At 42.4% G+C, this 143,214-nt stretch overlaps 11 protein-coding genes and 1 long non-coding RNA gene across 16 annotated transcripts in view; 4 read left to right on the plus strand and 8 right to left on the minus strand.

The window, feature by feature from the left end:
• Positions 1-6,651: 6,651 nt before the first annotated feature.
• Positions 6,652-18,669, minus strand: LOC135171412 (uncharacterized). The gene is made up of 2 exons (XM_064137943.1): positions 18,388-18,669; positions 6,652-8,236 (listed from the first exon to the last, which is right to left on the minus strand). The coding sequence occupies exons 1-2, from the start codon at positions 18,423-18,425 to the stop codon at positions 6,652-6,654; spliced, it is 1,623 nt and encodes a 540-aa protein (XP_063994013.1). The 5' UTR covers positions 18,426-18,669.
• Positions 18,670-18,992: 323 nt separating this feature from the next.
• On the minus strand, positions 18,993-32,787 carry LOC135171234 (uncharacterized). Its single transcript, XM_064137624.1, has 2 exons — positions 32,370-32,787; positions 18,993-22,151 (listed from the first exon to the last, which is right to left on the minus strand). The coding sequence occupies exons 1-2, from the start codon at positions 32,405-32,407 to the stop codon at positions 19,955-19,957; spliced, it is 2,235 nt and encodes a 744-aa protein (XP_063993694.1). The 5' UTR covers positions 32,408-32,787; the 3' UTR covers positions 18,993-19,954.
• A 2,487-nt stretch (positions 32,788-35,274) lies between these two features.
• Positions 35,275-47,000, plus strand: LOC135171235 (uncharacterized). The gene is made up of 2 exons (XM_064137625.1): positions 35,275-35,305; positions 45,941-47,000. Exons 1-2 carry the CDS (start codon positions 35,295-35,297, stop codon positions 46,998-47,000), a joined length of 1,071 nt encoding a protein of 356 aa, XP_063993695.1. The 5' UTR covers positions 35,275-35,294.
• On the minus strand, positions 43,371-44,863 carry LOC135171236 (uncharacterized). The gene is made up of 2 exons (XM_064137626.1): positions 44,782-44,863; positions 43,371-43,905 (listed from the first exon to the last, which is right to left on the minus strand). Exons 1-2 carry the CDS (start codon positions 44,861-44,863, stop codon positions 43,655-43,657), a joined length of 333 nt encoding a protein of 110 aa, XP_063993696.1. The 3' UTR covers positions 43,371-43,654.
• Positions 47,001-61,173: 14,173 nt separating the features above from the next.
• LOC135171200 (uncharacterized) lies at positions 61,174-63,555 on the minus strand. The gene is made up of 3 exons (XR_010300509.1): positions 63,317-63,555; positions 61,634-61,834; positions 61,174-61,277 (listed from the first exon to the last, which is right to left on the minus strand). It is a non-coding gene; the product is annotated as an uncharacterized LOC135171200 (long non-coding RNA).
• Positions 63,556-66,536: 2,981 nt separating this feature from the next.
• On the plus strand, positions 66,537-72,846 carry LOC135171370 (uncharacterized). The gene is made up of 6 exons (XM_064137854.1): positions 66,537-66,623; positions 66,717-66,854; positions 66,915-67,123; positions 69,167-69,899; positions 69,944-71,731; positions 71,839-72,846. Exons 1-6 carry the CDS (start codon positions 66,537-66,539, stop codon positions 72,844-72,846), a joined length of 3,963 nt encoding a protein of 1,320 aa, XP_063993924.1.
• Positions 72,847-82,691: 9,845 nt separating this feature from the next.
• LOC135171201 (cap-specific mRNA (nucleoside-2'-O-)-methyltransferase 1-like) lies at positions 82,692-86,489 on the plus strand. Of its 2 annotated transcripts, XM_064137588.1 has the most exons (4): positions 82,692-82,808; positions 83,178-84,411; positions 84,505-85,233; positions 85,316-86,489. In XM_064137588.1, exons 1-4 carry the CDS (start codon positions 82,697-82,699, stop codon positions 85,800-85,802), a joined length of 2,562 nt encoding a protein of 853 aa, XP_063993658.1. In that variant the 5' UTR covers positions 82,692-82,696; the 3' UTR covers positions 85,803-86,489. The 2 variants fall into 2 exon arrangements, with proteins under 2 accessions (XP_063993658.1, XP_063993657.1); XM_064137587.1 differs by having other exon boundaries at positions 83,178-85,233.
• Positions 82,692-107,561, minus strand: LOC135171202 (uncharacterized). 2 transcript variants are annotated; one of them, XM_064137589.1, is made up of 6 exons: positions 107,333-107,561; positions 105,279-106,389; positions 104,952-105,215; positions 104,752-104,888; positions 104,404-104,650; positions 82,692-82,768 (listed from the first exon to the last, which is right to left on the minus strand). In XM_064137589.1, exons 2-5 carry the CDS (start codon positions 105,438-105,440, stop codon positions 104,536-104,538), a joined length of 678 nt encoding a protein of 225 aa, XP_063993659.1. In that variant the 5' UTR covers positions 105,441-106,389; positions 107,333-107,561; the 3' UTR covers positions 82,692-82,768; positions 104,404-104,535. The 2 variants fall into 2 exon arrangements, with proteins under 2 accessions (XP_063993659.1, XP_063993660.1); XM_064137590.1 differs by lacking the exons at positions 82,692-82,768; positions 104,752-104,888; positions 104,952-105,215; positions 107,333-107,561 and having other exon boundaries at positions 104,560-104,650; positions 105,786-106,818.
• Positions 90,568-97,331, minus strand: LOC135171231 (uncharacterized). Of its 2 annotated transcripts, XM_064137620.1 has the most exons (5): positions 97,019-97,331; positions 96,428-96,562; positions 96,232-96,342; positions 93,960-94,969; positions 90,568-93,893 (listed from the first exon to the last, which is right to left on the minus strand). In XM_064137620.1, exons 1-5 carry the CDS (start codon positions 97,152-97,154, stop codon positions 90,936-90,938), a joined length of 4,350 nt encoding a protein of 1,449 aa, XP_063993690.1. In that variant the 5' UTR covers positions 97,155-97,331; the 3' UTR covers positions 90,568-90,935. The 2 variants fall into 2 exon arrangements, with proteins under 2 accessions (XP_063993690.1, XP_063993689.1); XM_064137619.1 differs by having other exon boundaries at positions 90,568-94,969.
• Positions 107,562-121,681: 14,120 nt separating the features above from the next.
• On the minus strand, positions 121,682-128,509 carry LOC135171197 (uncharacterized). 2 transcript variants are annotated; one of them, XM_064137582.1, is made up of 4 exons: positions 127,924-128,509; positions 125,152-126,516; positions 124,296-125,045; positions 121,682-124,206 (listed from the first exon to the last, which is right to left on the minus strand). In XM_064137582.1, the coding sequence occupies exons 2-4, from the start codon at positions 126,368-126,370 to the stop codon at positions 122,186-122,188; spliced, it is 3,990 nt and encodes a 1,329-aa protein (XP_063993652.1). In that variant the 5' UTR covers positions 126,371-126,516; positions 127,924-128,509; the 3' UTR covers positions 121,682-122,185. The 2 variants fall into 2 exon arrangements, with proteins under 2 accessions (XP_063993652.1, XP_063993653.1); XM_064137583.1 differs by lacking the exon at positions 127,924-128,509 and having other exon boundaries at positions 125,152-127,095.
• Positions 128,510-132,457: 3,948 nt separating this feature from the next.
• LOC135171371 (uncharacterized) lies at positions 132,458-133,284 on the minus strand. The gene is made up of 2 exons (XM_064137856.1): positions 133,102-133,284; positions 132,458-132,979 (listed from the first exon to the last, which is right to left on the minus strand). Exons 1-2 carry the CDS (start codon positions 133,282-133,284, stop codon positions 132,458-132,460), a joined length of 705 nt encoding a protein of 234 aa, XP_063993926.1.
• Positions 133,285-141,223: 7,939 nt separating this feature from the next.
• LOC135171372 (uncharacterized) overlaps positions 141,224-143,214 on the plus strand; it is a 2,409-nt gene continuing 418 nt past the window's right edge. Inside the window, exons 1-2 of the mRNA XM_064137857.1 lie at positions 141,224-142,633; positions 142,691-143,214. The exon at positions 142,691-143,214 is cut by the window's right edge and continues 418 nt beyond it. Of these exons, the coding sequence (XP_063993927.1) occupies positions 141,224-142,633; positions 142,691-143,214 (1,934 nt within the window). The remainder of the gene's footprint in view (positions 142,634-142,690) is intronic.

Consider the following 143,214-nt stretch of genomic DNA (forward strand, 5'->3'; position numbering starts at 1 on the left):
CGTCCGTTCGCCCGCCCTCTGGCACCTTAACCCCTCAACATACACTCCAAAATCAACTCCTATAGGTTGGGCGCCAGGTCATTATACGGAATGACCGCTGTCTGACTCTTTCTCCCTCTTGCAGCTGCGGATTCCCCGGCCGGCGCTGAAAAGGGGATGCAACCGGGAATGTTCGATAATGGAACAAATCAATCACACGATCTCAACTTCCGAGGAGCACAACATTTATTTCTTATTCATCAGGAGTCTCTATACAAAAAAGAACACTTATCGGTCAATTGAGAATAAAATCCCCGTCTATCCAATACCGGAGATGAACAACCTTGAGTGTCGTGACTCGAGTTAATATTATAAAAGAAAACAGAAACCATAATTCAGGACAAGTGAGCTAACAAACCCATTCGCCGTTCGTCAAACGTTAAAACAAAAATAGTCAGAATACTGAACATCAGTGTCGGAACATTAATAACAATTTGTCGTGACGGCCGTAGCCCAAATCTGCACTGAATACCTGATGACTCGAATAATCTAATGTGGTAAGTATCAAAGCTCCCAGGGCCAAGGAATGTGATTCCAAGGACCGAAATAACCCAAACAATAGCGAGGTTACGCGACCTTCACATTCCTTAGCCGACCCGCCGTGGCTCGAGACAAAATCAATTCAAACGCACTGTCGATTCTTCACATCGACCAAACGCCAAAATTACAATTTTATAATAAATGCTACTGTTTTAAAATATAACACCGGAGAGAGAAATTGTCAGTTTAACACTGACTGGAGTGGCCAGAGATTCGATGAGGGAATACTCACTGAAAGTCCTTCAGGACTTGGACGTACGGGACGTCCCCAAAAATAAATTAATTCCCGACGAATCTCTGCCCACGAGAGATAAAAAAAAATTATAATAACAAAATCTTTAGAAACAATAAATGCCTGTTATACTGAGACGCCACCACGCTCAACCAATGTCCGGGGATTCCAGCATTTTCTTTTCACACTCGGGACGAATTGATTCACGTGCCCGCTCACAGGCCCACCAAACGAAAAGTGATCGTACAGCCCACGTGCTGTACGCAACAAGTCCTTCACGCCGGTGATAATGGAAGGGAAGGGGGTAATGGCGTCATCATCCGGCAATCATTAATTCTCCGGGATGCGCGACAGGTGCCCTGCGTCGCCTCGCATGCGCCCTTGGGACGTAACGCATGCGCACTGCCCTGGTAGCGCAGGCGCCTTTGCTCCTGACAACAATTCGGTGGCTAGTTCCGGGTGATCTTTCCGGAACATTCTGCCCGCATCCGGTGTCCTCTCCTCGGAGAGATCTTCCCCTTCTCCCCCTGAAGCCACCATCTCGGCTGAGTGGACGCTCCCCACCATGGGTCCTGGCCAGTCATCCCGGAGAGCCTGAGGACATCTCTCGGATAGTCCTTGGGTCTACTGCTGATGCTCTCGGGGTCAAACAGGATCCCTCGTCGGAGCGTAGTGGCGCGGACATCTGTTGCTCGCCAGTCACCGAGAAATAAAAAAAACATCTCCCCCTATAATCTCGCTCATCTCTCTCCGGAGTCTCGCCACTAGAGGTGACTTCCCGTCTGATGAAAGTCTTTGAAAACCCGCGAAACGGTCGAGGACCCGTGACGTCCCAAAATACCACGTCACAATGTATACTCAGAGTGTATAGGTATGCGAGAGCGCTGCATGCTATACGCAGTCTTTGCATGGCCATTCGTTCGTGCTCTCGCGACAGACAAGATTGAGTTTTTGAAGTGAAACTTCTTTGCGCTCGTTCGGGTGTAAATCGAATATCGTATGTAACGAAAAAGCGACAGGAAAAGCGACAGGCAGGCATTCGAATGCGCCGACGCAAACGAATGGGACTGATGCGCAAGCGAAGCGCATGCGTAGAGCGTGAACTGAGCGCGGGAGTATAGCGAGAGATTACAAATGGTAATTTCCGCCTATACTACACGTATAGCGAATATTGTTGGAGACTCCTTGTTTTATTAAGATAGACATATATTTCAAGAGTCGTATAGCATTTGTTGTTTATCGAGGTTATATAGTGTTTCTAAGTGTTCAAGGTTATATAGAGAAGTGAGAAGTGTTATTAAATAGTCTAAAAAATATTAATCAGAGCTGCACATCATACCTAAATCTGATGCTCAGTTGTGGAAGGAATACAGAGATCGACTGCGTTCAAACAATAAACTAAATAAAGTGAAGAAAATCCCGAAAACCAGTGTTGAACGTGTCCGGGAATACCGAGCAAGAAAGAGGGCTATAAATTTACAACCACCTCCGCACCCTTCACTGGTAGACGAAATCGAACAGACCAATAATTTGGGCGATGGTAATGAGCCTTCCGCAACGTTAAACGCTGCAAATAGAATTTTCCACTGTATGTTTGTTCCACGGGTTGATGCAGACATCCCAGGGCATCAGCAAGAGAGGATGACGTAAGAAGCATAACCATAAACCCTAACCTCCCTTACAAAGACTTCACTCAATTTAAGAATATACATAAAGAATTTGATTAAAAATTCAAGAATAATTCTTTCGCTTTTCCTTGCTCTATCTGTGATCGATTGTGGTTCCAAGAGGATTCGAGAGCTCCAGCCAATCAACATAGTGAGATTTCAGACACAATTGCACCAACAATGAATAGAGATGAAATGAAAATTTGCTACACCTGCCTTGGAACACTCAACGCTAATTCTATCCCAATATTGTCAGTATATAATGGCTTCTCATGTGTACAAATACCTGCCCATCTTCCACCCCTCGATTCGGTATGAAAAAGACTCATATCACCGAGAATTCCATTCATGAAAATACGGCGATTACGGCATGGACATGGACAAGATGGAATATATGGACAGATCATCAATGTTCCAGTTGAAGTGGATATAATGGTGAAACATCGTCCACGACATCTTGATGACGATCATTGCATCAATGTACACATTAGGAAAAAGAAAATTCACAAGTGCAGTCATTTGAGTGGTCTCATCAACAAGAGAACAATTAAGGCTTGGCTGCAGTATCGAACCAAAGAATTAACGATATCATAAAATTTATATATAGAGCATTATTGGCATATACTCCCTCTGGCGCAGCAGAATTAGAAGAAGATTTGAACACTATGCCCATGATTTTAAGTGGTGATTTTAATGTAAATTTTGCCTTGAAAGAAGCTCAACCACTTGTACAATTTTTAGAAAGTAAATTTAATGTAAAAATGAATAATAATCCCAAAGACTCAACAACCAGATCAGGCACTACAATCGATGCAATTTCCTCAAGATATTTAAATAATTTACAATCCCGAGTTTTCATTTTATATTTGTCAGATCACAAACCAATTGTATCTTTTCTTGAACATGAAAGTATGGAAGTGAATGAATAGATTTTTTATAAATGGCGGCGAAAACGTCAACTAACTTTTTTTTCATTAACCTAACACCCTTAGAAATTCCCCAATAATGAATAGTGGCTTCGGTTATCGGGGAAATAATTCTATCTCATAAAACTTGCTGGCTAGGGTGTGTATTTTCATTTCAAGTGCCCATCGAGATCCATGAAGTTTCACTTCTATCGCCTAGCTTTCTAGGCTGATAATTTTTTTATATTTATTTCATAAATGAATGTTAAACGGAAAATTTATTTATTTCAATATTTCATTTTACTTGTATTGCTGCTATGGTATTGTGTTGAAAAAACAAATCTAAAGTGTTAATAAATTAATAAAAACATTGTTGTAGTGCTTTTGCATACTATAGTGTGTGACGAGGCCATCTAACCTTAAAGGGTATTTTGACACCCCCCTCCGCACGCCCCCTATTCTATTAATATAGTTATTCGTTCGTTTGCTCACCGTTGGAGAACCCCTTCCCATATAATTCCTTCCCCCTCCCCCGATCCCCTACTCGCCGCGCTCGGACAGCGCGACAACCATCGGAGAAATCACCTCCGCAGGAAAAGATGACGTAGGTCGTCCCCCTCCTTCCCGCGGTCCCCTACTCGGCACGCTCACTCACGAGGAAGAAGTGACCGCCACCCCTCGGCCCCCGAAGATGCCGCAAGCATCGATCGGTGGATCAGGGGGATGCGGATGTGTCGTCCCCGGAAATGGACGAATCTAGGCCGAGGACCGCCGAATACTTCGAGGAAATCCTCAAGTGGCTAACTGATCGCCACTCGGCGTTCAGCTGTCGCCAAGATCGTTACGTTTTTCAATAATTCGGAAAATCAATCGGAAAAATAGTGAAGTGGCCCAGGATCTCCCGAGTTTGAAGAGAGGCTTATCCTTGGACCAGGATCAACCCGTTGTCCCTCAGGAAGAGGCTCGAGATCCCGCGGACCCAAGAAAGGAGGACAAACCCCCCCCGGAAATTGGAAAATTGGCATCACCCGAGTGAGTACCCTTTCTTTCCCCTCATTACCCAGCGGCATCATTTTCCCCAGGTATATTTCCTGGAACCCCTCCAACGGTGGTAATTAACATTGTTTTTCTTCTGATCATTAATCTCATCATTGTTATTATTTGAATTATTATTATTGGCTCCCTCAATTCTCCCCTTTTTTCTAGAATGTAGAACCACCCCCTTTTCTTTGTCTTATATAAAAGTGGTCCGACAAGCGACCTGCCTGCCCCCCTCCCTGAGAATTCCCAGAAACAGGTATTATTTTCAATAATTATACTTTCGACCAAATACTGTAAAATCACGTAATTATTATATTAAATAAATATATTTAATGTAACATCCTCTGCCCCCTTTTTATTTAATATTTGACTCGTCCTCGAGTTAATAATTAATAATTAGAAAAAAGGTCACAAGTGTTACTATATTTTGTATACATTATTACAACTGCTGCTCGTCATCACGTATGTGACGTTAGGAGTTTGGCTACCCCCTCTTTTGGTGCAATGGATAGCCAAACTGATTCCTATTATTCCCAGTGTGCTCACTAAGGGGTTATATATATATTTCTGGATGCTACTAGCGGTTACTAGTAGCTGGTGTATATATATATCCCCTCTTGGGACTGATGGTGATGGGACACTCCTGTGTCTTGTCCCCTTCTGCTGGGCCGTCGTGCCCCGTCCGGCTAGATCTCGGTGAGCCCTTCGGGTTCACTCTTCTAGGAGGGGTGTCTTGGTGACGGGTTGGGAACAACACTTAATAATCTCACTCGCGGAATGTATTAAATGTATATATATATATTTGACCTTAATGGTATACACTCCTTGCGCGAGTGAGTCGGTATCGCGTTATTAGGTGTTTATGAGTTGGACTTGGAGCGCGGTTACGAGCAGTGGAAGACCCTGTCTGGTCTGCTGCTGGAAGGTATCTGTGCTCTCCGCGAGTCTCTAAATCTCCTCCAAGTCCAAATCGCTGATCTAAGCAGTTCCACGGCTCCTTGCACCAATATTGTCTTGTGTCATCATTGACGCAAGACTCATACAGTCATACAGTATACTGGACGTGCCAAAAGCCCTGAAACTGCTTTATTTGATCCCTGCTGTGGCGTCATTTGGGTGCTGACAATGGTCTAAACATCCGTTGGATTGTTCAGTCCCTTGTCCAAATGGCGTTGCAGGGAGTAAACCGATCCTCCAAACACTGGGGCAGCTGACCACAGCGTCTCCAAGACATCGTGGGACTGCTGACCAATGTCTGGGCATCGATTTTCAAAAAAACGACGCATTGGCGGAGGCCAATACGTCACACTCCCCTGATAAAACTATTGCTACCCTGGTTCACAATCAGGTGGCAATAGTACTAAACTAAGAGAAACGAATTTTAATATAGTCTGTGCTTTAAGGGCCTCGGCTTATGCCAAAAGGGCTATCAACTTCCCTGCCATAAGGGCCAAAATCCCTGCTATATGAGCAAATTTAAAACAGTCCCTATCGACCGGACCCTTACAGTTTTTCTTATTGCTAAAATCCTTATTAAGAACAGTATTTAACTCCTTTCGGATAAACGTAAGGACAAGTTAGCGAGGTCGTTGACTTTCGGGGTTGGTTCTGCTGGTTACCATCCTCCCAGGTCGTGTTGGAGGGGTGGTCTGGAGTAAGACGTCTCCCCGTTCCAGTATGGGCTGACGATCTGCCAACCCTGGGCTCCTGTTCGTTCCGGCGGCCCGCTGATCATCGGAAGGGCCTGACATTGTTGGGTGTGCGTGACTCGATTTTGGGGAATCAGCGCAAGCTGAGTGGTGAGGGGGGCGGCTGTCTCGACTGGGCGACTTGATTCGACAGGCTCCAAGTGTTCGTCCAGCTCCACAATCTCCGTGATGGTGGCTGTAGGCCCCGGTCGTACTCCTCGAGCGAGCGTCTTCATCGGAAGGTGTACTTCTTGGTTTGTTTTTCTCGCGCGTGATCGTCGTGGTGGCGCCTGCGGCGATGGGGTCCTGGTTCTCGGTTGGTGGGGCTCGTTCTCCCTGTTTCGAGTACCTGAACAAAACCTAACTCCCCCACATAGCGTCGCGACCTTCGACCATAGGGAGAATTTCCAACATGCCGCGGCAATCACCCCAAGAATTCCTAGCGAAATCCCCGTGTATCCTAACCCGTGTTCAACCCTCCTCAGTCTTCTGTTTGTGTCCCCTTGTCTGGACAGCGCTCGGGCTTTATCGATAATGACTTACAGCCCGAGACTGTCCCTTGTGACGCTGTCCTCGTCGTTCTGTCCAACCTGTACCGTTTGTAGTAGGCCTATTTCGCCTAAGATTTCCGTCAAATTGTTCGGTCCGAGTCCGCGTATTGTCTTGTTTAGTAGGGTCGGGATGTCGAAGATGGCTCGGTCCACGAATTTTAGGTCGAACTTCGACGTCAGTTCTTGGAATGGGGTGAGGGTGACGGATCGCGATCGAATCTCGCAGTCCGGCGCTAGGGTGACTGTTCCGGTTCCCGTAATGATGATCGAGGTGGGTTCGCGTCTTGTACATTTTATTCGTATTTCGTCTTCCGTGACGACGGAAAAAACCCATGTGTTGGAATTTCCTATTCGGGCCCAATATGTTCGGTCCATTGATTTTACCCGTACATCGCATATTTCGGAGCTCGAGAAACGGGGATTGGAGATCATTTGTACCTCACAATCCTTGTTCCCATTGACCTCGTATAAGGGTCGTGCGGTCTTGCATATAAGGCCGATCATTGCCGTTTTACAGTGGTTGATGTATTCACTGTCAAGCTTGAGATACGTGTTGGCTTCCTCCGAAATAGCGGTGTAGGGATAACTTGGTGTTATAAAGGCCACTAGAGATGTTGAGGTATGATTAATTTTTGTCGGCAACGTCAGGTGTCGATACACGGTATATTTTGTTAACTCAAGTATTGGTATCGTGATGACGAATACGACCTTTTCCTTATGAAAATAGGCCGTCAGATCCGCGAGTTTTAGTAATTCGGTGATATATGGGATTTCTAGGGGGACCGGAAACTCCGCCCCCCGATTATGTTGAATTACTTCGTTAGCAGCGTCCAGGATATTTTCTGGCGACATAATTGACGGGTGCAATTGTCCTCTTTTCGCGAATAGGATGGTGTTAATCAGCATTTGGGTGTCGAGCTCATATTCGCTCAGTTCCGCATCGAAAGCTGATATAAGGCTCGCCATTTTCCCATTAATCCCTATAGTATCGATACGTTCGAGGATGTTTCCGATGGCTACGTAGACTGTCGCGTTCAAGGTCTTAATTTCTTTAGTTAGACCTTGAATAGTTTGGTGGATTGATTCGAATTCGGATCGAATAATGTGCGTTTGATTCGCCAGATGGGCTAGGGTTTCCCTAGTTGTGATCTGTAGGGATTCTATGTATTGGTCGTAATAGTCCGCGTCATCTTCGTCCATTGTCCCGAAAAGAATCTTGCTTATTTTCCCGACAAATCCGAGGACCGCTCGTTTCGATCTCTCCGGTGTTTCTGCTAACAATTCTCTCATGTGTCGATGAGCACCGTCTAATATATCGAGCCGATTAATTACCTGGTCTAATTGGTCTTCAAAATTACAATTGCCTCGTAGTTGGGTACAGATCCCTTTCATTCCCAACCAGTGTCGTGTGAGGATTTGTTTTTCCTCTAGGAATTTTGTTATGTCGATATGTGTAATCATATTCCACACCGTGTGATAGATTCGCAGGTTCGCATAGTTAGTGGTTAGGATTCCGTTTCCTCCCTCTAATCGTGTGATTTCCACGCCTGGAGTTTCCGGGGTCCCTGCGAGCCTGAAACATCCAATCATACACGGCTATTTTGTTGTTTACGTTTCGTCCTTCACTCCCCTTCTTATTCCTGGCTGATTGTACTCTACAGTTCATCAGTCAGAAATAAGAATATTTTTCGGGCGAAATGTGAAAACATTAAAATATATTCCTGACAGAGGTAGGGATTATGCGGGATCCTCTATTAAATTTCCTGGTAACATATTTGTATAACATTTTACAACTAAAGGAGCTGTGATCAGTTCGAAATAATTATTTCATTATCCCAAAAACTATAATTTATTATTCTCAATTCAATGACGTAAGTATTTTTTTTTTTGATAAATTTTAATTTTTTAAAAAATTTTTAACAAGTTCAGGTGACCAAATTTTCAGGTGCAATAGTTACTAGAACTATTGATCCATTAAAAATACCCTGAGAGTGGTAATTAATATTCCCAAAACCCCTATATTTTTTAAAAAAAATGAGTCTCAGATATCTCTGTAATCACCAAAGTGAATAAAAAAATTTCTAACATCCCGCGCATACATTCACCCCATCTCTTTATTCCCTCTAATTTCTGGAATTACCTTCCAGTAAAATACGCAATATTTTTTTTTTCATGCATCAATGTATAACCTTTACCCGAAAACCGTAAAATTTCTCTCAGCACCCGATAATCATCCGTATTATCATTTCTGGGCCCAATTCCATTCATCTTCTCGCTACCCTAATTCACAATTCTAAATAGATTAATGTTTTACCAATTAGTGTAAATTTACAATGAACGAGGGTGTCCCTAGGGAATTTCGCAATTTAAATAATCGTCGTTGGTGCGCCAGCGAGATTGATTGGTAATTTTTCTCGGTATCGATATCGGTCGCCGCCCGACGTCTTTCTTGGTGCCCAAGAGTATGCTCTTCCGGTGGGGGGTGTCGGATTATCGGGTCGCAATTGCGGGGCGTGTGTCACCAGTCGCTTGGTGACATTTGACGAACATTGAAGTTTTTATAAATATTTTTGTGAGTGCGTGTCTAAATATTTTTGTGAGTGCGTGTATAAATATTTTTGTGAGGATTTTTCTCTTTCGATTGGTGAAGGATGTCTCAGCACGGATTACTAAGCAAGGTGTCCCGATCACCAAATGGGGATGAGCCTATTTCCACCGGCGGTGCTTTTACCGGTAAGTCCCTTTTTTTTTTGATTATTAAATTGCATTAAATATATATAATTTTGGCCGTGGGGTATTTGAGAGAAAAAGAAAAATGTTTTTTTTTTTGTGATAAATTGGCTCGTCTATTTATGGCGTAATAATTTAAATATTTTGATTTGGCTATATCCAAGCCTGGTAGATTTATGATTAACAAAATTTTTTTTTTGCGAGTTTATTTTCCCCTTTTTTTTTTTAGTTATTAATTATTAGGACGGGTCAATTTAACATTAAACGTATTTACGGTGATATATGCTCAATGTTGATTTCCGATTGTGGTTAAAAAGGGGTGGCTCTAATTTTTGGGGGAATTGAGGGGTCCATTTATAATAAGACTAGCGAACAGGGGACTGCGGGGGGGGGGCGCTACGTCATCCACTTCTTTCTTTAAGCGGGAGCGTGGCGAGTAGGGGACCGCGGGAAGGAGGGAGACGGCCTACGTCACCCGCTTCTTCCTCCTCCAGTGGTGCTTCTTGGGGAAGGCTTTATGGACCGGGGTTCTCTTCCGTTTAGTTGAGAAAGAAATAAATCTGATTTTCTTTTATTATTATTATTTTTGTTATTGCGAGCAACGAAGTCGAAGAGTTTCTGATATTCAATCCATTATTTCCTTACTGATGATTTTTCTTGTTATTTTATTTGTTGAAAGTGCAAAAAAACTGGACAAGTCTCAAATATTTACTCTTTTTACCATTAATTATCTCGTCAAATTTTGTTTAATTTATCACTCACGATAATTTATTCCCCTTCGTTTTTAATTTATTTTTTTGTTTTCTTAGGGATTCGCCCCGAATCGGGGTATGGATCGGGTCGACAGACGGCTCGACGATCCCGTGTTTCCATCTGTGGGGGTCGTCAGACGGCTCGTCGGTCCCGTCGATTCACGCCCGGGGAATGGATAAGTCGATTATCCATTTGTCCTGATCTCGCCCAGGTGCCGGGCGTCCTCGAGGTTCCGGTCGTCGACGAGGATCCGGACGTCGTCGTGGATCCGGACGTCGTCTCCCAGAATCCCGACAGTCGTCGGTGATTCCGTCTGACTCAGGTGTTGCTCCATAGTTGGTAAGTTGATCCCCCCCTTTTTTTTTTTATCATTACCCTCTATGCTGTGTGGGGTGTTTATAATCTCTTTTCTTGGAATCTTTCCTTTTCTTCTCCCTTTTTGTTCTTCGTTGACGTGTGGTCATTCAGTCGTTGTCCGTCTGTCACGTCGTTCGTTTGTGGTTTGTTTTATTGTTATATAATGGTGTTATCCGCTGGCGATCCGATTGTGCGGGTGTTGGAGGACCTTATAGAGACAGTTCCCTTCGTTGGGTCCCTGATTCGTGGTGGTTCGTGATTTTATGATTTCCCCGAGTTGTTATTAGAGCCTCTTCCCTCTTGGGTTCCACGGGAAATTTTTGAGTACCGCGTAGCTCTTACTCTCCTCGCCATCCGGTCTGGCCAATATTTTGGGTTGGGGTTGATCGATCTCCTCAATAGCCAGCGACATTCTAGTGAGATGACGGACCATCCTTTCTGAATTCCAGGTTTTGAGGTTGGGGATTTTGACGTAGTTCTCCCGGTATCTTTGGTAAGTTTTTTTTCTCTCTTTTTTTTTTTATGTTTAATATATATTCCCCTTTGTTGTTCAGGAGTCCTTTCCCTGGGAAACCGTGCAAGAGGTTACTGAACTCTGGCTTACCCTGACGGTGGAGGATTACTATCGCGTCCCTCTGTTCTCCCATTCTGCCCCGTGTCTCCTGTTTAACCTTCTCTACGATGCTTGTTGGGATCGTGTGGAGAGTATCCTCAGGATGGGGATTACTCGTGAGGTTCGGCGGCAGGATAATCTGCGCCTATGGCTATCGGGTGATTTTTGTCTCCCCCGTCTCTTTATTGAGGGCCCCTGCCCGGTGGTGAGTTATCCTCCTTTTTTTTCTTGGCTGATGCTAAATTTGTGATATATTTTTTTCTTAGGCTCCCCGTATGTATCAATACGGGGATGATCCTCTGGAATATCTACGATATTTATCCGGGGATCCTACTCTCGGGGAGGAGATTGTCGACGAGTACGACTGGTTTGCCTTCTTTGAATATGTTCGTGGGGATGCTTTTGTATGTGTTTATTTTTCTTTTTTTTTATTTGTCTCTCCTGATCATGATCCTCGTTTTTGCCAATCTTTTTATACTTTGTTTTTTTTTTCTAGGATCGTCTTCGCGGTGTCTAAGGCTGAGGGAATCCTCTTTTCTCCTGATGCGGCCATCGTACCCGGTTTTACTGCGTCCAGGATTTATATTTTTCTTTAATTTTTTCTAAAAATATTTTAATATATGTTTTTTTTATTTTCTGAAAATTTCATTGTTGTTTTTTTTCTTTTTCCCATCCAGCTCGTCTCCAGTTCGGTTTCCGGAGTCAACTGCTGCCAAATTAGATGATGCCCCTTCTTCAATTTTGGTGAATTATTATTTTATTTTATATCCCCTTTTTTTTTATACCGGAAATTTTCGAAAAACGGGTAATATTTCGTCGTTTCGTTTTTTTTTTCTAATTTCGCTTATCGGGGCGGTTTTCGGTTTCCCTGAGACGCGCTTTCTTTAGTTTGTCGCGGTGTACAATTTTTGATCTTCTTTCCATTTGGATATTCACGTTGTTGTGATCTAAAATTTCCAGAATACGGTATGGTCCTTTCCAATCATTGTCCCTTTTTCCCGTTCTGGGCTCATTTAAGAGCCAAACATATTCTCCTACTTGAAGCGGTATTTCCCTCACTTTTCGGTCATAATATTTTTTTGATCTTTGTTTCGATTTAATGAGGTTTATCCGGGCTTGTTCGCGTACTCTTTTTAGTCCTTCGGTTAATTCTTGGAATAATACGCGATAGGGTTTGCCTCCGATTCCCTCGATCGACCCTGCTGAGGGTACGCGTGGTTTTACTCCGAAAACTAGCTCGTGAGGGGTGAATCCCGTGCTTTCGTGTACGCTCGTATTATACGCAAACATCGCCATATCTATCCATTTGTCCCAGTCTCCGCTATCTCCGATTTGGGTTTTCAGAAATTCGGTCAGGACATGGTGACTGCGTTCGAGGGATCCGTTTGATTGGGGGTGGTACGCGGTAGTCAGACAGTGGCGAATTCTAAATAATTTACAAAATTCCGCGGTGATCTGATTTGTAAAATTTGTGCCTCTGTCCGACAAGAGGGCCTGTGGCGCGCCGAATGTACATATTAATCTGCGTGCGAGAGCCCGTGCTACGTCTTCCGCTCGTTCCGTTCTCAATGGGACGGCTAAGGCGTATTTCGTTAGACAATCCTGCATTGTCAATAAGTATGCATATCCCCTGTGGCTCCTGCCAGAGGGCTCATAGATGTCCATAGACACCTTCTCGAACGCGTCGATTGGTGTATCTGTAATGATCATGGGGTGGCGGGCCTTCTCCCTCGTTAGTTTCTTGCGTTGGCAGGTTTGGCAGAGGTTCACGGATTCTCGGACCGTTTGGGACATGTTTTTCCAATAGTATTGGAGTTTCACTCCGTGTAGGGTTTTGGTGATACCTTTATGTCCTCCTATCGTTGATGTATGTTTTTCTTCAACGATGGAAATGCGATCTTCCGTAGTCGGTACGTCGAGTAATCTTGCGCATAATATTACTTGTATGTTGGTTCCGCGTAATTTTTCCTTCAGGGTCGTTCTGATTGTTCTTCGTGATCGTCCCGATAGGCAATCATAGTCGTGTGCCATTCTTATTATTTCTATATTTTCGGCTGTTATTAGTTCGAGAAATATTTCTAGGGTTCGTTCAATGTTATCCTCGAGGACTTCTGCCTCTGAGTCATCTTTAATGACCAGGCCAAATCCCCATTTGTCGGATTTCCTTATTTTAATTACCTCTCCCGTTTGACACCGTTGTGACGTCAGTTCTTTTGCCTGTATCCATTCCTTTTCGATTAATACCCTAAGGCATGCGTTATCCGGCTCTCCGGATGCTGGGAGAAAAAATGCGAAGTTTTGTTTTTCTTCCGTCACGTGCATTCGAGAGTGTCGGACATTCTCGTTGTCTTCTTCTTCAGACAGTTGATACTCTGGTGGCTCTTCGTTGTCGACGAAAGGGGGGTCTTCTCCCTCGCTGTTATCAGCGTCCGTCGGCGGCTCCCATGCATCGTAATTTGCGTCATCCAGTGGTTCTCTGTTTTGACTATTGTCGATCTCGTTTCGGTTGTCGAGTGTCGTCTCGTTTCCCTCGTCAGCTGTTGCGTTATCTTCTTGGTACTTTTGTCGACCCATATCTTCATCTGACGTTGGTATTGGCTCTTGTGTGGGGTCGAATATACTTCCGGGTTCGCTTCCGGGGTTAGAGCTCTCTCTTTCTGTTTCCGGTTCTTCATTTGGCTGAGGAGGTTGCGTGTTTCTTTTTGGGCGTTTTGCAATATTTTCCTCTTCTGTAGATATTTCTTCGAGTGGGATTTTTCGCGGTCGTCCTCTTTTTCTTTTAACTGCTGGTAATTTCGAGGGCCGTTTTCGTATCCCTGATTTAACAGGAATTTTCCGTGGGCGTCCTCGCTTCCTTTTTGTCGGGCGGTTTTCTTGGGTTTCTATTGGTTGACCGGCGTCTTGGCTTCCGTGTGAAGTCGTTCTAGGACCCTTATTTGGTTCTTCGTTTACTGAGACGACTCGGCATTTTGACACGTGTGTATCGACATTCCCTGTTCTGACTTTAATTACGTCGGGCGAAAGGAGTGCGATAACTTCGTGTGGTCCCACCGTGTGATATGGTGAGAATTTCTTGTGCCATACCATATCACCGACCTTTATGTCGACGTAAGCTGAGACCGCTTCAATCCCGGTCTCGCTTGTGTTCCAGTCTGTCGGGGGGGGGGGGGGTATTCACTGCCACAATGTTTTCCCCCCGAGCGATATCTGGTCTATCGCCGCGCATGACCAGTACTTTGTTATCTGACCATATTTCTTCGATCACACATGGTCCTATTCTTTGGCCACTTGGTCTGATAGTGTACCATATCGCGTCCCCGACCTCTACGTCCCAAATTTGCGCGTTCATTCCGGCTATGACTGCGACGGTTTTCTCCTGAGTGACTTCTTCTGTCTCCTCAGGTATCGGGTTTCGTGATAGCGCGTCCGCGTTTAAATTTAACTTTCCCGGTTTATATTTGATTTCATAATCGTATTCTTCTAATTTATTTGCCCAACGACGTAACTGGGCCCCTGGGTCTTTTGTTGACCTCAGCCACACTAGTGGTTGGTGATCGGTTATCAGGGTGAATTTTCTTCCGTATAAATATGGTCGGAATTGCCTAATCGCGAATATTATCACTAGGAGTTCCTTTTTTGTAGTTGTATAGTTTTTTTCTGGTTTTGTCATTACTCGCGAGGCATAGCTTATAGGCAGATCTTCGCCTATCTTGCCTTGGCTGAGGATTGCCCCGACCGCATAATCTGATGCGTCGGTCGTGACGATGAACGGTCGAGAAAAATCTGGGTGTCGTAGTATGGGGTATGACGTTATTTCTCGGGCTATTCCTGTGAATGCATTTTCTTGTTTTTCTCCCCATTCAAAGGGGACCTCTTCTTTTAAGAGTTCCGTTAGGGGGCGTGCTTTTGTCGCAAAATTCTCCATGAATTTCCGATAGTACCCCGCCAATCCAATAAATTGTCTAATTCCCTTCCTATCCTTAGGTTTTCGATATTTTAGGATGGGTTCTATTGTTTTGGGGTTAGGTTTTATTCCCTCGTGGCTGACGCAATGCCCCAAAAAGGCTACCTCTTCCCTTAAAAATTCACATTTAGAGGGCTGCAGGCTCATTTGTGCATCATGGAGTCTGTCCACGAACGATTTATATTTTTCTCTATGATCTTCTAAAGTTTTTCCATAGACGACTATATCATCCATGTAGACAAATAACCCTGCCCCCTGTAGTCCGGATAATACTACGTCCATTGACCTCTGGAAGGCTGGTGGACCGTTCGCAATGCCCATTGGTATTCGGGTATAATGATAGTGTCCTCCCGTGGTTGAGAAGGCTGTTTTGGGGCGACTCTCCGGGGCTAGAGGGATTTGGTGGAATCCGGATACCAAATCCAATGTTGAGAAGTATCTCATGCCCCCTAATTGGTCGAGTATATCCGTGATATTGGGTAGTGGGTATGCGTCCGCGACCATTTTTTCGTTTAGTCGACGAAAATCGACTACCATACGCCACCCTTTCTCTCCGTCGGGGCCTGGTTTTTTCGCAACCATCCACGCTGGCGAGTTATACGGTGAGTCAGAGGGTTCGATGATACCGGCTTTCAGCATGGTATCTATTTCTTCTTTAGATTTGTCTCTGATGTGGAAGGGCAGGCGGAATTGTCGGACTACGACGGGTTCGTCGTCTTTTAGTTTAATTTGATATCCTGGTATTTTGGCTTCTTTTAGTTTTTCGTGATCAAGCTTATATACCCAAGGATTATATTTTATTAAATTTTCTGCCTCTTCCTGCTCTTCCTCATCCAGACCTTCCAGCCGGAGCATTTCCATTATTTTGTTGGTTCTCTCCGACCGGTTTTCCGAACTCTCTGATTCGCTGAATGCTTTAATTTCCGCTTCCGTTGCAATTGACTCTATTTCTTCTAAGTCGACAAATGGAATTTTAAATCGTTCTTCGGTTTCCCGGGTATTGTACGCGTATGAAAAAGCTACACCTTCCCTAGGTTTCACTATCGCATCCCCGAAGTACACCCCTGATTTGATGTCCCTTCGCGGGAGGTAACCGACTTCTGCGTCGAATTTACCTACTCTGACGTAGACTAATTTAATTGTCCTAGGCGGAAGGGAAATTGATTCCGTATTTAAAAACGTGTGTATCCCCTCCCCTATTGTAAGGGTGTCTTCCCCGTAGTCAATTTTGACTGCCCTGCTTTTCAGAAATGGCCTGCCCAGCAATCCATCTTCTGAAAGGGGAAAACTCGAATCGACGACATGGAATTTGTCTTCGATTCCTTCTACGTTCAGAGTTACGTACCCTATCGTTCTCGATTTCCCCGGTGTAACCCCTTTGATAATTATTATTTCTTCACGATTTATCCTTAATTCCGGACTGAGTTTGTCTGATCGTACTAGATTGACATCAGCTCCCGTGTCTACAAAGAATTTCCCCTCCCTTCCCTTCATTCGATCTACCTTTAGATGTACTTGGGTGGGAGGTATGTCCATTACGCGGAAATTTACATGGGCCGTTTTATATATTGTTTTTTTCTGCGCTTTTGACTCGCCCATGTCTTCGAGTCCTAGATCGCGCAGCTCTTCTGGACTCGTTTTTAGTTTAAATTTTGGCTGGTACTAGCGACCGCCTCTTGGTCGTTCTTTGGGTCTTCTCTTTTTTCTTCAGTCGCGATTTTATTCGTTGGACGTTGTTTTTTTATTAGGTGAGCGGGGGTTCTACAATCCCGTGCATAGTGCCCCGGTTTGGCACATCTGTAGCAAACGTTATCGTTGGTGTTAGGTTTCGTCACCCGTTTGTCTGACTGTTTTCCCCCTCTGTACTCGGGTTTGTTCTTTTCGTTTCGGACTGCGCGTTTTTGCCCGTCGGATTTTGTGGAGTTTGTGAACCTGATGTTCATCGCTCTCAAATCAGCCTCAATCGCGTCATCATCGATTGATTCGATTCTTCGAATCTTCCCTTGCCCTTGAGACTGTTTTGGTTTTGCATGCAGCCTCCGTAGCTGTTCGAAATCCTCGGTTTCTTTTATTTTCGACTCGATCGTGACCGCGAGTCCGACGGCCTCGTCAAAAGATGCTGGAGTCAGGGGAAACATCATACTCTTGATGTCTCTTCTGAGTCCGGCGAGAAAGGCTTCCCTCATATTTAATTTAATACCGTGGATCGTGATCCCGTAATCTACCGTCGGATCCGTGTCAAGTCGACGGTGTGCTTTTAATTGCAGAGCCCTGAATCGCGCTTCGTAATCTGTGACAGATTCTCCGTATTGTTGATACAGACGCGACATTTTTCCCAGAATTTGACGTAGGTTTTCCCTAGTTGCGAATGATAAGCGAAGCTTTGTGACAAGGTCATCGAGCGAGTTTATGCTTGTTAGCGCGCTTTCTACCGCCAATCTTGCTTTCGGACCGAATTTTGGCAGGCACTGGTGCAGAAAATTTAGCTCATCTCCCGGCCTCAAAAGTCTTCGTGACATATTCAGGGTGGTGATGAATCTCTCTACATCATCCCCTACCTCATATTTCGGCAATGATCTTATTGCATTCCTCACTCGTTGATCTTCTCCGTAGCCGTGATCTGCCCATGGATTGTATCCCAAGCCCAATCCGTGAGCTTGTGGTGCGTGACCTGAGAAAGCTCCCTGTCCTACATTCCCGTCTTCGAAGGTATTTTGAGGGACCGTATTCGGTCCTCCGAGACCGAAATTGGCCCTTCCAAATCTCGCACTCAATTCCGACATAGGGCTTCCGGGTACCCTTTCCGATCTACCGATTCCATTGCCCCTGTGAAATTGTTGTCCCAACTCTTGTCTCCCCATCGCGTAATTCATTCCTAGCATAGGGCTAAATGGTCCTAATACCAAATCCGATCGATTATTTCTGTAGGGCGGACCCATCTGTCCCATTTCTGGTCTAATGTTCCCTGGTATTGGGGAACTGAACGCGAAAGGTTGGGGAATACTGACTGATGTTGGTGCGACCGTACTTGCTGTTATTCTCGACTGTAAGGTTGTGAATGTGGTTGTCGTGTTTGCTACGCATGATATGGCCGTCGGGTTACTTGTTGTCGTCTCGCGGTTGACCGGTTCCGTCGGTCCTCCCGTGGTGGTTGCGTTTGACGCGCCGTCTATGTCTATTGTATTTAATTCTGTGTGTGTTAAATATGGTCGCGAGTCTCGGTTCCGTCGGTCGCGTCGTTGGGTCCGACTGGCCAAAGATCGCGGTGTGCGAATAGGAGGAATTTTTAAGCTTGTTCAGTACTTACGCGAGTCCCATGACGATTGTCAGTAGTCCGATATTCATCCTGTCGTCCCGGATCTCGTTTGTTGTCTCTGCTAATGATGATTTTATTTTTCAGGTTTGGCGCTGAGTTGTCTCCGGTACCGCTGTTGGCGAGTTGTCCTGTCCCAAATTTCTCCTGCTGCTCCTGGCTTGGCGTTGGGTTGTTCCTGGTGTTGGTGTCAAGCGTTGTCACTGCTATACTTCCCGTCTCGGCTATCGGTCTGCGTTGTCGGTTTAATTTTCTCTGGTGTTGGTTGGGGTTCTGTGTTTTTATTTATTAATCTCCTTCCTTCGTCGACCGTCGGCTCCGTACGCGTAATTCAGTATGTTCCCACTTCTAGTGTCACATAATTCTTCTGCACTATCTCCTGATGAGTGCCAAAAACTAGTTGGGCGCCAATGTGACGTTTGGAGTTTGGCGACCCCCTCTTTTGGTGCAATGGATAGCCAAACTGATTCCTATTATTCCCAGTGTGCTCACTAAGGGGTTATATATATATTTCTGGATGCTACTAGCGGTTACTAGTAGCTGGTGTATATATATATCCCCTCTTGGGACTGATGGTGATGGGACACTCCTGTGTCTTGTCCCCTTCTGCTGGGCCGTCGTGCCCCGTCCGGCTAGATCTCGGTGAGCCCTTCGGGTTCACTCTTCTAGGAGGGGTGTCTTGGTGACGGGTTGGGAACAACACTTAATAATCTCACTCGCGGAATGTATTAAATGTATATATATATATTTGACCTTAATGGTATACACTCCTTGCGCGAGTGAGTCGGTATCGCGTTATTAGGTGTTTATGAGTTGGACTTGGAGCGCGGTTACGAGCAGTGGAAGACCCTGTCTGGTCTGCTGCTGGAAGGTATCTGTGCTCTCCGCGAGTCTCTAAATCTCCTCCAAGTCCAAATCGCTGATCTAAGCAGTTCCACGGCTCCTTGCACCAATATTGTCTTGTGTCATCATTGACGCAAGACTCATACAGTCATACAGTATACTGGACGTGCCAAAAGCCCTGAAACTGCTTTATTTGATCCCTGCTGTGGCGTCATTTGGGTGCTGACAATGGTCTAAACATCCGTTGGATTGTTCAGTCCCTTGTCCAAATGGCGTTGCAGGGAGTAAACCGATCCTCCAAACACTGGGGCAGCTGACCACAGCGTCTCCAAGACATCGTGGGACTGCTGACCAATGTCTGGGCATCGATTTTCAAAAAAACGACGCATTGGCGGAGGCCAATACGTCACACTCCCCTGATAAAACTATTGCTACCCTGGTTCACAATCAGGTGGCAATAGTACTAAACTAAGAGAAACGAATTTTAATATAGTCTGTGCTTTAAGGGCCTCGGCTTATGCCAAAAGGGCTATCAACTTCCCTGCCATAAGGGCCAAAATCCCTGCTATATGAGCAAATTTAAAACAGTCCCTATCGACCGGACCCTTACAGTTTTTCTTATTGCTAAAATCCTTATTAAGAACAGTATTTAACTCCTTTCGGATAAACGTAAGGACAAGTTAGCGAGGTCGTTGACTTTCGGGGTTGGTTCTGCTGGTTACCATCCTCCCAGGTCGTGTTGGAGGGGTGGTCTGGAGTAAGACGTCTCCCCGTTCCAGTATGGGCTGACGATCTGCCAACCCTGGGCTCCTGTTCGTTCCGGCGGCCCGCTGATCATCGGAAGGGCCTGACATTGTTGGGTGTGCGTGACTCGATTTTGGGGAATCAGCGCAAGCTGAGTGGTGAGGGGGGCGGCTGTCTCGACTGGGCGACTTGATTCGACAGGCTCCAAGTGTTCGTCCAGCTCCACAATCTCCGTGATGGTGGCTGTAGGCCCCGGTCGTACTCCTCGAGCGAGCGTCTTCATCGGAAGGTGTACTTCTTGGTTTGTTTTTCTCGCGCGTGATCGTCGTGGTGGCGCCTGCGGCGATGGGGTCCTGGTTCTCGGTTGGTGGGGCTCGTTCTCCCTGTTTCGAGTACCTGAACAAAACCTAACTCCCCCACATAGCGTCGCGACCTTCGACCATAGGGAGAATTTCCAACATGCCGCGGCAATCACCCCAAGAATTCCTAGCGAAATCCCCGTGTATCCTAACCCGTGTTCAACCCTCCTCAGTCTTCTGTTTGTGTCCCCTTGTCTGGACAGCGCTCGGGCTTTATCGATAATGACTTGCAGCCCGAGACTGTCCCTTGTGACGCTGTCCTCGTCGTTCTGTCCAACCTGTACCGTTTGTAGTAGGCCTATTTCGCCTAAGATTTCCGTCAAATTGTTCGGTCCGAGTCCGCGTATTGTCTTGTTTAGTAGGGTCGGGATGTCGAAGATGGCTCGGTCCACGAATTTTAGGTCGAACTTCGACGTCAGTTCTTGGAATGGGGTGAGGGTGACGGATCGCGATCGAATCTCGCAGTCCGGCGCTAGGGTGACTGTTCCGGTTCCCGTAATGATGATCGAGGTGGGTTCGCGTCTTGTACATTTTATTCGTATTTCGTCTTCCGTGACGACGGAAAAAACCCATGTGTTGGAATTTCCTATTCGGGCCCAATATGTTCGGTCCATTGATTTTACCCGTACATCGCATATTTCGGAGCTCGAGAAACGGGGATTGGAGATCATTTGTACCTCACAATCCTTGTTCCCATTGACCTCGTATAAGGGTCGTGCGGTCTTGCATATAAGGCCGATCATTGCCGTTTTACAGTGGTTGATGTATTCACTGTCAAGCTTGAGATACGTGTTGGCTTCCTCCGAAATAGCGGTGTAGGGATAACTTGGTGTTATAAAGGCCACTAGAGATGTTGAGGTATGATTAATTTTTGTCGGCAACGTCAGGTGTCGATACACGGTATATTTTGTTAACTCAAGTATTGGTATCGTGATGACGAATACGACCTTTTCCTTATGAAAATAGGCCGTCAGATCCGCGAGTTTTAGTAATTCGGTGATATATGGGATTTCTAGGGGGACCGGAAACTCCGCCCCCCGATTATGTTGAATTACTTCGTTAGCAGCGTCCAGGATATTTTCTGGCGACATAATTGACGGGTGCAATTGTCCTCTTTTCGCGAATAGGATGGTGTTAATCAGCATTTGGGTGTCGAGCTCATATTCGCTCAGTTCCGCATCGAAAGCTGATATAAGGCTCGCCATTTTCCCATTAATCCCTATAGTATCGATACGTTCGAGGATGTTTCCGATGGCTACGTAGACTGTCGCGTTCAAGGTCTTAATTTCTTTAGTTAGACCTTGAATAGTTTGGTGGATTGATTCGAATTCGGATCGAATAATGTGCGTTTGATTCGCCAGATGGGCTAGGGTTTCCCTAGTTGTGATCTGTAGGGATTCTATGTATTGGTCGTAATAGTCCGCGTCATCTTCGTCCATTGTCCCGAAAAGAATCTTGCTTATTTTCCCGACAAATCCGAGGACCGCTCGTTTCGATCTCTCCGGTGTTTCTGCTAACAATTCTCTCATGTGTCGATGAGCACCGTCTAATATATCGAGCCGATTAATTACCTGGTCTAATTGGTCTTCAAAATTACAATTGCCTCGTAGTTGGGTACAGATCCCTTTCATTCCCAACCAGTGTCGTGTGAGGATTTGTTTTTCCTCTAGGAATTTTGTTATGTCGATATGTGTAATCATATTCCACACCGTGTGATAGATTCGCAGGTTCGCATAGTTAGTGGTTAGGATTCCGTTTCCTCCCTCTAATCGTGTGATTTCCACGCCTGGAGTTTCCGGGGTCCCTGCGAGCCTGAAACATCCAATCATACACGGCTATTTTGTTGTTTACGTTTCGTCCTTCACTCCCCTTCTTATTCCTGGCTGATTGTACTCTACAGTTCATCAGTCAGAAATAAGAATATTTTTCGGGCGAAATGTGAAAACATTAAAATATATTCCTGACAGAGGTAGGGATTATGCGGGATCCTCTATTAAATTTCCTGGTAACATATTTGTATAACATTTTACAACTAAAGGAGCTGTGATCAGTTCGAAATAATTATTTCATTATCCCAAAAACTATAATTTATTATTCTCAATTCAATGACGTAAGTATTTTTTTTTTTGATAAATTTTAATTTTTTAAAAAATTTTTAACAAGTTCAGGTGACCAAATTTTCAGCTGCAATAGTTACTAGAACTATTGATCCATTAAAAATACCCTGAGAGTGGTAATTAATATTCCCAAAACCCCTATATTTTTTTTAAAAAATGAGTCTCAGATATCTCTGTAATCACCAAAGTGAATAAAAAAATTTCTAACATCCCGCGCATACATTCACCCCATCTCTTTATTCCCTCTAATTTCTGGAATTACCTTCCAGTAAAATACGCAATATTTTTTTTTTCATGCATCAATGTATAACCTTTACCCGAAAACAGTAAAATTTCTCTCAGCACCCGATAATCATCCGTATTATCATTTCTGGGCCCAATTCCATTCATCTTCTCGCTACCCTAATTCACAATTCTAAATAGATTAATGTTTTACCAATTAGTGTAAATTTACAATGAACGAGGGTGTCCCTAGGGAATTTCGCAATTTAAATAATCGTCGTTGGTGCGCCAGCGAGATTGATTGGTAATTTTTCTCGGTATCGATATCGGTCGCCGCCCGACGTCTTTCTTGGTGCCCAAGAGTATGCTCTTCCGGTGGGGGGTGTCGGATTATCGGGTCGCAATTGCGGGGCGTGTGTCACCAGTCGCTTGGTGACATTTGACGAACATTGAAGTTTTTATAAATATTTTTGTGAGTGCGTGTCTAAATATTTTTGTGAGTGCGTGTATAAATATTTTTGTGAGGATTTTTCTCTTTCGATTGGTGAAGGATGTCTCAGCACGGATTACTAAGCAAGGTGTCCCGATCACCAAATGGGGATGAGCCTATTTCCACCGGCGGTGCTTTTACCGGTAAGTCCCTTTTTTTTTTGATTATTAAATTGCATTAAATATATATAATTTTGGCCGTGGGGTATTTGAGAGAAAAAGAAAAATGTTTTTTTTTTTGTGATAAATTGGCTCGTCTATTTATGGCGTAATAATTTAAATATTTTGATTTGGCTATATCCAAGCCTGGTAGATTTATGATTAACAAAATTTTTTTTTTGCGAGTTTATTTTCCCCTTTTTTTTTTTAGTTATTAATTATTAGGACGGGTCAATTTAACATTAAACGTATTTACGGTGATATATGCTCAATGTTGATTTCCGATTGTGGTTAAAAAGGGGTGGCTCTAATTTTTGGGGGAATTGAGGGGTCCATTTATAATAAGACTAGTGAACAGGGGACTGCGGGGGGGGGGCGCTACGTCATCCACTTCTTTCTTTAAGCGGGAGCGTGGCGAGTAGGGGACCGCGGGAAGGAGGGGGACGGCCTACGTCACCCGCTTCTTCCTTCAAGTGGGAGCGTCGTGAGTAGTGGACCGTGGGAAGGAGGGAGACGGCCTACGTCACCCGCTTCTTCCTCCTCCAGTGGTGCTTCTTGGGGAAGGCTTTATGGACCGGGGTTCTCTTCCGTTTAGTTGAGAAAGAAATAAATCTGATTTTCTTTTATTATTATTATTTTTGTTATTGCGAGCAACGAAGTCGAAGAGTTTCTGATATTCAATCCATTATTTCCTTACTGATGATTTTTCTTGTTATTTTATTTGTTGAAAGTGCAAAAAAACTGGACAAGTCTCAAATATTTACTCTTTTTACCATTAATTATCTCGTCAAATTTTGTTTAATTTATCACTCACGATAATTTATTCCCCTTCGTTTTTAATTTATTTTTTTGTTTTCTTAGGGATTCGCCCCGAATCGGGGTATGGATCGGGTCGACAGACGGCTCGACGATCCCGTGTTTCCATCTGTGGGGGTCGTCAGACGGCTCGTCGGTCCCGTCGATTCACGCCCGGGGAATGGATAAGTCGATTATCCATTTGTCCTGATCTCGCCCAGGTGCCGGGCGTCCTCGAGGTTCCGGTCGTCGACGAGGATCCGGACGTCGTCGTGGATCCCGACGTCGTCTCCCAGAATCCCGACAGTCGTCGGTGATTCCGTCTGACTCAGGTGTTGCTCCATAGTTGGTAAGTTGATCCCCCCCTTTTTTTTTTTATCATTACCCTCTATGCTGTGTGGGGTGTTTATAATCTCTTTTCTTGGAATCTTTCCTTTTCTTCTCCCTTTTTGTTCTTCGTTGACGTGTGGTCATTCAGTCGTTGTCCGTCTGTCACGTCGTTCGTTTGTGGTTTGTTTTATTGTTATATAATGGTGTTATCCGCTGGCGATCCGATTGTGCGGGTGTTGGAGGACCTTATAGAGACAGTTCCCTTCGTTGGGTCCCTGATTCGTGGTGGTTCGTGATTTTATGATTTCCCCGAGTTGTTATTAGAGCCTCTTCCCTCTTGGGTTCCACGGGAAATTTTTGAGTACCGCGTAGCTCTTACTCTCCTCGCCATCCGGTCTGGCCAATATTTTGGGTTGGGGTTGATCGATCTCCTCAATAGCCAGCGACATTCTAGTGAGATGACGGACCATCCTTTCTGAATTCCAGGTTTTGAGGTTGGGGATTTTGACGTAGTTCTCCCGGTATCTTTGGTAAGTTTTTTTTCTCTCTTTTTTTTTTTATGTTTAATATATATTCCCCTTTGTTGTTCAGGAGTCCTTTCCCTGGGAAACCGTGCAAGAGGTTACTGAACTCTGGCTTACCCTGACGGTGGAGGATTACTATCGCGTCCCTCTGTTCTCCCATTCTGCCCCGTGTCTCCTGTTTAACCTTCTCTACGATGCTTGTTGGGATAGTGTGGAGAGTATCCTCAGGATGGGGATTACTCGTGAGGTTCGGCGGCAGGATAATCTGCGCCTATGGCTATCGGGTGATTTTTGTCTCCCCCGTCTCTTTATTGAGGGCCCCTGCCCGGTGGTGAGTTATCCTCCTTTTTTTTCTTGGCTGATGCTAAATTTGTGATATATTTTTTTCTTAGGCTCCCCGTATGTATCAATACGGGGATGATCCTCTGGAATATCTACGATATTTATCCGGGGATCCTACTCTCGGGGAGGAGATTGTCGACGAGTACGACTGGTTTGCCTTCTTTGAATATGTTCGTGGGGATGCTTTTGTATGTGTTTATTTTTCTTTTTTTTTATTTGTCTCTCCTGATCATGATCCTCGTTTTTGCCAATCTTTTTATACTTTGTTTTTTTTTTCTAGGATCGTCTTCGCGGTGTCTAAGGCTGAGGGAATCCTCTTTTCTCCTGATGCGGCCATCGTACCCGGTTTTACTGCGTCCAGGATTTATATTTTTCTTTAATTTTTTCTAAAAATATTTTAATATATGTTTTTTTTATTTTCTGAAAATTTCATTGTTGTTTTTTTTCTTTTTCCCATCCAGCTCGTCTCCAGTTCGGTTTCCGGAGTCAACTGCTGCCAAATTAGATGATGCCCCTTCTTCAATTTTGGTGAATTATTATTTTATTTTATATCCCCCTTTTTTTTATACCGGAAATTTTCGAAAAACGGGTAATATTTCGTCGTTTCGTTTTTTTTTTCTAATTTCGCTTATCGGGGCGGTTTTCGGTTTCCCTGAGACGCGCTTTCTTTAGTTTGTCGCGGTGTACAATTTTTGATCTTCTTTCCATTTGGATATTCACGTTGTTGTGATCTAAAATTTCCAGAATACGGTATGGTCCTTTCCAATCATTGTCCCTTTTTCCCGTTCTGGGCTCATTTAAGAGCCAAACATATTCTCCTACTTGAAGCGGTATTTCCCTCACTTTTCGGTCATAATATTTTTTTGATCTTTGTTTCGATTTAATGAGGTTTATCCGGGCTTGTTCGCGTACTCTTTTTAGTCCTTCGGTTAATTCTTGGAATAATACGCGATAGGGTTTGCCTCCGATTCCCTCGATCGACCCTGCTGAGGGTACGCGTGGTTTTACTCCGAAAACTAGCTCGTGAGGGGTGAATCCCGTGCTTTCGTGTACGCTCGTATTATACGCAAACATCGCCATATCTATCCATTTGTCCCAGTCTCCGCTATCTCCGATTTGGGTTTTCAGAAATTCGGTCAGGACATGGTGACTGCGTTCGAGGGATCCGTTTGATTGGGGGTGGTACGCGGTAGTCAGACAGTGGCGAATTCTAAATAATTTACAAAATTCCGCGGTGATCTGATTTGTAAAATTTGTGCCTCTGTCCGACAAGAGGGCCTGTGGCGCGCCGAATGTACATATTAATCTGCGTGCGAGAGCCCGTGCTACGTCTTCCGCTCGTTCCGTTCTCAATGGGACGGCTAAGGCGTATTTCGTTAGACAATCCTGCATTGTCAATAAGTATGCATATCCCCTGTGGCTCCTGCCAGAGGGCTCATAGATGTCCATAGACACCTTCTCGAACGCGTCGATTGGTGTATCTGTAATGATCATGGGGTGGCGGGCCTTCTCCCTCGTTAGTTTCTTGCGTTGGCAGGTTTGGCAGAGGTTCACGGATTCTCGGACCGTTTGGGACATGTTTTTCCAATAGTATTGGAGTTTCACTCCGTGTAGGGTTTTGGTGATACCTTTATGTCCTCCTATCGTTGATGTATGTTTTTCTTCAACGATGGAAATGCGATCTTCCGTAGTCGGTACGTCGAGTAATCTTGCGCATAATATTACTTGTATGTTGGTTCCGCGTAATTTTTCCTTCAGGGTCGTTCTGATTGTTCTTCGTGATCGTCCCGATAGGCAATCATAGTCGTGTGCCATTCTTATTATTTCTATATTTTCGGCTGTTATTAGTTCGAGAAATATTTCTAGGGTTCGTTCAATGTTATCCTCGAGGACTTCTGCCTCTGAGTCATCTTTAATGACCAGGCCAAATCCCCATTTGTCGGATTTCCTTATTTTAATTACCTCTCCCGTTTGACACCGTTGTGACGTCAGTTCTTTTGCCTGTATCCATTCCTTTTCGATTAATACCCTAAGGCATGCGTTATCCGGCTCTCCGGATGCTGGGAGAAAAAATGCGAAGTTTTGTTTTTCTTCCGTCACGTGCATTCGAGAGTGTCGGACATTCTCGTTGTCTTCTTCTTCAGACAGTTGATACTCTGGTGGCTCTTCGTTGTCGACGAAAGGGGGGTCTTCTCCTTCGCTGTTATCAGCGTCCGTCGGCGGCTCCCATGCATCGTAATTTGCGTCATCCAGTGGTTCTCTGTTTTGACTATTGTCGATCTCGTTTCGGTTGTCGAGTGTCGTCTCGTTTCCCTCGTCAGCTGTTGCGTTATCTTCTTGGTACTTTTGTCGACCCATATCTTCATCTGACGTTGGTATTGGCTCTTGTGTGGGGTCGAATATACTTCCGGGTTCGCTTCCGGGGTTAGAGCTCTCTCTTTCTGTTTCCGGTTCTTCATTTGGCTGAGGAGGTTGCGTGTTTCTTTTTGGGCGTTTTGCAATATTTTCCTCTTCTGTAGATATTTCTTCGAGTGGGATTTTTCGCGGTCGTCCTCTTTTTCTTTTAACTGCTGGTAATTTCGAGGGCCGTTTTCGTATCCCTGATTTAACAGGAATTTTCCGTGGGCGTCCTCGCTTCCTTTTTGTCGGGCGGTTTTCTTGGGTTTCTATTGGTTGACCGGCGTCTTGGCTTCCGTGTGAAGTCGTTCTAGGACCCTTATTTGGTTCTTCGTTTACTGAGACGACTCGGCATTTTGACACGTGTGTATCGACATTCCCTGTTCTGACTTTAATTACGTCGGGCGAAAGGAGTGCGATAACTTCGTGTGGTCCCACCGTGTGATATGGTGAGAATTTCTTGTGCCATACCATATCACCGACCTTTATGTCGACGTAAGCTGAGACCGCTTCAATCCCGGTCTCGCTTGTGTTCCAGTCTGTCGGGGGGGGGGGTATTCACTGCCACAATGTTTTCCCCCCGAGCGATATCTGGTCTATCGCCGCGCATGACCAGTACTTTGTTATCTGACCATATTTCTTCGATCACACATGGTCCTATTCTTTGGCCACTTGGTCTGATAGTGTACCATATCGCGTCCCCGACCTCTACGTCCCAAATTTGCGCGTTCATTCCGGCTATGACTGCGACGGTTTTCTCCTGAGTGACTTCTTCTGTCTCCTCAGGTATCGGGTTTCGTGATAGCGCGTCCGCGTTTAAATTTAACTTTCCCGGTTTATATTTGATTTCATAATCGTATTCTTCTAATTTATTTGCCCAACGACGTAATTGGGCCCCTGGGTCTTTTGTTGACCTCAGCCACACTAGTGGTTGGTGATCGGTTATCAGGGTGAATTTTCTTCCGTATAAATATGGTCGGAATTGCCTAATCGCGAATATTATCACTAGGAGTTCCTTTTTTGTAGTTGTATAGTTTTTTTCTGGTTTTGTCATTACTCGCGAGGCATAGCTTATAGGCAGATCTTCGCCTATCTTGCCTTGGCTGAGGATTGCCCCGACCGCATAATCTGATGCGTCGGTCGTGACGATGAACGGTCGAGAAAAATCTGGGTGTCGTAGTATGGGGTATGACGTTATTTCTCGGGCTATTCCTGTGAATGCATTTTCTTGTTTTTCTCCCCATTCAAAGGGGACCTCTTCTTTTAAGAGTTCCGTTAGGGGGCGTGCTTTTGTCGCAAAATTCTCCATGAATTTCCGATAGTACCCCGCCAATCCAATAAATTGTCTAATTCCCTTCCTATCCTTAGGTTTTCGATATTTTAGGATGGGTTCTATTGTTTTGGGGTTAGGTTTTATTCCCTCGTGGCTGACGCAATGCCCCAAAAAGGCTACCTCTTCCCTTAAAAATTCACATTTAGAGGGCTGCAGGCTCATTTGTGCATCATGGAGTCTGTCCACGAACGATTTATATTTTTCTCTATGATCTTCTAAAGTTTTTCCATAGACGACTATATCATCCATGTAGACAAATAACCCTGCCCCCTGTAGTCCGGATAATACTACGTCCATTGACCTCTGGAAGGCTGGTGGACCGTTCGCAATGCCCATTGGTATTCGGGTATAATGATAGTGTCCTCCCGTGGTTGAGAAGGCTGTTTTGGGGCGACTCTCCGGGGCTAGAGGGATTTGGTGGAATCCGGATACCAAATCCAATGTTGAGAAGTATCTCATGCCCCCTAATTGGTCGAGTATATCCGTGATATTGGGTAGTGGGTATGCGTCCGCGACCATTTTTTCGTTTAGTCGACGAAAATCGACTACCATACGCCACCCTTTCTCTCCGTCGGGGCCTGGTTTTTTCGCAACCATCCACGCTGGCGAGTTATACGGTGAGTCAGAGGGTTCGATGATACCGGCTTTCAGCATGGTATCTATTTCTTCTTTAGATTTGTCTCTGATGTGGAAGGGCAGGCGGAATTGTCGGACTACGACGGGTTCGTCGTCTTTTAGTTTAATTTGATATCCTGGTATTTTGGCTTCTTTTAGTTTTTCGTGATCAAGCTTATATACCCAAGGATTATATTTTATTAAATTTTCTGCCTCTTCCTGCTCTTCCTCATCCAGACCTTCCAGCCGGAGCATTTCCATTATTTTGTTGGTTCTCTCCGACCGGTTTTCCGAACTCTCTGATTCGCTGAATGCTTTAATTTCCGCTTCCGTTGCAATTGACTCTATTTCTTCTAAGTCGACAAATGGAATTTTAAATCGTTCTTCGGTTTCCCGGGTATTGTACGCGTATGAAAAAGCTACACCTTCCCTAGGTTTCACTATCGCATCCCCGAAGTACACCCCTGATTTGATGTCCCTTCGCGGGAGGTAACCGACTTCTGCGTCGAATTTACCTACTCTGACGTAGACTAATTTAATTGTCCTAGGCGGAAGGGAAATTGATTCCGTATTTAAAAACGTGTGTATCCCCTCCCCTATTGTAAGGGTGTCTTCCCCGTAGTCAATTTTGACTGCCCTGCTTTTCAGAAATGGCCTGCCCAGCAATCCATCTTCTGAAAGGGGAAAACTCGAATCGACGACATGGAATTTGTCTTCGATTCCTTCTACGTTCAGAGTTACGTACCCTATCGTTCTCGATTTCCCCGGTGTAACCCCTTTGATAATTATTATTTCTTCACGATTTATCCTTAATTCCGGACTGAGTTTGTCTGATCGTACTAGATTGACATCAGCTCCCGTGTCTACAAAGAATTTCCCCTCCCTTCCCTTCATTCGATCTACCTTTAGATGTACTTGGGTGGGAGGTATGTCCATTACGCGGAAATTTACATGGGCCGTTTTATATATTGTTTTTTTCTGCGCTTTTGACTCGCCCATGTCTTCGAGTCCTAGATCGCGCAGCTCTTCTGGACTCGTTTTTAGTTTAAATTTTGGCTGGTACTAGCGACCGCCTCTTGGTCGTTCTTTGGGTCTTCTCTTTTTTCTTCAGTCGCGATTTTATTCGTTGGACGTTGTTTTTTTATTAGGTGAGCGGTGGTTCTACAATCCCGTGCATAGTGCCCCGGTTTGGCACATCTGTAGCAAACGTTATCGTTGGTGTTAGGTTTCGTCACCCGTTTGTCTGACTGTTTTCCCCCTCTGTACTCGGGTTTGTTCTTTTCGTTTCGGACTGCGCGTTTTTGCCCGTCGGATTTTGTGGAGTTTGTGAACCTGATGTTCATCGCTCTCAAATCAGCCTCAATCGCGTCATCATCGATTGATTCGATTCTTCGAATCTTCCCTTGCCCTTGAGACTGTTTTGGTTTTGCATGCAGCCTCCGTAGCTGTTCGAAATCCTCGGTTTCTTTTATTTTCGACTCGATCGTGACCGCGAGTCCGACGGCCTCGTCAAAAGATGCTGGAGTCAGGGGAAACATCATACTCTTGATGTCTCTTCTGAGTCCGGCGAGAAAGGCTTCCCTCATATTTAATTTAATACCGTGGATCGTGATCCCGTAATCTACCGTCGGATCCGTGTCAAGTCGACTTTGTGCTTTTAATTGCAGAGCCCTGAATCGCGCTTCGTAATCTGTGACAGATTCTCCGTATTGTTGATACAGACGCGACATTTTTCCCAGAATTTGACGTAGGTTTTCCCTAGTTGCGAATGATAAGCGAAGCTTTGTGACAAGGTCATCGAGCGAGTTTATGCTTGTTAGCGCGCTTTCTACCGCCAATCTTGCTTTCGGACCGAATTTTGGCAGGCACTGGTGCAGAAAATTTAGCTCATCTCCCGGCCTCAAAAGTCTTCGTGACATATTCAGGGTGGTGATGAATCTCTCTACATCATCCCCTACCTCATATTTCGGCAATGATCTTATTGCATTCCTCACTCGTTGATCTTCTCCGTAGCCGTGATCTGCCCATGGATTGTATCCCAAGCCCAATCCGTGAGCTTGTGGTGCGTGACCTGAGAAAGCTCCCTGTCCTACATTCCCGTCTTCGAAGGTATTTTGAGGGACCGTATTCGGTCCTCCGAGACCGAAATTGGCCCTTCCAAATCTCGCACTCAATTCCGACATAGGGCTTCCGGGTACCCTTTCCGATCTACCGATTCCATTGCCCCTGTGAAATTGTTGTCCCAACTCTTGTCTCCCCATCGCGTAATTCATTCCTAGCATAGGGCTAAATGGTCCTAATCCCAAATCCGATCGATTATTTCTGTAGGGCGGACCCATCTGTCCCATTTCTGGTCTAATGTTCCCTGGTATTGGGGAACTGAACGCGAAAGGTTGGGGAATACTGACTGATGTTGGTGCGACCGTACTTGCTGTTATTCTCGACTGTAAGGTTGTGAATGTGGTTGTCGTGTTTGCTACGCATGATATTGCCGTCGGGTTACTTGTTGTCGTCTCGCGGTTGACCGGTTCCGTCGGTCCTCCCGTGGTGGTTGCGTTTGACGCGCCGTCCATGTCTATTGTATTTAATTCTGTGTGTGTTAAATATGGTCGCGAGTCTCGGTTCCGTCGGTCGCGTCGTTGGGTCCGACTGGCCAAAGATCGCGGTGTGCGAATAGGAGGAATTTTTAAGCTTGTTCAGTACTTACGCGAGTCCCATGACGATTGTCAGTAGTCCGATATTCATCCTGTCGTCCCGGATCTCGTTTGTTGTCTCTGCTAATGATGATTTTATTTTTCAGGTTTGGCGCTGAGTTGTCTCCGGTACCGCTGTTGGCGAGTTGTCCTGTCCCAAATTTCTCCTGCTGCTCCTGGCTTGGCGTTGGGTTGTTCCTGGTGTTGGTGTCAAGCGTTGTCACTGCTATACTTCCCGTCTCGGCTATCGGTCTGCGTTGTCGGTTTAATTTTCTCTGGTGTTGGTTGGGGTTCTGTGTTTTTATTTATTAATCTCCTTCCTTCGTCGACCGTCGGCTCCGTACGCGTAATTCAGTGTGTTCCCACTTCTAGTGTCACATAATTCTTCTGCACTATCTCCTGATGAGTGCCAAAAACTAGTTGGGCGCCAATGTGACGTTTGGAGTTTGGCTACCCCCTCTTTTGGTGCAATGGATAGCCAAACTGATTCCTATTATTCCCAGTGTGCTCACTAAGGGGTTATATATATATTTCTGGATGCTACTAGCGGTTACTAGTAGCTGGTGTATATATATATCCCCTCTTGGGACTGATGGTGATGGAACACTCCTGTGTCTTGTCCCCTTCTGCTGGGCCGTCGTGCCCCGTCCGGCTAGATCTCGGTGAGCCCTTCGGGTTCACTCTTCTAGGAGGGGTGTCTTGGTGACGGGTTGGGAACAACACTTAATAATCTCACTCGCGGAATGTATTAAATGTATATATATATATTTGATCTTAATGGTATACACTCCTTGCGCGAGTGGGTCGGTATCGCGTTATTAGGTGTTTATGAGTTGGACTTGGAGCGCGGTTACGATCAGTGGAAGACCCTGTCTGGTCTGCTGCTGGGAGGTATCTGTGCTCTCCGCGAGTCTCTAAATCTCCTCCAAGTCCAAATCGCTGATCTAAGCAGTTCCACGGCTCCTTGCACCAATATTGTCTTGTGTCATCATTGACGCAAGACTCATACAGTCATACAGTATACTGGACGTGCCAAAAGCCCTGAAACTGCTTTATTTGATCCCTGCTGTGGCGTCATTTGGGTGCTGACAATGGTCTAAACATCCGTTGGATTGTTCAGTCCCTTGTCCAAATGGCGTTGCAGGGAGTAAACCGATCCTCCAAACACTGGGGCAGCTGACCACAGCGTCTCCAAGACATCGTGGGACTGCTGACCAATGTCTGGGCATCGATTTTCAAAAAAACGACGCATTGGCGGGGGCCAATACGTCACACGTAAGTAAATTATTATATAATTTGGTAAATTTTCATACGTAGATGATACGTACATAAACAAATGCAACACGGTATTGAATAAAATTATCTAAAAAATGAGAAACACGTGGGGTACATATATGTTTACAGTAGTGTACAATACTATTAGTATACGCATAGGTATATATCAGCTGTTTCTTTTTTCGGCTAGGGAGACAACTTCCTGTTTTACCAACAGTTACATTACAAGAATACAAGTTTGGCGCTAGCGTTCAGAAAGGCGCTGCATTTAAATTTTGAAGTAGATAAATTATTACAAAATTACAGAAAATCCCGAAATTTTGGGGAATTAGGAAAATTAACTCTATGCTCATTTCAGCTAAGAATTAGAAATTAGCGGAAAATTGCTAAAAATTATGGGAAAGCTGGAAAAGTATGTGACGTATTGGCCTCCGCCAATGCGTCGTTTTTTTGAAAATCGATGCCCAGACATTGGTCAGCAGTCCCACGATGTCTTGGAGACGCTGTGGTCAGCTGCCCCAGTGTTTGGAGGATCGGTTTACTCCCTGCAACGCCATTTGGACAAGGGACTGAACAATCCAACGGATGTTTAGACCATTGTCAGCACCCAAATGACGCCACAGCAGGGATCAAATAAAGCAGTTTCAGGGCTTTTGGCACGTCCAGTATACTGTATGACTGTATGAGTCTTGCGTCAATGATGACACAAGACAATATTGGTGCAAGGAGCCGTGGAACTGCTTAGATCAGCGATTTGGACTTGGAGGAGATTTAGAGACTCGCGGAGAGCACAGATACCTTCCAGCAGCAGACCAGACAGGGTCTTCCACTGCTCGTAACCGCGCTCCAAGTCCAACTCATAAACACCTAATAACGCGATACCGACTCACTCGCGCAAGGAGTGTATACCATTAAGGTCAAATATATATATATACATTTAATACATTCCGCGAGTGAGATTATTAAGTGTTGTTCCCAACCCGTCACCAAGACACCCCTCCTAGAAGAGTGAACCCGAAGGGCTCACCGAGATCTAGCCGGACGGGGCACGACGGCCCAGCAGAAGGGGACAAGACACAGGAGTGTCCCATCACCATCAGTCCCAAGAGGGGATATATATATACACCAGCTACTAGTAACCGCTAGTAGCATCCAGAAATATATATATAACCCCTTAGTGAGCACACTGGGAATAATAGGAATCAGTTTGGCTATCCATTGCACCAAAAGAGGGGGTCGCCAAACTCCAAACGTCACATTGGCGCCCAACTAGTTTTTGGCACTCATCAGGAGATAGTGCAGAAGAATTATGTGACACTAGAAGTGGGAACATACTGAATTACGCGTACGGAGCCGACGGTCGACGAAGGAAGGAGATTAATAAATAAAAACACAGAACCCCAACCAACACCAGAGAAAATTAAACCGACAACGCAGACCGATAGCCGAGACGGGAAGTATAGCAGTGACAACGCTTGACACCAACACCAGGAACAACCCAACGCCAAGCCAGGAGCAGCAGGAGAAATTTGGGACAGGACAACTCGCCAACAGCGGTACCGGAGACAACTCAGCGCCAAACCTGAAAAATAAAATCATCATTAGCAGAGACAACAAACGAGATCCGGGACGACAGGATGAATATCGGACTACTGACAATCGTCATGGGACTCGCGTAAGTACTGAACAAGCTTAAAAATTCCTCCTATTCGCACACCGCGATCTTTGGCCAGTCGGACCCAACGACGCGACCGACGGAACCGAGACTCGCGACCATATTTAACACACACAGAATTAAATACAATAGACATAGACGGCGCGTCAAACGCAACCACCACGGGAGGACCGACGGAACCGGTCAACCGCGAGACGACAACAAGTAACCCGACGGCCATATCATGCGTAGCAAACACGACAACCACATTCACAACCTTACAGTCGAGAATAACAGCAAGTACGGTCGCACCAACATCAGTCAGTATTCCCCAACCTTTCGCGTTCAGTTCCCCAATACCAGGGAACATTAGACCAGAAATGGGACAGATGGGTCCGCCCTACAGAAATAATCGATCGGATTTGGTATTAGGACCATTTAGCCCTATGCTAGGAATGAATTACGCGATGGGGAGACAAGAGTTGGGACAACAATTTCACAGGGGCAATGGAATCGGTAGATCGGAAAGGGTACCCGGAAGCCCTATGTCGGAATTGAGTGCGAGATTTGGAAGGGCCAATTTCGGTCTCGGAGGACCGAATACGGTCCCTCAAAATACCTTCGAAGACGGGAATGTAGGACAGGGAGCTTTCTCAGGTCACGCACCACAAGCTCACGGATTGGGCTTGGGATACAATCCATGGGCAGATCACGGCTACGGAGAAGATCAACGAGTGAGGAATGCAATAAGATCATTGCCGAAATATGAGGTAGGGGATGATGTAGAGAGATTCATCACCACCCTGAATATGTCACGAAGACTTTTGAGGCCGGGAGATGAGCTAAATTTTCTGCACCAGTGCCTGCCAAAATTCGGTCCGAAAGCAAGATTGGCGGTAGAAAGCGCGCTAACAAGCATAAACTCGCTCGATGACCTTGTCACAAAGCTTCGCTTATCATTCGCAACTAGGGAAAACCTACGTCAAATTCTGGGAAAAATGTCGCGTCTGTATCAACAATACGGAGAATCTGTCACAGATTACGAAGCGCGATTCAGGGCTCTGCAATTAAAAGCACACCGTCGACTTGACACGGATCCGACGGTAGATTACGGGATCACGATCCACGGTATTAAATTAAATATGAGGGAAGCCTTTCTCGCCGGACTCAGAAGAGACATCAAGAGTATGATGTTTCCCCTGACTCCAGCATCTTTTGACGAGGCCGTCGGACTCGCGGTCACGATCGAGTCGAAAATAAAAGAAACCGAGGATTTCGAACAGCTACGGAGGCTGCATGCAAAACCAAAACAGTCTCAAGGGCAAGGGAAGATTCGAAGAATCGAATCAATCGATGATGACGCGATTGAGGCTGATTTGAGAGCGATGAACATCAGGTTCACAAACTCCACAAAATCCGACGGGCAAAAACGCGCAGTCCGAAACGAAAAGAACAAACCCGAGTACAGAGGGGGAAAACAGTCAGACAAACGGGTGACGAAACCTAACACCAACGATAACGTTTGCTACAGATGTGCCAAACCGGGGCACTATGCACGGGATTGTAGAACCCCCGCTCACCTAATAAAAAAACAACGTCCAACGAATAAAATCGCGACTGAAGAAAAAAGAGAAGACCCAAAGAACGACCAAGAGGCGGTCGCTAGTACCAGCCAAAATTTAAACTAAAAACGAGTCCAGAAGAGCTGCGCGATCTAGGACTCGAAGACATGGGCGAGTCAAAAGCGCAGAAAAAAACAATATATAAAACGGCCCATGTAAATTTCCGCGTAATGGACATACCTCCCACCCAAGTACATCTAAAGGTAGATCGAATGAAGGGAAGGGAGGGGAAATTCTTTGTAGACACGGGAGCTGATGTCAATCTAGTACGATCAGACAAACTCAGTCCGGAATTAAGGATAAATCGTGAAGAAATAATAATTATCAAAGGGGTTACACCGGGGAAATCGAGAACGATAGGGTACGTAACTCTGAACGTAGAAGGAATCGAAGACAAATTCCATGTCGTCGATTCGAGTTTTCCCCTTTCAGAAGATGGATTGCTGGGCAGGCCATTTCTGAAAAGCAGGGCAGTCAAAATTGACTACGGGGAAGACACCCTTACAATAGGGGAGGGGATACACACGTTTTTAAATACGGAATCAATTTCCCTTCCGCCTAGGACAATTAAATTAGTCTACGTCAGAGTAGGTAAATTCGACGCAGAAGTCGGTTACCTCCCGCGAAGGGACATCAAATCAGGGGTGTACTTCGGGGATGCGATAGTGAAACCTAGGGAAGGTGTAGCTTTTTCATACGCGTACAATACCCGGGAAACCGAAGAACGATTTAAAATTCCATTTGTCGACTTAGAAGAAATAGAGTCAATTGCAACGGAAGCGGAAATTAAAGCATTCAGCGAATCAGAGAGTTCGGAAAACCGGTCGGAGAGAACCAACAAAATAATGGAAATGCTCCGGCTGGAAGGTCTGGATGAGGAAGAGCAGGAAGAGGCAGAAAATTTAATAAAATATAATCCTTGGGTATATAAGCTTGATCACGAAAAACTAAAAGAAGCCAAAATACCGGGATATCAAATTAAACTAAAAGACGACGAACCCGTCGTAGTCCGACAATTCCGCCTGCCCTTCCACATCAGAGACAAATCTAAAGAAGAAATAGATACCATGCTGAAAGCCGGTATCATCGAACCCTCTGACTCACCGTATAACTCGCCAGCGTGGATGGTTGCGAAAAAACCAGGCCCCGACGGAGAGAAAGGGTGGCGTATGGTAGTCGATTTTCGTCGACTAAACGAAAAAATGGTCGCGGACGCATACCCACTACCCAATATCACGGATATACTCGACCAATTAGGGGGCATGAGATACTTCTCAACATTGGATTTGGTATCCGGATTCCACCAAATCCCTCTAGCCCCGGAGAGTCGCCCCAAAACAGCCTTCTCAACCACGGGAGGACACTATCATTATACCCGAATACCAATGGGCATTGCGAACGGTCCACCAGCCTTCCAGAGGTCAATGGACGTAGTATTATCCGGACTACAGGGGGCAGGGTTATTTGTCTACATGGATGATATAGTCGTCTATGGAAAAACTTTAGAAGATCATAGAGAAAAATATAAATCGTTCGTGGACAGACTCCATGATGCACAAATGAGCCTGCAGCCCTCTAAATGTGAATTTTTAAGGGAAGAGGTAGCCTTTTTGGGGCATTGCGTCAGCCACGAGGGAATAAAACCTAACCCCAAAACAATAGAACCCATCCTAAAATATCGAAAACCTAAGGATAGGAAGGGAATTAGACAATTTATTGGATTGGCGGGGTACTATCGGAAATTCATGGAGAATTTTGCGACAAAAGCACGCCCCCTAACGGAACTCTTAAAAGAAGAGGTCCCCTTTGAATGGGGAGAAAAACAAGAAAATGCATTCACAGGAATAGCCCGAGAAATAACGTCATACCCCATACTACGACACCCAGATTTTTCTCGACCGTTCATCGTCACGACCGATGCATCAGATTATGCGGTCGGGGCAATCCTCAGCCAAGGCAAGATAGGCGAAGATCTGCCTATAAGCTATGCCTCGCGAGTAATGACAAAACCAGAAAAAAACTATACAACTACAAAAAAGGAACTCCTAGTGATAATATTCGCGATTAGGCAATTCCGACCATATTTATACGGAAGAAAATTCACCCTGATAACCGATCACCAACCACTAGTGTGGCTGAGGTCAACAAAAGACCCAGGGGCCCAATTACGTCGTTGGGCAAATAAATTAGAAGAATACGATTATGAAATCAAATATAAACCGGGAAAGTTAAATTTAAACGCGGACGCGCTATCACGAAACCCGATACCTGAGGAGACAGAAGAAGTCACTCAGGAGAAAACCGTCGCAGTCATAGCCGGAATGAACGCGCAAATTTGGGACGTAGAGGTCGGGGACGCGATATGGTACACTATCAGACCAAGTGGCCAAAGAATAGGACCATGTGTGATCGAAGAAATATGGTCAGATAACAAAGTACTGGTCATGCGCGGCGATAGACCAGATATCGCTCGGGGGGAAAACATTGTGGCAGTGAATACCCCCCCCCGACAGACTGGAACACAAGCGAGACCGGGATTGAAGCGGTCTCAGCTTACGTCGACATAAAGGTCGGTGATATGGTATGGCACAAGAAATTCTCACCATATCACACGGTGGGACCACACGAAGTTATCGCACTCCTTTCGCCCGACGTAATTAAAGTCAGAACAGGGAATGTCGATACACACGTGAAGTCGTTCTAAGTCGTTCTAAGGGTGAAGTCGTTCTAAGGGTCCTAGAACGACTTCACACGGAAGCCAAGACGCCGGTCAACCAATAGAAACCCAAGAAAACCGCCCGACAAAAAGGAAGCGAGGACGCCCACGGAAAATTCCTGTTAAATCAGGGATACGAAAACGGCCCTCGAAATTACCAGCAGTTAAAAGAAAAAGAGGACGACCGCGAAAAATCCCACTCGAAGAAATATCTACAGAAGAGGAAAATATTGCAAAACGCCCAAAAAGAAACACGCAACCTCCTCAGCCAAATGAAGAACCGGAAACAGAAAGAGAGAGCTCTAACCCCGGAAGCGAACCCGGAAGTATATTCGACCCCACACAAGAGCCAATACCAACGTCAGATGAAGATATGGGTCGACAAAACTACCAAGAAGATAACGCAACAGCTGACGAGGGAAACGAGACGACACTCGACAACCGAAACGAGATCGACAATAGTCAAAACAGAGAACCACTGGATGACGCAAATTACGATGCATGGGAGCCGCCGACGGACGCTGATAACAGCGAGGGAGAAGACCCCCCTTTCGTCGACAACGAAGAGCCACCAGAGTATCAACTGTCTGAAGAAGAAGACAACGAGAATGTCCGACACTCTCGAATGCACGTGACGGAAGAAAAACAAAACTTCGCATTTTTTCTCCCAGCATCCGGAGAGCCGGATAACGCATGCCTTAGGGTATTAATCGAAAAGGAATGGATACAGGCAAAAGAACTGACGTCACAACGGTGTCAAACGGGAGAGGTAATTAAAATAAGGAAATCCGACAAATGGGGATTTGGCCTGGTCATTAAAGATGACTCAGAGGCAGAAGTCCTCGAGGATAACATTGAACGAACCCTAGAAATATTTCTCGAACTAATAACAGCCGAAAATATAGAAATAATAAGAATGGCACACGACTATGATTGCCTATCGGGACGATCACGAAGAACAATCAGAACGACCCTGAAGGAAAAATTACGCGGAACCAACATACAAGTAATATTATGCGCAAGATTACTCGACGTACCGACTACGGAAGATCGCATTTCCATCGTTGAAGAAAAACATACATCAACGATAGGAGGACATAAAGGTATCACCAAAACCCTACACGGAGTGAAACTCCAATACTATTGGAAAAACATGTCCCAAACGGCCGAGAATCCGTGAACCTCTGCCAAACCTGCCAACGCAAGAAACTAACGAGGGAGAAGGCCCGCCACCCCATGATCATTACAGATACACCAATCGACGCGTTCGAGAAGGTGTCTATGGACATCTATGAGCCCTCTGGCAGGAGCCACAGGGGATATGCATACTTATTGACAATGCAGGATTGTCTAACGAAATACGCCTTAGCCGTCCCATTGAGAACGGAACGAGCGGAAGACGTAGCACGGGCTCTCGCACGCAGATTAATATGTACATTCGGCGCGCCACAGGCCCTCTTGTCGGACAGAGGCACAAATTTTACAAATCAGATCACCGCGGAATTTTGTAAATTATTTAGAATTCGCCACTGTCTGACTACCGCGTACCACCCCCAATCAAACGGATCCCTCGAACGCAGTCACCATGTCCTGACCGAATTTCTGAAAACCCAAATCGGAGATAGCGGAGACTGGGACAAATGGATAGATATGGCGATGTTTGCGTATAATACGAGCGTACACGAAAGCACGGGATTCACCCCTCACGAGCTAGTTTTCGGAGTAAAACCACGCGTACCCTCAGCAAGGTCGATCGAGGGAATCGGAGGCAAACCCTATCGCGTATTATTCCAAGAATTAACCGAAGGTGTGGTGACAGTGTCGCCAGGACACCCCATCAACTCGATGGGAAATTCCCCAACCGAGTCTAGCCCCGGACCTGACCCTCGGAGGCTAATTACCCTCTCGACCATCATCAGTTTGGGGAACACCCCAAACCCTGGTCATTTATAAGCAATAAACCATTATTTAGAGACTGGGGAACTCCCCAGAACCGGCGCATTCCGAACCCTAAACCAGAGATCCAAAGGCGTTCCCTTTCCTACACTTTTCCTTTATAAGCCCACACTCTTCCCGATCTCTACACAGTCGTTCCTCTACCTTCCTCGGACACACTACTCCCGATCTACCTAGGACATACAATTCATTGTATCTTCAAAGAGGAAATAAAATATTCGACCACCGCACTGGCGTGAATCTCATTCAATCACCTGCTCAACCCCACAAAGGACTAAAAAGAATACGCGAACAAGCCCGGATAAACCTCATTAAATCGAAACAAAGATCAAAAAAATATTGTGACCGAAAAGTGAGGGAAATACCGCTTCAAGTAGGAGAATATGTTTGGCTCTTAAATGAGCCCAGAACGGGAAAAAGGGACAATGATTGGAAAGGACCATACCGTATTCTGGAAATTTTAGATCACAACAACGTGAATATCCAAATGGAAAGAAGATCAAAAATTGTACACCGCGACAAACTAAAGAAAGCGCGTCTCAGGGAAACCGAAAACCGCCCCGATAACCGAAATTAGAAAAAAAAAAACGAAACGACGAAATATTACCCGTTTTTCGAAAATTTCCGGTATAAAAAAAAAGGGGATATAAAATAAAATAATAATTCACCAAAATTGAAGAAGGGGCATCATCTAATTTGGCAGCAGTTGACTCCGGAAACCGAACTGGAGACGAGCTGGATGGGAAAAAGAAAAAAAACAACAATGAAATTTTCAGAAAATAAAAAAAACATATATTAAAATATTTTTAGAAAAAATTAAAGAAAAATATAAATCCTGGACGCAGTAAAACCGGGTACGATGGCCGCATCAGGAGAAAAGAGGATTCCCTCAGCCTTAGACACCGCGAAGACGATCCTAGAAAAAAAAAAACAAAGTATAAAAAGATTGGCAAAAACGAGGATCATGATCAGGAGAGACAAATAAAAAAAAAGAAAAATAAACACATACAAAAGCATCCCCACGAACATATTCAAAGAAGGCAAACCAGTCGTACTCGTCGACAATCTCCTCCCCGAGAGTAGGATCCCCGGATAAATATCGTAGATATTCCAGAGGATCATCCCCGTATTGATACATACGGGGAGCCTAAGAAAAAAATATATATCAAATTTAGCATCAGCCAAGAAAAAAAAGGAGGATAACTCACCACCGGGCAGGGGCCCTCAATAAAGAGACGGGGGAGACAAAAATCACCCGATAGCCATAGGCGCAGATTATCCTGTCGCCGAACCTCACGAGTAATCCCCATCCTGAGGATACTCTCCACACGATCCCAACAAGCATCGTAGAGAAGGTTAAACAGGAGACACGGGGCAGAATGGGAGAACAGAGGGACGCGATAGTAATCCTCCACCGTCAGGGTAAGCCAGAGTTCAGTAACCTCTTGCACGGTTTCCCAGGGAAAGGACTCCTGAACAACAAAGGGGAATATATATTAAACATAAAAAAAAAAAGAGAGAAAAAAAACTTACCAAAGATACCGGGAGAACTACGTCAAAATCCCCAACCTCAAAACCTGGAATTCAGAAAGGATGGTCCGTCATCTCACTAGAATGTCGCTGGCTATTGAGGAGATCGATCAACCCCAACCCAAAATATTGGCCAGACCGGATGGCGAGGAGAGTAAGAGCTACGCGGTACTCAAAAATTTCCCGTGGAACCCAAGAGGGAAGAGGCTCTAATAACAACTCGGGGAAATCATAAAATCGCGAACCACCACGAATCAGGGACCCAACGAAGGGAACTGTCTCTATAAGGTCCTCCAACACCCGCACAATCGGATCGCCAGCGGATAACACCATTATATAACAATAAAACAAACCACAAACGAACGACGTGACAGACGGACAACGACTGAATGACCACACGTCAACGAAGAACAAAAAGGGAGAAGAAAAGGAAAGATTCCAAGAAAAGAGATTATAAACACCCCACACAGCATAGAGGGTAATGATAAAAAAAAAAGGGGGGGGATCAACTTACCAACTATGGAGCAACACCTGAGTCAGACGGAATCACCGACGACTGTCGGGATTCTGGGAGACGACGTCCGGATCCACGACGACGTCCGGATCCTCGTCGACGACCGGAACCTCGAGGACGCCCGGCACCTGGGCGAGATCAGGACAAATGGATAATCGACTTATCCATTCCCCGGGCGTGAATCGACGGGACCGACGAGCCGTCTGACGACCCCCACAGACGGAAACACGGGATCGTCGAGCCGTCTGTCGACCCGATCCATACCCCGATTCGGGGCGAATCCCTAAGAAAACAAAAAAATAAATTAAAAACGAAGGGGAATAAATTATCGTGAGTGATAAATTAAACAAAATTTGACGAGATAATTAATGGTAAAAAGAGTAAATATTTGAGACTTGTCCAGTTTTTTTGCACTTTCAACAAATAAAATAACAAGAAAAATCATCAGTAAGGAAATAATGGATTGAATATCAGAAACTCTTCGACTTCGTTGCTCGCAATAACAAAAATAATAATAATAAAAGAAAATCAGATTTATTTCTTTCTCAACTAAACGGAAGAGAACCCCGGTCCATAAAGCCTTCCCCAAGAAGCACCACTGGAGGAGGAAGAAGCGGGTGACGTAGGCCGTCTCCCTCCTTCCCGCGGTCCACTACTCACGACGCTCCCACTTGAAGGAAGAAGCGGGTGACGTAGGCCGTCCCCCTCCTTCCCGCGGTCCCCTACTCGCCACGCTCCCGCTTAAAGAAAGAAGTGGATGACGTAGCGCCCCCCCCCCGCAGTCCCCTGTTCACTAGTCTTATTATAAATGGACCCCTCAATTCCCCCAAAAATTAGAGCCACCCCTTTTTAACCACAATCGGAAATCAACATTGAGCATATATCACCGTAAATACGTTTAATGTTAAATTGACCCGTCCTAATAATTAATAACTAAAAAAAAAAAGGGGAAAATAAACTCGCAAAAAAAAAATTTTGTTAATCATAAATCTACCAGGCTTGGATATAGCCAAATCAAAATATTTAAATTATTACGCCATAAATAGACGAGCCAATTTATCACAAAAAAAAAAACATTTTTCTTTTTCTCTCAAATACCCCACGGCCAAAATTATATATATTTAATGCAATTTAATAATCAAAAAAAAAAGGGACTTACCGGTAAAAGCACCGCCGGTGGAAATAGGCTCATCCCCATTTGGTGATCGGGACACCTTGCTTAGTAATCCGTGCTGAGACATCCTTCACCAATCGAAAGAGAAAAATCCTCACAAAAATATTTATACACGCACTCACAAAAATATTTAGACACGCACTCACAAAAATATTTATAAAAACTTCAATGTTCGTCAAATGTCACCAAGCGACTGGTGACACACGCCCCGCAATTGCGACCCGATAATCCGACACCCCCCACCGGAAGAGCATACTCTTGGGCACCAAGAAAGACGTCGGGCGGCGACCGATATCGATACCGAGAAAAATTACCAATCAATCTCGCTGGCGCACCAACGACGATTATTTAAATTTCGAAATTCCCTAGGGACACCCTCGTTCATTGTAAATTTACACTAATTTGTAAAACATTAATCTATTTAGAATTGTGAATTAGGGTAGCGAGAAGATGAATGGAATTGAGCCCAGAAATGATAATACGGATGATTATCGGGTGCTGAGAGAAATTTTACGGTTTTGGGGTAAAGGTTATACATTGATGCATGAAAAAAAAATATTGCGTATTTTACTGGAAGGTAATTCCAGAAATTAGAGGGAATAAAGAGATGGGGTGAATATATGCGCGGGATGTTAGAAATTTTTTTATTCACTTTGGTGATTACGGAGATATCTGAGACTCATTTTTTTTTTTTAATATAGGGGTTTTGGGAATATTAATTACCACTCTCAGGGTATTTTTAATGGATCAATAGTTCTAGTAACTATTGCACCTGAAAATTTGGTCACCTGAACTTGTTAAAAATTTTTAAAAAAATTAAAATTTATCAAAAAAAAAAATACTTACGTCATTGAATTGAGAATAATAAATTATAGTTTTTGCGATAATGAAATAATTATTTCGAACTGATCACAGCTCCTTTAGTTGTAAAATGTTATACAAATATGTTACCAGGAAATTTAATAGAGGATCCTGCATAATCCCTACCTCTGTCAGGAATATATTTTAATGTTTTCACATTTCGCCCGAAAAATATTCTTATTTCTGACTGATGAACTGTAGAGTACAATCAGCCAGGAATAAGAAGGGGAGTGAAGGACGAAACGTAAACAACAAAATAGCCGTGTATGATTGGATGTTTCAGGCTCGCAGGGAGCCCGGAAACTCCAGGCGTGGAAATCACACGATTAGAGGAAGGAAACGGAATCCTAACCACTAAATATGCGAACCTGCGAATCTATCACACGGTGTGGAATATGATTACACATATCGACATAACAAAATTCCTAGAGAAAAAACAAATCCTCACACGACACTGGTTGGGAATTAAAGGGATCTGTACCCAACTACGAGGCAATTGTAATTTTGAAGACCAATTAGACCAGGTAATTAATCGGCTCGATATATTAGACGGTACTCATCGACACATGAGAGAATTGTTAGCAGAAACACCGGAGAGATCGAAACGAGCGGTCCTCGGATTTGTCGGGAAAATAAGCAAGATTCTTTTCGGGACAATGGACGAAGATGCCGCGGACTATTACGACCAATACATAGAATCCCTACAGAACACAACTAGGGAAACCCTAGCCCTTCTGGCGAATCAAACGCACATTATTCGATCCGAATTCGAATCAATCCACCAAACTATTCAAGGTCTAACTAAAGAAATTAAGACCTTGAACGCGACAGTCTACGTAGCCATCGGAAACATCCTTGAACGTATCGATACTATAGGGATTAATGGGAAAATGGCGAGCCTTATATCAGCTTTCGATGCGGAACTGAGCGAATATGAGCTCGACACCCAAATGCTGATTAACACCATCCTATTCGCGAAAAGAGGACAATTGCACCCGTCAATTATGTCGCCAGAAAATATCCTGGACGCTGCTAACGAAGTAATTCAACATAATCGGGGGGCGGAGTTCCCGGTCCCCCTAGAAATCCCATATATCACCGAATTACTAAAACTCGCGGATCTGACGGCCTATTTTCATAAGGAAAAGGTCGTATTCGTCATCACGATACCAATACTTGAGTTAACAAAATATACCGTGTATCGACACCTGACGTTGCCGACAAAAATTAATAATACCTCAACATCTCTAGTGGCCTTTATAACACCAAGTTATCCCTACACCGCTATTTCGGAGGAAGCCAACACCTATCTCAAGCTTGACAGTGAAGACATCAACCACTGAAAATCGGGAATGATCGGCCTTATATGCAAGACCGCACGACCCTTATACGAGGTCAATGGGAACAAGGATTGTGAGGTACAAATGATCTCCAATCCCCGTTTCTCGAGCTCCGAAATATGCGATGTACGGGTAAAATCAATGGACCGAACATATTGGGCCCGAATAGGAAATTCCAACACATGGGTTTTTTCCGTCGTCACGGAAGACGAAATACGAATAAAATGTACAAGACGCGAACCCGCCACGATCATCATTACGGGAACCGGAAGAGTCACCCTAGCGCCGGACTGCGAGATTCGATCGCGATCCGTCACCCTCACCTCATTCCAAGAACTGACGTCGAAGTTCGACCTAAAATTCGTGGACCGAGCCATCTTCGACATCCCGACCCTACTAAACAAGACAATACGCGGACTCGGACCGAACAATTTGACGGAAATCTTAGGCGAAATAGGCCTACTACAAACGGTACAGGTTGGACAGAACGACGAGGACAGCGTCACAAGGGACAGTCTCGGGCTGCAAGTCATTATCGATCAAGCCCGAGCGCTGTCCAGATAAGGGGACACAAATAGAAGACTGAGGAGGGTTGAACACGGGTTAGGATACACGGGGATTTCGCTAGGAATTCTTGGGGTGATTGCCGCGGCATGTTGGAAATTCTCCCTATGGTCGAAGGTCGCGACGCTATGTGGGGGAGTTAGGTTTTGTTCAGGTACTCGAAACAGGGAGAACGAGCCCCACCAACCGAGAACCAGGACCCCATCGCCGCAGGCGCCACCACGACGATCACGCGCGAGAAAAACAAACCAAGAAGTACACCTTCCGATGAAGACGCTCGCTCGAGGAGTACGACCGGGGCCTACAGCCACCATCACGGAGATTGTGGAGCTGGACGAACACTTGGAGCCTGTCGAACCAAGTCGCCCAGTCGAGACAGCCGCCCCCCTCACCACTCAGCTTGCGCTGATTCCCCAAAATCGAGTCACGCACACCCAACAATATCAGGCCCTTCCGATGATCAGCGGGCCGCCGGAACGAACAGGAGCCCAGGGTTGGCAGATCGTCAGCCCATACTGGAACGGGAGACGTCTTACTCCAGACCACCCCTCCAACACGACCTGGGAGGATGGTAACCAGCAGAACCAACCCCGAAAGCACCTATCAACGACCTCGCTAACTTGTCCTTACGTTTATCCGAAAGGAGTTAAATACTGTTCTTAATAAGGATTTTAGCAATAAGAAAAACTGTAAGGGTCCGGTCGATAGGGATAGTTTTAAATTTGCTCATATAGCAGGGATTTTGGACCTTATGGCAGGGAAGTTGATAGCCCTTTTGGCATAAGCCGGGGCCCTTAAAGCACAGACTATATTAAAATTCGTTTCTCTTAGTTTAGTACTATTGCCACCTGATTGTGAACCAGGGTAGCAATAGTTTTATCAGGGGAGTGTGACGTATTGGCCTCCGCCAATGGGTCGTTTTTTTGAAAATCGATGCCCAGACATTGGTCAGCAGTCCCACGATGTCTTGGAGACGCTGTGGTCAGCTGCCCCAGTGTTTGGAGGATCGGTTTACTCCCTGCAACGCCATTTGGACAAGGGACTGAACAATCCAACGGATGTTTAGACCATTGTCAGCACCCAAATGACGCCACAGCAGGGATCAAATAAAGCAGTTTCAGGGCTTTTGGCACGTCCAGTATACTGTATGACTGTATGAGTCTTGCGTCAATGATGACACAAGACAATATTGGTGCAAGGAGCCGTGGAACTGCTTAGATCAGCGATCTGGACTTGGAGGAGATTTAGAGACTCGCGGAGAGCACAGATACCTTCCAGCAGCAGACCAGACAGCGTCTTCCACTGCTCGTAACCGCGCTCCAAGTCCAACTCATAAACACCTAATAACGCGATCCCGACCCCCTCGCGCAAGGAGTGTATACCATTAAGATCAAATATATATATATACATTTAATACATTGCGCGAGTGAGATTATTAAGTGTTGTTCCCAACCCGTCACCAAGACACCCCTCCTAGAAGAGTGAACCCGAAGGGCTCACCGAGATCTAGCCGGACGGGGCACGACGGCCCAGCAGAAGGGGACACGACACAGGAGTGTCCCATCACCATCAGTCCCAAGAGGGGATATATATATACACCAGCTACTAGTAACCGCTAGTAGCATCCAGAAATATATATATAACCCCTTAGTGAGCACACTGGGAATAATAGGAATCAGTTTGGCTATCCATTGCACCAAAAGAGGGGGTAGCCAAATTCCAAACGTCACAAGTAGGAAAACCCGAAAAAATATATTTGCTACCATTATACCTTTAAAAAAATCTACATTTTTATTTTTGATTATAGATTTGTCTTGAAAATGTATGCGGATGATTCAAATAATGCTCGAAAAAGAAAAAAACTCGATAGATGACTTCACCAGGGACGTGATATTATTATACTTCATGTCCATTCAAAAAGTGCCCCCATTGCTTTGATAAACTTGATTTTTTATGTACAATTTCTCATGTCGCGAGCGCACCTAAAAATGCTCACCCAAAAAAGTGCCCAACGCGCCATAAGTTCAAGTTTTCACTTCTGCCTGCACTCCCGGAGTGCAACCCTTTTTTTTCATAAATCAAATGCCGGGAAACTTGGAGTGAAATCGCGCTCTAAATAAATGTCTGACTCCCCTCCATAAGTGTTGAAAGGGATTTAGGTAAACACAAATTTGGGAATAGTTGGATATCCGGATCTTTACCATTTCGTAATGGTCTTTGATCACAAATTTGAGAAACACACTGGCCAATTTCTCCAAAATTATAAGGTGAATTCCATATACATCGTGGAAAGTCTGCAAGTGTGTACTTACTTCTAGCACCTGACTGGTTTCGCTCCAAACGCCAATCAAACCAAATGGTATCCAATTTTCGCATTTTACTACTTTAAATAGGCCTTTTTCAATTGCCCCCCTGATCTGTGTGTCCGGCTCCCAGCAATATGGCTTCATCACCTATGCCAGGCTGATAGCATGGCAATTTAATAATTTCTTGTGTAGAACCTAAATTGACCGGTGGGTGTAACTCAAGCAAGCAGAAACTTCATGACGAATTTTCCGTCAATGACGGAATTTTTTTACAAGGTTAGTGTGCTAACAAACTTGTTTTTTTGGCAAAACAGAAAAACTGAAATATCATAAAAACTTAATATGAATGGATATAAATATTTCAGTCAATTGAGATGGAGTATGTCAAGACAAAAATTTACAGGTAGGAAACATTGAAAAAGGTTGTATCGTTTTTGAGATAGTAGCGAAAACATGGTAAAAATGACATGGAAATTTGTGAATGAAGTCTGGAGGAATGTGACTGAATTTTAGCACAGACTTAGTCATGTAACGGGACATTTCCTATGGGGATCGAAAATGCCCATTACCTTCGCCCAACTTCCCTTGGGTCCAGTTAAATCACAGAAACACATAAACCGATAGGCGCCAGGTAATTTTTAAGCCGGTGTGATATCCAAAACCCTTTATCAATAGTTCATCCCGCATTTCCCGTAAATATTAACCACAAGGAAACACATTCCTTAAACAATAAATACTACCTTTCAAAAACCCGTCCAATTTCACCATCCCAGCAACAAAAACACCACGTCATCCAACATTGGTTTCGCCATTTAGGTGAGTGCATTCACCCTAGCAAGAGAATGACACATGCCAGAGCATTGAACTCCACCGCGGAAATCATGCACTGCCAAAACTGCTGACCTAACAGGTCGATCCCCTTTAGCAATTGGTAGTGGGAAACCGCACCATAATTTCCACCAATTAGAAGCCAATTCGTGTAACCACCACGAACCGACCCGCTCCCCAAAATCAAAAATCGAAATCAGTCTAGAAGCAACCGTCGGGGCGATAGTTTGACTTGGTGGAAATCACTTTCCGGAATCGATCTGTTTCTTTCGGGCCTCCCATACTATAATTCGCGATAAAGTCGATATAGTGCGTGGTAGTCTATTTGATCATAATAAAAAGCTAAGCGGTCGGAAGTGTACAGGGATACTGCATCCTTTAATCGAAAGTAGGAGTGTTTCTTGCATTTTAAGAGAACTAACTTATCAGTTTCTGTGGGTGTGGATATTCTCAAAACTTTTCAAAAACATTGTTCATTAATTATAAGCGAGTGGGTGAATGTGGCATGAATAAGAAGTATTCATGATAGGATCAGAGGCTACCCCGATTCTGGTGAAGAAAGACGATTGTGTCACCGAAGGATCCACACATACCCGATACATAAGGGGTAACATACCTTTACACGCCTAAACTGTGAGTCTCATAGAAATAATTATATTCTTCTGCAATTCCGAATTAATTGGCTAATGAACTCTCTAAGAAACTATTCGGGGACAAATATTTTATCGTTAATACTTTTTCGTCAAATAAAATTCACATAAAATTCTAGATAGAAATCATTCATTGTTAATTGTAAATCGAAAAGGGTGATAATAAAGAAGATTATTTTTGAGAATCAAATTTACTCGGAATCATTTGATTATTCCTAGCTCCTTTATTCCCATTTCCAATTAAACTAACAACCTAATTAAGGTAAGAGCGAAAAAACAAACCTAGCGTCGTCCAAATAAAACTTCAAATATAAAAATACGTAGCTTCATTCCATATTTTTAATATAGCTTTTCCATATTTTTATATCAAAATTTCTAGTTCTTGTTTTCTGTTCACTCGCACAGGGTAGCGACACTGAGGAGGTGATTGTGAACGGTTTTTTATTTTGATTAATTAATTAGATATGATGGATTTGGGATTATATTTAATAGATCTCAAACAATTATTAATTTGGCAAAATTATTATTAAAATTGAATTATATTAAATTTAACTAAAGGGAGGAGTGTAACCAGAAATGGTGTAACTCGTAATCAAATAGTTGAATCAATAATTATAATATTTTTTATTTGAATGTACTACGGAACTAACTTAAAATTAAATAAACGACAATCCTTAAGCGATTACACGGACCATGGAGAGATTCTACATTTTCAGGTTTCTTTATGATAGAACGTGGTAATAAACCCTTCGAAGGATTAGGAACCATAAATTGGTCCGCAATAAATTCATTCGGAGGAGTACAACCATAGGAATTGCTCCATCATAAAGTTCTGGGGAAATCCCGACTATATTGAAGGAATTATAGATGAGTTTTATTCCCACTAGAATATTAAAAGGTTTGACCTTCTATCGAACAATTATCGGGGGAAATCCCAGTCAAATAATAAAAAATACAAACTATTACAATCTAACAAAACAATTAAATTTTAAAAAGAAAACCCTTCTGCGACAGAACATTTTCCGTAAATAACTCCATTATATAACAGTTGTCCTCCGACGCTGACAAAGTCTCCGGACATAACACCGGGATTACCAAACCGGAAGTCCTTAGAATCGAAACACACAAATTCCAAAAAGGCTCAAACCGCCACCAATCACATAAAATTAACAACAATAACGGAACCAACTGAATCCTCGAGAAAGGTCACGGTCCCCGGTTAGCTCAGTATGCCAGGTTATGCAGAGAGGGGTAGGTTTTCGGTGGAATCAGGGCCATTCGCGAATCTCCAATTTTGAGCAACTTCTACCCTCGATGAGCCTTGACTTGGAAAGTAAAATGAAAGGGAAAGAAATATCTCCCAAAACCTATGTATGTTATCTATTTTTCAACACTCTTCATTGAGCAGTCGGTTATTCCAGGTGAGGCTTTTAATATTAACTGAAATTAATCTGATTCTCTTTATAATTATCAAAGGGCGCAGTCCCTTATCATTTTCCACCCGTGTTACCTAATTTTAAATTAACACCTCAAATTCTCCTTACCATTTTACTACTTTTTCTTATATATATTAATTTTTTAATGAAAACGGAATTTCTGGTCTTCGCAAACGCCACCAAATAATTTCCCATAACCGCGATTAGTTTCTCATAATTCCCAGAAAAGTAGGGGGTTTCCCCTATGCGTCTGAAGGAGTGAGAGAGAGAGATGAAAAACCCACCACGCTTGGGGGACACCACACTAAATAAACCCGCGAACGAAAAAATCGCGAACACTCGGAAACCGCAGAGTCGATTTTTACAAATCAAACTCCCTTGAACGCGGAAAACTTTACTTTGTATTTCCTCAAAATTCCCTAATGATCGCATCGGTACCACTTAAACTACAGCCACCGGAAGCCCAGTGGAATCGCGCACCGCAACTACACCACGCGTTGCTCGAGAACTTCACACAACGGGGAAGTCCAAATGGGGGTTAGCTGACCGACACATAATAAGGGGAAAACCACCCGAAAGTGGAGACCAAATCTCGCGCTTTGATTACTAGTTCAAAGCGAGTAATTAAGAATAAAAACTAACGGTAGTTCGCCAATGCTTCCTCTTCTGTTTACGTCCCATGTCTCACTTTAATCCGAGAGGGATTATACTTATTCTTATACACGATTGTACTCTTTAAGGGACGACTGATCCCATTGACCCATAGATCGCGACTCACCGACTCCCTGATGGACGTGCTATGATCGGCAGTGGGCTCGACAGGACACGTCCATTTTTCCGAGGGCCTCGCGAATGTGTCCGAATTTCTGGATCGGATCGTTGTGTCCCTCGCATTCCTGCGGGGGTTAAGAAAATCGATATTTTCTTGGAATCGCTCATTCCAAGAATGTCCTATGTCGAACGGATGAAAGTTCTGTATAATTACCTGAGGTCTTTGGCGCTTCGCGCGGGTTAATTCTCGAGGGATTTATAAGGTTAAATAAACGCGTTGCCCAAAATCTTACTCATTTCCCTAACTGCAAAAACATCCTGCAGTTCACCGGAAGGAAGGGCTGCTCTTGCTCCGTGTGACCTTCCACCCAAAAAAATAAACGAAGATAATTAATCTTATTGAATCCCTCAATTTTGCGCGCCGGTATCTCTACCGGACTTTTGATTCCCCGCGAGATTGACAGAAAGGGGGATTCCCATGGGCGTCATCAGATGGCTCATAATTTTCTTCTTCTCCGCAATAACTCCATAAGCCTCACCCCTGAGGGACGAAGACAGGAGGCTGGGTAACAGCAACTAACACCAGGATCCTGGGGCCCACTTCGGAACCCGGCTAGCGATAGCTATAACGTCGACCTACGGGAGTAAAGACCCGTCAGAAAGACTGAAGGCATCGCCGCGGACCAGACTCCCCAAGCCAAGGTGGCAGTTATCGTACCGAGGGCTGAATGGCACTGGGGAACAGTGTCTTTAACGATACCCTTGGGGAACCAGGCAGCACCCCATTGTATTTATGCCTTACCCCCGTATCCGGGCTCTGCGGGGGTGGACTTTATTTTCCTAGGATTCTGGTGGGACACACATGGAGCCCAGTATTAATGCTAATTTTAACTCCAAGAACGATGCCCTTCCAAAGGGAACGGCAGAGGCTTTGAAGGTAGAGGAGGAGACGGTCGGCGCTAGGACCTCAGAAGGGGAACAAGCGCTGATGGATATAGCGGAGGAGTCAGCCTCAGGGGGACCTATCATGGGTGGGCCCTCCCGTGAAAACCCGTGGGTGCGGCAGTGGCCCTGGAAAGAATGGGCAAGCAGAACCAGACACTCACTACTGGAAAGTGGACGGTTTGGGACTGCAGGAGCGGAGACGGGGGGATGAACCTGGTACTGGGGGTGGATCCCAAGTCCCTAGAGGTCGAAGGATTTCGGGATGGCCCCCTTCTACTGCCTCGGCCAGGCTCGTTTTTACGAGACCCAGCGGAGAGCCGGTGGAGGAGGAGCACCTCGGGCCCAGCGGGATCCCGGGAGCGCGGGCACTGACCAAAGTGGGTCAGGAGCCGCAGGTAATAAGGACGGGCGGACATACACTCGAGGGGCAGCTCGCTGAAGGACATCGCCAATCTACTCAACCAATCATACCTAGAAGTTAAAGATAAGTTTTATTTGAAAAATCCCAAAGACTCTGACTACATTACTATCTTTATCAAGGACTTAGTCACCTTTAAGAGATGCAAACAACCCCTATCAGATTCTAAAATTGAATACTACACATACACCCCTGGGTCAGACAAAAGCAAAAACATAGTTCTTAAAAATCTCTACGGAGATTTCTCTGTTGAAGAAATCTTCCAAGCAATTAATGATTTAAAATTAGATAACATCAAAACAACGAAAATTTCAAAAATGATTCTTAACAAAAACACTGGTCATTGTGAATTTTTAGTCCAACTAACTAACGATTCTAATTTAAAAAAATAAGCCGTCATGGGACGCCTGGCAGATGTGAAACATTATGTGTGTACAAGTAATATGCATATAAGATGATATTATTACAGGAATTAAATATAGCCTAATGGAAAAATGAAGTATTACGAATTTCTTACAGAAAATGGTAACTTTATTTAATAAACATTTATTTACATGTGATATAAAAGTTCGATATTAATATCAAGTGGCCACAATTTAAATATTTTCATTCGTGATTTCAGTAATAGTTATATTTGATGTTTCCTCTGCCGGTATTACTGTGACGATTGGTCGATGATAACTAAAGTACGTTACAAAAATATTGGACGAAACATCATCAAGATATCTCACAAACACAGCATCTATTGTTGTTCCATATTAAAAAATATAAACACACATTTATATTTTAAAAAATATAAATATGTTAATAAAATCTAAGATAAAAATTAAAATAGTCTGGTACTATTCGATTAATAAAGTCTTACACAAGATTGATAGTATGCCTTGTGTTTGAATGATCAGGGTGGCGTCCAGTTTCAATAAGAATATGTTGTGATCCCTGCGATGATTGTTGGGAACTGAAATATTTAAAAAAATATGATATTAAAATACACAAAAAAAAAAAAATTTAAGTGTGGCTTCAATATACTCATGAACTCAAATCTTAGTTAATTATTGCAATATATGACTAAAGATTTGCAAATATAAATTTTATTAATAAATTTTTCTATATTAATTCCTTCATGAATAATAAAAGAATACTTAATTGAAGATAATATTAATATTATTTATATAAATTATTAATATGATTAATATGAATATAATTAATTAAATATAAAAATATAATAATTACATTTATGGAAACTTGAAAAATACGATCTACTTACTGATGACTTGGTAGTATACCATAGTGTAGTTTCACTTTCTTTGCACAAGGTTGATCACTTTGATCTTCTGAGTTATCACTGTCACACATATTTTATTGTCAAAAATTAAAATGAAAAATTAAATAAAACGCAGGTTATGTGTACCGTAGTAAACAACAACGTCGAACTGAGTGAGAAGCCACACCGTACACTCTACTACACAGAATATAGATAGGCATACCTTAGTATAGCGTGGCGATTGCTCGCCACGGCAAGTATCGCCACGCCAACGATTCGGTTTAGGAGTGCGCCTATAGATGTTTCACATCAAAAATCTTACTTCTATTAAAATCTTACTCTACCAGAGAATCAATTGGGAGCCCCTCCGCAAAAATACCCTGTTCCAATGTAAAAAATACCAACGCTTTGGCCATTCCAGTTCTAACTGTGCTCTAGGTTGCAGATGCGTGAAATGCGGACACTCCAACTTGACCGGGGAATGTCCTAACCCCATTAACTCGAATAGAGAACTATTAAGATGCATTAATTGCAAGCAGCCCGGTCACCCAGCAAACTACAAAGGTTGTCCCTATGATAAGCATGCAACCAACTTAATTAAAGAAGATCAACAAACGAATTCCCAATCAAAACATGACAAAATTCAAAAAATATTCCAAAAGGTCAATCCCTCTATCTCCTACGCTACAATGACATACCCCAATTCCTCTAGCCCCCCTATCTTACACAAACCTATCAAACCCCCCAAGATCTCACATCTTTCCAAATCCAACACTACCATAATTAAAATCTCCTCACAAGAAACAAACACAGATCCTGAGGGAATCCCGCAATGGGCAAACCTAATGTGTTCCCACATTATCGCTGCAATAAACACAAATTTAAAACCCACCATAGAGCAAGTTGAGAGTAACAAAAATGATATAAGATTGATCATGAATCACCTTAACATAAACATCAATAATGACGACATCCAACCCCACTCAGACCCCATCTAACGCTCAAACTGCCCCTGAGATGAAGAATATAAAAATTATTTCGATCAACGTCAACTCTATTGTTAAGCAACAAAGAAGATTTTTTTACCACAATTTATAGAATATCACAACGTAGATATTGTATGTATCTGCGAGACCAAGCTATGTCGTAAACATAAAATTACATTCGATAATTACGAAATAGGCAGAAACGATAGTACTGATTCTTAATTTTCCGGTGGCACGGCAATCGTAGTGAGGAAAAATATTAAATACTCAATAATCACATACCCTTGGTCTCGGAATAATAGCATTGTCGAGAACACATTATCAGAATCCTTTCAACAGTAGTTAAATCCTTATACATTATCAGCTTATACGTTACAAACGCTGATCGTAATCATCAGATCTTCCTCGACGAATTTTCCAAAATATTCACTGATCTAAAACTCAACGTTGACAGCAGATTTTATGTCATCGCCGGTGACCTTAACTGCCGTCATCCTTCCTACGACACCTAAGGAAATGGGAATTGGATAACGAACGTGTTTTCAAGCTAAATATAATCCCCCCCGAAGGCTTTACATATATTAACGCCCGCTTTTATCTAGACTTAGTACTGGTCGATTCTAGGCTAAAAATTAATAATTTAAATAACGGTAATTAATCATTTCCATAATTTAAATAACGGTAAAACAAGCATATATGTGTGACGTATTGGCCTCTGCCAATGCGTCGTTTTTTGAGTATCGATGCCCAGACATTGGTCAGCAGTTCCACGGCGTCTTGGAGAAGCTGTGGTCAGCTGCCCCAATGTTTGGAGGATCGATTTACTCCCTGCAACGCCATTTGGACAAAAGACTGAACAATCAAACGGATGTTTAGGCCATTGTCAGCACCCAGGTGACGTCGCAGCAGGGATCGAATAAAGCAGTTTCAGGGTTTTTGGCACGTCCAGTATACTGTTTGACTGTATGAGTCTTGCGTCAATGATGACACAAGACAATATTGGTGCACAAAGCCGTGGAACTGCTTAGAATAGCGATTTGGACTTGGAGGAAATTTAGAGACTCGCAGAGAGTCAGATACCTTCCAGCGGCAGACCAAACAGGGTCTTCCACCGCACGTAACCGCGCTCCAAGTCCAACTCAGGACAACCTAATAACGCGTTACCGACCCATTCGCGCAAGGAGTGTATAAGATTAAAAGTAAATATATACATATTTAACATATTCCGCGAGTGAGGTTATTTGTGTTGTTCCCAATCCGTCACCAAGGCACCCCTCCTAGAAGAGTGAACCCGGAGGGCTCACCGACATCTAGCCGGACGGGGCACGACGGCCCACCAGAAGGGGATAAGACACAGGAGTGTCCCATCACCACCAGTCCTAAGAGGGGATATACACCAAGCTACTAGCAACCGCTAGTAGCACCCAGAGAAGTATATATTGTAACGTGACATTTTCTATGGGGGTCGGAAAATGCCCATCACCTTCGCCCTACTTCCCCTTTATCTAATTAGACTCAAAAATTTAAATCAATCGGCGCCAGATACTTTTTAAGCCGGGAGTATCAAACCGGAATTTGGGCTGAACCTCAATCATTAACTTCTAAAATACGCAAAAAACGAAAACGTAACTAAAATCTATATCTAAAAGAAAAAGAGAGGCAATTAGATTTCGGGGAAAGGTAACGGTCCTCGGGTTGCTCAGTGTGCTAGGTTATGGAGAGAGGGGTGAGTTTCAGGTGGAACAAGAGGTATTGGCTACAAAATAAGGGATCTAGGAGGGGAAAAATAAAAAAAAAGTCACGAGAATAGGCGAATTACGTGTATTCTTCCAAATTTTCCGCCCTCCTAATTATCTACAAATAATATGCAAAACTTTACTAACATTAATTCTCTTCGACATTTCCTTTAATTTCTTTCAATTTTGGCCAGGATTAATAACCCTGGATAATCTTTAATAAATTCCCAATTACTATCAAAGCTTCGGGATATGTTACTAAATACTTCGTCTAATTCCCTAAATACGTGTCCCTTAAAAATTTTCCTGCGAACAAGGTGCAAATAATCAACAAATCTTAGAGATTTTGCAGCGCATCTAATATAACGCGTGCGAGAGAGAGAGAGATAGAGAGCGAGAGAGACGGATGCGAAACCCACCACGCGTGGGGAACCTTTTCAAAGGCCGGAAAACATGCTTCCGGAGATTCGTGAAAACGCCTACTTCGTACAGGCGAAAATGAAAAACTTTAACCCATTAAATCGCCATATCCTGGTAGATGTTCTCAGTAAAATTTTAACAATTTCTAATCATTTCTGGCCGTACAGGATCACCGTAATCCTGTCGGAAACGCGAACACTCTTCAATGGGCCCACCCAAGGCGTTACACCAAGGGGGGAATTATCCAGTGAACTGGCGATTTAACATATCTCGAAAACGGCTGAGTGGATTTCCGAAATCCAACAGCCTATTTTAAGAGAATACTTCCCCGAACAATCTCACAAAATGTGAGAGATTTCGCATCATTACTGGCCGACCGGGAACCATTAGAAGTTCCGGCGGAATTTTGATCGGGAGATCGAACGGGGGGATGATGCAATCGCCACCCCGCTCTATCCTTTACACTACTACGCAATACCGCAACCATTATTTCATCCTTTCTTTTATTAAGTCATTACGGCTTGGAATTACCAAAAAAGAAACACTAATTAAACTCTCCAAAAGGATTTTTGGGCCAGGTAAAACCTGGAGAACACTCGTGCCCTATTTGACGGGTAAATCGTTACAACTTGGAGAAATGATTATTAACCCTGATCGTAAACCACCCGGAAGTGCAGAAAGGGCGCTTTGGGCTTAACCCACGGCGAATAAATAAAACAATTAACTCAGCATCAAATCTAGGCGTCTACGTCTGCCTTTTCCCTTCATCCTCGATTTAAACAATTATCCACGGATAACTCTAAGTACTACTTATCCCTTTGATTCGCAGATCGCAACTGATGGATCACGTCGATGTAATCGAATGGGGAAGGACCGGGAGGCTCCGCTCTAGTTCCCGAGGTCCTCCCGAAATTTTCCGAGGGCACCGGGTAGTGTCACCCTCTCTACTCTAATTAGCCTAACCGTAGTCCTGACGCTCCCCTTTACCGACCGGATTCTAGGAACGTGATTGCTCACTAGTGTTTCTGGGGTTTTGGCGCTTTCTGCGGGTTTGACTCTCCGGGATCCAGGGGGGTTGAACAAATATATTCAAAAACCGAAAACTAATGACGTAAATCCTAAACAGCCTGGCAATTCGTCGAAGACAGGGGCTGTACCTGCTTCGAGCGAGCTTCCACCAAAAAACTAAAACGTAAACAATTAATCCCCCTAAAATCCACTTTTTGTAGCGCCGGTATTTCAGCCGGGCTTATTTAAATGCCTGAACGATTAACTAAGGGTGAACCCCACCAAAATTACCGGATGACTCGTATTTTGGCCCTTCTTCGCGATAATTTTAGTGGGCACAAAAAACTCTTACATGGGTCGGTAAAAGGCGAACAATTTCTCAATTGACCACCCGAGGGTGGAGGGGAAAATCTAAAATTCTCTATTTTCCGGGCTTAGCCACACCGGGGTGGAATAGTACAAAATAAATCGAAATTTCTCCCTCTCTTCCCTCTCACTCACGCTTTTTAAACTACTCGTCGTTTCGGGATTTAGTGTTCTCCCTCCCGTCTTTGGGTTCTCGAGAGACATCCCCAAATGTCTGTTACAATATATATAACCCCTTGGTGAGTAGTCTGGGACTATTCACTTCCACTTGGCTATCCAAAGGATCATCGCAGTCCATAGCCACAACCCAAACGTCACATCTGATAGCGATCACAAAGCCCTTAAGAGGTTACATGGGTTTCCTCGGGCAAAAGACGGTCTTTTTTCAATAATTTTTTTTGCATATAAACAATGAAATATTTAGATGAAACTTTTTATTATTTAAAAGATACATATTTAATAAACATTTTGTCAAATTTTCAAAAAAAAATATCAAGATGGCGGCCATTACGACGCCATTTCCGGCAGTCGCTCGGAAAAAAGGTGCCTCCGCGTTGTCAGCAGAACTTCTTTCAGGATTATCTGAAATGAAAGGAAAAAATTCGTGTTTTAGTAAAGACAATAAACTAAGTATTGGACGAAGGAAAAAAAAAATGAAAATTCGATTTTTGGCAGACATTTTTATAAAAAAATGCAAATTTTGATGAAAATTTCTCGAAAATTTTTTATTTTTAAATAGTTGTAATTAAAAAAAAAAAATCCTTCGTTCAAGACCTTGTAAATGATATCTCGAAGACCTGTGTAAAATTTCATTAAGATCGGTTGAGTAGTTCGCGAGAAATCATGACAACCGACTTTGAAAACATAGTTTTGAGAAAAACGCGTTTAAAGTTTTGGACAATAAAAGTGGGGAAAAAAAATTTTTTTTTTCAACTTACATTGAATCGTCGATTCCTGGGCCATAAAGTAGAGAACCTGCTGCAGCTGCAATGTCCAGGGCATCCTTTTACTCCTGTCGATGACGAACCCTGGCTTATCTGGGCTCTAGACACTTTAAACGGCTCTAGACACTTTGAATTACCTGGCCTCGAGCGTCCGTCTTTTCAGGGCTGTATCTCCGAAACTATTACTCGGATCAACTTGAAAATTTAGGACAATATTCTAGAAATGTTATAGAATTTAATAAGACGAAAAAAAATCGATTTTTTGAAACCCTGAAACCCATGTAACCCCTTAATATCAACCATAATCTAGACAATATAAACAACCTTACAATCAAAACCGAGATCACCAACCCCTTTCCCCCTCTATAAATCCACTAACTGGGAGGAATTTACCAAAAATCTCCAACCAAGTTATTCGTCGTCTATTCCACAAGACCGAAACCTCTCTATCACGGAAATCGACACCCATATTACCGAAATATCCGATTTTATCCTCGATTATTTTTCCCATCCAAATTTCAGCCAATAGAATTGCACCATTTGTTGATATTTTGTATAGCCTACCTCGAATTTCAGCGATTATTTTTCCCATCCAAATCTTGGCCAATAGGATTGCACCATTCGACGTTATTTTGTATAGCCAACACGGTATTTCAGCGGAAATTCTTGGAAATTTCACTGGAAATTTTGCATGTTGCCTATATAAAAAAAAAACAAATGATGAAGTAACCCTCAATTGTATCTGACAGATTAAATGGCAATTGGTTGAAAATTTCGTTTCATGGTGCAATTCTATCGGCCAACATTTGGATGGAAAAAATAATCACATATAATACCACAAGTGCTTCACAATTATCGAATATTTCCCGATAGATTCGTTGCAAATAATCTTGTCAAGTTTTCCAGAAAAATCACTAGCGCTTCGCGCTCGTGATTTTTAAACTGGAAAACTTGACAAGATTATTTGTTTGTAGGGAACCTTGAGGGAAATATCTGATAATTTCGAAGTTCGAGTCGTCAAGTTTTTCAGGAAAAATCACTCGTGCTTCGCACTCGTGATTTTTTAACCTGAAAAACTTGACTCCTTCATTTGATTGCAACGAATCTATCGGGAAATATTCGATAATTTTGAAGCACTTGTGGTATTATATGTGAAAAAATCAATGAGTTAATCCCCAAAAATAACCAATCCGGAAACATTAACAAATATATTAACGTCAAAATTAGAAAACTCCAGAAACGTAAATCTAAACTCTTAACGTTATACAATAACCAGTTAAAAACTAACCGAAATGAAAACAATCCCTTAACAATTAAATTCAAAAAATTAATTGCATCTTATAAACAAAAACTTAATCATGAATTTAATAAATCCATAGATAAACATTGGACTAAAATCTTTAACTCGATTGATTTTAGAAACACTGTCAACAAAATATTTCGACCCAAGAATAAACCCCCTATTTTAGAACTTAATATAAACATCAATAATCAACAAATACTAGAAAAAGCGGGATGTCACTTACCTAACCTCCCACTTATCAACAACAAATTTAGTATCAATAATGAAATTGATATTACCAATACTTTTGGGGCTTATTATCAAACAATTAACGCTCCTAGACATTTAAACCTTAATACTAGACTCAAAGAATTAGTGGATTCCGAAGTACATACCTTCGAAGAACAGTTAAACGCAGATATAAATGACAACAAAACTATCACGAATTTTAACACAACTAATAAAGCTTCTAACCCTACCGGCAACTCACAATTAGAAAATTTTTTTACCGACCCCATTGCCATCAAAATCATTCTCAGATACCTCTCCAATAAAACCTCCAGCGCTATCGATAAAATCCTCCCTACCGTATTAAAACACCTATCCCCTGATATTATTTTTGACCTTGCGGTTATAATTAACAATTCCCTCAATAATTACTATTTCCCCGTAGCCTGGAAAACAGCAATTGTCAACCCTATACTAAAAAAAGGCAAAGACCCTTCTGACCCTGTCAGTTACCGACCCATCAGCATGACCCCATCTGTCAGGAAAATCTTTGAAGTGGTCATCAACAATGCCATTGCTAAACATGAGAAAACGAAAAAAATCATCCCGGACAATCAATATGGATTCGGACTACATCATTCTACACTACATGCTGTCCATAAACTAATTTCCGACATTAACGACGAGCTATTCGCTAACCGCATGGTAGGTGCCGTCCTTCTCGACCTCGAGAAGGCATTTGATTCGGTCTGGATAAACTGGCTAATCTTTATCCTTATCAAAAATAAATTCCCCTCAGAACTTATTAGGATCATTTGGCACAAGATCGATAATAAAAAATTCTGCGTTACCAACCATAACAACCTCCTTAGCAATATCTTTGACATTACGGAAGGCCTACAACAAGGCACAATAAATTCTCCAATTTTCTTTTCCATTTTCACCGCTCACATGAATAACGCCTTCATTTTTACTCCGATACTGATAAATTCTCCATCGCATATGCCGACGACAGAATTTTATATCACTCTGGCGACTCCGGTAGCAAAATTGCCGATACCCTTTCCGAATTAACTAATAAAGTACTTCAAATGTACGCCGCCTGGAATCTAAAAGTCAACCCATCCAAGAGCGAAGCCATCCTGTTCCGAAATCCGATCTCCAATATGGGATCAATAAAAAGACGTTCGGTTAAAAAATTCTCAATCACGATTAAAGATCCCGTTACTAATTTAGAAGAAACCATCCTCGTCAAAACCTCTGTCAAATACCTGGGGGTCCAGATAGATAATCTAACTAGATGCTCAACACATCTAGACATCCAAACAGAGAAAGCCAGGTCCCGCTACAAATCGTTAACAAATCTGTTCCACAACGAAAATATTACGAAAAGAGCCTGAGTTATTTGCTACCTTCTTCTAATACGTCCTCTTCTGACATACGCTTCTGAAATTCTCTGGAACATGGGAGCCTTTCAGGTTGAGAAAATCAGACGATTTGAACGAAATTGTCTTAGAGCTTCCCTCTTTTATTACAAATCCTTCCACAGTAATTTTCAACATTACACAAATAATAAAAGCCTCTACGATACAGCCAATATACCCAGAATCGACCACTTCATACTATTTCTTGCCAGAAATTACTATAACAAACTGAAACATATCGATAATCTCACGATTCAATCCCTATCAGAATATCCACCTGAGGAAGCTATTGGCAGGGCGAGATGTGGCAACATAAAGCCCCAGTACTTTACTCAATATGATAAAATGGGCCTCTTCCAAGATGCGCTCAATCGACCAATCCTTTACCATATTAGCAGACATTGCAAAAATAAAAAGATCCCGATAGATGGCTTAGAACCTGCTGTGTTCAAATATTCTTGATGCATCCCTGAAATCGATCTATATGATTTCACACGAGTCAGTAGGGAGTTCTGTTGGTTTCCACCCGAGGTCATATATATTCGCGACATGAAAACTCGCAAACAATTGCTAGGAAATAATGATACCCGACATCGCCCAAACCCTAGAGCAAGGAGAACTCGTCGTTCTTATTTCAGACCCCCATCACGCCTATTACGATTGAGAATCAGCTTCATCACCGTTAGCATAGTTACGTTACTTATTTTTATCTTATATCTTTCTTCTAAATCCTTAAGCGTTGTTTTTTTTCTCACGGTATCTTTAACCGCTTTTTTTTTAAGGCAAGCGTAATTTCACACGTTTGTTACACCCGAGCTAACAATTTAATATCACTCGAGGTGTGTAAGGGCTTCAAATCTTGGTTTCTCTTTGGATGAATCACTTCTGATAAACACCAACACTTTTTTAAAATTGTTATTTATTTTTACAAATGGTAAGGTTACACGAGCAAGCGAGAAGGATACATTGATTTTATATTTGGGAACATAGGTTGCACTCTTGATTTTACCTTGAGATCACTCACTACATACGCGGTTACAAAATTGAGGGTTTTTAGGCTACTCTTTCGCACGATGTCGCTCATAAAACTAAACATTTTGTCTAAGAGGTTCGAGGGCTGGAGGAGGGAACCCTTTCTTCGTCACAACTCCCAAACATTCTGATTATGAATAAAATTGCATCGATACTGTGTTTTATTTTGAACTTTCTGGAGTCGTAAATTCCAGAAATCCGACTTGACCAGAACAGTATCTGCAATTTTCACTACACGCCGAAATGATCTTTGTGTAGTTGTTTGTTAACGAAAAAAAAGGGGATATTCGATGAGGAGACTTGAGGAGGAGGTGACCTTGATTGATGAACACTTGAAATTATTTTATTTAATTTTAATATTTGTTATAGCGAGACAATACATAAGGGTACCTCCGATGAGGTGTTTCTTCTAAGAGATGAGATTTGGAACTGAAATAAATTGTCAAAATGAATTAGTCAAAAAATGATCTGTGATGGGAGGGATAATGTTTTAATTGGAGAATTCGGAAATGCAGGAACTAGGGAGAGGGAGAAATTGGCGCCTTGGGCCTATTCCCCAATAAAAAGTGTCTGGGTGAAAATGTTGTGGGACTATTGAGGGTCGAGTGCTATAAATGGACAGACCATAAAACAATTCTGAAGGGTCTAATGGAGGTATTAGAGAAATGATTTAAGTGAATTTATGGATTTACAATTTTTTCTAAAGCATAAGGCTGAGTGGGATAAATAATTCTAAAAGGTATTAAACAAAAAAAAATGAAAAAATAAGAAATTGAATTGACTGCATATTGAAACTTGTTAATTTCGCGTACTTGAGACGCAACAGATTGGTCAGAAAACATAGAACCCCACCCTTCGAGCTGGGTATTTGAAATTTGGAGTGTACGGGAAAATTCGTTTGCATGTGTTAGGAATTACCCGTTGGGGAAAAATGAACCTTGGAAAAGAAGCAAGTACACAGCTGGCAAAGGATTATGTCATAAACTGGACTCTACGTATGAAAGGACCAGCAAACCCAGTCTTCTAACATATGAAGAAAAAATGAGAGAAAAGAAGAAGAAAAAAAAGAACCAGAAACGCGTATGATTTATGGAGGACCCCTGAAAAGTAGAAAGTGAATGGGAAAGTCCCAGCATCCCGACCAAACCAGGAACATCAAAACGTTCCAAAAAAAGGGAAAACCCGAACCCATGTCCTTTCTTCTTGTGACCTGCCTGTGCCCTTTCTTGATTTGAGATTGTGGGGAAATGTGAGCCTCCAGCCCGCGACCACTCCTAATTAATGTGTTTTTATTTTCCTTTTGTTTCAGGCCGGAGCCCGTTGGGAGGGAGGTGTTGGGCCGGACACCCCAAGAGCGCGGTGGGTCCGCGCTGTGAGGCGCGAGGCGCGTGACCTGGAGGCCGAGGGTGAGCAGGTGCTCGCCCTATACGACGTGTGGGATGCCTGGGCCCTGAGGATCCTCTTCGGGGAGGAGCCCACCCAGCCCGACCTGACGGAGGAGGGCTGGTCCCTGGAGCAGTGGGACTGAGACCCCTCCCCCTGCCCCTTAATCTTAATTTTGTATTCTTAATTTTAAGTTTTTTATAATAAAATTTTTTTTAATATAAATATTTTCATTTTTCTTTTATTTATTTATGTCCCTTTAATTTATTTACTTTCATTTTAAGATATAAGATAGAGATAAAATGAAAAAATCTGTTCTTTAGCTTTAAGTTTTGTGTTAATAAAAATTTTTTTTAATATAAATATTTTCTTTTGTATATTTTTGCTCATTTCCTTTCCTTAAAATTATAGAATAAGAATCGAAAAAAAAAGCTGTATTTTAGTTTTAAGTTTTATTTTAATAAAAATTTTTTCTTATTAAATGTTTTTGTCCTTTTTTTTCACATAATTCCTCCCCTTAGTTGTAAGTTTAAAATAAGAATAAAAGAAATATATTTTTAGTTTTAAGTTGAAATTAAAAAAAAAAATATTTTAGATTTAAGATTATTATTTCAAACAATGTAGTTTAATTTCAAGTTTTTTAATAAAAAAAATTTTTTAAAAATAAATATTTGTTTCCTTTTTCTTTTTAAACATTTACTTCTTTTAATTTTAAATTATTATTAAATAGGAATTGGGTGGGAAAAATTTAAAGGGGGTCTTTTTTTCTAATTTTTATTTATTTATTTATTTTTCTTCATATATAACATACATTTTTCTTACAGCTAATTTTCATTTTCGCGGGCCGCGGGTTTTTGAAACTTCGTATTTCAATTCGAAATACGAACGGCTAAAAACCCGCCTGTCAAAGCTGACGGTGGCGCCCCTGAGAATCGGTAACCCCTCCCAGAAACGTAGATTCCCAGAATTCCACAGTGTCGGTAAAAACGTAGGTCCGCCTCCTGACACCAGGAGGCTCTGCGCAAATGTAAACACTGTAAGGCCCCATTTTTTAAATAATGAATATCTAGTGAACAAATTAACTTAAAAATATGGAAGTTGGATATTAATTATCAACAAATGATTCCCTATCCATTAATAATAACTATTCGAGTCTACAAATAAATATTAAGCGAGTGGAGGAATAGCCCCTACTCATTAAATTGTTTAATTAATTATTAAATAATGAAGACCTACAAACGTTTTTAGTGCATAACAATATTATACAAAACTACAACAATCAATCTAAATGCATAAAATACTTAATTTTTAAAAAACAGTGCGCCAACTAGCAGCGGCTCAATCGTGGTTTTTTGAAACCATAGGGCAGAGTCGCAAAACCATCAAGCCGCCGTTTTGGGCCTGTCGCACGTACGATCTTACTCTCAGGTTTCGTGATGACGTCATGATACACTGTCCGACGAATACCATGATAGTCGATCTGGTAGGGATCTGCTTTATCGACAACGAGCGCGCGAATCGAGTCGTAATGAATTTGTTTACGCGATTCATAATTCAGTCTAACCCCTTTTATTTTGCTAACTTCCGCAATACTACCGTCCGGTTTTTTTACGCGATAAGTATAAAATTTAGGCCCCCCAGAGACAAAAGAAGTAATGAAACTTCCTTCTCCGTAGCCCTCTACTTCGTCGGTCAAATCCCCTAGAAAATTCCCTACCGGTAATTCATTTGATCCATCGCTGACGTAAATTACCGAATCTGTATCATAATATAAAACACGTTCTTGCTGTTTTTCTAGATAAGAATATAACTTTAGACGCGCGTGAGCGGTTGTATAAGCCGCAATAACGACATTAGCCTTAGTGGACATTTCCGCGGCTTCATTTAAATGTTTCCAGGACATGAAGAGAGTGTCGTTATCGACAGGAACAAGTCCTGTTACTTCAATTTCAGGATTAAACATTATATTTGCAAATTCCTCATGTGTTCGAATAATAGCTTTTTTTGTCAAGTTCTCCCTCTTCCCAAATTTACCCCAGAGACAGTTTAAACAAAGTTTTGCTACTGCTCTTAATCCGGCATTCTTTTGAATTTTATCTTTGTCAGGTTTTATACCTTCTCGCGCCTCATATTCAGCAATATATCTATTCTTTGATTCATCATCTACACACTCAGCAGGCCAATCCGAAGCCTCTTGTTTTATTTTCAAAAAAGTGTTAAGTCAACGCTGATGGTCAATGTAGAATCGTCAGAGCTTGACAGAGCGGAGGAGTTATTACCCCCTGAGCTGCTGGATATCCTTGGGGAAGACCCAAGTAAACCCAAAGAAGTCCCCATTACATTCAATGCAGCAATCAAGGTTAGAATGCAGAAATGGCTTCAAGAAGGACTCCAAGAGGATGTTAAGAAGAGTATCCTCGAGAAATATCCTAAAAAAGGAGAATTACGCCTGGAAACTCCAAAAATCAATGTGGAGATCAGAGCAGCCCTATCCGAAATTGCCAAGAAGCGTGATGTTCATTTTGTGAATTCACAAAATTCAGCAGGATCAGCACTGTCAGCTCTGGGAGCAGCAATGTCAATGGTCGTTGACAATCCAGAGGATGGCATTGACCAAGAATTGTTGGTATCATACCTCTGGGATGCATCAAAGTTGATGTGTGATGTTTTTCATCAATTCTCAGTAGCTAGAAGATCATTCATCACGCCGTTACTGAATAAATCAGTGAAACCGACAGTGGAAGCCACTAAACCTGACGAGTGGCTCTATGGCGAAAAATTCGCCGAGCAGATCAAGGAGGCAAAAACAGTGGAGAAGGCCTGCGCCAATATCAAGGCTCCGGAGAAACCCTCAATCACAGCCAACAAGGGACAGGGAAACGTCAGACACCCACCTGCGAGATACAAGCAGGTGGGTGGCTATCAGAAACGACAGACACTGAACTTCAAACCAAGAACATTCACGCAGACATCCCGCCCTGCGAGCTCCAAGACGTCATCAACGTCGAATCGAGCGACGATAACAAAGAAATAGATGAGGTAATCATCCCTGCCGGTCGTTTGAGATTATTTACTGACGTTTGGAGAGAAATTACAACAGATAAATTCATAATCCAGTGTCTTCAGGGATATAAAATCCCGTTCAGAAAAATTCCACATCAATTTAAACCTCCAAATGCTCCGTCTCGGTTAGCAAAAAATTGGACCACCATTAGCGCAGAGATTGAGAAATTATTAATCAAAGGCGCAATTGAGGAATGTTCAGAGGAGGAAGGACAATTTATTTCGTCATATTTTCTTATTCCTAAGCCTGATGGCTCCAACAGGTTTATTTTCAATTTGAAGAGATTAAATCGATTTGTTGTACAAAAGCATTTCAAAATGGAAGATATAAGATCAGTTAAGATCCTTCTGAATCAAGGGGATTGGATGGCATCTTTAGACTTAAAAGACGCATATTTTTTAATGCCTGTACATAGGGATCATCGTAAATATTTACGATTCCAATTTAATGGGAAGCTTTTCCAATTTACATGCCTACCTTTTGGTTTATGTTCCAGTCCGTATGTTTACACAAAGATCTTTAAACCTGTCATGTATAAATTAAGAATTCAGGGTATTCGTACAGTGATTTATATTGACGATCTTATAATTATCGCAAATTCGTATTCCGAATGTTCGAATCAAGTGAAAATAGCTCGGGACTTGATTGAACGATTGGGGTTTATAATTAATTATCAAAAGAGCTCGTTGATACCTAATCAGCGTTGCAGATATTTGGGGTTTATAATTAATTCAATAGATTATCGGTTAGAACTCACTGACAAGAAAAAAGAACAAATTTCCACCTTATGCGGTGAGTTACAAATAGGAATATCATGTCAAATCCGTGAATTTGCAAAATTACTTGGTATTTTGACAGCGGCTTGCCACGCGGTTGCATATGGGTCAATTCATTGTAAACATTTAGAAAGAAAAAAGTTTCTAGCCTTGTTACTGAATGATTATAATTATGAGGGCGAAATGATTATTGAGGAATCCATGATGAAAGACCTGAACTGGTGGGAAAGAAATTCGTTGATAGGATTTAATCCTATTAGAACGAACGATTTCAAGATGGAAATTTTTTCGGATGCATCGCTCACAGGTTGGGGAGCACACTGCGAAGGGGTAAGCTCTCATGGATTCTGGTCAATAAAAAATAGGAAGTTCAGCATCAATTACCTTGAATTACTTGCGGTGTTCCACGGGTTAAAATGTTTTGCATCTCGCCTTTCGAACTGTGAGATTCTTCTGAGGGTTGATAATACCACGGCTATATCATACGTCAACCGAACAGGTGGGGTACAGTTCCCTCATCTAAGCAATTTAGCCAGGGAAATTTGGAGCTGGTGTGAAAGTAAAAACCTGTGGGTGTTTGCCTCATACATAGCTTCAGAAGAGAATATAGAGGCAGATCGAGCCTCTCGAATTTTGAATATAGATACGGAATGGGAATTGAACAAAAAGATATTCAAAGAAATTTCTCAGAAATTTGGTCCATTCTCTATCGACTTGTTTGCATCAGAATCAAACAGAAAGTGTGAGAGGTTTTGCTCTAGATTCCCTAGTCCTGGAACTTGTACGGTAGATGCTTTCACCATTCCGTGGAGAACTGAAAGGTTCTACGCTTTTCCACCTTTCTCACTAATTTTGAGAACTTTACAAAAAATTTCACGAGATAAAGCAGAGGGTATTGTAGTAGTACCGGATTGGCCCACGCAACCGTGGTACCCGCTGTTCATGTCCCTTCTAATATCTCCACCTTTGATAATGAAACCAGAGAAAAATCTATTACTCTCACCTTGCAGGGAGAAGATCCATCCGCTAGCACCGAAACTCTCTTTGATGGCAGGAGTTTTATCAGGAAAGCGTTCTTGAATAAAGGGGTCGATGAAGAGGCAGCAGAAATTTTAGTGGATTCACTTGCCTCATCGACAATTAAACAATATCAAAGTGCCTTACGTCCATGGAGAGATTTCAGTTTAAAAAATAATATAAATCCATATAAGTCGAGTTCAACAGACATTATCAAATTTCTCTTCGAGAAATTTCAAAATGGGGCGAGTTATACAGGGCTAAATACTACCCGTTCTGCAATCTCTCTAATTTCATCTGAAGATATTCATACCGATGGATTAATCTCGCGTTTTCTAAAAGGGATTTATAGGAAAAAACCGAGCAGACCAAGATATGCCTCAACTTGGGACCCTGCGCCAGTGTTAGATTATTTAAAAAATCTTAAACCCCTTGTGGATTTATCACTTAGAGAAGCCACAGAAAAAGTAGTGACTCTTATGGCTTTGACCACTGCGCATAGATTACAAACCCTTGCGGCTATAAACATAGATAATATTGAGTACTCCGATTCAGGTATAAAAATAAAAATTCCCGATTTAATAAAGACGTCTAAAGCAAAGAGTTTCCAACCTGAACTTGTACTACCAGTATTTAAAGCAAAACCAGAATTGTGTGTCGGCTCACTCATCAAAGAATATTTAAAAATGACTAATGAGTTCAGACCGAAAAATAATAAGAATTTATTTATTTGCACTCGTAAACCCTATGAAAAAGCATCAACAGATACACTGAGCCACTGGATAAAATCTACTTTAAATAAAGCAGGAGTGGATACAACTCAGTTTACAGCATATAGCACGCGTCATGCCTCTGTTTCTGCGGCTTATCGAGGGGGTGTTAGTATTGATACCATTAGACGCACTGTGGGATGGTCAAAAAACTCTCAGGTGTTCGCCAAATTTTATAATAAGCCTCTGACTAACACAGAAGACTTCGCATTAAGTATATTGAATACCTAAGGGTGATAAAGATGTACGTTGTTCATTATTGTGTGAAATATTTGGTTAATAAAGACCAAAGTATTAACAAAAGAAGAGTTATCGGCAGCGCTAAAACTACAATTATTCATCATCGAGAACGAGACGCTGAATATAATTGGCCGATCAAACGAGCCCGCCTTCGGCGCCTTCGGCGGGCTCGTTTGATCGTAATTGTATGAAGACGTCTCGTTCGAAGATGATGAACTCCCACCCGTTCTACAAGAACAACCCATACAAGGAAAAAATTCCTTTTTATATAAACCCACATCATCATAAGAATGCCGATAACGCAATTTACAATTGGGATCTCTAAACAAATGAAAAAAGAACGGCGGTCGGTACCAGGATACCTCAGAGTACCAATGGCGCAATTTTTTCAAAAAACCGCCTTTTGCTCTAAAAAGTTGTGAAGTAAGCCATGACAAGCATGACTACAATTATTCATCATCTTCGAACGAGACGTTTTCATATAATTACGATCAAACTTCGCCCGCCTTCGGCGGGCTCGTTTGATCGGCCAATTGCCCGTGAAACTCTCGATTACAATCGTCACACACTATTTTATCAACAATCGTAGAGTCACACGGAGGATTCTACAAACACCTATCACAAGTCTTATCACAAACATGTCCTTGCGTAGTGTAAGGTTTGTTACAATGCTCGCAATAATACTTCACGCCAAAGAATGAAGGTAAATTTTGGATTGGCTCATAGTGGTTCTCTTCAGGATAATACACAATCGGTAAGGTATATCGGACGGCCATCTTTCTGCTAATCAATTCAGGTGTACCATCGTAGAGCACAGGGCGATCTTTTCCGTTTCTCATGAGGGAATACACCTTGATAAGGCATCCTTCTTCAGCCAAGTATCGCTGATATTGAGCAACTTCCTGTAGACCACAGCCTTCGTCAGGAGCAATGACTCCTGCCCTTCGAGTTAGTCTTTCGGCCTCCTTACGTTGCATTTTTCCCTTGCATTGCCGGATTGCCTGCCATACCTCGTGGATCTTGCCCTTATCCGCTCTGGTTTTTAATTTTTCTGCATGTGCTTTGGCCACAACAAGTGATCGGGCTAGACACAAGCCATCTTCATTCGAAATCTGAAGGATACATTTTCTACTAAACCCTCTTTTCATGCCGTTTTCAAGGAAACCTTGACCTACCGGGGCTTCAGCCACGTGAAGTTTGATCCAAAACTTATCGGCACATCCGAAACCGTTTGCGCTCTGCGCGATAGAGCTGACAAGATTCCATAGATCTTGAAACTCATATCCTTTGATCGCACGTGGACTTATTCAGGCATTGTCTCTTTGCATATTTGCAAAATTGAATGTAAGGCACATTCGATTCACACCACGCCCTCCAGCCTCAATAATTTTATTATAGACATCACGAAAAGCTTCTTCAACCCAGTCGGCAGGGTCACGACTTTCAGGTAAAGGGTTGATTGCAAACTCCATCACATGTGTGTCGAGTTTGAAACGTGGAAGTCTCCGGCGTGATCGTCGTATTGTCCTTAAGGCCGGCAATCGATTTTCAATCTCTTCTTCGCGGCCATTTTGTTGATCTGAAATTGGGTTTAGTATTTTTCAATAAAAAAGTATGCCTAAAATTTTTTCTCGGTATTTTAAAAGGTATGAAGCTAGATACTTACCATTCTGTTGATCTAGTAAATCTAGATTAAACTCTTCAACAGCTTCCAAAGCCCTAGGGTCACTCACAACATTTTCACCACCACCACATTGAATATCAAAGAGCTCAGAATTTTCGAATAAATCTCCATCAAAATTATTTTCAATGACAAAATCACCGAATAACTCAAGGTCAAAATTATTTATCCAATCAAAATCTCCCTGTGGAGGTGTAGTATTTTCTTCGGACGGGTCACTGGGCCTCGCTAAATTGTTTGGGTCCGACATTGTGAATGTCCCTTGGACGACTGCAGTTAGTGCGAGAAAATTCGGCCTATATTGGGAAAAGTCCGGGGTTTTACTGTTGGCGCCACAGGGGGGCTACTGCACTTCTTCACCTTTTTTTACCTGCCCCCGCCTACGCGCATTGTCCTTGTCCTAGTCATAGGCAAGCCCACTTGACCCCAATACAGGTGCATTACGTCACGCCCCTCTCTAGCATTTTCAAATCCATATTTTCGGATATCGTAAAATTGTATAAAATGATGAGATTTTAGGCATGATTAATCAGAAGGCAATATGGACACGAGGTGGAAACATCCCTTTACTGCAATGATTTGTGGTCCCACGGGTTGTGGAAAAACATTTTTTGTTAAAAGGTTTTTGAAGGAAATTAAGCAAATGTGCGATACACAAATTGAAAAAGTGATCTTTTATTACGCTGAGTGGCAGAATGGATATTCGGATTATGATAATAATTTTGTCGAATTTCGTGAAAGCCTACCAAGATCTGGAGATTTTGATGATAATAAGCCAAAATTGGTTGTCGTGGACGATTTGATGCGGGAATCTTCGAATGGTGCAATAGTTGATTTATTTACAAAAGGAAGCCATCATAAAAATCTCAGTGTAATGTTTCTATCTCAAAATTTATTCCACCAAGGAAAAGGACAGAGAGACATTTCATTGAATACAAATTACATCGTCGTATTTAAAAATCCCAGAGATCGTGCACAAATTGCCCATTTGGCTCGTCAAATATATCCAGAAGATCCAAAATTTCTGCAAGAAGCCTATTTTGATGCAACGTCGGCAGCTCATGGCTATTTGTTGTTAGATTTGAAACAATCGACTCCTGAAAACTGTAGGTTTCGAACCAATGTATTCCCCAGTGATCCCCATCATTATGTTTATATTCCGCGCAAGGATCGCAATATAAAAGGAGGAGGGGCATCACGGAGTGTACCAGTCGTTCATGTGTGATGGCAACGAGAAGTCGTTCTGAAAGCGGCTCTGTTCGCAAGTCGCTTGGAGAAAAGAATACAGCCTTATTACACGCTCTCATCTACGCACCACCCAGGCTACGCCGGGTAATAATACAACACGCTAATAAAGATTTAATTCGCTGCATTTGCGAGTGTGCTTTAAATTTGTTACACGGAAATATTCCTTTGAAAAATTGTGAGAAATCAAAACTGTGCAAACATAAAAAACTATTGAGAAAACTTGCCGATAAAAAACAAAGTTTAAGCAGCAAGAAAAAAATCATTAATCAGAAAGGTGGTTCAATTTTGCCGATGGTATTGGGTCCTCTGATAAGCGCACTTATCTCAGCCATTGTATAAGGATGGAACATGCACGTAAAATGATTCTTGTACCAGAGGAGAGTGTGGAGCGTCTAAAAAAAAAAAATTCTTCACATGTTGATGCTCACCATGTTTTAACGGAATTGGCTAAAGAAATTCAGCCATCAGCGCAAATTCCAGGCACTGTTACAAGCAGATTAGATACCCAGCTATTGGAAATTTTAAATTCGAAAAGCCCTAGAGATGACCATGAAAAATGGAAGTTGTATAACGACGTTCTGAGGCGATATTTGTTTTATACAGAACAAACTAAAACGCCGGTGTTAGAAACGGAGATCCCCATCGAAACTGAAACCACCGAACGCTACGACCCAAAAGCTATTGTTGCTACTGTACCTAAAGTATATCAGCGAAAAGCTGCTGGCATACTAGAATACATTGACGCCATTGACACTGCTAACAGACTCAAATGGAACTCAAAAGGACAAGTGACTTTGGATGGACAAACATTTCCTGGTGTCAATATTGTGGATCTCATACAAGATGTTGTCAGAGCACGGAAAACATATTCAGCTAAAGGATGGGAACATTTTGCCGTTTATCTCCAAAGTCTGAACACCCCTCGGGAGTTTCTGGGTAATCCCAAGTTTTATCAGCCTCCACCAGCATTGCCAGACATTACGAATCGGAGAGAACCTGAAATTTCAGAGGAAGAGAGTTCTGTAGACCAAGATAGAAGAAGGAAAAGCTATACACCACGCACTCCTCCTGTACATCGTCCCCGTAAAAACTCGAAAAGACCACGGCTAAGTCCTTCCTACACCCCGAAAACCGACAAAGTTACATCATGGCTTCCGTTTTGAACAATGAAAAACTATCGAGGACATATTTTAACCTTCCAGAGCCTGAGGCATATACAAGGGCTCGAAATATTTTGTCAAAATATAAGAAAGAAATACCTGAAAGTGAAATAAAAAATTGGCTTAATGGTCAGAACACTTATACCCTTCATAGACCCATTAAGCGTAAATTTCCGCGTCTTCATTATACAGTAACCAACATTGATGATGTGTGGGAGGCTGACTTAGTTGAATTGAGATCATTAAAAACATATAATGATGGGATTTCATATTTACTTGTAGTTATTGATGTCTTGAGTAAATTTGCCTGGGTAGAGCCATTGAAAGACAAATCAGCATCACAGGTTCTTGAAGCTTTCAAACGTATAATGGATACAAATGGAGGGCGCATTCCTGTTTCGATACAAACGGACAAGGTAAAAGAATTTATGGCCAACAGTGTCCAAAAATTTTTTTCTGATAAGAAAATAAAATTTCGTGTTGCACGTAATCCCGACATAAAAGCTGCAGTTGTGGAGCGCTTCAATCGGACATTGAAGGAACGTATGTGGCGTTACTTTACACATAGTCGAACATCTAAGTATACAGATGTTTTGAAACAAATTGTCGAGTCTTATAACAACTCGCGACATTCTTCAATAAAGATGGCGCCTGCGGCTGTGACTATGGATAATGCACCATACGTATGGCGTAATATACAAAGTCGATTCAAGACGGAGAAACCACGTAAAGAATCCTTTAAATATAAAGTTGGTGACTATGTACGCATCAGTCGAACGAAAGGCATCTTTGAGAAAGGATATGAAACTAATTGGAGTAAAGAAATATTCAAAATAACGAAAGCCGTTTTCAAACAATCATTGCCGATATACGAGTTGATGGATTTTGCTGACGAACCAATTGAGGGATTTTTCTACGAACCAGAATTGGTGCTTGTCAATAAACCAACGGACAAGGACGAGTTCATAGTGGAACGTGTCATACGCTCCAAGGGAAAAGGAAAAAATAAGCAGGTTCTTGTTCATTGGGAAGGATATCCTGATAAGTTTGATTCTTGGATACCTGCTGCAGAACTGCATGCAATTGGGAAAAAATGAAGAGAAACGAATTTTATATGGTGCTCCCCAGCAACAGCAGCATGAGCTATCATCCTGATAATACAGCATCGAAATTCACGACCTTGCTTCCAAAACAAGTTGAACTGGAAGGAGAATGGGTAGTGGGTCTGAGTGAAATACAGTTTCCTTGCAATTTTTTACATATACGTGATGGAAAAGATTCTCCAATCAATTTCGTTAGTAATTCAATCGACAAAAAGACCAAGACAAACTCGGTACAAACATTTTTTCTACCTACTGCAGTTTTCAAAGATATAACAGATTTAGTGGGGTTCATGAATACTTTTCTGTCTTTGAGTACTCATATCCGATTTGAATATTTAGCGCAACAAGGTTTTGTGAAAATTGTAAAACACTGCAACTCCAGGAACTGCACTAGCACAGTTCATGCAATAGACTTTTCCGATAAAGTATCCGATATGTTGGGATTTGAGAGACGTATACACAGCCTCACAAACGCCAGGCCGTATTGTCAAGGATCTTTACCCGCAAGTTTGGCCAGAGGTTTACCTGCGAATTTGTTCATCTACAGCGATCTTTGTGTACCCTCCGTAACAGGTGACGTGCAGTCATCTCTGTTACGAGTGGTACCATTCAGCGCTTCTACGTATAGCTATGGGGCCATGCACTGTACTACGTTTTCCACTCCTCATTATATTCCGTTGATGAGGTATTCATTTCGCACAATTGAAATAGATATAAGATGCAATCAGGGTGATATGATTCCATTCGAGTATGGTCCTTTGAACGTGACACTTCATTTCAAGAGGATTGATTGACTAAAAAATGAGCCCGTACATTGCATATTACGCAAACCAAGCTGGTGGAGGAACAGTGGACCGATATAATGATTTTGGAAGGATATTCGTTGGAAGTCCTTATCAACGAGGTCATGGAATTGGTGCTTTCCTTGGAGGTCGGTTTCGACGCATTCTGCCCTATCTGGGAAGCGCAGCCCGAGCTGTCGGTAAAGAAGCTCTCAATGCGGGTAGTAACAGAGCAGAATGTAAATTGTCTGTTGTACGCCGAATATGACAATTTGCTAGAAATTGATTCCACAAGGCAGGTTATTGTCGACTACAGTGGATGAAAATGGAGGACTACTTAATGGGCGCGCACTATAAGATTGCATTAGTTGCATCCAGCCTGCTGAACGAGGCCCACGCTAATTTCCCGGATTACCGTCGTTCTATGAATACACTTGAGCTCCTGGAGGTATTACCGCATACAGATGCATGCATTGGAGGTGTCTACCCTGCCGACCGTGTCCCCTGGACATGGCCCCGACCCTGTGCTATCATCATCAACACCGACAACCACAATCAGGCCGGAAGTCACTGGGTTGCCGTTCACCTCGGTTCAAATAGGCGAGGAATCTATTTCGACAGCTTCGGAATGCCACCCTTCGATACAAGAATCTCTCAGCGCCTTAAACGAAATTGCAATGTTTATGAATGGAGCCAGAGAAGACTCCAAGATATATCGTCTGATGTTTGTGGGCAGTACTGCATTACTGTGCTTCACTGGTTGTTCAATGATCGGTCTTTACAGTCCTTTCATAAACTATTTACTTCAGACACAAAACGTAACGATCGCATTGTTATGAAAATGTTCAACAAAATTATTCATAAACACAATTGTAATCGTCGAAATTTAAGTAAACCTTTTCAGAACTTGTCTGGTAAAGGTAGTTTGCATTGTAGCCAGCGGTCTTTAAAAAATATATTCCATTTGCATTAATTTACTAATAATAATAATAACAATAATTTTGATTACTACTATTTTTTAAATCCCTAATATTATGTACCACCCCTCATACAAGTATAATTTCTGAATAAATGCTTTATATACTCAATAAATTATGTATTACATATATATTTCATTTTGCCCATATATACCGACATTTCCCACGCCATCCACTTTCCCCCCACTCCCGCCCTTTTGAATCACGTGACCCTTACCGCCCATTTTCCACCCACGCTCCCGTTTGGATCACGTGACCGTTACCCCCCACCCGCCACCCACTTCCTGTCAAACAAAAACATTCCTTTGGGGACCCTCACCCCAGGTGGTCCTCAGCGCGGCGACGTCCTCCTCAAAGGACAATGGGGAAAACGTGTTCGGACACGTCTGGAAAAAGGGGGAAGGGGGGCGATTCCTGGAAGAAAATTCGCCAATCGTGCCCACTTACTACTCCTATTCCTTCAGCTCTGTCATTATTGCATCGATCTATGGGAACACTCTCTACACCGTTTTCGACATCAAACATGGAAAAATTTAACGAATTTTCATTATTTTCCTTGAACTTGTTGAAGACATCCAACTAAATGTCCCCAGGAATTTATTTATTCAAATTTTCCAATCATTTGAAAAATTCATTCTATCTTTTATATATTTTTGAAAAAAAAAACTTGAACAAATATTTGAGAAAGATTTTAAAGAAATACTTTAACCAGATTCCAAATAATTATTTCAAATAGTTTTTGAATCGATTTTAAATAATTTTTTCATGAATGACGGACAAAATTACAAATATTTTTTAAATCGTTATCTAACGTGCGATTATTCATCTGAGAAGTTATTGAATTTTTGAAGAGGTCGACTTGTTTCGTTTGCAAAATATTTTAACTCGGATTTTTCAACTCGAAAATATTGGATTTGAGGATTTTTTTTTCACATATTTTTGATTAATACATCAAAATTTTTATCTTTATTTTATAAATAAATATTTATAAATAAATAAATAAATAAATAATTTGGTTTTCCCTTGCTTTGGGTAAATTGCCTGGGTCATTGAATGAATAATAAATATTCGCACATTTTTCAGCATTTTTTCTCCGGTTTTCTCTGATAATTTTCATTGTCATAATGTCTGGTAAAATTTTACGAATAATTACAGGTCCCCTCTGTCTCCAGTACGACTAATCGACAATTGACAATTAACGATACGGAAATATTATGGAGTTCCTTGAGTGAACCCCTGATGTCTTAATTAATTGTTTACGTTTCCACCTGAATTGATGAAATTTAGGCGATGATATTGAATAGTTTCTACGTATTTATGAGAATAAATAAACTGATTAAAAATCGTCGAATATCACTTTATCGATCCCCAGTGATTGACGATTGATGGCTTTTCGTTTTGCCCCACTCTGCCGTTATTATTAAATTATCTTATTATTTAAATTTATCACAAGATACGACATAAATATTATTAAAACTACATGTCTCAAATGTAAAAAGTATAAATAAATATATACATAAATTTTGAATCTATTCAATATTTATTTATGTTCAACACATATTTTTTATTTTATTATATTTGATATTGATTAGATGTTTTATAATAAATATTAGTAAAATAATTATTTAACTAAGATTATTTGAGATGTAACAATGAGCCACTTAACAAATTCTTCTTAAACCAATTGTTTAAACGTATCAATGAATCTATCATTCAATATAAAATCTTGTGGCTCCGTTCAGCGCTCGGACTTTTATTACTATTCTTTGAAAACAAAACGGTCAACCGATTCAATTTTTTTTCAGGCATTCAATGATGCGCCTTCCATCTTAAACAATTTTTATTTATAAAATTATAGAGACGTTAATTTTTAAAAATGCTGATCCGTCGCTCTTCCTTTGACCACGAGAAAAGCTGTCAAAATTAAACAAATTTCCATGTCAACTTTAAAACAAACAATTTCAAACATTAAGTCATCATTTTGCAGCTATTTATTTAAATTATTCACTATAAAAATTTAAAAAAAATCTCCAGTAAATATTTTACATGACAAGACCTCTAAGGTAAATCCAATATAAAATACTCTACGTTTATTTTATTTTTCATAATAAAAAATATTCACTTCTGTGATCACCGGCGATGAAAAATTATTTGATATAATTAACAATATAATAACGACCAGTATAATCATTAGGCACCATTGTCTTAATCCATAAATTTACAGGTGGAGCGGGCAGGTCTAGTGTCACGCCATATTGTCGGGCTCCGGATTATTGGGAATTATACGGCCCCTGGGCTGGGGTCCTCCCCACTCTAATCCCCAACAGGTGACCTTCCTCTTAATGACCCAATCCACGTCTCTGATTGGTTCAACTTGTCCACATTTTTGGACAAGTGGAGGGAATAGTCAGGTCTATCGAACTTCCAATTTTCAAAATCATGTCAGATTCGCTCCATCTTCGGTCGTGAGCTTATACCCGTTCGTTTGTATCTTGAATCGTTTGAAAAACACTAAACAACTCAGTTCGTGTTTTCAACGAAAATTGAACAATTGAACATTGTCTATTGAATTCTTGTGGAGTATCTTGCTCTGTTTAACTTGTTGGTGAAGTAGTCGTGTGAGTGAGAAAACTATACTCGTGTTGGAAACGCCAGTGCAAAGTGTAAGTTGATATTTTACCAAGTTGTAGAGTTCAAGATTTTAATATTGTTAGATGTTTATATTCTTGAATTAATTTCTTGAAAAGCTAGTTATTATAACGTCTTGTTGGGAATTAATGTCTATTCAGAAGTGTTGAGTTGATTTTTGAGGGGTGGAGAGTCTTTTTTGAGGGAAATAAATTGTTGGAAGTAGAGATAAATAGTGTTAATTGTGTTGTTCAGGTAGAAAATGGATACTGCCAGAGCGTTTGGAGATAACTTGCACGAAGGATCGTCTGCTGGCCGTCCGAGTGAACAGGACCTGGTGAACATTAGATCGAGGAAGAAGTTTGGAATTATTGGTATGTATCATAAAAGTAATAACTAAATTAATAACGCGACAGCTGAATTAGTTTAATCGTCGTATTTGAGGACAGATGAATTTTTCAATCAATACAGAGAATTCCGCGGATTCTTGATTATTTTTCTATTGGTTTGAGCTTTTGTCGTCTGTTTATTTGTCAGATTATTCGCGAAACGGGATATAATTTGACAATAATTCGATAGCATGATATTAATATTTATTTGATTATTTTTAAAAATTCAGATTAATTAGTTTTATCGTAACACTTCATTTTAAAACATCTAGAAAATCTCATTAGGAATGATAAAATCCGATAAATTTATCTCGAGCTCAGTAGCTAAAATCGATTCTTTTCTTGATATTTTAGAATCTTCGGACGGCGATGTCGTCCAGGCTTCCGCTTCCCGCAAAAGGTGTTATAATTACGTCGCTAAACCGGAAGAGACCGGAATTCCAACTTTTGATAATCCTTCGGCTATGGTTAAACGGCGAAAAGGATCTGGTTCTCTCTCAACCCCAATGAATCAGAATGGCTCCCTTCTGGAGGAATCCTCCGCTGCTCGCCACGTGACTTCGAACCTCGTCCGTACAATAATGGAAAATATGGCCTTTATTCGTGACAAGGGCCTGGGTAAGAAAAATCATGATATCACTGAGCCCAATCAGGCTTCCTTGCATAAGGTTCGACGAGATTTGGGTCATAGTAACCAAGCTCTGATCAAAGCCATTGGGAAATGGGATCCATCCCAAGAAATCATAAGCGTCAGGGAAAAGATCTACTGGTTGAGGAATGATCAGGAACCACCAATAGCAGAGGATTTCAGGGGTTGGATGCGCAGGGCTCCCTGGAAAAAAACCATTGATGATGAAACTTTATTTTGCGAGCCCCAGATCCTTCACCAGGTCATAAGCTCGAAGAGCATTTTTGATGGTTTAGAAAAACGTGAAATACAAAGAGCGAGGATTCATTCCAATCCTTTTGAAGCAATCAGAGATGTATTTTTTCTTAATCAAGATGCTGTAAAAATGGCTAATATTGACAGAGCCTGCAATTTCATGTTCACTAATCCAACAACTGCAAATCCACATGAGATCCTCTACTTCGCCGACGTATGCGCCGGTCCTGGGGGATTCAGTGAATATGTCCTGTGGAGGAGGAAGTGGCATGCAAAGGGCTTTGGATTCACCCTGAGGGGCTCCAATGACTTTCAACTACATAAATTTTACGCCGGACCACCAGAAACTTTTCATCCTTTTTATGGACCCAAGGGTGATGGTAATATCTATGATCCGGAGAATCAACTCGCCTATCAACAACTTATCATGAACCATACCCAAGGACAGGGTGTTCACTTCATGATGGCTGATGGAGGATTTTCGGTTGAGGGAAGCGAAAGTATTCAGGAGATTTTGTCGAAACAATTATACTTGTGCCAATGCCTGATTGCCCTTAAGATTGTGCGGACAGGTGGACACTTTGTTACTAAGTTTTTCGATCTGTTCACACCATTCAGCGTGGGATTGATTTACTTGCTATACAGATGCTTCGAAAAAATATCAATTTTCAAACCGAATACTTCAAGACCTGGCAACTCTGAAAGGTGTGTATTGTCTTATTTTTACAAAATAAAAGACATTTTTTTTTTTTTTCAATTTTCCAATAATTCATTTAATTTTTCTTTTCTGTGTTCTAGGTACTTGATTTGCGAGAAGAAGAAGAGTGAAATTGAGGCTGTGATAAACTATCTTTCATATGCTACGGAAGTTCTTCTGAGGGGTGACGGGAACGGCGATATCAGGGAATTGGTCCCTGTGGAGTTGCTCCAAGATGCCGATAGCTTCTACAACTACATTTGTAGTTCCAACAACGTTCTCGGAAGGAAACAAGTGATGGGACTCTTGAAGATCGCTGCCTTCGCCGAGAATCGGCACCTCTCTGAGCCGAAGCAGACGCAGATGAGGAAGGAGTGTCTTGAATATTGGAATCTACCGGACCAGACTAGAATAGTCCCCAAGCACGTGAAACCAGAGGAAAGACTTCGTTCAATCGTCGGAGAATCTATTGTGAAGTCCCTGAGCGCTCCTCCCATGATTTTGACTTGTAAAAATGTGACAACGACTATCCTGGAAAATCCCTGTGATTGGTATGCAGTACTCTGTGGATCAGATACCAGTGGAACAACACCTAGCAAACAATTGACTTTCTACTTGGGTATGGGAAGAACCAAAGTCTTCAGGTTGGTCAAGAATACCTGGGAGAGGGTCGACAATATTGAACTGCCTCCTAATACATTGGTTTATGCTGAACTGGTGGAGGAGTTGAGAGGACTGGAAAATAATATCCGCAGAACTGAAGCATTGCATATTGTCGATGCTTATCTCCTGGGAGGAGAGGATATCAGCAGAAATTCACTTCCAGAAAGGTATGTTTTGGACTTTTTAAAAAATTTTATACTGACGTTTAAAAATAATTTTCTAATCTATTTGAAATCATTGTGTTTTTAGATATGCTCTCATCAATAAATTCTGTGAGGCTCTGTGGAAGGCCAATAACTCTGCGTATTGTCCAGTTCGTGCCAAGGAATTGCATCCTCTTGATCGTGACTTACCCATGAAACTTCATGTACAACCCTGTACATTGATAAACAAGAAGAAAATATTAGTACATTATCTACAAGAGTCATTCCCGAGAAGGACACGCCCCGATAATGATCCACTATCCTTTGTACCAAATAGTGTGGTATTCTTGAAGACAACTAGTGCACCCTGGAGACGAGTTATCAGTAAGAAAACTAGCCATCATTATTACTTCAATTCTATGACGAATGAAAATTTTTATGCTAATCGTCGACCAGAATCAGCTTGTGCTAGCTTCCTAGAGACATTTGTCACTCGTTTGCAGTTGCATTGGCCGGGGGATTCGTCTCTGTCAATTAATTATATATACGATAATGTAAAACAGAAGTGCCCTGTTTTGCTACCGCAAGATTAGTGACATAGATTCATCAATACTTAGGAAGAATTAATTTTATAATTTCTCATTGAGGTATTTATTGGGTGGTCAGGAAAAACTTATATATTTTTTGTTTAGCAAATTTCTTCTTAAAAAACATTTTTTATTTTTCTGATGATCCCATAAATACTTAATATTGTAAAATAGTAATTAGTTTAGTTTCTAGTATTAAAATAATATTATTGGCTTATTATTGTACTTAATTAGTAGTCAGTAAGTGGCAAAAATTGATTAATTCATAAAAATTCATTGTTAAAATTATTCATTTCTAGTCATGTAGAAAAATATTAAATATTATGATTAAGTCCACTCAACTTTTGTACAATTCGAAGAGCATTTGATTGAAGTTGACATCACACACTGATAATTAAAATACAAAATGAATGAACAAATAATTGTTCTAAAAAATATATTGATGGATTTTTCTAATGAAATTTTCATACAACTTCATCAATGAAATGTGTGAATGATTACGTCAATTTTTGGCAATCATTACCAGTTCTCCAGGAGCTGGTAATAATCGACTGAAACTTTAGATATTTTAGCGATGAATGTAAATATTGCACATTTATATAATATTTTGGTTTCCATCATCAATACTATTTCTGACTTTGGCTAGTGCTGACGAGTTGTAATTCAAATAACAGTATGGAAAATTTGCTTCTAATGAAGTTAATATATCAAGGTGAGAAGAATAAGGGAATAAAACAATTTAATTTAACAATAATCTTGTTTTCTTTTTTTAAACATATTGAAATTCTTAAATATTTATTTGGAGTGTGATGTATTGGCCTCCGCCAATGCGTCGCTTTTTTGAAAATCGATGCCCAGACATTGGTCAGCAGTACCACGGTGTCTTGGAGACGCTGTGGTCAGCTGCCCCAGTGTTTGGAGGATCGGTTTACTCCCTGCAACGCCATTTGGACAAAGGACTGAACAATCCAACGGATGTTTAGACCATTGTCAGCACCCAAGTGACGTCACAGCAGGAATCGAATAAAGCAGATTCAGGGCTTTTGGTACGTCCAGTATACTGTGTGACTGTATGAGTCTTGCGTCAATGATGACACAAGACAATATTGTTGCAAAAAGCCGTGGAACTGCTTCGAACAGCGATTTGAACTTGGAGGAGATTTAGAGACTCGTAGAGAGCACAGATACCTTCCAGCAGCAGACCAGACAGGGTCTTCCACTGCTCGTAACCGCGCTCCAAGTCCAACTCATGAACATCTAATAACGCGTTACTGACCCACTCGCGCAAGGAGTGTATACTATTAAGAGCAAATATATATGTAGTATCGGAGATTTTTAGACGTAGTTTTATTATTATTTTATTAAGGTAGAACCCACGCACTCTCACTAATGGCGCCTAGGCCATTAGCAGCTGGCCCACTCCGCCACGTTTGGGGAATTCCCCATAGACGGAAAATGGCAAAGAGGGCCCCATAACGGTGGTGGGAGAAGAGGCCCAGAGGGAGGAATCGGGGGTGCCAAGGGTATTTTTGTTAAGAGGAGTAGTTAGTATGTAGTAAGTAGTTGAGGGGGAGAGTACTGAGTAGAGAGCACGTGTAGAAGTAGAATCGAGGAGTGACAGAAGTTTATTCGACGACGATTAGTTAGATTTAGACGTTTTCGTTTTCAATTAATAAGTGTCGGAAAACTTTAAGTGTATAGTGTTTTTGTAAAACCTAGTGTTTTTTATGAATAATATAATTTACTAGAAATCAAACTGTTTTTATCTTTTTAAAAAAGTATCCCCACATATATATATATATATATATATATATATATGTTTGTCTATTGGTGACTTTGAGGACGGAAAACATAACCTCTGTATAGAAATGTTCAAACAATATATTTGGCTCATATACACAACGCAAAACTACTATCCGCGGATTTTTCACCTTCTTTCAACTTTTTTAATTGAATATACTATCAAAGGTATCATTCGAGGTCTATTAATTATTGGTTACTACGGGGACTCATAAGTACATCGATTAAACGACTTCTATCGGGACATTATATAGAATGTGAAATTGATGCCACGATGATTTCGAGGACCTATATGCTCATCCATCAAATGGTTCATACGAAGCGCCAATGCCCACCATATATATACACTTTAGGACGCTGAGCAGGTTCTGTATATTAGGAAAGTATGCGATGATTTTTATTGCGATAGTCAATAGTCAATAATTCGGTCGAATCATGTGGTTGATGAAGGGTTGAACACTCCTCCCTCCTAATGCTTATCGTAAGTGATGACAATTTTTTCGCTGTCACGGGGGTCCTTAGCCCCTGTATACCGTTCCAACCAAACCGTTTTATTCACTCGAATCCAGAGATCCAACCTTGGTATTATTTTCAGGATTTGAATGGTCAACAATGATCGTTTAAAAATAAAAAAAATTAGATACACATATAAAATGAATCATGGTGTAGAGAAATAGTTCTAACTGAATTTATTAGATTTCCTATTCACACTTCTATGTAATTGCAACGATCTATTGCGAGAGCGGGTCTCTGTAATCACCATTCTATGGAAGTCTCCATAATATACGTTAGGTAAAAATAATGTCCCCATAATATACGAACTGCAAACACTCTGTCCCTGTAACTACCCTTCTATAGACATGTTTTCGTATTCAACGTGGAGTATAATTAATCGGTGTTTTTCTCAATGAAATGACCATGAGGAACCGCGAAAGTCTTCTCCCTTCGGTCCATAATAATTTTTTGTGATCGAGATGTCTCCTCGCTATCCTATAGCGTTGATTTTGAATTAAACTAATCCTTCTGACTGAACTTAGAGCTATTGCATCGGGCTAATTGGGATGATTTGGATAGTGAAACAAGAATAGTGAAGTGGTGAAATGATTCGAACTAAATTTGATTGATTTCTTATCCAGACTTCTATGCAATTGCAACGATCTATTGTGAGAGTGGGTCTCTGTAATCACCATTCTATGGAAGTCTCCATAAGATACGTTTAGTGAATATAATGTCCTCATAGCATACATTCTACAAACACTCTGTCCCTGTAACTACCCTTCTATAGACATGTTTTCGTACTAATCGTGGAGTATAATTAATCGGTGTTTTTCTCAATGAAATGACCATGAGGAACCGCGAAAGTCTTCTCCCTTCGGTCCATAATAATTTTTTGTGATCGAGATGTCTCCTCGCTATCCTATAGCGTTGATTTTGAATTAAACTAATCCTTCTGACTGAACTTAGAGCTATTGCATCGGGCTAATTGGGATGATTTGGATAGTGAAACAAGAATAGTGAAGTGGTGAAATGATTCGAACTAAATTTGATTGATTTCTTATCCAGACTTCTATGCAATTGCAACGATCTATTGTGAGAGTGGGTCTCTGTAATCACCATTCTATGGAAGTCTCCATAAGATACGTTTAGTGAATATAATGTCCTCATAGCATACATTCTACAAACACTCTGTCCCTGTAACTACCCTTCTATAGACATGTTTTCGTACTAATCGTGGAGTATAATTAATCGGTGTTTTTCTCAATGAAATGACCATGAGGAACCGCGAAAGTCTTCTCCCTTCGGTCCATAATAATTTTTTGTGATCGAGATATCTTCTCGCTATCCTATAGCGTTGATTTTGAATTAAACTAATCCTTCTGACTGAACTTAGAGCTATTGCATCGGGCTAATTGGGATGATTTGGATAGTGAAACAAGAATAGTGAAGTGGTGAAATGATTCGAACTAAATTTGATTGATTTCTTATCCAGACTTCTATGCAATTGCAACGATCTATTGTGAGAGTGGGTCTCTGTAATCACCATTCTATGGAAGTCTCCATAAGATACGTTTAGTGAATATAATGTCCTCATAGCATACATTCTACAAACACTCTGTCCCTGTAACTACCCTTCTATAGACATGTTTTCGTACTAATCGTGGAGTATAATTAATCGGTGTTTTTATCAATGAAATGACCATGAGGAACCGCGAAAGTCTTCTCCCTTCGGTCCATAATAATTTTTTGTGATCGAGATATCTTCTCGCTATCCTATAACGTTGATTTTGAATTAGACTAATCCTTCTGACTGAACTTAGAGCTATTGCATCGGGCTAATTGGGATGATTTGGATAGTGAAACAAGAATAGTGAAGTGGTGAAATGATTCGAACTAAATTTGATTGATTTCTTATCCAGACTTCTATGCAATTGCAACGATCTATTGTGAGAGTGGGTCTCTGTAATCACCATTCTATGGAAGTCTCCATAAGATACGTTTAGTGAATATAATGTCCTCATAGCATACATTCTACAAACACTCTGTCCCTGTAACTACCCTTCTATAGACATGTTTTCGTACTAATCGTGGAGTATAATTAATCGGTGTTTTTCTCAATGAAATGACCATGAGGAACCGCGAAAGTCTTCTTCCTTCGGTCCATAATAATTTTTTGTGATCGAGATATCTCCTCGCTATCCTATAGCGTTGATTTTGAATTAAACTAATCCTTCGGACAGAACCGAGAGATATGGCATTGGGATAATTATGATAGTTTGGATAGTGAGACATAAATAGTGCAAGAGTGGAATAATTCCAACTGAATTCAATTAATTTACTATCCGAACTTCTATGTTTTTGCAACGGCGTATTGGGAGGGCGAGTTCCTATAATCGCCATTCGATGGATGTCTCCATAAGATACGTTAGGGAAAAATAATGTCCCCATAATATACGTTAGGATACGTCATAGATATATATATTTTTTTTATTAACGCTGCAACATAGATATATTTTCTCTGAATGAGAACTTAAAGAGAAATTACAGTATTTTTCAACGTCTAATCTTACAATATCTATGGTTATTCACAACGAATGAAGAGTAAAACATGAAACGATTAATTATCTTTCCATACCAGTATGGAGAGAAAAAAATGTAGAAAATACTGGAGAATGAGGAATGCCAAATCATTCTCCCTTTGTCTGAGCTTGCACAACTTTTTTCTCAATGAGCATTTCTTTTCGAACTATGAGAAATAATGAAGGAGAAATCATTCATCGAAGAAATAATAATCATTACTGACTATCAAAATTAAAGCTAAGGAAACGGAGAGAACAACTCTTAACCCATGGAATTCTTCTTCTTCTGCGTGTGCAACCACGATCTTAACTGAGGCACCGTACGTCCTTTCAAACAGGGACTCGAATCAATGACTTTCTGCATTTCTATTCCCGTTGGAATTTTTCCTGCAGCCAGCTTCTTCCTAAACGTAGACAATACAGTTTTCCGTTGGTTCTCGCTCCATCGTCTCGGTGTCGCAGGATTGAGGCTGGAGTGGCCGAATGATTGATCAGATTTGCCGGTGAAACCGTTGCTGGAAGTACTGGGTTCGTCATGGATGTCTCCGCGGGAGGAGCTCAGCCTCGAGGTACTTGGGACATGGATACCATCATCATCTGAATCATCAGATTCACCAAACCCTTGAGCAGTATTAAGAATCTTCGAGATCTTCACAATATCTGTTTCCAGCACAGGTTGGCGATAAATGTTTTTGTGAATATTTTCATGGTGGCCCATAAAATTTGCGATATCTGTAACCTCGCCTCTTGTTAGATTGAGGTTTATACATCTAGTAGCAATGTGTTTCCTTAGTTGGGTACCACGTAAGGCGCTGGGAATCTCAGCCCCACACTTTGTGGAATATTCCCTCATAAGGTCACAGGCCCTATGATAACGTAGACGATCCTTATCTGTTGATGGCAAGCCAAACAAGTAGTCATTCTTTGGTGGGACACCTGCCTGTTCTCGATGGGAAATTATGAGTTCCAAACATTCCAGTACCTCATTGTCCACTAATACCGGTACGCCTCGACCAAGCTTTCCTCTGATTTCAAACCTGACATACTTTTGTGCTAGTCGTTTTCCCTCTTCACTCAAAGCATTATATGCTTCTTTGTTTGCTGAATGATTCAGACCTTTGTAGCTGCGGAAATCTTCTAGGAGTATTCGTTCAGTTTCCCCTGGTCGACGACGATTGAATATCTGTAGAGATAGTAAGGACATTTTACCTAGCTGATTCCAAACTTCAAATGAAAATCCTTCTTGGAGATCGGAAAGACATTTACATCGTTCAGTTGTGATCAAATTGAATAATTTTTTGATGTCCTCAGTTGTGGGTAGAATCACTTCTTTTCGACGATTGTTTCGTGTCTGTGTCTCGGTAACCACTCGATTGATGCTGGTTCCGAAATCCTCGGACAATAACTTTAGAAAATCTTCAACTCGTCTCTGCTGTTCAACATGCTCCATCTTAATGCACTCAGATCTCAAGCAATCGCCTACATGCTTCAATAATGTACCCAAATTAGAGGCAACTGCTGGGGTTTTAAATGTTCTGCTCACTTCATCAAATCCTGCGACTACTCGAACAGCTTCTATGGAGTTGTCGTAGAACCGAGGATTGAAAATATCAGAAAATTCTGAAATTCGATTGTCTATTGACCTTATTGTCAATAGAAATCGACCTAGAAGACGTAGTCTGGCTCTAATCATTTGGTACAAATGATGATTAGTGCCATATTTTTGGCACTGTTTATTGGCAAAAATTGTGATCAACAAATCATAGCGAATGCAACGAACCACCTCATCTTCACGCATGTAAGGAAAAATGTATGCTCTCACATCACGACTTGCCCTCTCGTTTACGCGAGCAGCGATTTTCCTCCCTTTAACCATGGCAACCCGTTCGCGTCTCCCATCACGCTTAGTGCACCGACGGAAATGATGACGTAAATCACTCCTAGCGTATTGCCCTTTACAATTACCACACGTGATATAATCTTCGGCAGTTTTTTTCATTCGGATATTAGGTCGCCTGGTAACAAGCAATTTTCCAGTGTTATATCTCTTATCCGTATTGTGCAAATAGTCTCCATTCTTCCGGATTGTAGCAATGATTTGCTGCCTCTCCTTGCTCTTTGGGGGAAGCTGGATAAATTTTTTGACATCCTCCTCATCATGATGTTTGTGTTCTATGTGTCTAGCTAGTTTCGATTGCATTTTCTGACAATACAAACAAAAATGTTTTTTCGTGACCGATGCAGCTGGATCCACCCTCAGTTCTCTGTCATCTGGCGCAGAAAGTACTGGATTATCTCCCAAAGTGATATTCAGTGATTCACGAGATACGTTTCGTTTTGTGACGCCTTTATTTTGAACAACATCTTCCTCATCCGAAACTAGATCCATGTCCCCGTCTTCGTCCGATGATGGTTCTGCTCTTGGCACGTAATCATCATCACCATCATCCCTCGATTCGTCAGATTCGCTCCATTGAGTTTCCCTATCGCTCTGAATCACTTCTCTGTTGCTCTCAATATTGCCCTTGAGGCTTGGTGATATTTCAGGTTCATTCATGGTGGAATGATGCACGGGGTCTCCTAATGCATCAGTGGGAGATTCATCGATTTTCTGGGAGTCCTCATTAGGAAAACGTAATTGACGTTTAGCGCTTGTAGATGTCCTTGTCTCAGGAAATATCTTGACCTTGGGAAAGTTGATAATTTCCACTTTTTCTATCCAATTCTTGCGTGGCTTTGGGTCCTTCTTCGCTGTGATTGGAGCATTCACCATCGACTCCGTTGTGGAAGGTGCTCGCTGATCAGGATGCATTTCCCCAGGAGGAGAGGCAGGATATGAATCGATGTCTTGGAATACCGTAAAATGGAAAGGATTGATTTTACGTTCTGCTTGCTCAGATATTCCGGTATTGAAATTATCCACCAGTTTCTCAAATGCCGAGGTGCTTAGAGGAGTTTCAGTCAGCGAGAAATTCACGTTGGGCAACAATTGAATTCCGTCAGGAGCTGGAATAGAATATTGCAGTAGTCCATCGATGTTGGTAGAAAGTTGACGGTCTCCATCTTTCTGATACTTCAGTGTGGTTGAAGGAGTTAATATTATTGTTCCTTCCGTTTCCCCAATTTTTTCTGGTGGAACAGGAGAATTTGAGTATCCACTTTTCTTCAAATCCAGCTCTTCAACCGACTGCTGTGTTGCCTTGACTCCTGGATATTCGTCCTGAAATGTTTCCATTATCGATGTATTATCGCTTTGATCTTTATTGATTTGGGGGGTGGACAATACCTTCGCAACTATTTCGACTAAAGTTGGCACGATGGTTCTTTCAGTGCCATTTCGAACGTTCTTCCGAATCATGGTACTGTCGGCTATATCACTAGTATGAGGTGGAGGTAAGGACATAGGCTTCATGATCTCAACGGCTGGTGCCTGAAGATCTGGTATCGAAGGCTGAAGAGCCTCGAAACCTGTGACGGCAGCTGGTGGGGGAGGATTCGTCACCTGCTCCAATTGGTTACCAGTTGCGTTGTAGTTGACCTTCTTCATATCATTATGAATGTCTGATATAGGAAGGATAGTTTCTTGAACCTTCAGATGTGAGTCATTTACCTTGGAGATGGCATCGGTATCTGTATTATTCACGTGGAATGAGGATACTTGCTTAGAAGCAATAGTTTCAGAGGATGAAATATTGCGATGAAGCTTCAAAGCTTGAAGGACGTCGCTAGTTTGGCAGTCGACTTCAGGTCGATTGTTGTTGAGATCATCGCCATCAGTGTTCGTCTCGATTGATGTCCCCGTGGCTATCTCCCCAGATACCGGAAGAATTTTCTTTATGGTGTTGAGATCATATGGACATTCTGATGATATTGTGTTTTTTGGGGAATCCGAATATGATTCGTGCACTTTTTTTTTGCTTTTCTGACTTGATTCAGTGGAAGCATTGGTGATTTTTTTTGTTTTCTGCGTGTGCAACCAGCTTCTCATTTGAGGGACAGTGCGATGCTTCAAACAGCTATTGCTGTATATGAGAGTCTGCATCTGAGCCCCTGATGGAATTTTTCCGACCATCAACATATTATTGAAGGCTGATAGAACTGTTGAACGCTCGTCGTCGGTCCAGGTGATTCTAGGGTCCACAAAAACTGTAGAATTGTCGTTCTCCATCTTGGATGATGATTCTTCCCTGTCATCACTCTCTCCAGGATTTATGAGCGGTAAATTGAGTGGCTCGATTGGAGATAAGGAATTCATATTTGAAGTTTTTTCCAGTTTCATGAATTTTGAAGCATGATCTGTGGAGGAAATTGCATCATTAGATTGATTGGCTACGGTGGAATAGAAAGTTTACATTATTGACTGAAGAATAATCTGTCATATCAATCGCATCAATGTTCAGCTAGTCCAAATCACTGAGTATCATGTATTTCCCGTGGAAATTATTGAATAGAAAATTGTTTATTGGAGATTTTTTCTCCCACCCAAATTTCAGCCAATAGAATTGCACCATTTGTTGATATTTTGTATAGCCTACCTGGAATTTCAGCGATTATTTTTCCCACCCAAATTTCAGCCAATAGAATTGCACCATTTGTTGATATTTTGTATAGCCTACCTCGAATATCAGCGATAATTTTTTGAATATTTTGATAAACAAACGACACCTAACCAAATAAACCTCTTTTCATGTCATGGCACAATTCTCTTGGCCGAAATTTGGATAGGAAAAATAATCCCCTGAATACCACTCGAGCTTCAAAATTATAGAATATTTCCCTCTAGGTTCCCTCTAGGTTAGGAAATATTCGATAATTTTGAAGCACTTGTGGTATTATATGTGAATATTTGATGATATTGGAGAAAAATTTTAATAATGAATTCCCAAAAATAGAAATGGAATCATTCAGTATTGACGGGATCAAACGAGTGGAGTCATCACAAATTGAAAATTTGTTTCAATGGAAATATTTCCGGATCCATCATTTATTTCGAACTAAACCAATTAATTCGATCAAAACCGAAGTGGGTCCCTGAAACCAACCTTTCATGAATGTCTCCATAAGATACGTTTAGTGAATATATTGTCCTCATAATACACGTATGACAAATACTATATCCCCGTAACAACCCTTCTATAGACATATTTTCGTACTAATCGAAGAGCATAATTTTTTAAATCGAAAGTTTGTTCCAATGGAAATATTTCCGGATCCATTATTTATTTAGAATTAAACCAATTCATTCAATCGCCCCCAGAGTAGGTCCTCGTAATCAACATTTCATGAATGTCCCCATAAGATACGTTTGGTGAATATATTGTCCTTATAATATACGTATTATAAATACTCTGTCCCTGTAACAACCCTTCTACAGACATATTGTCGTGCTAATCGAAGAGTAGACATAATTGGTGTTTTTCATGAGTGCTCTCCATAGATTTCATGTTTATGTACAGAGCAAACATCCGTAAAAATTTCACCATCTCCTTGCCGACACGAGATAACCTCGTAAAGCGATTGTGATAGAAAAATGACTTTTATTAGTGGACTTTTCTCACCAAAGAATCCTTCCAGATCATCCAAATGATCCACGGTTAAAGCGCGAATACGGGTTCCTCCATTCAGTGGGTTAGGCAGAACGCTCTTGTCCACGAACAGAAAACGATTCCCTGGAAGAAAAACATCATGAGTATTGAGAGTTGGAGGAATTTGGGATGCGAAGGATGACGAGCATCTCGTTTTGGTCAATTTTACCTGTATCTTGAGCCATTTCTTTGGACACTTGAGCGTAAGTTAGTTCTGATGGGCTGCAGCACACCCAGTACTCGCCAGTTTCGTCGATTGTACCCTCTGCAGTAGACTTTAATTTGACCAAAATTTCCTCATTTCCTGAAGAAAAAACAAAGATCGAATTTCCAAGGAACATCGCGCAGATATTGAAAACTTTTCCAATTTTCACATATAACACCACAAGAGTCGTCAAGTTTTTCAGGTTAAAAAATCACAAGTGCGAAGCACGAGTGATTTTTTAACCTGAAAAACTTGACTCCTTCATTTGTTTGGAACGAATCTATCGGGAAATACTCGATAATTTTGAAGGTCGAGTGGTATTCAGGGGATTATCTTTCCTATCCCAATTTCGGCAAAGAGAATTGTGCCATGAAATGAAAAGAGGTTTATTTGGTTAAGTTATCGTTTGTTTTTTTATATATAGCCTACCCGCAGAATTATCAAAAAATTATCGCTGAAATTCGGGGTAGGCTATACAGAATATCAACAAATGGTGTAATTCTATTGGCTGAAATTCGGAGAGGAAAAATAATCAACATAATTGATTTCACTTACTGGAAACTGCTAGTACACGTGCTGCATACTTCCTATTGTCACTATATTTCACTGAACACTTCTTCCCGCGAATAAAAACATGTTTTTGATCACTGATATAATAAATTGCATCAGTGAATAAACTCAAAACTCCCATGATGGAATGTGGATGCACTTGAAATGATTGGATTGTGTATAATGAATGACCGCAAAATTTTTCGACGCCCGACCAAACCGTTGAGATTTATTAGTGAGGTTCATACAGGAAAGTAGGGACTTCCCACTGAAAACAAAAATGCGTGAATGATGCTCAAATACTGTTACCGACGCTCGGTTTGCAGTACCAAGTGTCGGTAAATTCACATTCTCTTAACGTTGACCGTGAACTAATCGGCCCCAATTCAGAATAATTATTCCTATAGTAATCCACTGTCAAAAAATTATTTCTTTTGACAGTGTAGTAGAATTTTCACAATAGTCCTCAAAGTATGCGACTAAGTGATAATTTTTGCAGGGACACTGTCCTCGTATGTTTTCCTATCAGCCTAAGTCTTCAAAGTCACCGTTGCATCCATGGTGTAATTTATGGGGACAGTCCTCAGAATCAACTTTACATAGATAACCTTATGGGGACTGTCCCCAAACCCACCAAAAGTCCTCAAAGAGTACATTCTGTATGTGAATGAGACCTCATAACTTACTTTACATATATATATATATATATATATATATATATATATATATATATATATATATATATATATATATATATATATATATATATATGTAATACATTCCGCGAGTGAGGTTATTTTGTGTTGTTCCCAATCCGCCAACAAGACACCCCTCCTAGAAGAGTGAACCCGAAGGGCTCACCGAGATCTAGCCGGACGGGGCACGACGGCCCAGCAGAAGGGGACAAGACACAGGACTGTCCCATCACCATCAGTCCCAAGAGGGGATATATATATACACCAGCTACTAGCAAGCGCTAGTAGCATCCAGAAATATATATATATAACCCCTTAGTGAGTAGAATTGGGAAATTCAGTATCATTTGGCTATCCAAAGCATAACAGAGGGGATAGCCAAACCCTAAAACGTCACATTGGCGCCCAACTAGTTTTGGCACTCATCAGGAGATAGTGCAGAGGAATTATGTGACACAAGAAGTGGGAACACACTGAATTACGCGTACGGAGCCGACGGTCGACGAAGGAAGGAGAAGAAAAAATAAAAAGATAGAACCCCAACCAACACCAGAGAAAATCGAACCGACAACGCAGACCGATAGCCGAGACGGGAAGTATAGCAGTGACAACGCTTCAACACCAACACCAGGAACAACCCAACGCCAAGCCAGGAGCAGCAGGAGAAATTTTGGACAGGACAACTCGCCAACAGCGGTACCGGAGACAACTCAGTGCCAAACCTGAAAAATAAAATCATCATTAGCAGAGACAACAAACGAGATCCGGGACGACAGGATGAATATCGGACCACTGACAATCGTCAAGGGACTCGCGTAAGTACTGAACAAACTTAAAAATTCCTCCTATCCGCACACCGCGATCTTTGGCCAGTCGGACCCAACGACGCGACCGACGGAACCGAGACTCGCGACCATATTTAACACATACAGAATTAAATACAATAGACATGGACGGCGCGTCAAACGAAACCACCACGGGAGGACCTACGGAACCGGCCAACCGCGAGACGATAACAAGTAACCCGACGGCAATATCATGCGTGGCAAATAGAACAACCACATTCACAACCTTACAGTCGAGAATAACAGCAAGTACGGTCGCACCAACATCAGTCGGTATTCCCCAACCTTTCGCGTTCAGTTCCCCAGTACCAGGGAACCTTAGAACAGAAATGGGACAGATGGGCCCGCCCTACAGAAATAATCGATCGGATTTGGGATTAGGACCATTTAGCCCTATGCTAGGAATGAATTACGCGATGGGGAGACATGAGTTGGGACAACAATTTCACAGGGGCAATGGAATCGGTAGATCGGAAAGGGTACCCGGAAGCCCTATGTCGGAATTGAGTGCGAGATTCGGAAGGGCCAATTTCGGTCTCGGAGGACCGAATACGGTCCCTCAAAGTCCCTTCGAAGACGTGAATGTAGGACAGGGAGCTTTCTCAGTTCACGCGCCACAAGCTCACGGATTGGGCTTGGGATACAACCCATGGGCAGATCACGGCTACGGAGAAGAACAACGAGTGAGAAATGCACTAAGACCGTTACCGAAATATGAGGTAGGGGATGATGTAGAGAGATTCATCACCAGTCTGAATATGTCACGGAGACTTTTGAGGCCGGGAGATGAGCTAAATTTTCTGCACCAGTGCCTGCCAAAATTCGGTCCGAAAGCGAGATTGGCGGTAGAAAGCGCCCTAACAAGCATAAACTCACTCGATGACCTTGTCACAAAGCTTCGCCTATCATTCGGAACTAGGGAAAACCTACGCCAAATTCTGGGAAAAATGTCGCGTCTGTATCAACAATACAGAGAATCGGTCACAGATTACGAAGCGCGATTCAGGGCTCTGCAATTAAAAGCACAAAGTCGACTTGACACGGATCCGACGGCAGATTACGGGATCACGATCCACGGTATTAAATTAAATATGAGGGAAGCCTTTCTCGCCGGACTCAGAAGAGACATCAAGAGTATGATGTTTCCCCTGACTCCAGCATCTTTTGACGAGGCCATCGGACTCGCGGTCACGATCGAGTCGAAAATAAAAGAAACCGAGGATTTCGAACAGCTACGGAGGCTGCATGCAAAACCAAAACAGTCTCAAGGGCAAGGGAAGATTCGAAGAATCGAATCAATCGATGATGACGCGATTGAGGCTGATTTGAGAGGCATGAACATCAGGTTCACAAACTCCACAAAATCCGACGGACAGAAACGTGCAGTCCGAAACGAAATGAACAAACCCGAGTACCGAGGGGGGAAACAGTCAGACAAACGGGTGACGAAACCTAACACCAACGATAACGTTTGCTACAGATGTGCCAAACCGGGGCACTATGCACGGGATTGTAGAACCCCCGCTCACCTAATAAAAAAACAACAACGTCCAGCGAATAAAATCGCGACTGAAGAAAAAAGAGAAGACCCAAAGAATGACCAAGAGGCGGTCGCGAGTACCAGCCAAAATTTAAACTAAAAACGAGCCCAGAAGAGCTGCGCGATCTAGGACTCGAAGACATGGGCGAGTCAAAAGCGCAGAAAAAAACAATATATAAAACGGTCCATGTAAATTTCCGCGTAATGGACATACCTCCCACCCAAGTGCATCTAAAGGTAGATCGAATGAGGGGCAGGGAGGGGAAATTCTTTGTAGACACGGGAGCTGATGTCAATCTAGTACGATCAGACAAACTCAGTCCGGAATTAAGGATAAATCGTGAAGAAATAATCATTATCAAAGGGGTTACACCGGGGAAATCGAGAACGATAGGGTACGTAACTCTGAACGTAGAAGGAATCGAAGACAAATTCCATGTCGTCGATTCGAGTTTTCCCCTTTCAGAAGATGGAATGCTGGGCAGGCCATTTCTGAAAAGCAGGGCAGTCAAAATTGACTACGGGGAAGACACCCTTACAATAGGGGAGGGGATACACACGTTTTTAAACACGGAATCCATTTCCCTTCCGCCTAGGACAATAAAATTAGTCTACGTCAGAGTGGGTAAATTCGACGCAGAAGTCGGTTACCTCCCGCGAAGGGACATCAAATCAGGGGTGTACTTCGGGGACGCGATAGTGAAACCTAGGGAAGGTGTAGCTTTTTCATACGCGTACAATACCCGGGAAAGCGCAGAACGATTTAAAATTCCATTTGTCGACTTAGAAGAAATAGAGTCGATTGCAACGGAAGCGGAAATTAAAGCATTCAGCGAATCAGAGAGTTCGGAAAACCGGTCGGAGGGATTCAACAAAATAATGGAAATGCTCCGGCTGGAGGGTCTGGATGAGGAAGAGCAGGAAGAGGCAGAAAATTTAATAAGATATAATCGTTGGGTATATAAGCTTGATCACAAAAAACTAAAAGAAGCCAAAATACCGGGATATCAATTTAAACTAAAAGACGACGAACCCGTCGTAGTCCGACAATTCCGCCTGCCCTTCCACATCAGAGACAAATCTAAAGAAGAAATAGATACCATGCTGAAAGCCGGTATCATCGAACCCTCTGACTCACCGTATAACTCACCAGCGTGGATGGTTGCGAAAAAACCAGGCCCCGACGGAGAGAAACGGTGGCGTATGGTAGTCGATTTTCGTCGACTAAACGAAAAAATGGTCGCGGACGCATACCCACTACCCAATATTACTCGACCAATTAGGGGGCATGAGATACTTCTCAACATTCGATTTGGTATTTGGATTCCACCAAATCCCTCTAGCCCCGGAGAGACGCCCCAAAACAGCCTTCTCAACCACGGGAGGACACTATCATTACACCCGAATACCAATGGGCATTGCGAACGGTCCACCAGCCTTCCAGAGGTCAATGGACGTAGTATTATCCGGACTACAGGGGGCAGGCTTATTTGTCTACATGGATGATATAGTCGTCTATGGAAAAACTTTAGAAGATCACAGAGAAAAATATAAATCGTTCGTGGACAGACTCCATGATGCACAAATGAGCCTGCAGCCCTCTAAATGTGAATTTTTGAGGGAAGAGGTAGCCTTTTTGGGGCATTGCGTCAGCCATGAGGGAATAAAACCTAACCCCAAAACAATAGAACCCATTTTAAAATATCGAAAACCTAAGGATAGGAAGGGAATTAGACAATTTATCGGATTGGCGGGGTACTATCGGAAATTCATGGAGAATTTTGCGACAAAAGCACGCCCCCTCACTGAACTCTTAAAAGAAGAGATCCCCTTTGAATGGGGAGAAAAACAGGAAAAAGCATTCACAGGAATAGCACGAGAAATAACGTCATACCCCATACTACGGCATCCAGATTTTTCTCGACCGTTCATCGTCACGACCGACGCATCAGATTATGCGGTCGCGGCAATCCTCAGCCAAGGCAAGATAGGCGAAGATCTGCTGTTTGAAACGCGAATGTTTAGCGCCAAATTACAAATGAAGGCCCCCGGTCAGGCCAAAAGGTCAGCAGCGACACCTCGGGGCACTAGACCCACGAGCTGACCCCGGAAGCCCAAAAACTCGCCCCAGTCTACCGTGGATAGCCATCGAGAGCAGTAACGCGTAAATCTAGTAGTAAATCTCCTAATTCTACCCCAGTACATCACCTAAGTGAATCCCCAAGTGCATCTCCTTCAGAGATAAAGGGTCTATTTCTACCTTATTAAGCTATTCAACAAATCAAAATAAGTGTAAATCAAATATTCAAGAACAACTCAGTAAATTATCAATTAAGTGTTAAATATATGTGTAAACCCTCGACTTTGGTGGCACGTGGCCCCAATTAAACTTTTATACAAAAGTGAATAACGAACTTAATTTCACCCGGATTAATCCTGTCAGATCCTTCACCTGATTCGTCACCCACATCCACCCTACAGATTAGAACCTCCCCAAACATCTGCCTATAAGCTACGCCTCGCGAGTGATGACAAAACCAGAAAAGAACTATACAACAACAAAAAAGGAACTCCTAGCGATAATATTCGCAATTAGGCAATTCCGACCATATTTATACGGAAGAAAATTCACCCTGATAACCGATCATCAACCACTAGTGTGGCTGAGGTCAACAAAAGACCCAGGGGCCCAATTACGTCGTTGGGCTAATGAATTAGAAGAATACGATTATGAGATCAAATATAAACTGGGAAAATTAAATCTAAACGCGGACGCGCTGTCGCGAAACCCAATGCCTGAGGAGACAGATGAAGTCACTCAGGAGAAAACCGTCGCAATCATAACCGGAATGAACGCCCAAATTTGGGACGTAGAGGTCGGGGACGCGATATGGTACACTATCAGACCAAGTGGCCTAAGAATAGGGCCATGTGTGATCGAAGAACTATGGTCAGATAACAAAGTACTGGTCATGCGCGGCGATAGACCAGATATCGCTCGGGGGGAGAACATTGTTGCAGTGAATACACCCCGACAGATTGGAACACAAGCGAGACCGGGATTGAAGCAGTCTCAGCTTACGTCGACATAAAGGTCGGTGATATGGTATGGCACAACAAATTCTCACCATATCACACGGTGGGACCACACGAAGTTATCACACTTCTTTCGCCCGAAGTAATTAAAGTCAGAACAGGGAATGCCGATACAGTGGTGTCAAAATGCCAAGTCGTCTCGGTGAACGAAGAACCAAATAAGGGTCCTACAACGACTTCACACGGAAGCCAAGACCTCTGCCAAACCTGCCAACGCAAGAAGCTAACGAGGGAGAAGGCCCGCCACCCCATGATCATTACCGACACACCAATCGACGCGTTCGAGAAGGTGTCTATGGACATCTATGAGCCCTCCGGCAGGAGCTACAGGGGATACGCATACCTATTGACAATGCAGGATTGTCTAACGAAATACGCCTTGGCCGTGCCATTGAGAACGGAACGAGCGGAAGACGTAGCACGGGCTCTCGCACGCAAATTAATTTGTACATTCGGCGCGCCACAGGCACTCTTGTCGGACAGAGGCACAAATTTTACAAGTCAAATCACCGCGGAATTTTGTAAACTATTTAGAATTCGCCACTGTCTGACTACCGCGTAGCACCCCCAATCAAACGGATCCCTCGAACGCAGTCACCATGTCCTAACCGAATTTCTGTAAACCCAAATCGGAGATAGCGGAGACTGGGACAAATGGATAGATATAGCGATGTTTGCGTATAATACGAGCGTACACGAAAGCACGGGATTCACCCCTCACGAGCTAGTTTTCGGAGTAAAACCACGCGTACCCTCAGCAAGATCGATCGAGGGAATCGGAGGCAAGCCCTATCGCGTATTATTCCAAGAACTAACCGAAGGACTAAAAAGAGTACGCGAACAAGCCCGGATAAACCTCATAAAATCGAAACAAAGATCAAAAAAATATTATGACCGAAAAGTGAGGGAAATACCGCTCCAGGTAGGAGAATATGTTTGGCTCCTAAAAGAGCCTAGAACGGGAAAAAGGGACGATGATTGGAAAGGACCATACCGTATTCTAGAAATTTTGGATCACAGCAACGTAAATATCCAAATGGAAAGGAGATCGAAAATCGTACACCGCGACAAACTAAAGAAAGCACGACTCAGGGAAACCGAAAACCGCCCCGAAAACCGAAATTAGAGAAAAAACGAAACGACGAAATTAAACCGAAAGAAAATTTCTGAATAAAAAAAAAAATAATAATAATAATAATAATAATAATAACTCACCATAATTAAAGAAGAGGCATCACCTAATTTGGCAGCAGTTGACTCCGGAAACCGAACTGGAGGCGAGCTGGATGGGGAAAGAAAAAAAACAACAATGAAATTTTCAGAAAAAAAAAATATATTAAAATATTTTTAGAAAAATAAAAAAATATAAGTCCTGGACGCAGTAAACCAGGGAAGGTCATACGATGGCCGCATCAGGAGAACCGGGAGGATTCCCTCAGCCTTAGACACCGCGAATACGATCCTGAAAAAAAAAAAAAAAAAAAAAAACAAAGTATAAAAAGATTGGCAAAAACGAGGATCATGATCAGGAGAGACAAATAGAAAAAGAAAATAAACACATACAAAACATCCCCACGAACATACTCAAAGAAGGCAAACCAGTCGTACTCATCGACAATCTCCTCCCCGAGAGTAGGATCCCCGGACAAATATGGAAGATATTCCAGAGGATCATCCCCGTATTGATACATACGAGGAGCCTAAGAAAAAAAATACCACAAATTTAGCAATCAGCCAAGAAAAAAAAAAGGAGGATAACTCACCACCGGGCAGGGACCCTCAATAAAGAGACGGGGGAGACAAAAATCACCCGACAACCATAGGCGCAGATTATCCTGTCGCCGAGCCTCACGAGTAATACCCATCCTGAGGATACTCTCCACACGATCCCAACAAGCATCGTAGAGGAGATTAAACAAAAGACACGGGGCAGAATGGGAGAACAGAGGGACACGATAATAACCCTCCACCGTCAGGGTAAGCCAGAGGTCAGTAACCTCTTGAACGGTTTCCCAGGGAAAAGACTCCTGAACAACAAAGGAGAGTATATGTCAAACATAAAAAAAAGGGAGAGAAAAAAAAAAACTTACCAAGGATACCGGGAGAACAACGTCAAAATCCCCAACCTCAAAACCCGGAACCCAGAAAGGATGACCTGTCATCTCACAAGAATACCGCTGGCTATTGAGAAGATCGATCAACCCCAACCCAAAATATTGGCCAGACCGGATGGCGGGAAGAGTAAGAGCCATACGATATTCAAAAATTTCCCGTGGAACCCAAGAGGGAAGAGGCTCTAACAACAACTCGGGGAGATCCTAAAACCGTGAACCACCACGAATCAGGGACCCAACGAAGGGAGCTGTCTCTATGAGCTCCTCCAACACCCGCACAATCGGATCGCCAGCGGATAACACCATTATACAACAATAAACAAACCACAAACGAACGACGTGACAGACGGACAACGACTGAATGACCACACGTCAACGAAGAACAAAAAAGGGAGAAGAAAAGGAAAGATTCCTAGAAAAGAGATTATAAACACCCCACACAGCATAGAGGGTAATGATAACGAAAAAAGGGGATCAGCTTACCAGCTATGGAGCAACAGCTGAACCAGACGGAATCACCGACGACTGTCGGGATTCTGGGAGACGACGTCCGGATCCTCGTCGACGGCCGGAACCTCGAGGACGCCCAGCACCTGGGCGAGAACCACCCCAGCCGGAGGAAGACGGTCCAGGCACCACGGGCAAAGGTCGTTCAGGATGGCCACCATCCTGGGAGTGGTCATCACCGATGACCTGAACCTCACGCTCAGCAGCTGGACGATGCCCAGCAGAACGGCCAGCAGCCCGCGGTTTCCAACGCAGCCTGACGCGTTCGATAAACGTCCAGGTCTGATGCTCCGCGAATGGACAATGGGCAGTCGGGATGTCCACATAACGAAAAGGGGACTCACCCGATTCTTCCAAAATGCGTCGCACCGGTCCCATTAACAAGGCGCCGATAGAGGACTCCGATAGCCCCAACTTAGTCTGATACCAAAGGGTGACACCAGGGGAAATGGATAACCTGCCCGTCCAGTCCCCGGACGTGAAGCGACGGGACCGACGAGCCGTCTGACGACCCGCACAAACCGAAACACGGGATCGTCGAGCTGTCGACCCGATCCATTCCCCGATTCGGGGCGAATCCCTATGAAAACAAAAATAAATAAATAAGAAAGAAAAAAAAATATAATAAAAGGGAAACATAATCGATTCCCTTTAACTTATTTATGAGACCCTTTACAGGAGACATTCTTAATTCCCCTGATAGAAATAAATATTTAGGAACTATTCGAGAAATTTGGGAAAGTTTCGAGTGAAAAATAAAAAAAAAAGAACAGAAAAATGGTGAAAACTCCTCGCTTTTCAGTTTTCAGAACTTCAACAGAATGTCTCTAACAAAAAAAATAATAATAATAATAAAAATTTATTTCTTTCCCAACTAAACGCAAGAGAACCCCTTCCCATAAAGCCTTCCCCCTCCCCTGATCCCCTACTCGCCGCGCTCGAACAGCGCGAGAATCATCGCAAAAGCAGCACCACTGAAGGATGGGATGACGTAGGCCGTCCCCCTCCTTCCCGCGGTCCCATACTCGCAACGCTCGGACTTGGAGGAAGAAGCGGATGACGTAGGCCGTCCCCCTCCTTCCCGCGGTCCCCTACTCGCCGCGCTCCCATTTAGAGAAAGAAGTGGATGACGTAGCGCCCCTCCCCCGCAGTCCCCTGTTCCCACGCGTTGTAGTCTTATTATTAATGGACCCCTCAATTCCCCCAAAATTAGAGCCACCCCTTTTAACCACAATTGGAATAAATACATTTAATGTTAGCAACCCCTGCCCCTCTTTATCTCATATTTGACCCGTCCTAATAATTAATAATTAGACGAAAAGGAGAATGTCAAAAAAAAAAATTTAATTAATATCACCTCCGAATAAACTCACAAAAAAAATAATCATGAATTTACCAGGCTTGGATATAGCCAAAGCAAGATATTTAAATTATTATGCCATAAATAGGCGAGCCAATTTACCGTAAAATTTTCACATTTTTTTTCTCAAATTATATATATTTAATGCAAAAAAAGGACTTACCGATGAAAGCACCGCCGGTGGAAATAAGCTCATCCCCATTTGAAGATCGGGACGCCCTGCATTGTATCCCATGATGAGGCATTCTCCACCAATTGAAAAAAAAATCCTCACAAAAATATTGAAATCACACACAAAAACTTCACTATTCGTCAAGTGTCACCAAGCGACTGGTGACACACACGCCCCGCAATTGCGACCCGGTAACCCGACACCCCCCCACCGGAAGAGCATACTCTATGGGCACCAAGAAAGACGTCGGGCGGCGACCGATATCGATACCGAGGAAAAAAAAAAAAAAAAATCACGAATCAATCCCGCTGGCGCACCAACGACGATTATTTAAATTTCGAAATTCCCTAGAGACACCCCTCGTTCATTGTAAATTTACATTAATTTGTAAGATTAATGTATTTAGAATTGTGAATTAGAGTAGCGAGAAGATGAATGGAATTGGGCCCAGAAATGATAATACGGATAATTATCGGGTGCTGAGAGAAATTTTACGGGTTTTGGGGTAGAAGTGATACATTAATGCATGAGAAATACTGCGTATTTTACTGGAATACGTAATTCTGGAAATAAAAGGGAATAAAAAGATGGGGTGAATATGTGCGTGGGATGTTAGGAAAAAATTTTGGATAAGAGATAAAAACGACCGAATAGGGTATTTTTTTTAATGGATCAATAGTTCTGGTAACTATTGCACATGCAAATTTGGTCAGCTGAACTTGTTAAAAAAAAAAAAAAAAAAAAAAAAAAAAAAAATTAAAATTTATCTTCAAAAAAAAAATGACTCATCACTTCGGAAAGACGAAACTTCATTGTTTTGAGACTAATAAATTATAGTTTTTGGGATAATGAAATAATTATTTTGAGCTGATCACAGCCCCATTAGTTGTAATATGTTATATGAATATGTTACCAGGAAATTGAATAGAGGATCCCGCATGATCTCTACCTCTGTCAGGAATATATTTTAATGTTTTCACATTTTCAACCATCTGCTCAAATTTTTAGAGTTATTAGTCGTTTCGACTTGAGCAGTAAAATAGGTTGATAAATGACAAAAATCGGGATACTCATATTACATTTCGCCCGAAAAATATTCTTATTTCTGACTGATGAACTGTAGAGTACAATCAGCCAGGAATAAGAAGGGGAGTGAAGGACGAAACGTAAAACAACAAAATAGCCGTGTATACTTGGATGTTTCAGGCTCGCAGGGAGCCCGGAAACTCCAGGCGTGGAAATCACACGATTAGAGGGAGGAAACGGAATCCTAACAACTAAATATGCGAATCTGCGAATCTATCACACGGTGTGGAATATGATTACACATATCGACGTAACAAAATTCCTAGAGAAAAAACAAATCCTCACACGACACTGGTTGGGAATGAAAGGGATCTGTACCCAACTACGAGGCAATTGTAATTTTGAAGACCAAATAGACCAGGTAATTAATCGGCTCGATATATTAGACGGTACTCATCGACACATGAGAGAATTGTTAGCAGAAACACCGGAGAGATCGAAACGAGCGGTCCTCGGATTTGTCGCGAAAATAAGTAAGATTCTTTTCGGGACAATGGACGTAGATGACGCGGACTACTACGACCAATACATAGAATCCCTACAGAACACAACTAGGGAAACCCTAGCCCTTCTGGCGAATCAAACACACATTATTCGATCCGAATTCGAATCAATCCACCAAACTATTCAAGGTCTAACTAAAGAAATTAAGACCTTGAACGCGACGGTCTACGTAGCCATCGAAAACATCCTCGAGCGAATCGATACTATAGGGATTAATGAGAAAATGGCGAGCCTTATATCAGCTTTCGATGCGGAACTGAGCGAATATGAGCTCGACACCCAAATGCTGATTAACGCCATCCTATTCGCGAAAAGAGGACAATTGCACCCGTCAATTATGTCGCCAGAAAATATCCTGGACGCTGCTAACGAAGTAATTCAACATAATCGGGGGGCGGAATTCCCGGTCCACCTAGAAATCCCATATATCACCGAATTATTAAAACTCGCGGATCTGACGGCCTATTTTCATAAGGAAAAGGTCGTATTCGTCATCACGACACCAATACTTGAGCTAACAAAATATACCGTGTATAGACACCTGACGTTGCCGACAAAAATTAATAATACCTCAACGTCTCTAGTGGCCTTTATAACGCCAAGTTATCCCTACACCGCTATTTCGGAGGAAGCCAACACGTATCTCAAGCTTGACAGTGAAGACATCAACCACTGTAAAACGGGAATGATCGGCCTTATATGCAAGATCGCACGACCCTTATACGAGGTCAATGGGAACAAGGATTGTGAGGTACAAATGATCTCCAATCCCCGTTTTTCGAGCTCCGAAATATGCGATGTACGGGTAAAATCAATGGACCGAACATATTGGGCCCGAATAGGAAATTCCAACACATGGGTTTTTTCCGTCGTCACGGAAGACGAAATACGGGTAAAATGCACAAGACGCGAACCCGCCACGATCATCATTACGGGAACCGGAACAGTCACTCTAGCGCCGGACTGCGAGATCCGATCGCGATCCGTCACCCTCACCCCATTCCAAGAACTGACGTCGAAGTTCGACCTAAAATTCGTGAACCGAGCCGTTTTCGACATCCCGGCCCTACTAAATAAGACAATACGCGGACTCGGACCGAACAATTTGACGGAAATCTTAGGCGATATAGGCCTACTACAAACGGTACAGGTTGGCCAGAACGACGAGGACAGCGTCACAAGGGACAGTCTCGGGCTGCAAGTCATTATCGATAAAGCCCGAGCGCTGTCCAAACAAGGGGACACAAACAGAAGACTGAGGAGGGTTGAACACGGGTTCAGCCACATACATTCCCTGCAAAAATCCGCGAACACGGCGAATGACTCCCTGGACGACACTAGCGCTTGTGCCGCCTGGGGCCATGGGCGATTCCCGATTATTCCCGCGATGCACTCTCGCTGTGGTGCATATATCGGACAGTCCATGATGAAGTGCTGGACTGTGTCTTCAGCCTGGTCGCACTCGCAGTTGCGTGATTGGGCAAGGCCCCGGTCGTGAAGATAGGACCGGAATTGCCCATGCCCTGTCAGGACCTGCGAGACCCAGTGGTCGCACTCGGTCCACCCACCCGTGGGCTGCATACGACGCGACAGCCTGAAAACGCCCTGAAAAACGACTTTAACTGATCGGTATCGGAGCCCCCAATGCTTGTGCATTAGGGCCGATAGACGAGTGAAAAGGACCCTAGCCTTTTCCTGTATATATTCTGTATGAGTCCGGACCCGCATGTTTCTATTAAAATGTACCCCGAGGTACCTCACGCTATCCTTGAATTTAATCTTTTCCCCGGCGAGCCTAATCTCGGGTGGGCGGATGTCCAACACCGGTTTAACGCGTCGGCGTGTCCTTCGCGCCCGATCCCACCTGTACTCCATCAGCGGCGCTCTCTTCTGCGAATTGCATGACAGGACTATTGCCTCTGTCTTGCTCTTCGAGAGTTCGAGTTTCGCTGATGCGCACCACGACGCGATGTGTTCGACGACGGCTCGGCCTATCCTTTCTATTTCCTTACGCGAGTCGGCCGATACGACCGCCATAAGGTCGTCCGCGTAGGCGACTTCGATTGCGCCAAAATTCTGCTCGATGCTCTTGAGGAGGGCATCGAACATGAGATTCCAGCAAGCGGGGCCGAGGACTGATCCTTGCGGACAGCCCCGGGTGGCCGGCTTGGAAACTTCTTGGTCGCTCCAGGCGATCTTGACGGTCCGATTGTCAAAGTAGCTCCGGAGCACTTCGAAGACATTCTTCGGACAGTCTCGATCCGCCAAAGACTGGAGGACGAGGGGCCACCACACGTTGTCAAAGCCTCCCGAAATATCGAACAAGAGTCCAATGACGTACCTCTTGTCGTTACCGCGTTCGACTAGTTCACGCAACTCTACTATCGCGTCTTCCGTGGAGCGTCCAGGCAGAAAGCCATATTGACGTCCTGATAATTTGTCCTCGGTAAGGACTTTCGCCGTAAGGATCCCGTGCAGGACCTCTTCGAAAAATTTCCCGACAACTGACAAGAGGCAAATGGGACGGTAGGATTTGGGATCGGACACATCCTTGTGAACTCCTTTGAGGAGAGCACGAAGTGTGCCGTCTTTCCAAACGGTGGGGAAAACGCCGTGCTTAAGGCAGGCGTTGAAAAGTCTAGTGAAGATGTGAGGCATCCTCATGACCGCGGCTTTCAGGACCCTAACTTCTACTAAATCGCATCCTGGGGCTTTGTCGTTCTTAAGGGTCTTTACGAGACCCTTAAGTTGGTCGTCCGTCAAGTCTCGTGCGTCCTCTGTCTGGACCGTTAGGTTCCTCGCGGTTTCCCGGATGTCTCTCTGTTCCGGTGTGTCGGCGTTGGGGTCGTCGTCGGGTACGTGTGTGTCCAACAGGGCCTCAGCAGTTTCACGCATTGTAAGTGTCGTGCCATTCGCGGTTCTAAGTGTGCTGAGGACCGTGCCTACGCGCAATTTATTAGCCGCGTATTTATAGTGGAAGCCCCAGGGATTCGCGTTGCTTTCCGTCGTTATGTAACCGCGCCAGCTATTTTCTTTAGTTGTCCTAAGTAGCCTGGTATACGATCGCAGGACTACACGATACCTGCTCTGTTTAATTTTTCGCGCGTCAGGGTTAGTCTCCCTTCGGTAGCCGTTTCGGAGACGACTGACCAGTTTGCGTTTGCTGGTCAGCTCCTCGGTCCACCACGGATTTGCGCGACGGTAATGTCTGCGGCGCGGCATCGAACCTTGGCACGCTTTGGTGATTACGTCACCCAGTACTTCTGCCATTCTCTCAACATCCGCTGTAGAATCCAGCCGATGGTCCACGAGTTTCTCACGGGCCTCCTCATCGAGGGTCGCTTCGAACTTTTCCCAGTCGGCCCGACGAACGTCGAACCGCATGGTAGAGCCCTCGCCGACTCCCGAGTTATTGACGCGCTGTGAGGAACTCCGGATCGCTAATCGAAAGAAAACCGACGTGTGGTCACCGGTGGACCACTCGTCCTCCAACCTCCATGTACATATGAATTTATACATGCCAGGAGTGGCCAGTGTGACGTCGATGAACGACGTACCTGCGGCACTCCTGAAGGTTGGGCCCTGCCTAGCATCATTCGCGACGCGGAGACCGAAAGACTCGATGAGCTCGCCCAGGAGGACACCACGGTCAGTGGTCCTGGGGCTCCAAAGGGAGTGTTGGGCGTTGGAATCGGCCGCCACCAGAACGCGGCGACCCCTGAGACAGCTGAGAACCTTTTCAAGCTGCCTCAGGTGGATTTCTATGTCGTCCGAGTACTGAAAATAACTGGAGACGACGAAAAAGGATCCACCGGGGACGCGGGCTTCAGAACAGATACAATGTGCTGTACTAAGTTGGGACACGTAAGCAATCTCCACGATGGAGTTGCACGCAACGACGGCCGCCCATGGTCGCTCCGTTGAGCTCGCGGCAATACGCATTCCGAATCCTAGGCCGCGGATGGCCCAGGTGTTCGCCTCACGAATGGCATACGGCTCTTGGAGCAACAATATGTCCAGACGCTCTTTGCGAATTAACTGGAAGACCTCCCCGCGGGGGTTCGGGGAGGATGACCTATTGGGACGGGGGGTACCGATGAGCCTCCGGTCGCGACGCGATTACTATCGATCCTACTTAAGCTAACGTGGCACTCGCGAATCCTACCTAATAAATGAGTGGACTCACCGGTTGATGTTCTTGAAAATCCCGGCGTTGGCTGACTCGGCTGCGCAGTCAGTCCCGCGTTGTCTGCGACGTCCTCGACGTCCTCGTGGGCAGCACGAAGGCTGGAACCTTTCCCTCGTCGGGAGGGCTGTACCCCGGTGCACGGCGGAGGACTACGAACCTTTGAGGGCACCACCCTCCTTGGGTCCCTCGATGTAGCCGCTGTAGATGATCCTCTGGCATGCTGGGAAGCGATGCGCAGACTTCGCCGCACGACGGACGCATTTTTGTGACCCCCCGGAGATCCGATTGGGGGCAGTTTGGCCTCCGGAAAAGATTTGCAAAAATGCTCTGCCATGGTTGAAGTTGACGAGACGGTCGCCGGCCGTGCCAAAAGGCAGGAGCTGAAAAGCTGAAAAAGTAAGAACAAAAGTAAAAATAAGAGGATTAAGGATTAGAGGGGTCGGTTCCCCGCGGCACCGAGCTGGGTAGCTCGGGACGCTGGGCGCCGTCCCTGGGAGGGGGCCTTCCGGTTCCCGCCGAGCTGGGGAGCTCGGATCGGGGCCCGGTGGAGGCGCTGAAGGAGTGCTCCGCCTCGACTCCCCTCGAAAGAGGAGCAGAAAGGGAGCAGACCCACAGAAAGGGGGAACCTACCCATCCCACCCGACGACCCACCCCGCGAACCGGTCCTTTCCCGAGGGATACCCACCCCCTCCCCCTGAGACCCAACCCCACGTGTGGCGTCGCGTTTTCGCCGGCCTCCACCGTTGCGGGAGGTTCCGACTACTAACACGTGGCTGGAACAAGTTGCGAGAACCGCAATGTCCATGCCCTTCGCACTGCGAAGCAGCCAGTCCCCCCTCCCCCGCACCACCCCGCGAACCGTCCCTTTTCCGAGGGATACCCACCCACTCCCCCTGACCCAACCCTCACGTGTGGCGTCGCGTTTTCGCCGGCCTCCACCGTTGCGGGAGGTTCCGACTACTAGCGCGTGGCTGGGACCACTTGCGAGAACCGCAGTGTCCATGCCCTTCGCACTGCGAAGCAGCCTGTCCCCCCGAACCCCCACCCGCGCGTGGAATTACCCGTCCACCAACCGATTCCGCCCTCCACTACGTGGAACCACCCCTCCACCGGCCGATTTCGCCCTCTCTCGCGTCTCCCGAAGTCCGGCCCACCCACCGTGACCAAATCCGCGACCCTCCCCCTCCGAACCCCCCCGTAAGTAGGTCTCGCACCCTTCCACCCGTCGATTTCGCCCTCCACCACGTGGACCCACCCCTCCACCACGTGGAACCAACCCTCCACCAGTCGATTTCGCCCTCCCTCGCGACTCAATTAGCGACCCCCTCCCCACCGAAACCCCCCTTGGGCACAGGGGTTCACCCTGCACCCGCAACCCCCCCTTGGTATAATTATTGAGACCCCCCAAAAGGGGGATCCCAATCCTTACACCAAGTTCGACTCAGGGACCGCGGGGTCGTCACACCCCGTGAGTAAGGGCGGTTTTACCCGCCATTACACCCCCTGCGGGAGCCCAGTCGAGACAGCCGCCCCCCTCACCACTCAGCTTGCGCTGATTCCCCAAAATCAAGTCACGCACACCCAACAATATCAGGCCCTTCCAATGGTCAGCGGGCCGCCGGAACGAACAGGAGCCCAGGGTTGGCAGATCGTCAGCCCATACTGGAACGGGGAGATGTCTTACTCCAGACCACCCCTCCAACACGACCTGGGAGAATGGTAACCAGCAGAACCAACCCCGAAAGCACCTATCAACGACGTCGCTAACTTGTTCTTACGCTTATCCGAAAGGAGTTAAATACTGTCCTTGATAAGGATTTTAGCAATAAGAAAAACTGTAAGGGTCCGGTCGATAGGGATAGTTTTAAATTTGCTCATATAGCAGGGCTTTTGGCCCTTATGGCAGGGAAGTTGATAGCCCTTTTGGCATAAGCCGAGACCCTTAAGGCACAGACTATATTAACATTCGTTTCTCTTAAGTTCAGTACTATTGTCACCTGATTGTGAACCAGGGTAGCAATAGTTTTATCAGGGGAGTGTGACGTATTGGCCTCCGCCAATGCGTCGTTTTTTTGAAAATCGATGCCCAGACATTGGTCAGCAGTCCCATGGTGTCTTGGAGACGCTGTGGTCAGCTGCCCCAGTGTTTGGAGGATCGGTTTACTCCCTGCAACGCCATTTGGACAAAGGACTGAACAATCCAACGGATGTTTAGACCATTGTCAGCACCCAACTGACGTCACAGCAGGGATCGAATAAAGCAGTTTCAGGGCTTTTGGCACGTCCAGTATACTGTGTGACCCTATGAGTCTTGCGTCAATGATGACACAAGACAATATTGGTGCAAAAAGCCGTGGAAGTGCTTAGAACAGCGATTTGGACTTGGAGGAGATTTAGAGACTCGCAGAGAGCACAGATACCTTCCAGCAGCAGACCAGACAGGGTCTTCCACTGCTCGTAACCGCGCTCCAAGTCCAACTCATGAACATCTAATAACGCGTTACCGACCCACTCGCGCAAGGAGTGTACACTATTAAGAGGAATATATATTGTGACGTATTTTCGAAGGCTCGCGGAACCCTTCGTCCATCCGCCCGCCCTCTGGCACCGGAACACCCCTCAACCCAAATCAGCAAAATCCGTTAGGCGCCAGGTCATTAAAACGGAATGACCACCGTACACAAAATACTCCTCCGCTCTCAGCTTGAACAACTCCGGCAGCTCGGTCCGTTGAGATTCACTTAATCAAAAGCTGAAAGGGGGATGCAACTGGGACTTTTAAACAAAAAAAACCACGCAATTGTCAAAATGATCGGGGATCACAATGTTTAATAAATAAAAAAAATAAAGAAAATAATCTCGATACAATAATAAAAAAAAATCAAATAAAGGACTCCCCGGAAATCGATCACGCGTTATCGCACACACAGTTTAAATCATACGTTAACGTCACTGTTGTCCCATAAAAAAAATCAATTAAAACTCTTCTGAAGTCAGCCAACAAGGAAAATCAAGTCATAGATATCAAAACGGTCAAATGAATCACAATAAATATTAAATGAACAACCGCGTTCCAAGACGCAAGTTGCTGGGGTCCAAGAATATAAAACATAATTTAACTCAAACGACGGAGTCACGAAACCCCATTACAGTCAAATAAATGAATCAGAATCTAAACGTTATAATTTTGGTCAAAAGAATCCAGTGACTCGAAGCGTTAACACACAAATCGATGAGGCTGCGTGACCTCGACCAACCAACATTCCAATCAATCAATACACAATAATCCAGAGGTCACGCGACCTTGAAACTATAAAAGAAATCAGACTCGAATTCGATGGCGAGAAATTGATGAGTTTGCGACGCAAATCATCACACAGAAGTCGCAACACTCATCCCCGACATTTAATTGACGAAAATCCAATAAAACTAATGTTAAAACAATCTGCCGAGCGAGAGAGATAGCTCAAAAATCGCTGAGAGAAGTGGCCAGAGATCCCTGGACAGAAAAACTCAACTAACGGTCCGCAGGACCCAGGTGTATAGAACACCGACAAAACCGGGATCTCTGCCCACAATCTTTACATAAATTCCAAAGAAAAATCAAAGAAATGGCCACCACGCTCACCCTGAACCTCCACACTTCCTCGGATCCGTCCTCACAAAATGCTTACAGCCTCAAAGGGATACTCGGCGAAATGGCGTCCGTGGCACCACACAATTTACACAGGTCTGCTCTGATTGTCCACCAAACAGGAAGTGAAGTCCCTCGCCATGTGAAAATCCGCAACAGGTCGGCAACCTGGTGATTTCAGGTGATTATGATTGGGGGGGGGGGGTGATCATCGTCATTTCCCACCAATCCTCCACGACCAGCCATGCGCAACAGGCCCACTAATTATGGCGCATGTGCCATCAACTACAACTAGGCTTAATTAACCACATCATACGTGCGTTAATTACTACCCATGAGACTAGTAACCCTACTGATTAACGTAGTCCTATATTCCCATTAATCGCGGGACCTCGTGCTCTGGTGAGACGTCACTTCCGTGTCAATTAATAGCTGGATTGTGGCTCCCTCATCGACCACATTGCAAATCCAGTCATCAGCCAACATCCGGAGTTCGCCGACCACTGCGTCACTCCCGGGTAGAGGATTCCCGGATGGTGGCTCCAACGTCGGCCAACTCAACCGCTCCTTCATCCTCTCCTTGATCCTGCAGACTCACGCCATCTCCCGGCCTCCCCAGGATCCTCGCCGTCGTCCTCAGCGGGAACGCGGTGGCGCGTAATTCAATTTACAACAAAATAAAATCATCAATAACCAACCTCTATCCTCCTCTCTACTCGAACCCTCGCCATCGAAGGTGACTTCCCGCCTGGTGGACGTCTCCCGGATCGCGGAACGGTCGAGGACCAGTAACGCGGTAAAATACCACGTTACAATATATATATTTAATACATTCCGCGAGTGAGGTTATTTTGTGTTGTTCCCAATCCGTCACCAAGACACCCCTCCTAGAAGAGTGAACCCAAAGGGCTCACCGAGATCTAGCCGGACGGGGCACGACGGCCCAGCAGAAGGGGACAAGACACAGGAGTGTCCCATCACCATCAGTCCCAAGAGGGGATATATATACACCAGCTACTAGCAACCGCTAGTAGCATCCAGAAATATATATATATAACCCCTTAGTGAGTAGAATTGGGAAATTCAGTATCATTTGGCTATCCAAAGCATAACAGAGGGGATAGCCAAACTCTAAAACGTCATAGGAGTGAGCTCCCAACTTTCCTCGAGTTGGTTCTCCTTTTCAGACATGTTTTATCAATAGTGTTAAAACAAAATTCAAATATTGCCGCCAATTTAAATTGATGGATCCTCAAACATATAATCGCTCAACGATATTTTTCTTTTTACATGTAACGACACTTCCTCTTCTTCTTAATTAACCTCGTATTACTTTTGGATAATTATTAGGATATGTAATCCAAAGTTTCTTACGCAATCACATTGCGATATATAAAACTATTCAATTAATAATAAAGACTGACTTAAGTATAATCAGCCTTTATGATTCATTTAGTGCCTCAAGATAATCTCATTTGTTCAAATAGTTACTACATTAATAAATAGTTGAACAAATTCCAAGTTGGTAGTTAATTTACATAATACAACACATTTTTTTAGCCAAAAAGAGATATTTGTGATTTAGAAAAGTATACATTGATGATCCACACTCGATCGGTAAAACGTTTCAACATTGAGTTTGTTACAAAGGTTGTTACACTTCTCCTAGCCTAGCGGGAATTGATTACATAATTTTTACATAAAAATATCAAGATCATAACTTCCTTACATCCTCTTTGATGAGGCCATAAATCCATTAAACAAATTCTTTTCATCGTTGTCATGATTTTTCATCAAGACTCAACGTTGTTTTCACCAAAGTCTACTTTTTACTCTTCACATCTATGAACGCCTGCTTTACCATTTTTTCCTGTAACCGCTGAGAAATATTCTGTCAATGGTTATTTTCATTGCGACCCTCATGTGAAGTACAAAAGTTGAGAGTATTCTCTTAATTAAAAAAATCTGAAAGTAATAGTCATGGGAGTGTTCCACTGTACCAAATTGTTTCCTTATTCTGTGGTCCAAGTAAAATTCGTAATCCCCTCTGTGGTATGTGAGTAGCTTCTCCGAAGGTCATCCGGAGATATTACTATGAGATCCCAGTGGATGATGGGCTAAAAGTGTACAATTCTACAACTAATTTTTAAACAAACCAGGGTAACAATCCTGGAAACCATCCTGGAAACAGGGTAACAATCCTGGAATCCTGGTCTAACTGCCCACATTTTTGTATAGAAATCTTTTATCTACCTGTTACATACAAAAATGATTGGTAAAAATATATATCATGGTCTATGTTTGTAGGTTGAAGACTTTGATGACCATTTTTGACATGTGATGTACACTTCGGTAACTTCTGGTCACTTCGGTGACAGTCATCAATCGTCCAATATATTAGATGTTCAGTTCCATGACGGTCATCAAATTGAATTTTGATATATATGGATGCACTTTTGGTGACTGTTATCACAATGCTCGTATGATATAAAATGGCTGATTCAGAGACGTCGTCAAAATGTGCATTTTATTTTAAAATGCCTCCTTTGATGACAGTTCATGCATTCTTCTAATTCACCAGTTCCATGACATCCTTGAGGGATCAAATGTTTTAATGATATCCCATGGATGCAATTCGCACGTCTGTTGATACAATTCTTATTTTTATTTGTTAGGGATATTTATGATTACATATATGAAACCATTATCTTTGCATCAAGGCGATTCTACAAAATTCTGAATATTAATTTGATTAGATCATATGAAGCGGTATCCTCTCTATCATTTCCTGAAACTGTTGATATTCCTATTCAATGTGTCTTTGACACTGCTACAATTATCGTTATTCTATTCTTGAGAAAACATTTCTGGCGTCCATAAACAACATAATGATCAAAGAATAAAATAAGCCATGTTCGGATAAAAATAGTGATGGAACAGTCCATTTCATATGAGATGGCCTGTTCGATGACATCCGCGAAATATGAAAAATATCAACAACATTTCACAGTTTAAATTCATATTTCGATAACACAGTCGTTATGACGATACATTTATTACTTGTGCGCATGGAACGGTTGAAATTGTCACTATCACCTACTGTCTACATGTAGTAGACTCCATTATGACATTGACGTCATTATATTTATTCCATTTCCCATGCTCATTTTGTTGAAGGGGTAATATTATTTCTCAATATTTTCTGAAACTTCTATCAATCAAACAAGAATAGCTAGAATATTCAATTTTACATGGTGGGAACACCATTCCTAGCTTCAGGAGCATAGTACTTTATAAATTACAGAAATAAAAGAAATTTTATAAAAATAGTCATGAAAATATCCATTTGACATCCGATGGCCTCTTCCATGACGCCATTACAATGTGTTCATGAGATGTATGAAAAACATGGGTGTTATCATTATCGTTGCAGTAAAGCGCAGCGTGTAAATATAGTCAATATTACTTCTACCGGATCATACTATGTCTGTTTTTCACGCTTTTTCATACGACTTTTGTTCTTAGTTTTCAATTTCCCTTTCACAAATTTCGATAATGGGTAACAAGTACTGATGAAATATTCCATGTCCCACCATTTCAAGAAGTCTCTTTTCTATATAAACATAATATTCAATGAAAACTGAAATAAACTTGGATTAAGGCAAAATAGCGATAAAAATGTGCATTCCATATAAAATGGTTTCCGAAAGATACTTCTTATTCAAAAACACGGACCGACCATTGCAATTTTGATTGCAACATTTTACACCTAAAACCGCTGATTCTATTTGGATACCATATAATACTAATCTGATGTGATCAAAATTGACCAGTTGTTATGTTGAGGTGATTACTGATTAGTCTTAATCATAAATCATTGACCAATCAGGTTACATAGGCAATTCAATCAAATGCATGCAATTTCCCAACAGTATCACTTTGTTGAGTCCAATGTTGAGATACATCAATATGACAAACAAATATAAGCAATACTTTCGATTTATTTGTTCGTATTCTCGACCGTGAAGTTAAGGAAAACTGAAATAGAGCTTCACTGATGAATGCTCCAATTCATATCCTCCACTTTGAAGTATTGACAGGGAAAAGAATTCATAATTTGTGAAATTTGTCGTTGTTCTCATCCTCTGCACTTTTAGACAAATGAAAATGAAATACGTAAATAGATGAAACAATATTATGTGAATATTTAAACCCCTTTTAGAAGAGTTCCAAACAACTCGGGATTGAACGAAATTAGTAGCAAAAACAGTCTCTCAGTGACATCGTTACAATCATGAGAGATTAAATGTAATTTGAATTCTACTCAATGACAAATCACGGATATTATTATATCACAGAACATATGTAGCTCTAGATAAACATGAAAATAGAATAATAATGACAGATATCAATATCGGTTTTCTCAAAATGATAAGAATTTTTTAGCAGTTGAAAATATATTAAAAATACTTTGTAAACTCCTACTCAGTAGAGTTCTGCAACGAAAAATAAATTTAATACCATAAATTAGGAATGCTAATTTCAATTTTCACGTGAGATTTATGGCCCGCTTCACATCACGGTTGCATCACTACATAGTATAAAGCAAAGTCGCTTTTTCTGTCCCTTTGTCCCTTTGTACGCTTTGATCTTTGAAACTACGCAACGGATTTTGATGCGTTTTTTTTTAATAGATAGAGTGATTCAAGAGGAAGGTTTATATGTATAATAACATCCACTAAATAGTGGAGAAGTACTGTTATTTTTGAGGTTTCTAATGTGATGTCGTAAATAATTACATTTTTTCCGCTTACATTGCAAACGCAGGCTGAACCCAACGAGTTTTATCAAAATAATGTACTAAGTATTGTACACATTGAAAATGTCTACAGAAAAGTCCGTGATGGTATATGTCTATCTCTTATGGATAACCCACAATAACTTTTTTTTGCCGGAGCGAGCCGCTGTGTTTTTATATACAACGTTCATAGTTTTTCTATCAGGATTGCACCCGTGCGAAGCCGGGGCGGGTCGTTAGTTAATATTAAAGCGACATTTGACGATGTTTTGCGGTTAGAAAAGACTTTCCGTGAATATAAAATTTATGAAAAACTAGGATAAACTAGAAAATTGACATATAGCTATATCACAGATAAGCATTGATATAAAACAACGATCAACTCTACCGGACAAATAAAGAATATTCACTTGTCTCAAGTAGAATACAGATACTCTGTCAGCTATCACTTTTTTAATAAAGCTCCGCAATGAAAGATAAATTTAATACCTCAAAAATAAACTTCAGAACATTAACTTACTATCTATAGTTTACATCAGGAATAATATATAGTTCAGAGAACTCATTTTTTCATGTGAAAATAAATGCTTAATTAATGCAAACTAACTCACAAAATACTCTTCTTTGGTATTTTCAGTCTCGATAATCGGCATTACATTTTTTCTTTTCGTTAGATGCCCATGTTCTAATTTGGTTTACAGTTCGCGTAATCGATGGGTTAGCAGGTAGAAATTTTCTTATATCCGTAGTCGCAGGTAGTCTGTTGCTTTTGATAAGGCTCCCAAATGCAGCGAAGGCTGCAGTTTTTTCTTCATCGCTCCATCTCAATTTCCTCTTCTTTTCATTGGCATTATTAGTTCTTTGAATCCCAGTTGCCGTAACATTTCTCTTTATCGGTTGGATCTGATCAGGAATAATACTTTCGTCGGTTGAACTGTCCTCTGAAGATGAATATATCACTCTTCTTCTCTTGGTTGCTCGATTATCATTTGTATTAGATACACCTGTAGGCGGAGATAATGGCATTGAGGAAGTTGACGGGATCTCATTTGAATTGACGTTTTCACTTGAATTGTCATCCGATTTATCTTCATTAGCCTGTTGTTGTTGAACAGTTGATGTCGAGGCACCATGATTGCTCTGATGTTCAGGAATCCGACCATCACCCTGTGCTTTGCACAGTATGTTGACCACACCAAGCACATCCCTGGAGACAACAGATCTTCTATAGTGAGACCGATGAATTGCTTCGGCGTGGCCCATGAAATTGGCGATATCAGTGATATTATTTTCATCCATGTTTTCTTCTGCACAAGTCGTGGCAACGTGTTTTCTTAAATATGTCCCACGAAGTCTGTCAGGATGTTCTGCACCACATTCCTCGGCAAACTGTCGCAACAGCTGACAAGCTCGAAGATATTTAAATCTGCCATCAGTGAAACCCCGTATTCCAAAAATATACGGGTTTTTTGCTGGAATTTTCGTCGAACTGCGATGCTTCAATAGCAAATTAAGAGATTTTTCCATCTGTGAGTTGAGCAGCACAGAAACATCACGTCCCAACTTCCCTGTAATGATAAATCGTGCATATTTTCCGGCCAAAGATTTTTGTGTGGCTGACAATTTCTCATATATCTCAGGGTGGGTAGTTTCTGATATTCTCTCCAGCGCGTTAAGGTCCGCAGTCGAGGCTCTCTCAATTTCTCCAGCTCGACGACGATTGAAAATCTGAATAGAAATTAAGGTGAATTGCAATAGACTCAGCCAGTACTGATAAGAATATTGTTCATTAAGACTTGCGTAGGCAGTGATCATTTTGTTATTGACATAATCCGTTAATTTTTTGATATCACTGGTAGTTGGTAAGGGTTTCACTTGTTGGCGATGTTTTTGGGATTGATCCTCTCGCGGGACCCTATTAACAACTTGACTGTATTGCATCGTGTGAAGAAACAGAAATTTATCAAAAATTTTTTCTTTTTCTTCGTCGAGATTTTCCACCCAATGAAGTTTCAGAAGGTCACTCACGGCCTTAATATAAGTACCGATAGAAGTTACCAGCGAGGGGATCTGATGTACTCCAGTCAGTGGATCAAAACCTGACAGCTTTCTCACAGCATCTAACATGATTTCATATCGTTTTGGTTGGTAAATCGATTTGAAGTCTGTTATATCTGGATTGATCTCTTTCATTGTCTGCAGTAATCGGCCTAGTGTTCTCAATCGGTTTCTGATCATCTCCTCTTGTTGTTGTTTGTAATACTTCTCGCAGAGACAATTTCCAAATTTAATCAAAAGCTCATCGTACCTAACTAATCTCACAATGTCGTCTTCTCTCAATACTGCCATCACTCTTGCAAGTCGATCATTAGCGCTTTCATGTAATCGCCCTTCAATTCGCCTTGAAAGAATGACATTCGATCGTTCACCTCTAGTTGAAGCTCCTAGACAACTTTGACGATGACGTCTAATTGTTTTGGCCGAGAAAACTCCTGTACAATTATGACAAATTTTATACAAAGTTGCAGACCGTTCTTCTTTGGGTCGCCGAGAGACAAGCAACTCTCCTGTTTTATTGTGAACTTGCTGGGTATTATATAAATAATTTCCTTTCAAGCGTAGGGTTTCTATGATTTTTCTTCTTTCAGGATTACCTTTAAAACCGCAACGTAAAATGAATGTGAATGTTTCCTGTATAAACACAGAATTCGTTGAATTGATAATCAAAATTTGAAATAAATACCTTTCGGAAAAACTGAAAATTTCTTGACCGGAGACTCATTTTTGTGAACTGTTTCGAGATGTTGACTTATCACGGATTGCATTTTTTTGCAGTAAAAACAAAAATTTTGCTTGTATTTATTTGTGCTGGGTTGAACCCATAGATCTTTGTCATCCATTGCCCCTACGATGTTTGGGATTTCTAACTGATCAGTAATATTCAATGATGATTCATCTCCTGTGACACTGTCCTCAGTTTCTTTCCCACCGTGAGTAATTAAAGTTGAATTATTTCCAGATTCTCTAGTCAGATTCCATGTCGAATCATGTCCATCGTCCTGGAATTCCTCATCTATCTCCGGTTCTTCAGTATCTTTATGATTGTTGAATTCTTCGTCAGTTTGAGTGGACGAAAGTTGATAGTTCCCCAAATTAGAAACTGATCGAGGATGATTTTCATTATCACCTTCCAGTGAGTCAGGAAGCTCCAAGTGAGGGAATAAACGTGAATCCATGTAGGCTGACGTTTCAAACGATGAACTAGCTACAATACTCTCATCTTTGAATGGTTCATCTTCGAGACTTTCATTCAATTCCGGGTCATCCAAGCTGTTCATTATTTCACTTGTTGTTTTGGAGTGATTATTGGTCGTGGGATAGTTATGCTCCATAGCTGTTAATTGGATGTCAATGATTTCCTCCAGAGAACGTCGTGGATAATTTTCTTCAGGTGAATAAGGTTCCTGATATTGCTCGTCCTTCTCTGCACGATCTAAAAGTGAATTAATTAATATAATAGCTATTTGTTGTGATAAGATCTTACCATAAATCATATGAAATCAACTGAATTGATAATCAAATTTTAGGATAAAACGTACTCAATATTATATCCAGAATGACGTTAGTATCATCCTGTTCCTTGACTTCCTCCTGCATACGTTCGGATAAGAAATCCTGATATCGTCCGGAATCAATGACGTCAGACGTGTGCATTTGGGACGGCTGAATCGCAGTTGATGGAAATCCTCTCTTTCCAGGAGAGCGCTCTTTTTCTATCGATTGAACTAATAAAATTTCTGGTGCTGCAGATTCAGATTGGATGGGACGAAATGGTGGAATATCAGCTGACTCTCCTTCTATAGCCTGCTGTTGCTTGATGTTATCATCAATTGGATGAGGTGATGAAACAGTCTCAACTTCATCTCCTACCTGTCCAAACAAGTGATTTTTTTCAATATCCGTTCCTGAAGATTGTACGGTCACCATACGCGACGGATCAAGATTTATTTGGAGGAAGACAGGACTTCCTTCACCGTCCCCTCTTGGTATTTGGGCTCCAGGCCCACTCTTATCGCCTCCATTTTCGCAAGGAACCATTGTCGAGGAGTCGAGCTGTGATTTTAGCACTCTATTTATAGTGGTCTCGTTCATGGAGGGCGGTTCGTTCATAATAATCTCAGCCAATGGGTTCTGTGGAGTTATGATTTCTGGTTGATTCGAATCTGGCTCAGCAGATAAACATTGTTTAACATCAGATATTGTTAATTCATTGTTTCGTTCCGGTGACTGTGGCTTACTTCTAGCATCATATTGGGAAATTTTCAATGTATGGAGTTCACGGAGATCCACAGTCGAATTGCTAACTACTCGTAATGTCTCGCTACTACACTGCAAAATTTCTGGGCCAACAGTATTCGGTTTATCCAGATGTGCTAGCAATGAAGGAGGCGATTCTGGACATTCTCTGTCCGGCAATTGTGGCATGGAGACTTCTCTGAATTGGTTTGGTGCCATTTCGGAGTCAGTAATACCAGAATGATTTACATTCGCCTGCTGAGAAGGAGCTGAATCTGGCTCTTCTTGAACCCTTGACTTCTCAGTGGGATCATCAATTGGAATGTTGAATGAACTGGTTTTGTCTATTTCATATGTACACTCCTTATTCTCTTCACAGTTGCGTGCTGATGACCGTAAAGCAATGGTATCGAGCTGGTCAGGACCTGATTGAAGAAAATTCAAGCATGTTTCCGCTTTCTTTTCCGGTGACTGAGATATTATTGCATCCTTATCGTGGGTCTTTGTTGAATGATCTACCATGACATCAGCTGACTGGCATGTCTTCCTGCTAATTCGCGAAAGTTTTGGGATGGAAACAATTAGCTGGTTCTCTTTCAACGAAAGGCGATCAACTGATTTTTTTCGCTTGCATAACTGTTCAAGTTGATTTTTCAATTTCTTGTGTTCTGAAAATAAGGTATTGAATCAAAATATTTTAATAATAATTGATTATTAACTGACCATAATGATTCAACATGAAAATCAAGTGGTAATGCAATTTATCGGTTAGGAGGTAGAAGTAATCGATCCTAATGACGAGCGATATATTACCAGCCAGTTGAAATCAATGAATTCATCAAAGTAACCCCTAGTAAAAAAAAATTTGAAGAAAAACGAGAAGGCTATATTCACTTCAAACATATTAAATAAAATTATCGGTTCTTTGGTACGTTTCTGATCTCATACATGAAAAAATACATCCAGTTTCCATTAAGTAGTTGGTGAGAATTCTTAATTTCTATTTAATTGAATAATCTAGCCTCATAAAGAGTTTCAAGGAACGAACTATCTTCCACCAATAAGTCCATCAAAGTAACTAGATTAGATGTATCAGCTTTAAAAGAAGACCGGAAGCTTAGATTCGTTCGATTCGAAAACCCTTTTCTTTTCATCAAATAATTGGTACAAATAATGCAAAATGAAAAGCAGTTGATAATTGATCATTTGTACGCTTAGCGATCCACAGGGGATCCAGCCTAAACAAGAATCTCATGGCACTAGCCTATTACAATCAATAACTTCATCAAAGTATTCATTTCACATGAAAAAGCGTTGGAGAAACATTACACCATGAGATTCATTTAGAATTTTCTCAAACGTGTACTGTTTACACCAAATAATTAGTTAACGTAATACAAAATGGAAATCAAATGATCATTAATAATTCATGAGTTCAGGTGTAACGATGGTTCAACTGAATAATGAATGTCATGAGAGTGTCCACTTCCAATCAGTAACTACATCAAAATAACCACTTGACATGAAAATGCTTTGAAGGATACCGAGACCATTACCTTTAGTTCAATCATATTAAATAAATTAATAAGTGTATTGGTATGGTTGTCATTAGATACATGAAAAAATTGTGTACTTCTGTCCATCCAATAATTCGTAAGAATAATAAAAATAAAAACCAATTGGTAATGAGTAAGTTCTAGCTGAAGAGGCGTAGAAGTGATCGTGCCTAATGAGAAGTGTTATGGAAATGGCCATCCCTAATCAATGAATTCATCAAAGTACCCACCTCACATGAAAAAGTTTTAATGAAAAACGAGAACATTACATTTACTTCAAGCGCATTAAATAGAATTATAAGTTTGGTCGTATGTTCCTGATTCCATAAAGAAAAAAATATTTGCTTTTTGCCTATCAAACTCAGCTGGCGATATTTTCCAACGGAAAGGAACAATTTGTATGATATATAGAGTGCGGGGAATGCTCGTGTTGAATGAGTATGGTCAAAATGATGGAGACAGTAGTATAACACGAAGTTAAAAAATGATAGAAGTCACAAAATAAATTATTCCACTTACCTCCTGTTGAAATGATAGTAGCAATAATCTCTCAATCTGCATAATGAACAAGTACCGTTCTTCTTGTTTTGGGAACTGTCTCACTGGTTAAACGAATGGCATAATCATCTTTGTCGAAACGCACTAACGAATACATTTTAATTTTTCAATATTTTACTTTCAATATTTACGTTATTTCAATTCAGAATAGCGGAGCTCTCAGTCGTGTGTCTCACCCAAATAACTCCTAATCGCCATCTTAGAAAAATGCAAAAATTATATGAAATGTCCCTTTCGGTTACAGGAAAAATGACAAGAAAAGATCATTTTGATAACCGTGAAGGGTATATACAGACCGACACTGAAATTGCCATCTATTGTGTATGATATGTAGATGAGATCTGGGTATTTTCATGACACTATTACAGATATATAGTTACGATAATGACCACGTGGTATCGTTAATTATATATATGGATATATATAGAACCATTTTTGTCACATGGTCATTTTCATAACGGTCCATATTTGTGTATAGAGCGATTCCCATTTTTCAATATTTGACTTCAGTCGACATTGAGGTTATTTCAATTGAGAACAGCGGAGCTCTCAGTCGTGTGTCTCACCCAAATAACTCCTAATCACCACCTTAGAAAAATGCAAAAATTATACGAAATGTCCCTTTTGGTTACAGGTAAAATGACAAGAAAAGATCATTTTGATAACCGTCAAGGGAATATACAGACCGACACTGAAATTGCCATCTATTGTGTATGATATATAGATGAGATGTGGATATTTCCATGACACTATTACAGATATATAGTTACGATAACGACCACGTGATATCGTTAATTATATATATGGATATATATAGAACCATTTTTGTCACATGGTCATTTTCATAACGGCCCATAATTTTTGATAGAGCGATTCTAATTTTTCAATATTTTACTTCAGTCGACATTGAGGTTCTTTCAATTGAGAATAGCGTAGCTCTCAGTCGTCCGTCTCACCAAAAACACTCCTTATCGGCATCTTAGAAAAATGCAAAAATGATAAGAAATGTCCCTTTTTATTACAAGAAAAATGATAAGAAAAGATCAGTTTGATAACCGTGAAGGGTGTATATAGACCGACACTGAAATTGCCATCTATTGTGTATGATATGTAGATGAGATGTGGATATTTTCATGACGCTATATTTCAGACATATAGTTACGATAATGACCACGTGATGTCGTTAATTATATATATGGATATATATGGAACCATTTTGGTCACATGGTCATTTTCATAACGGTATATAATTTTGTATAGAGCGATGGAACTGGTCATGTAACAGATAACACGAGTCGTCGAAATGGCCACAATATATGATTTTGGGTATAACTTTGGAGAATACGGGAATATTTTGAAAAAATTTAAATCTCATACTATGTAGAGCAAATGTTCCAGATTTATGGGAAAAAATTCAGATGTCATCAAACTGAGCGTCTTACAAACATATATATATATATATATATATATATATGTATATTTGGATGCTACTAGCGGTTGCTAGTAGCTGGTATATATATATATCCCCTCTTGGGACTGATGGTGATGGGACACTCCTGTGTCTTGTCCCCTTCTGCTGGGCCGTCGTGCCCCGTCCGGCTAGATCTCGGTGAGCCCTTCGGGTTCACTCTTCTAGGAGGGGTGTCTTGGTGACGGATTGGGAACAACACAAAATAACCTCACTCGCGGAATGTATTAAATATGTATATATTTGCTCTTAATTGTATACACTCCTTGCGCGAGTGGGTCGGTATCGCGTTATTAGATGTTCATGAGTTGGACTTGGAGCGCGGTTACGAGCAGTGGAAGACCCTGTCTGGTCTGCTGCTGGAAGGTATCTGCTTTCTCTGCGAGTCTCTAAATCTCCTCCAAGTCCAAATCACTGCTCTAAGCAGTTCCACGGCTTTTTGCACCAATATTGTCTTGTGTCATCATTGACGCAAGACTCATACAGTCACACAGTATACTGGACGTGCCAAAAGCCCTGAAACTGCTTTATTCGATCCCTGCTGTGACGTCACTTGGGTGCTGACAATGGTCTAAACATCCGTTGGATTGTTCAGTCCTTTGTCCAAATGGCGTTGCAGGGAGTAAACCGATCCTCCAAACACTGGGGCAGATGACCACAGCGTCTCCAAGACACCGTGGGACTGCTGACCAATGTCTGGGCATCGATTTTCAAAAACGACGCATTGGCGGAGGCCAATACGTCACACTTAGGAAGAATTAATTCTATAATTTCTCATTGAGGTATTTATTGGGTGATCAGGAAGAACTCATATATATTCTGTTTAGCAAAATTCTTCCTAAAAAACTTTTTTCATTTTTCTGATGATCCCATAAATACTTAATATTTCTAAAATCGTAATGAGTTTAGTTTCTAGTATTAAAACAATATTATTGGCTCATTATTGTACATAATTAGTAGTCAGTAAGTGGCAAAAATTGATTAATTCATAAAAATTCATTGGTAAAATTATTCATTTCTAGTCATGTAGAAAAATATTAAATATTTTGATCAAGTCCACTCAACTTTTGTACAATTCGAAGAACATTTGATTGGAGTTGACATCAGATACTGAAAATTAAAATACAAAATGAATGAACAATTAATTGTTTTAAAAAATATATTGATGGATTTTTCTAATAAAATTTTGATACAACTTCTTCAATGAAAAGTGTGAATGTATTCGTAGAGGGGGGTCTGGTTTGTGTAAGTGGAGTGATTGAGGGTGACTGGGGGTGGTGAGAGGTGAGGAATGAGGAAATTGAGCTGGCGATGTGGACACAATGATTCACACGCGTAATGATTTTCTGAGTCACTTCTATTACAAAAATATGGTCAAGATCTAGTACAAATTAATGTTGAGCGGTCACTGAATTTAACTAACAATACTTATAAGAGAATTCGCGATTTGAGGAATCGAGATACTTGTGACATACCAGCTGAGTGGCTGATAGGCCTCGTCACGCGCAGTCTGCTGGGTTGTCCTTGCCTGGGATTAATCTCCAATGAGCTTGATGAGTGAGTTCCTGAATGAGCAAAACTCGATTTTTAACGAATTCCTTCCATCTGGAAGGATGATGACTGATCCATGTGAGTGTCACTGATGAGTCCGTCCAGAGATAGGTGGAGGCATTGGAGATATTGAGTTGCTCCTAAACGTATTTGGTGAGTTTGGCAAGTAGCAGCGCTGCGGTGAGTTCCAGTCGTGGTATTGTCAACCTTTTGAGTGGAGCTACCTTGGTCTTGGAGCAAACGAGGGTAATCTGCGGTGGATGATGTCCATTAAAAACCTTCAGGTACACCACAGCTGACATGACCACCTGGGAGGCGTCGGAGAAGCCGTGGATCTCCACGGTTGAATCCTAGTAATCCAAGCCATCTTGGTATGGAGACATGTGAGAGCTGGCTGAGTTCCTGTCTGAACTGTCGCCAGCGTTGAGCCGTGAGTGGAGGGACTGGTTCGTCCCATCCCAACTTCTCGATCCAGAGTGATTGGAGGAGAATTTTGGCCCGAACCACCACCGGAGCAAAGAACCCCAGTGGATCGAACAACTGAGCGGTTTCTGAGGGGATGATTCTCTTGGAGATGGAGCTATTTTCAGGTGAGGTTACTGCGAAGTTGAAATTGTCGGTACCTGGATTCCATGAGACTCCCAGGATCTTGGTGAGTGAGTCATCTATGATGCGATTTCCTTGAAGAGTACTGTCAGGGGAGATAGCGTCGATTAACCCGGAGCTGTTGGAATGCCTATTGGCTAGTGGAAATCCTCCTGACAGGCAGAGGCTGGTTAGTTGGTTAGCCGTATCAATTAGATCCTGAGTGGAATCAGCACCTCCGCAGATGTCATCCACGTACCTTCCTCTAGTGATTGGTTCGACTGCGAGAGGATATCTTGATCCGTCATCCTCGACGAGTTGTGCGAGGACACGCACAGCGAGAAATGGTGCTGAGCGAGTTCCATACGTGACTGTGGTGAGCCAGTACGTGGAGATGTTGCCAGTTGAGTCTGTCCAGAGTATTTGCGGGAGTGGCCAGTCATCCGCATGCACACGTATTTGGTGGAACATCTTGGTGATGTCTGTCATGAATATGAGTCTGTGCTTGCGAGAGTAGAGAAGCACGTCTGAGATGTCCATTTGCAGCTTGGCTTCTGTGTACATGAGGTCGTTCAATGATTGACCTGAGCTGGCACTATGTGAGCCGTTGAAAACTAACCTGAGCTTGGTTGTTTCGCTGCCTTCTCTGAGCACTTCATGATGTGGGAAAAAGAATTCCGGTGAGCCGTGAGCTTGAGTCAGTTGAAGACCCTCCAAGACCCTCAACCCTCCTGAAGCCGAAGCTTCATCTGCTACGGTCATGTCAGTGGTCATGCAACCTCCCGTGAACTGGCTTGGGACTCGGCGCATGTGACCAAGATCCTCGTATTCTTTCAGGAATTCCATGTAGAGCTGTCTATATGATTCGGTCTTGGAGAACTTCCGATGGAGTCAATGCAGGCAAGCTAGAGCAAATGATCGAGTGTCTCCAAGCGATGATGTTGAAGCTTTTAGAGGTAGCCGCACGATGTAGCGGCCTGATGATCCCCTTGTGTGAGTCAGGCGAAAATGAGCTTCGCACTGAGCTTCTTCTTCGGAGAGCGAAGCTGTAGATGTTTCAGGAATCTCCGCTTGAACCCAAAACTTGGTGAGGAGATTGTTGAGTTCATCATTGGTGGTTGCCAAATGAGTATTGGCCTGGAGCGATGATTCAGTTCCACCAGTTGGTCCAAAAACGATCCAGCCGAGGTGAGTAAGCTGAGCGGTCGGTGAGCTAGCCCCAGCTGTGCGGATGTCCGGGAGGATCAGTTGTCCGTAGACATCAGCACCGAGAATCACGTCAACGGGCGCCGGGGTGAGGAATTCGGGATCAGAGAGTTCTAAGCCTCTGAGATGACCCCATTCGCCATGATCCGATGCAAACGTCGGTAACAATGCCGTGAGTAAGTTGAGGATGTAAGCATCAACCTCGAACTGAAACAGAGAGCAAGTGGACTGTATAATGAGTGGTACTTTACCTAGTACTGGCCCAGATGCCGTCTCTCCTATGCCGGAGATATTAAGGGACGTCCTTTGACTCGTTAACCGAAGCTGACGGACGAGTTGATTGGTGATGAGCGAAACTTCGGAACCAGGTTCGAGGAGCAGGCGAATCTGGTAAGGTATCTGGTCTGGACGTAGCAGGAATGCCCGACTGGTAGCCAAGAGTACCCCTGGCCGAAGATCCTGAGTAAGAGTTGAATGATGAGCGGAACATGTGACGGCGTTCTGAGCCTCATCACTTCATTCAACGGAAGTGCTAGGCTGAGGTTCCTGCACAACCTTGGTCTCCTTGATGGCCCCGTGCTCGTAGTAGTAGTGAGTCACTGGTGTGGGTAGTCGAGGAGATGAGTCGTCTTCCCTTTTGACTGCAGCAGGACGAGGTGTGGCCTCAACTGTTGGCGGGTGCAACAGCTAGTGATGATGGCTGCCACACAGCTGGCAGTTGAGTTTCGAACGACAACCCCTCACTGGATGACGTCCCAAGCAGTTGTAACAGAGGTACTCCTTCTTCACGAGTCCTCTGCGATCTTGCAGCGTTAATTTCTTAAAGCTGCTGCACGAAGCGATGTAATGATTACCCTCGCACATGGAGCAAGGGTATGAGACCTTCCCTGATGATGAGACTTGGGACTGGGTTGGTTGAGGCTTCTGAGCTGGCTGAGTGGACACCTTATGTGTCCTGATTGTTGAGCGGCTCATCCTGGGTGATGGAGGTGACGCCTTCCTGGCTGGAGCAGCCGTTGGAGATTTTGGAGCCTTGGTGATATTTTTGATTAATACATCAAAATTCTTATCTTTATTTTATAAATAAATATTTATAAATATTTATAAATAAATAAATAATTGGTTTTTCCTTTGCTTTGGGTAAATTGCCTGGGTCATTGAATGAATAATAAATATTCCCACATTTTTCAGAATTTTTGCTCCGGTTTTCACTGGAAATTTTCATTGTCATAATGTCTGGTAAAATTTTAGGAATAATTACTGGTCCCCTCTGTCTCCAGCACGACTAATCGACAATTGACGATTAACGATAAGGAAATATTATGCAGTTCCTTGTTTGAACCCCTGACGTCTTAATTAATTGTTTACGTTTCCACCTGAATTGATGAAATTTAGGCGATGATATCGAATAGTTTCTACGTATTTATGAGAATAAATAAACTGATTAAAAATCGGGGAATATCACTTTATCGATCCTGTAAGGGGCTTTCAAAAGTTAAATAACTAAATAATGCAAATCACATAAGATTATTTGTAAGAGTATAATTTTATTAGAACGCTTCAATCTGAAACGGAGCCGACGAGAATCACTCGATCTCCCGTACACGACTGCCAATACAAGTCAAAGCCGAGGGAAATATCGTTCGTCCCTTACAATAACAATAACACTACTAGAGGGAGACGGAATTTTCCAGAACTCTTACAATTCGGCCTTTCCTGACATATGTTCTGAACTCGAACATGATACACATAGATATAATGAGTCATAATCATTTGTCAAAATATCGAGCAATAATAAAATACCTGAAATTATACATAGTCATAGAAATAACGATAAATAAAATTGTAGTTAGACTAATTATCAGAGTAGACAATAAGTAGACAATGTCTTGTTAGTGAGCCGCGCTATTATTATTGAGCCAAGGGCGAATATTAGCAGCTTCCCATGTACCTTCATATGCCCTTTGAGTCATCTGGGCATTTTCTACATCTTTTAAAACATACCGATCATTCTTTAAAATGCGAACAATTTCATAAGGACCTTTTACTTGTGGAATTAATTTCTTTGGAGCACCTGAACTACTCTCAAAATTCTTTATCATGACATAATCGCCAATTTGATATTTTCGAGCTTCCTTATGATGTTTGTCGTGATATTTTTTATTATAGTCCTGGCTCTTTTCAATTTTGCTCGATGCCTTATCACGAATTTCAGCTAGATCGCGATTTTCGACGTCATACTTGTCGTCAAAATAATCTTTAATTTCGTCAATAATTTTACCTTTCTGGCAGAGACCAAATAATAATCTACTAGGTGTTTCGCCAGTTGTTTTGTTAACAGTATTATTAATCGCGAATTCAACTTCAGCAAGAACTTTATACCAATAGTTTCCTTTAGTATTATCGACATTTTTCGCAATAATTGGTCCCAGGACTCTATTAACCCTTTCCACTTGACCGTTAGCCTTAGGTGATCCTGTTGCAATTAAAACATGACGAATGTTATTTTCATCAACGAAGTCCTTAAATTCAGCGGACGTGAAACTGGACCCGCGATCAGATACTACTGTCAATGGGCAACTGTAATTTCTAAAATAATTTTTTAAACAATCGATAGTTTCTTTAGAAGCGGTTGATTTAACTGCATATAGCTTGACAAATTTAGTGAACGCGTCTACGATGACTAAAATATGTTGCTTAATCAATCTTTTCCTTTCCATGGGGCCCACGTGATCGACGTGAATAGTCTGGAAGGGTAATTTACCCTTTGGTATTGAATGTAAATAGCCCTCTGGCTTTCCAGTATTAGGAGAGAATGAAATGCATTTCAAACAGTTCGCAATGTAATTTTTAGCTTTTTTCTTCATGTGTGGAAACCAATAACTTCTCTGAATCGCCTCGCATGTTTTCTCAACACCTAGATGACCCAATTCATCATGATACTTCCTAAAAATGCTAATTTCCATTGTTTCAGGTATGAAAAATAGCAAATTATCATTTTTTTTCTATAAAGTAAACCATTTCGCATTTCATAGATTGGATCTTCTGATGTTTCCAATCGTTGCTTAATATTACGAATTATAGCATCCTTATTTTGACCGATAGCAAGATTAAGTTCAATTGGATTATCTTCCAACACGAGAATGTTTGTGATACGACTAAGTGCATCTACATGTTGCATTTGAACTCCCGTGCGATGTTCCGTTTGATAATCATAATGCATAAGCTCAACTGCCCATCTCTCAATTCGTGGACAAATTTCTTTCTTATCAAGGGTCATTTTGAGAGATGCGCAATCAGTTACGATTCTGAAATGAATACCCTGCAAATAAATACGAAATCGTCGAAGGGCATAAATAATTGCCAGCGTTTCAAGTTCAAAACTATGGTAACGGCTCTCAGCAGAACTTGTGGTTTTAGAGAAATAGAACACTGGGTGAAATTTGTCGTCGCTTTTCTTTTGCATCAAAGTAGCACCAAAACCATGTATACTTGCATCTGTATGGAGCTCCGTTTCGTCACGAGGATTATAAATACTAAGTACAGGTGCTTCAACGAGTTTTCTCTTCAATTCCTCGAAAGATTTCAATTCTTCCTCCCCGAATTTAAATACTGTTCCCTTGCGTACAAGATTATACAATGGTCTTGCTCGCAATGAGAAACCCTCAATGAATTTCCGAAAATATGAAGTCATTCCCAAAAATCGTTGAACAGCCTGCACATTTTGTGGTATAGGAAAATCAAGAACTGCAGAGACACCCGAGGAGTTTGGTTTAACCCCCTGCTCTGATATCCTATACCCCAAAAACTCAATTTCTGTAAACATAATTTTACATTTATCGAGACGAAGTTCCAACAAATTTTCATTTAATGCCGTAAAAAGGCGTTTTAAAACATTTAAATGCTCTTCGATATTCTTAGTTGCAACCAGTAAATCATCCATGTACACAACAATATCGCCAGATCGGATAAGGTCAATTAGAGCTTCGTTAACAAAGCGTTGAAAGCGGGGTGGCCCCACCTTCAAACCAAATGGCATTTTTAAATATTCGAATACTCCGAAAGGAGTAGTAAATGCGGTATATTTAATCGACTCATCCGACATGCGAATGTGAAAGAAACCATTTCTCAAGTCAAACGAACTAAAATATTTTTTATCTCTCAAACCATCAATTTGGTCCTCTGTCAAAGGAAGAGGATAATTATCTTTTGCAATGATCTTGTTAAGATGCCGAAAACCAATACTTAAACGTAATTCACCGTTTTTCTTTTTTATCAAAATAATAGGCGAAACATAATCAGAATTGCTTGGTCTGATAATTTTTCTTTTTTGAAGATCATCTAATATCTTGCGCAGCTGATCCTTTTCACTAAAAGCTAAACGTCTTGGATTGTAATGAAATGGTTTAGGGTCTTTTAAATGCAGTTTTAGTTCCATATCAACTTTTGGACTACTTGGTTTAGTGGTATCCAGATACTCACTATCGAATAGGTGTTTGATTTCACTCTTAACATTCTCTGGTAAATCAGAATTGATATTTAAAGAATCAGAAACCCTTTCAACAGAATCATGTATATTAATATTCATGATATCTGTAATGACCTGCCTCAACGGATTAATCAAAATCAAACCAAATTTACGAATAATATCTCTACCCAACACAATAGGCATTTTCATAGTGGTATCTGGGACAACCCATACCAACTGATTGTCTTTCCTAATACCGTCAACAATAACATTCAATTTAATAACACCTTCTCTTATAAGTTCTGAAGCATTAATACCCGTCAGAACATCGTCATGTTTACTTGGACATTCAATAATATCGGCCGGTACAAATTTCCTTTTAATAAAACTTATCGGACTACCCGTATCCATCAACGTTAACAATTGTAATTTGTCACTAGAATTTTCTCGAGTAAGTTCATAATGAACACTTCTAATAAAAGTCTCATCCTCTTGTGCGACACCAGCTACGACGTTGATTTGTTCCTCATACATCTCTCCTTCTTCGTCTTCAGCCTCAGCAACCACAGCTACCTGTGTCTTGGTTGTTTTGGTTGGACATTTGTTTTCTTGATGACTCATCGAACCACAGGAGAAACACGAACCTCTTTCTCGTTTCTCTTTATCACACTTTGTTGCCAAATGACCAATTTTATTACAATTGTAACACCGTGTCTGCTTAATATCACTCATCTTTCTCGTTTTGGTGTTGTCGTTTTCTGTCCTCGTAATTTGTATGTCAGTGGGCTTCTTATCACTGGTCTTCTGTTCTTGCTTAACAACAGGACGATACTCTCGCTTACCGTATACTTTACTTGACGAGTCATAAGATTTGAGAATAATTTTCTCAAAAACTCTCAACATTTCTTCTTTGTCACAAAAGTCTTTCATTCTTGCTACATCTTGAAGATGATCACAAGGAATGCCATCGATCAAATAATCAACTAATTCATCCTCGATAATTGGAACATCTCTCGCCAACAGGATTTTCGCATGAAAATAATCCGCAAAAGTTTCTGTAGATTTCCATTCGCGGGCCTCGAATTTTTTTCTAAGAATGATACGGGCTGGGCGATAATCGTACATTTTCTTTAATCCGGCAAATATTTCGTCCAACGACAAAGCTATTGAACTTTCAGTTTGAAACCATTCTTTTGCTTTTCCTTTTAATTTATTACCAATCAATATTTTAGCCCGATCGTCTTCAAGGTGATACGACGTACACAATAGACGTATTTGTTTTTCCCAACCCTGGAATGTGCCCGCAGAACCATCAAAATTACCAACCAATTCTAACATGGCATTAATACTCTCTCTTTTGTGATGGTTATAGTTATTTTCATTATTCACATCCCGATGACGAGATTGTTGACGAAGCAAATCATTTTCGCGTTGTGCAAGTTCCAGCTCTCGTCTCAAAATGCGATTTTCTCGCTGCATAAATTCAAGCTCCATCTGCTGATATCGCTGATCCAATTCGTCCACGTTATCGGCAATGTTTTCATCCAGGCGTACTCCTGGGCCTTGTGGTGTACCAGGGTTTCGTGATTTACCTTCGCTGGCCCGATTACCGCGACCATCTTCGGAATGTTGATCATGTTCACAATCTTCAACGAGAGCACTGTCAATCCAAGCTCGCGTTGGATCATTTTCGTCTAATCTAGTTATCAATTCGGCTTTATTGCCTTGGGTAGATAACTCACGTCGCCGTAATTCGGCCTTAAGCTTTGTGACGGTTAGCCTTTCCATTGTCTACTCAAATCTGACACCAACGTAACACAAAATATTATAAAGTTCTAAATTGTTCTAAATGTATTTATAAACACTGTCCGTTTTACTAAATAAAATCATACGTAACTGAAGAATCGTTCACCGACTCGAGAACATAACATAAGAACATAAAATTCTAACATAAATGGCCCCTCGAATATTCAATAATTCGAACTGATCGTTTCTTAATTTGCGCTAATGGATGTTTATATCGCACTCATGGATATATCATATCCCACTTCTGATTTTGTAAGGGGCTTTCAAAAGTTAAATAACTAAATAATGCAAATCACATAAGATTATTTGTAAGAGTATGATTTTATTAGAACGCTTCAATCTGAAACGGAGCCGACGAGAATCACTCGATCTCCCGTACACGACTGCCATTACAAATCAAAGCCGAGGGAAATATCGTTCGTCCCTTACAATAATAATAACACTACTAGAGGAAGACGGAATTTTGCAGAACTCTTACAATCCCCAGTGATTGACGATTGATGGCTTTTCGTTTTGCCCCACTCTGCCGTTATTATTAAATTATCTTATTATTAAAACTTATCACAAGATACGACATAAATATTATTAAAACTACATGTCTCAAATGTAAAAAGTATAAATAAATATATACATAAAGTTTTGAATATATTCAATATTTATTTATGTTGAACACATATTGTTTATTTTATTATATTTGATATTGATTAGGTGTTTTATGATGAATATTAGTAAAATAATTATTTAACTAAGATTATTTGAGATGTAACAATGAGCCACTTAACAAATTCTTCTTAAACCAATTGTTTAAACGTATCAATGAATCTATCATTCAATATAAAATCTTGGGGCTTTGATCAGCGCTCGGACTTTTATTACTATTCTTTGAAAACAAAACGGTCAATCGATTCAATTTTTTTCAAGCATTCAATGATGCGCCTTCCATCTTAAACAATTTTTATTTATAAAATTATACAGCCGTTCATTTTTAAAAATGCTGATCCGTCGCGCTTCCTTTGACGACGAGAAAAGCTGTCAAAATTAAACAAATTTCCATGTCATCTTTAAAACAAACAATTTCAAACATTAAGTCATCATTTGGCAGCTATTTATTTAAATTATTTACTATGAAAATTAATTGTTGGAATTCCTGGAAGCCGACAGGATTCCATCACTAATACGAACGCCTGCTCACCGTCAGGCAAAATCACAACAACCCAGTTGTTGCTAGGGGCCTACTTCGCATTTTTTGGGTGATGGGGCGCCACTTTCTGGACCGCTCTTAGCTATCCTGCATAAGGGGGATGCCCCACCACCGACCTCGAGGCCCCCCGAAATCGACCGACTGAGCGATCGGGCAGCCTCGCTCGTTCACTTTCGTCCGGGATTCATTAGAAGCAACACGTGTCGAACCGTTTCGCGGATATTACTTAAAATATTCAGTTGACCGCTCAACCATTTATATTAAAGTTACAAGTACCGCTCATTGTTTGATTATTAATTGCTGACATTATCAAGTGTGATAGAATTGTAATAGTGAATAAATAAGTGACGTGCCGTGTAACTTTATTCATCTAATTTTTTTTGGGACCGCTCAATTCCCCTCACACCGATCCCCTCCGATCCAGAACTTTCTTACAACATTTTTTGGTCCTTCGAGCCGGATCGGAGGAACATTTTGTGATAATTGGTGAAATTGTGTGAGTGTGTATTTGCGGAAAATCGGCTCAGCGCGGGAAGCGTAGCGGCATTGGCAGTGCCGCCCCACCATCAACGAGGGCCCGCCCCTGCCGTCCGACAGTGTCGCCCCAACCCCGCCGAGCGCCACCGGCACTTGATAGTGCCGTCTCACCACATCGAGGGCCCGCTCTTACCGTTCAACAGTGCTGACCCTCCATCATCGAGGGCCCGCTCCTGCCGTTCGCTCATAGGGGTCCGCTCATCTGGAATACTTTTCCGGATCATCGTCATCAAAACCACACGTTCTGGTAATTTTTTGGGAATCATTCCCATTGGCACCGCTCAGTCAACAGGTATTTTCAACCCTTTTGTTTTTGACCCGTCCGGCATTAATCAAGTCCGAGGTTATTATTTTCTACCAGTTCATTTCCTTTTCACTGGTTTTTTCTTGGGTTTGTTTTTGGATTTCCGAACCGCTCTATACTCATCAGCTGTCAGCCATGGCCTCCTTTGAGGTTACCATGGGGCTGAATGCATCGAGGGGTGCATTCATCGAAAGGGTACATAAGGAACTGCTCGGTGATGAGGTGGACCAGCTCACCATAACATCCTTGCATGCCAAGCTGGATATCCTCGAAACTTATTGGGAGAAGTTCGAGGCTACTCATGAGAAACTCGTCGGAGGGAGCTCAAAGGTGGAAAATGTCCTGGAACTGGAGTATTTTCGGGAGCACCTCTTCGACCGCACCATTGTGCATTATCACGAGGCTAAGGGGATTTTGACTCAGCTCATTGACAGGAAGGGCGTGTCCACCAGCTCACGCCGCTCTGCTGCAGGAGGAACCGCTCAACCATCAACGGCTAAAAGGTGCCTGCCAGAAATTGCTCTCCCTAAATATTCTGGCGTATTCTCGGAATGGCGGTCCTTCCGAGATTTGTTCAGCTCATTGGTCGGCTCAAACCCAGATATTCCAAACGTGGAGAAGATGCACTACTTGAGGACGAGCCTCAAGGACGAGCCAGCTCGCATCATCTCCAACATCACCATCTCGGATGATTCATTTGCTTCAGCTTGGGAACTGCTCCTTACACGCTACGAAAATAAGCGCCTCCTCGTCTCGGCGCAGCTCGAGCGCCTACTCAACCCACCAGGCATGACCGCTCACAGTGCTCGAGAGTTAAATACCCTGTTGACCACTGTCGCCGAAGCATTGAACGCTCTGGAGGCATTAGGGTCACCGACTGCTCATTGGGACCAGGTCCTCGTTTCTGTGGTATCCAAACGGCTCAGCTCGAAGCTCCGAGAAGCATGGGAAGTGAAAGTCGGGTCGTCCACCGACTTCCCCAGTTTTTCAGCCTTCAAGGACTTCCTCACCGGGAGGGCTCGTGCCATGGAGAGCATGGAGATTAACACGCCCGCTCGCTCCACGGATCAGGCTACGAGGCCCCCCACCGTCAGCTCAAGAAGGCCTCCCTTGTCGGTCAAGGTGCATCACGCAGCTGCTCCACAGCCACAACAGGCCAGGCCAACTCCCAGGAAAACTTCATCAGGGAAAGTGACCTACCCCTGCTCAATGTGTCAGGCAGACCACTATCTGTCAACCTGCACATCATTTCGTCAGCTCACTGGTCCAGCTCGTCGGGAGATAGTGGAACGGTACTACCTCTGCTACAACTGTCTCGGTCGTCACTCAGTCAAGGACCGCAGATCGCAGACGAGATGCCAGCTCTGTGGAGGTCTCCATCACACGATGCTACACTCCACCTCGACCACAGCTCCACCTAAGCCCAGTCACGGGCCATCTTCTAGGACCGCTCAAGGTACCGCTCAAAACCAAGCCGCATCATCATCAGCTCGACCATCTGGGGTACCAATGGTCACGTACACCTACGGGGATGGGGTCACTACTGTGAAGACCTCTGAGCCAAGGCCTTCAACATCTGCGGAATGAAGGTCATCCGGACAGATTGCCGTTTCGTGCTCAGCTCGTCAGCTCGATTCTGGAATTCCTGGTTGCCGTCCTGGGGTACTTCTGGCCACGAGTCTAGCATATCTCGTGTGTCCAGATGGGGCCGCTCATCGCATTCGTCTGCTCATCGACCCAGGATCAGAAATATCTCTTATTGGGGACCAGATTGTGCGTCGTCTGGGACTTACTAGGTCCAAGACTTCACTACTCATTTCCGGAATCGGAAACTCGGCATCTGGGCCGGCACTAGGCAAGGTACCGCTCACCATACAGTCCACTCATTCTTCATTTCAGCTGAGAGTCACGGCCTATGCTCTCAGCCAGCTCACCACGTCGTTACCGACGTTTACACCCGGACAGCTCAAGTGGGATCATCTTGAAGGGTTACAACTCGCTGATCCCAGCTTCCTGGCACCAGCACCAATTGACGTCCTACTTGGTGCTGACGTCTACGGTCAGCTCATCCTGCCAGAGGTCATCACGCATGACCCAGGTTCACCATCGGCTCAGCTCACTCGACT

Source organism: Diachasmimorpha longicaudata, chromosome 19 (genome assembly GCF_034640455.1).
Source record: "Diachasmimorpha longicaudata isolate KC_UGA_2023 chromosome 19, iyDiaLong2, whole genome shotgun sequence".
Classification (NCBI taxonomy): domain Eukaryota; kingdom Metazoa; phylum Arthropoda; class Insecta; order Hymenoptera; family Braconidae; genus Diachasmimorpha; species Diachasmimorpha longicaudata.

Excerpts from the sequence above, each read along its gene's own strand:
- LOC135171201 (XM_064137587.1), top strand. The coding sequence starts at position 82,697 with ATGGATACTGCCAGAGCGTTTGGAGATAACTTGCACGAAGGATCGTCT. Across the intron at positions 82,809-83,177 it reads GAAGAAGTTTGGAATTATTG|AATCTTCGGACGGCGATGTC; the intron begins GTATGTATCATA and ends TTGATATTTTAG. Across the intron at positions 85,234-85,315 it reads AGAAATTCACTTCCAGAAAG|ATATGCTCTCATCAATAAAT; the intron begins GTATGTTTTGGA and ends TTGTGTTTTTAG.
- LOC135171371 (XM_064137856.1), bottom strand. The coding sequence starts at position 133,284 with ATGAGGCTCAGAACGCCGTCACATGTTCCGCTCATCATTCAACTCTTA. Across the intron at positions 132,980-133,101 it reads CATCACCAATCAACTCGTCC|TTCGAGGTTGATGCTTACAT; the intron begins GTCAGCTTCGGT and ends TCTCTGTTTCAG.
- LOC135171234 (XM_064137624.1), bottom strand. The coding sequence starts at position 32,407 with ATGAATATCGGACTACTGACAATCGTCATGGGACTCGC. Across the intron at positions 22,152-32,369 it reads ACAATCGTCATGGGACTCGC|GCTCGCAGGGACCCCGGAAA; the intron begins GTAAGTACTGAA and ends TGGATGTTTCAG.
- LOC135171231 (XM_064137619.1), bottom strand. The coding sequence starts at position 97,154 with ATGGGAGTTTTGAGTTTATTCACTGATGCAATTTATTATATCAGTGAT. Across the intron at positions 96,343-96,427 it reads AGAAATGGCTCAAGATACAG|GGAATCGTTTTCTGTTCGTG; the intron begins GTAAAATTGACC and ends TTTTTCTTCCAG. Across the intron at positions 94,970-96,231 it reads TGATCTGGAAGGATTCTTTG|ATCATGCTTCAAAATTCATG; the intron begins GTGAGAAAAGTC and ends TTTCCTCCACAG.
- LOC135171236 (XM_064137626.1), bottom strand. The coding sequence starts at position 44,863 with ATGTCTCAGCACGGATTACTAAGCAAGGTGTCCCGATCACCAAATGGG. Across the intron at positions 43,906-44,781 it reads CACCGGCGGTGCTTTTACCG|GGATTCGCCCCGAATCGGGG; the intron begins GTAAGTCCCTTT and ends TTGTTTTCTTAG.
- LOC135171197 (XM_064137582.1), bottom strand. The coding sequence starts at position 126,370 with ATGGTAGATCATTCAACAAAGACCCACGATAAGGATGCAATAATATCT. Across the intron at positions 125,046-125,151 it reads CATTCTGGATATAATATTGA|ATCGTGCAGAGAAGGACGAG; the intron begins GTACGTTTTATC and ends ATTCACTTTTAG. Across the intron at positions 124,207-124,295 it reads ATTTTCAGTTTTTCCGAAAG|GTAATCCTGAAAGAAGAAAA; the intron begins GTATTTATTTCA and ends GCGGTTTTAAAG.
- LOC135171412 (XM_064137943.1), bottom strand. The coding sequence starts at position 18,425 with ATGAATATCGGACTACTGACAATCGTCATGGGACTCGC. Across the intron at positions 8,237-18,387 it reads ACAATCGTCATGGGACTCGC|GCTCGCAGGGACCCCGGAAA; the intron begins GTAAGTACTGAA and ends TGGATGTTTCAG.
- LOC135171370 (XM_064137854.1), top strand. The coding sequence starts at position 66,537 with ATGAACCTTGGAAAAGAAGCAAGTACACAGCTGGCAAAGGATTATGTC. Across the intron at positions 66,624-66,716 it reads TGAAAGGACCAGCAAACCCA|AAAGTGAATGGGAAAGTCCC; the intron begins GTCTTCTAACAT and ends CCTGAAAAGTAG. Across the intron at positions 71,732-71,838 it reads AAGCAGAGGGTATTGTAGTA|GGAGAAGATCCATCCGCTAG; the intron begins GTACCGGATTGG and ends CTCACCTTGCAG.
- LOC135171202 (XM_064137589.1), bottom strand. The coding sequence starts at position 105,440 with ATGGCTCTTACTCTTCCCGCCATCCGGTCTGGCCAATATTTTGGGTTG. Across the intron at positions 105,216-105,278 it reads TTGTTCTCCCGGTATCCTTG|GAGTCTTTTCCCTGGGAAAC; the intron begins GTAAGTTTTTTT and ends TTTGTTGTTCAG. Across the intron at positions 104,651-104,751 it reads TATGTTCGTGGGGATGTTTT|GATCGTATTCGCGGTGTCTA; the intron begins GTATGTGTTTAT and ends TTTTTTTTTCAG.